The sequence below is a fragment of the Heptranchias perlo genome, chromosome 5 (genome assembly GCF_035084215.1).
Source record: "Heptranchias perlo isolate sHepPer1 chromosome 5, sHepPer1.hap1, whole genome shotgun sequence".
Classification (NCBI taxonomy): Eukaryota; Metazoa; Chordata; class Chondrichthyes; order Hexanchiformes; family Hexanchidae; genus Heptranchias; species Heptranchias perlo.
In genome coordinates, this window is record NC_090329.1 from 108,571,922 (window position 1) to 108,716,100 (window position 144,179).

Here is a 144,179-nt window from a genome sequence, read left to right on the forward strand (position 1 = left end):
CAAGAAAAGGAGAGAGAAAACAGGGAATTAGAGGCCAGTTAGCCTGACATCAATAGTTGGGAAAATGCTGGAATCCATTATTAAAGGGCGTGGTATCAGAGCACATAGAAAATCATAATATGATTAGGCATAGTCAACATGGTTTTATGAAAAGGAAATCGTGTGTGACAAATTTATTAGAGTTTTTTGAGGACGGAACTAGCAGGGTAGTTAAAAGGGAACCAGTGGATATAGCACATTTGGATTTTCAAAAGGCATTCAATAAGGTGCCACACAAAAGGTTGTTACACAAGATGAAGGCTCATGGGGATGGGGGTAATATATTAGCATGGATAGAGGATTGGTTAACAGACAGAAAACAGAAAGTAGGAATAAATGGGTCATTTTCAGATTGGCAGGCTGTAACTAGTGGGGTGCTGCAAGGATCAGTGCTTGGACCTCAGCTATTTACAATCTATATTAATGAATTAGATGAAGGGACCGAGTGTAATGTATCCAAGTTTGCTGATGATACAAAGCTAGGTGGGAAAGTAAGCTGTGAGGAGGACACAAAGACTCTGCAAAGAGATATAGACAGGTTAAGTGAGAGGCAAGAAGGTGGCAGACGAAGTATAATGTGGGGAAATGTGAGGTTATTCACTTTGGTAGGAATAGAAAAACAGAATATTTTTTAAATGGTGAGAAACTATTAAATGTTGGTGATCAGAGGGATTTGGGTGTCCTTGTACACGAAACACAGGAAGTTAACATGCAGGTACAGGAAGCAATTAAGAAGGCAAATGGTATGTTGGCTTTTATTGCAAGGGGCTTGGAGTAAAAGAGTAAGGAAGTCTTGCTGCAATTGTACATGGTTTTGATGAGTTTTGGTCTTCTTACCTAAGGAAGGATATACTTGCCTTAGAGGAAGTGCAACGAAGGTTCACTAGGTTGATTCCTGGGATGAGAAGGTTGTCCTATGAGGAGAGATTGAGTAAAATGGGCCGATACTCTCTGGAGCTTAGAAGAATGAGAGGTGATCTCATTGAAACATATAAGACTCTAAGAGGGCTTGACAGGGTAGATGCTGAGAGGCTGTTTCACCTGCTGGAGAGTCTAGAACTAGGGGGCATGGTCTCAGGATAAGGGGTCGGCCATTTAGGACTGAGATGAGAAGAAATTTCTTCACTCAGAGGGTTGTGAATCTCTAGAATTCTCTACCTCAAAGGGCTGTGGATGCCAGCAAAGGATGACCAAAAAATTGATAAAGAAAATAGAATCATTGAATATATTCAAGGCTGAGATAGATAGATATTTGGACTTTAAGGAAATCAAGGGATATGGGGATCGGGTGGGAAAGTGGAGTTGAGGTCGAAGATCAGCCATGATCTTATTGAATGACAGAACAGGCTCGAGGGGCATTAGGGCCTACTCCTGCTCCTATTTCTTATGTTCTTATGTCCATCAGATCACCACATTTGCTATTGGGTTAAAATATTGCAGGTGTAATTCTATATTATTGGTGGTGTATAACTTTTATATTAGAAGAGTGGAGGCTGTAGCAAACGTGTTTCCACTGACTGTCAGCTGCACCTGTTCTGATAGTGGTGGAGACACAGATTTTGTCTCTGTTTGAAAATGAACGTGTGAATTTGGATTCCCTCTCTTTTAGCAATGGGAGTCATGAGTCTCAGGCTCCCAACAAGGGCAGTGATAACAGGTAAAATAAGCTAGGAAAAATTACAATGGAGCTCTCAGTTCTCTGTTTAAGCCCTGCTGCTGCAAGACCTTTGACTAAATATAACAGTGCCTGATATCTGCTCTGGGTGTGTGTAATACATTTGGTGTTTCTCTGTCAATGGGGTTTAGGGATTATTCGCTGGTCCTTAACCATAAGTACAAAGTTAAGTGTTGGGGTTTGTAATCATCTTTTGTTTATAGAATCATATGATACAGCACAGAAGGAGGTCATTCGGCCCATCTTTAAAAGAGCTATCCAATTAGTCCCACTCCCTACTCTTTCCCCATAGCCCTGCAATTTTTTCCCCTTCAAGTATTTATCCAATTCCCTTTTGAAAGTTACTTTTGAATCTGCTTCCACCACCCTTTCTGGCAGCGCATTCCAGATCATAATAACTCGCTGTCTAAAAAAAATTCTCCTCATCCCCCCTCTGGTTTTTCCTTAAATCTGTGACCCCTGATTACCGACCCTCCTGCCACTGGAAATAGTTTCTCCCGATTTACTCCATCAAAGCCCCTTACAATAGATTTTTATAACTCCCTGAAGATGTACAGAGGGGGAGAAAAACACCTTTTTTTGAACTACAGAGTCCACGAAGGTCCCAGGTCTGCTTCACAAGCTGTGGGGAGTTGGATGATCTCAGCTACAATTGGCCCAAACAGCTCAGGATTCAGGAGCAGAAAAGTGTGATGCCACCTGTCCTGCCCACCGTCCCCCAGCCCGATGCCACTCACCGTCGAAGTTCAGCCATGAACAATACTGACAGGCGAGGTACTGGTGGGTGAACTATAGCCCAGCAAGGAGTCAATCCCTTCGTGGGGGGGAGAGAGTGAAATGGTTAAGATGGGTATAGAGGGATATGGGCCAAGTGCAGGCAATTGGGACTAGCTTAGTGGTATAAACTGGGCGACATGGACATGTTGGGCCGAAGGGCCTGTTTCCATGTTGTAAGCTTTTATGACTCTATGACTCTAACTGGCGAGGGGTGACCAAAAAAACGTTTTTCATCCATTATTCTATCAGAATCATGAATTGGGAATTCCAGAATCGCTTTATTACCACTGCAGACAGTCAATGGTGGTATTTTTTTAATGGGTTTAAAGAATTATGTAAGGAATCTTACAACACCAGGTTATAGTCCAAAGTTTTATTTGAAAATCGTAGAATTAGTATTTGGATGTTGACGGGGAGGGAGCGGGGCTGTGGAATGAATCAGGTGAGCGATCGACACAGAAGCCGCTCCTCATCAATTGTAAGAGAGGGAACACAAAAGACTTAATAGTTCGGCAAAACAGCTCATAAAATGTAAACAAACAAACCACATTGCCGTGTGTGACCCTCAGTCAGCGGGAGTACTTTTGTTAAAAGGGGAAAATACTCTTGTTTTTATCTCGTGAGAAATTAGTTTTTTTTCCCTACAAAGCCTGCAGACAGGTGATTAAAAGCTTTCTTCCAGAGCCCGCGATTGGATCCTATTTTTAAAGTGTATTTCCACATCATTTAGACTTTACATTTTATTTGCAAGGGATAAATTTAAACCAATAGTAACCTGACAATTGCAGGTCTTTAAAGTGTCCCCGGGGAGCCTGTTTATAATTATTGACTTGGGGTTCTACATAGGATGTAGCTTTGGGCCCAATAATAAGAATACTTGGATAAAATTATCAGCTAACCGACACTTGGGTGCAGAAACGGGCTCACATCGAAACTATACAAACGAGTTAATGCTGGAGCGATAAATAGTTAACAGTAGCTGACTCATTCATAAGATACAATGTGTCTATCTCGATGCTTATGTTGTGGGATCAGTAAAGTGTGTATGTGTGTGTGCGTGTGAACGCATTGTCTCCAGAAAGCCACAATAAACTTTCTTGCACTGAAACAGGTATTGTGAGCCATCTGTTGAGAACTATTCATCAGCGCTTATAGACACTTTTCACTCTATCTCGGAGATCAGATCCAATCTATGCCACACCCAGGCTTTGTGCTACCTTCCACCGCTATCATCCCCCGATTCTGTTTTCTCTGCCTAATCAGATGAAAGAGGCCAAGAAAAACATTCTTGCATGAGAATAGCTCGTCGATCGTAGCCCCGCGGTTGCAGAGGGGTGTTATTTCGCGGCTACTTTTATTGTTATTCTTTCGACCAGTGATCAAGTGAAAATGGTTTCAATCGGGCTATTTTCACTGGCATTTAAAATATAACAAGCTGCTAAACTGACGGACAAGTCACCTTGTCCTGATGGCGAGTCTTTTAATTCTGAGTACTGAAGGCATCTTTCCAGCCATTTAATACCCACGGGTTCTGCACATACATAGTGATTCAATAATTTAATATAGAAGTGTACAAACGAATTTACATGTAAAATGTTTCCGATTTTTCTCCATCCTTCGACTGAAGCGGCCCAATGCAGGTTTATGCAAGCACGCATGTTGTCTCCCACAGGTTACTGGAGTGAAAAGGGGTTGAGTTATAACAGTGAGTTTCTGGCTGGTTGCGAACGATCGGTAGTCGGTTCAGATATAACCCAAAAGCAAAATACTGCGGATGCTAGAAATCAGATATAAAAACAGAAAATATACATAACCCAGACTCCAAACTGTATCAACAACAAGAACAGAAAGTGGCCGATCTCACACCCTTGCACGTTTAGCTCGGACTGACAATGTTAACCAACAGACACACACACACAAGTCGAACATTTATGGCAAGAAAATAGTTTGTGATAGAAATACCGACAGTACTAGGCTGGAAAAGTGTCGAATTAATTCAATCGCCAGGTCAGGTTTTGAAGTTTTCCTAAAATGAGTGAACTTTCACTTTTAAAAAAACTTTTAATTGCTCTTGTCATTCACCGTACGGGGTTATCTGGTTAAGCACAGCGGACAGCTTTCTCTGCGAATGCAATTGCTGTAATGGGTTTTATTTAAAAACACGGCGCTCGGAGTGTGTTGAGAGCTCGGGCGCTTGAACTGGGAAAGGTGAGTATTTCAGATGGGGGGAGGGTGCTGGGGAGTCAACGGAAGAACTTTCAGTTGCTAAATTTGGGCTGTTTCTATTAGGTAGGAATTTCGATACGAGTCCAAACGCTAGCTGACAGGTGCTGACACCCCCACCCCCCTGAGCTGTCTCTTAGCACCTGATTCGGAGCTTCAGTTCACTGGGCAGAGAGTGAAACCCAAGAGCAGCCAATCTCCCAACACTTGGCGAATGTAGATGTGGAGCCAGCTCATGAAATATTCAAGACTCTCTCTCTCTCTCCCCGCCTGACCCAGCCTTCCCGAATGAAGAAGGTGCACTGGAAGCAGCATAAACAACCTGTAATTCACTTCTCGCAACACAAGAGAGACTGGCCCCTAGACTAATCAATCACACATATAGAAAGAAAGCCTTTGAGCTCAGCTCATCTCCTGTCCCACTGCCTGCAATACTCAACACTTTCGAGGTGGGTCCATTCTTCTTACTTAATATCACTTATATCGCGTCACAAACTGGTCTGGGGTACGGTTAATTGAATCCAGACACCCCATAGTAAATACAAAGAGAGACGCATTAATTTGATTTTTAAAAAGCCACTAAAGAATGAAATGGTTCTCTCTTTGTTGTTTCAATCGCCGCTGGGAGACGTGCCAAGTGACCTTTGTAATATTGGGACCGGGTGAAACATTTGTAAATGTGATACGGTTTTGTTAATTAATATATATATATATATATAATTTCCTGCTCATTACTCAAGATTTAGCAGGGCGCGTAGGTGTAGGAAACTGTCTTGCACAATGTTAGTTACGGAGGGAAAAAAACAGTCCAACGCCGTCTTTCTAAGAACATTTCGAAATGCAATCCGGCGGATGACCAGTTATCGAGTATAAAATACAGGCACTTTTACACAGCGGTGATACTCGAGTGGCCGGGTGATTTTATAATATGGAATCGTTTGGGGACTGAGAGGAGACTGGATTCCCCCAATGCTGCGCACAGATAGCAAAAGTCCAGTGGATGGGTCTCTGAGACCCCGGCTTCATTCCGTGTGAGCGGTGGGCAGCTTTTACGGGAAGTAGGATCGTTTACAGAGAATTCAGCTCTGAAGGAAACGGAGTAAACGTGGAGTCGGAGCGCCGTTCATCCCTGAGAGATCAGACGCCGCGTCCCCCACGTAAGGTGTAGTTAGCGCACTTTCTGAACGGTGCGGGGTCGCTTTCTCGCTGGTGGTGTTTTAAACGAGAAATGGGGGGGGGGGTTGCCTTATCACACGACACGGGACTAAAATATCTCAGATTCTGGGCTGGACATTTTAAAACATGTTTCGCCTCACCTGAGAATCAGAAGTGTGGAAATTCAGCAGTTCGTGATGTTAGTTAAATTGTCACTTCTCTTGTTATAATTGTGAGGGGGGGGGGTGGGGGGAGATGAAGGACAGGACAGTTTCCCAGGGTGACCTTATTGCCCTGGACCTCGCTGTTCCAATATATTTCGAACCGAGTCGGTACAGGTGTCTCAGTTTATAAATACTCCTAATATCACCCATTTTTTGGATCACCATTTTGGAGATTACCCATTGTGGATTGACTGAAATTTTAAAATCTCAACGAATCCTCCGATTTTTTTTTTGAATGTATAAATCTCCTTTTCAAAAAAAACTTAAAAAGTGTTAAAACCTTGAGACGGATTGATGGTTACAGACATCTCCTCCACCCCAAGTCCCCTCGTTTCTCAATGTCCCTAACGGACTGTCCAGGCACCGTCGGCCGAGCTGGTTGTAAGGAAATCTTTACCCCTCCCTCCAGAACCCTGATATTCGGTGTGTGCTTCTGTCCACTCTTAACAGTGCATCTGTTGCTACGATTCTTTATTCTGTGGTTTAACCCACCCGGGAGATTGTTTTAAGGGAAATCAATGGTTGACGGGGTGTAAACCGGTTAAGAGTTTATCCCAAACTTATTCCAATTGGATTTAATGTGGAGCCTCACGCACAAATTGCATTACTTTCCAATCTCTCCCGAGGAAATTAAAATCCAATAAGCATTTCAAGGCACCCACGGGTCGACACCTGCGCCGAGAGAAGGAAGCAGCGAGGATGTAAGTTCTCACTTTAGAAAGTGACAAGGATTCCATTTATAAACTGCAGTGAACATAGATTCAGGGGTGATTCTGGAGCAAAGTAAAGCCCAGGTACATTCAGCATCTTCAGTGAGGTTTAGTCTAAGATCCTGACTGTCACTGGACTGGGACAGGAGAGGGGTTAGTTAACAGGCTGTGACTCTCAGGGCGGTCAGTGTCCCGTGGAAAAGATAGGGGCGAGAAGGTGGAAGTGAAAGTTAATTCTCTTTTTTTTTTCGGGTGAGTTGTGTCGGAAGATGTTGGCGGAAGTTGGCTGAGGGTCACGTGCGGGAGGTTCAGAAGTTGCCAGGCAGAACTTGCCAGTGACCCTGCACATATATAAAAAAGAATTTACACGAACGGTGGAGAGAATAAACCAAACGTCAAAAATAAAACAGCAGGGAGCTTTGATCCCGAGTCAACTGATCTGTGCCGTTCGCCCCATCTTTCAAGAGCCTTGTGTGGGAGGGGCCGGATCATGGGAGATGATGCAGGATTTACATCAAACGTACAGCATGTAAAGGATTCGACCCCAGTGAGCTGTCCATGGCAGCAAATCGACCCACTCTAGCTCATACAACACCATTCCGAACCGAGTTTGAAATGCAGGGCTATGTGGGGGGGAAATAACAGTTAGGGTTTCTTGTTTATTATCCTAGGTAATGAGATTCCTATTTCATGCAAATCTTGTACTTCGCAGGTCTGAATTATATGGGTCCGAGTCCCTGTGACAGCAGTCTCACTCGGAGGGGTTCATAGACCTCTTTTACTCCTGCCCCCTGAGAGCTCAGGTAGGAAACAAGCTGTTCAAACCGCGTTATTTACTGCAAACTGTTTGAAAAATATGTAGCAGGTGTCCCTGAGTGGGATTTGCACTGGAATTAGTAAAGTGGCAACGAATACCTGATAAAATAAGTCCAGTCGGTGTATTTTTATTATCATCATAGAATGATACAGCACAGAAGGGAGGCCATTCAGCCCATCGTTCCTGCGTCGCCTCTCTGAAAGAGCTATCCAATTAGTCCCACTCCCCCGCTGTTTCCTCATAGCCCTGCAAATTTTCCCCTTCAAGTATTGAGTCACAATAATAATAAAAGTCGGACTAATTGGATAGCTCTTTCAAAAGAGCCGGCACAGGCACGACGGGCCGAATGGCCCCCTTCTGTGCTGTATGATTCTACAAGAGAAAGTGAATATTTCGCCCAAGAGTTTGATTGTGTTACAGAACCCAGGAACTGAGATTGATTCCGGGACCAGGCACTAAGTTGTACACCTTGCCCTCCCCTCTCCGTGTCGGTGGTTAATGTCGCTTGCCTCTGGGGAAGAGGCCAGTAAAAAAAAGATTTTAAAAGGAGCATCTGCACCTCCTGCTGTTTGTGTGTTTTACAAAAAAAACCTTAAAAAAAATTGTGGATGCAGGTATACAGATTGGTTTCAGAAGATGAAATCCTCCCCTCCCCCTTTTATAAATCCTGGCACTGTATACTAACTGCATTAACTAAAAAAAAACCCGATTGCATCGGGTAGTTTTAAGATGTGGAAATGCGTTAACGGAGGGTCTGCACCCCACTGCTTCACGTTAACCTCACCCTTTTTGTTCCAGATGCTCTCGGTGCATTTCCAACAATTTTTGTTTGTATTTCAGATTTGCATTTTATTTTAAATCTCGACAGTTTTGCAATGGGTTCTTTCAAAGATCAGAATAAAGAACAGAAATACATTTATTTATCGGAGAGTGGTTTTAAAGGGGACAGCGGTGAGGGTTTGAACCTCTTATTTGGAGATCTGTTAACCTGAGCAAACTGATATTAACTCCAGACAGTGGAAATAACCCAGTCCCTTTTGATAAAGGCCATCGCGGGGCTGATCGTTCGGATCCTTCACATTCACTCAAACCTCTTGGCAAGTATCATCGAGCCCGCCTCAGAGTCGGGCCGGAGTTTCTTCGACGTGCACTTCTTCAACAGTTATTTATTTATGTATTTTAAATCTTCAGAGCCACACGCGGATCCCGACCAAGATCGAGGTGGGAGACGCCAGCCAGCACTGGTAAGTGAAGAGGCTCTCCGGTAAAACATTTTGTTGTCGTTGCCTCTCTGAGTTGTGTCGCTTTAACCTTGGATCCCTCGGATAACCATTTGGAAGTTGGAGGCGAATCTGGGTTTCATTCATTTGCTCTTATTCGTCGTCAGTCAGTCAGTGGCGAGAGGTAGGGAGAGAGACTGACCCTTTGGTTGCCATGTCCCTCTCCACCTGTACCACGCACCCTGATCAGGACAGATAACAACATCTCGTGTTTTCCCCCATTATCTTTCGGGCCCGTTTTTTTTAAAGGCGGTGACTCCCCGCTGAGATATGGTTCTCCACGAGCACAAAACACCCTCCAGTACCTGGTCCGAGTGATTTTCTTAATTTATGAGCGTCGATTGTGTCAGCAAACTATTCAACCGCAGGGGCCATCATTGCTGAACCCACCCCTTGTCCCCGCCCAATGTCCACACGCAGGCATTTCCAGCAGGGGTTGCCGGATGGTGGTCAGGAGTAAGGGTGCCTGGTCAATTTTACTCCTCCTGAACCCGGGGTGGTGAGGCCAACTAAGAGCCCTAGTGATGGGGTTACTTAACTCAGCACAGACCAGGGATTGGACCTGGGCCTTCCCTGGTCTGTATAGCTCAGTTAAATGCATTGAGCATTTGAGTCCAGTTAAATTTCTCCACACTTTCCTAATCTACAGATAGAGTTGGAGTTGACTCTTTTCTTTGGTAGAGCTTGTGTAATAGTGTAACAGTGAAGAGAGGTGATTCATAATTGATTTTACACAGAAAGAAGAAATGTTGAAAACAATCCTGATATTTCACCATTCCCTTGTTCCCACTGCAATGTAGTATTTTGCATTTGACGAGATTAGAAACATCAATTGAAAAAGCTATGACCCTATGTCGGTGCCCCCTGCATGTGACCTAATGAGTCCTGAGGGCAGTTTATTAAACGTTGTTTTGACATACCCCTTGTGCAAAAATGGGATTGGCAGAAAGACTAAATGAATATTAATTTCTTTATTTGGAGAATAACTGACAGATTATCAAAGGTGATATACCATGACTTCCCTGCAAGAGTGTTGTTTATTGCTCTCTCTCTCTCTAGCAGAGAAACGTTACTACTGTATATACACGTCTCTATAGACAGTTGTTTTTTGTAAGCCTCCCAAAGACGGCCGAGTAGATCTCTGCTTTAGTTTCATCTTCTAGTCACTTTTCAACAGTTCTTACATTATTCTCTACCAAGTTTTGTGCCGAGTTCTGGGTCTGCATTGAAATATAGCAAATGGTTTACAGACCAATAGACCACATGACCGGTCAGATGAAGAAGGCCCTTCCAGAACACCAATCCCACTATCTTCCCATTATTGCATATTCCAATTTCTTAAATGAGTTCAGGGCCCTAGCCTCAACCATCCTTCCTCGCAACCCATTCAAGTTGCTGATCTTCGTCTATATAAATACTTCTTTACATTTCCTAAACTTGCTTTCCACAATCCAGAACCTCTGCCGCCTTGTCCCGCCTACCTTGGTGTATCTGAAAGTATCACTTCAGTTTTGTTTTCTCTGTTCTTTCAAGTATCTTAAACATTATCCCATGAATACGCAGAAGAAAGCTATCTGATCATTGTACTCCATTTGGCTTTCAGAAATGGCGGCCACTTTCTCACCAATGAAAGAATGGGGGCGAGTGTTTATGTTTTGAAGTGGTAGGAAATTAAAGGATTTTCCGCCAACACCCAATGCCAGCATCAAGCATTCCTAGGTTGGATATAGCTCTGATCTACATGCAGGAACTCTGCATAAGCTTAATGTCATAACCTTAACATTACTAAAGGTGAATTTATAAACAGTTCAATCATGCTGCAGTATCTGTGATTCATCCTGTATCCATTCATTATGGCTGTTCCCCTCTCAACACACACAAACTCTTTCTCCTGGCATCACATGCCAACACGTGCACTTCCTGCAGGTCCACTGGATTAGTCATCAGAAACAGAAACCCTGGCTGATTCCACCTCCTCCCCCGCTACCTGCCTTAACTACTAAGTCATCAGGGGAGCAACTTGATTTATACCGGATCAGCCCCCAGTGTTGCTGTGATTACATCTCTACCTCAAATGGTTAGAGTGCTCCCTGCTGCACCAGCGTAACACTTACATTCCGGAATAGATTCGAGGGGCTGAATGACATACTCCTGCTCCTGTGCCATTGGTGCTTGTGGCCCTCTCGGTGTGCGAGTGATCAGTGAGCACCAGCTAGTTATAAATTCTGAGCAGTTTCTTTATCTTTCTGCTCTCTTGTCCGTGCGGCTTGATGCAAGACTGAACATCATCCTTGTCACTTGAGAATCATGACTACTACCATCGTGGGGATATAGCTTTAATCCAGTTGAGACTGGATTTGAGCCCGGGTCCTACAAGATAAGGGACAAGCGCCCTCACCTACAATGCCACTCCGTCTTGTTTATCAGTTTATTCCACAGGCACACTTCAGGTTTGGCAACTTTACTCTAATTTGTTGATGCAGGGAAATTATTGGCGAATTTACACATTTATTTCCATTTGCCACGGCGATCATGTACGTTGAAGCACCGTGAAACTGTCAGCGACCACAAAAACAAAATTGCTGTAATTTTAGTCACGTCAAAAGTGGTTGCCATTCGCTTCCTCGAGTTGGTGACCAGGGTTATACATTTATTAAACTGATAGAACGCAGAAACCATTTGCTCCAAAACATACAATTCCATCTGCCCCCGAGCGATTCGGAGAGCACCAACAGTGAAATCCTGGCACTTTCTCACTTACTAAGCAGCAGAGGAGGTAACTCTTCATCACCGGCTCAGCATTGTAATTGCTGTAAGGTTGTATTGAGCTGTGCGGTTTGGCTCGAGTCCTGCAGTGCGCAACAAAAACCTGTTGCTGGCATCGGTCCACCCTTATCGCATTCCAGTTGTACGCAATAAATTAATTAGGCTGCAGCTCATAGTGCTAATTGCTTCGAGTTAATGAAGTCAGAATCCTATTGGGCTTTGTTGGAAGTTGTGTGCGACATGTTTTGACAGGCCCATGACAACTGTTGAACTTTTTTTCTCTCTCAGTGGAAGATACTTTCCTTCATTCTTTGGTGGTGCTGTGGTTTTCTTTTTTTTTTGGGGGGGGGGGGGGGGGTAAGTGTGAATTATATAGATCGCTTTATTTTCAGCCCTCTAGGCTTGCCAAGCCAAACACGATGTTAAATATTTACGACCTTCTGTGTTACTGATACCTTTCCCCCATTGTAAAGAAACAGATACGGTTGCTGGCAACTGTTCCAGCACTGGCATGTCCGACTCTCTCTCTCACCCCTGCCGGTCGCCCTTTCTGCCGTGTTAAGTTAGATAAACATTTGCTTCTCAGTAATTATTTACGGCTGAGGCAACCCCTCCTTGCCATGCTCTGTGCAGCCGCCCGTGGATTACCACACATGCTGTGCCTGCCTGTTTGACACGCGTACAGGGGGAAAGCCTACAGTTTCTTCTGCTGACCGAAGGGCAAAGAGGGCCGTTCGGATGCACCGAGGGGTTATTTTGGGTGAATCCGTTTACATGTCTGTATAAGGCGAACAAAAAAAAAATATAGCCTCTCCCTGGTGATCCAGGTGGTTGTAAGGGGATCAGAGGGACTTAACTTTTTACAGAGCTGCTCTGGCAGCGCTTCAAGTATGCAAGGAATTTTAGTGGTGGTGATCTGTAGAAAGCTCTGACCTGTTGGTTATGTGAGTTGTTTTAGGGCTTTCCTCACATTGTTTCAACGGCTTCTTTTCTCTTGTGTTATAATCTTGAGTGAATGTAATATTTTATAAAGCTCTGCATTTTCTTTTGATTGCAATTGTTCCTCAGTCAAAGATCGCTAGCATCGTATACAGTCCAGGTTGTTCAGTACACTTATCGCATCTTTCAGGATGTCCCAAAGTGCTTCACATCCAATGAATAGCTTCTGAAGTGTTGTTAAGTATACGTAATACAGTGTATTAGAGAGTGAGTCGCAACATGGTGGCTTATGAATGACACATGAAGCTTGTTTTAGTGACTGGTAATGATATGTCTTTCTATTTAGAGCTTTATTGTTTTAAAATCTAAGCTAAAAATTCTCCTCTGCCCACTCCCTCGATGACCTAATGGGTAAAGGCATTGTCATACAGATCAGAAGGTCTCAGATTTGACTTCCTGTCTGCACTGACTTATCTGATCTCAGCCTGGGCAGGAATTAGGGTGTTATAATTCGTCTCAGTGTATTGGGGCTGGAGAGGGGAAGAATCAGCCAGGTTTCCCATTCCTGATCACTAAGCAGGGACCCCTGTGGGAAAGTGCATGCGTGAGGGTGGGATTGGACTCAGTTGTGAAGGCTGTCATGATCAAATAGCCTGCCAGCACTTGTTGTCAAGGCTCACATATATAGAGTAATCTTTTAACTGAAGTACTCGAGGGAGGAACTGCAACCCAGCATGAGGCTGCTCCTTCAGAAGAGGAGCAGAAACCTTTGAAGGGGTGGGGGTACAATCTTGCTTGTCATGTTCAGGTTTTCTGTCTAATGATAATACTAGAAATCTGTTGTTAATACCTCTCCCAAAGTAATTGACACATGAGTAACTATGTCATTAGATTTCAAAATGTATTTATTTGATCTTAGCTGTGTTGCTACATAATTACAAGCTGTGATTATAGGTGCTCACTCTATGTAGGAACATAGAAATTGCTAAGTGAAAAAAAGACCACGGTCCATTTGGTTCGCCTTCTACCATCCTGGTAGTCGCATGATACAAATTGTAAACAATTTTACAATTTGTATCATGCGACTACCAGGATGGTAGAAGGTACAATTGTCAACCCCAGTCCATCACCGGCATCTCCACAGCATGATACAAAGGTAATGGAGTTGTTGACTAATCATAGCAAACAATCTCTATCAAGTAGTCTACAACAGACCCAGACATGACGCAAGGAAAACCCCCAGTTGTGGAGAGTTTTGGATACCATCGGTCCAAAGTCATGTGTTCCTCCCAAGAATGCTACACTGACCATATGTCATATCTCAAATTACTCAGATGCTGCATCCCAAAATTTATTTTCTCAAAGAAATCTATCTACGTGTGTGTGACCCGAGATGGTGAATGCCAGTTTGTTATTTCTCGGTGCATTTATTTAGCATGGAATAAACATAAATAAATATATAGAAAAACATCTCCAATATGGAGGAAGTGAGGATTGGACCCTGAGGCTTTGTGGGGCGGGTGAGAGACATGACTGAAGGGTTGATAGAAGAGACGGGTTTTCAATTGGCTTTTCATAAAGAAAGAGAAATGTGGAGATGCAGAATTCTTTCTGGGGAGGCAGTTCCAGACAATGGAGCCAAGGCAACTAAAAGCTTTGCCATCAACAGTGGGGAGGTGGTGGGACTGCATTGACACCCAGAGGATTGAAGGGCACAGCAGGGTATGCAAGACTGGAGAAGGTTGCAATGATAGGGTGGGGCAAGGCCTGGAGGGATTTGTAGATGAGGATTTTAAATTAGATGCACAAGGGAACAGGGAGCTTGACGATGGATAAGTGGGACAGGATGTGCTTGGCAGTGTTTTGGATTAGTTGGAATTTGTGAGGTTGGGAGGCTGGTAAGTAGGACATTGGAGAAACTGAGCCTGGAGATAATATAAGCATGGATTAGGGTTTCGGCAGCAGTGGGGTTGAGATAGCGCGAAGGCGAGCAACATTGCAAACAGGAAAGTTTTTGGTGATAGATTTGAAATTCCACTTTAAGCAGAACTGAAAGCATAGGTTTCATATGGTCTGGTTCAGCCTGAGTGAGCAGCCAGGGAGGGGGATGGAGTGAGTAGAGCTTTTTGGTTGGGGCTGTCAACCATCGTTCTGATATTCAACTGGAAGAAATCTTGGCTCATCCTTGCCCGACTCCCACATTTTCCAGCAGCAATCGGGAGCAGGAACCCTGGTTGATTTTTGTTCTTTCTACTCTCTAGTCTCTTAGTCCGACATCCACATCAAGTCACTTGTTGCAGCAATTGTTGGAAGTCATTTTTAAAAATTCAATGGGAGAGACTCCATAAGACAAGGAAGGTGGGGCTTCATTTTTTTTTCAGCTTGTTTGACTACACAGTTATGCCCTCTTACTTTTCAAGTGTGGTTAACCAAACATGAGCTGGACTCCAGCACCAGCTGTAATGAACTGTTAACGTTTTGGTTTGTTTAAGGATCATTGCAGAGACCATGCAGCTGGAGGTTGCCCCAACACCAAGTCTTTGCATCCAAAATAATGTCTCCCAGTGAGATAGGAAAAAGTGAACTGCCTCTGACCCACAGATTGTTGCAGTTTTTCCCCTCTTTTTCAAACTAGTCGGTAGCCTTTTGTGTTTTTTTTGTATAACTAACCACAAACGTGTGACTCACCTTGCTTCGTTGGGGCAAAAAAAATCCACGCAAGCCGCTTTTGTACTGGGTTCCTTGGGGTGCCAGGCCCTGCTGCATGGGTCATGTGTAGCCAGCACCTGCTAAACTTGTTGGATTCACTCAAGCTGGCAGCATGTTTTTAACTGGGTCCTCTCGGCCGTAACAAGTCCAGCAAGTTTACATGCAAGTCGGGAGTTGGTGGACCCAGCACCCAAATAAGCCCAGTGCGCAGGGAGTTGCGTTGTCCCAGTGTTGGTCCGTAATAGAAATCAAAATGTATCCTGAGTGTGTATAGAAAATTTAAGTACTTCATCGTCATTTGTTGGGTGGGGGGGAAATGTTCCCTCTAATATTTTTCGGCCATGTGCAGAATGAATTTGGGTTTGTGCACCGATATAAAGCTGTGTGCACCACCATAAAGAAACCAACTTTGAATAGAAGATCTTTTCAGAAATCATTATTCAATGCATATAACAAACACAACAAATGTACAAAATAATAGATAATTGTAACAAGGCGAGGTGTCAAGGATTTTTAATTAAACAATACTGGTGATAGAAATTTCAGAAGCAAACACTGCCACCAGAGGAATGGGAACATCCTGATTGAAACCCAGAGTCTGTAGATGATGTATAAGAAGAGGGTGACTGTCTCTGGTTCGGATGTCTTTCCTTCCTGTCCCTCCCTCTCTTCTAGTGTTTATATATTTTGTCCAGGTTACTTCCTTACCACTTGACAGATGAGCATATCGAGGTGATTTTCTTTCCAACTGTTCCGTGATTTTGTTTTTATATTATTCATTAGGCTGATTAGGGCTCTGGTGAGACCACACCTATCTCTTATGTTCTTATGAACTTATGAGTCCTAAGTAATCAAACAGTATATAACTTATTATAAATCAGTGGTCCTGATAATTCATTCCAACATCTTATCATTATTTAAAAATACTATTGATGGAATCATAGAAACATAGGAATTAGGAGCAGGAGTAGGCCATTCAGCCCTTTGAGCCTGCTCTGCCATTCCATATGATCATGGCTGATCCTCTATCTCAATACCATATTCTTGCTCTCTCCCCATACCCCTTGATGCCTTTTGTGTCTAGAAATCTATCTAGCTCCTTCTTAAATATATTCAGTGACTTGGCCTCCACAGCCTTCTGTGGTAAAGAATTCCACAGGTTCACCACCCTCTGAGTGAAGAAATTTCTCCTCTTCTCAGTCCTAAATGTCCTAGCCCGTATCCTGAGACTGTGACCCCTCGTTCTGGACCCCCCAGCCAGGGGAAACATCCTCCCTGCATCCAGTCTGTCTAGCCCTGTCAGAATTTTATGTTTCAATGAGATCCCCTCTCATTCATCTAAACTCGAGTGAATACAGGCCGAGTCGACCCAATCTCTCCTCATACGACAGTCCTGCCATCCCAGGAATCAGTTTGGTGAACCTTCGCTGCACTCCCTCTATAACAAGTATATCCTTTCTTAGGTAAGGAGACCAAAACTGCACACAATACTCCAGGTGTGGTCTCATCAAGACCCTGTGTAACTGCAGTAAGACATCCTTGTTCCTGTACTCAAATCCTCTTGCAATGAAGGTCAACATACCATTTGCCTTCCTAACTGCTTGCTGCACCTGCACGTTTGCTTTCAGTGACTGGTGTACAAGGACACCCAGGTCCCTTTGTACATCAACATTTCCCAATCTATCACTATTTAAATAATACTCTGCCTTTCTGTTTTTCCTTCTGAAGTGGATAATTTCACATTTATCCACATTATACTGCATCTGCCATGTATTTGCCCACTCAGTCAACTTGTCTAAATCGCCTTGAAGCCTTTTTGCATTCTCCTCACAACGCACAATCCCACCTAGTTTTGTGTCGTCAGCAAACTTGGAAATATTACATTTGGTTCCCTCATCCAAATCATTGATATATATTGTGAATAGCTGGGGCCCAAGCAATGATCCCTGCGGTACCCCACTAGTCACTGCTTGCCACCCTGAAAAAGACCCATTATTCCTACTCTCTGTTTCCTGTCTGTTAACCAATTTTTAATCCATGCCAGTATATTACCCCAATCCCACGTGCTTTAATTTTGCGCACTAACCTCTTATGTGGGACTTTATCAAAGGCCTTCTGAAAATCCAAATAAACCACATCCACTGGTTCTCCCTGATCTATTCTACCAGTTACATCCTCAAAAAACTCCAGTAGATTTGTCAAACATGATTTCCCTTTCATAAATCCATGTTGACTTTGTCTAATCCCGTTGATATTTTCTAAGTGTCCCGTTATCACATCCTTTATAAAAGACTCTAGCATTTTCCTTACTACTGATGTTAGGCTAACTGGTCTGTAGTTCCCTGTTTTCTCTCCCTCCTTTTTTAAAAAGTGGGGTTACATTTGCCACCCTCCCTTCTACAGGAACTGTTCTATAATCTATAGAATTTTGGAAGATGACAACTAATGCATCCACTATTTCCATGGCTACCTCGTTTAGTACTCTGGGATGCAGATTATCAGGCCCTGGGGACTTATCGGCTTTTAATCCCTTTAATTTTTCCAGCACTTTTTTTACTAATACTAATTTCCTTTAATTCCTCCTTCTCACTAGTCCCTTGGTTCCCTAGCATTTCTGGGAAGTTATTTGTGTCCTCTTCCGTGAAGACAGAACCAAAGTATTTGTTTAATTGCTCTGCCATTTCCTTGTTCCCCATTAAAAATTCTCCCATTTCTGACTGTAAGGGACCTACATTTGTCTTCACTAATCTTTTTCTTTTTACATACTTGTAAAAGCTTTTACAGTCCACTTTTATGTTTCTTGCAAGTTTACTCTTATACTCTATTTTTCCCCTCTTAATCAATCTCTTGGTCCTTTTTTGCTGAATCCTTAAAAAATACACTTGCTTCTTGAATGAAAAAAAGTGAAATCACTCAAGCTGTTTGACAGCTTTAAAAAGTAGTATTAAAAGGGGATGTTGTGCCTTTTAAAGAGAGGCGTTTTTTGTTTGAGGAGATTCACACATGCGCAGTCCTGTGAGCACTGCCCCTTTAATTAGCAGCTTTGTGGCAGCTGAAGGAGATGGGGGTGTTTCGGAGCTGGAACTGGGCCAACTAGCGCGTGCCCCGGGCTATCATTCTGGAGTGGAGCGCAAATGAGCTCATGGCTTTTTCTGCAGAAATGCAGAGCGCAGCCTCTCTCAAACAGCTGAAATTGTTTAATGTTTTATTTGATTTTTTTAAAAAATCAGAAATAAGAGTTTTCCCATTATGTACAGACTTGGACCTCCTGGCTATTACCGCTGTCTCGCTGTGTAGCAGACACTGTACCTGCAAGTATCCAGTCGATCCTGCGTCGCCAAAGACCCTTTGCTCGATTTACATTGATTCCAACTCCGTCTTTTTGTTGGGTTCTCACCGCTGCTTGAAGCCGCCATTTTAACCTGCATATAATTCAATTTGTACAGAACCGCACCCCGTCCACCTAACACCAACCCTCCCCCCTCCTCCACTTCCTTCCAGCTGGGACTCCTCCGGACTGTGCGTTGAATAAAACAATATCGCACCCCTCAGAATGGTAGAGGACGTTGTGTTTATAGAAAAAAAGTAAAAAGAAAAGCCACTCAATTAGGTTGGAGAGGCTTCAGGTAAACCATGCGTTCGGTTCCGCGGTTTAAAACATCTGCAAAAGTCAAAAAAGATATGTTGAGAGCAATAACAGAACACACAGGCGCCTGGACAGCGCGGACAGAATAAGGAAGTGCACAGCACACAACAGACTGCTGGCGCTCACACATGCGCACAGCTTAGAAGCAACAGTGGTGGTTGGGGGGGCGGAGTCAGGTGAGAAAAATCTTGAAGAGCTTTGGGTCACCATAAATCACATATATTGCAAAAGCATTCCTATCAACATCCTCCTCCTGAGTAAACTAACAACATGCTGACTGGGTTTGCCAGTATGTGTGTTTTTTATTAAATTAATCAAAGTGGTTGCTTATCTGGTAATTGCATTTTTACTGGAACTGATGTAATCATTGAAAACTGATGACGTTCCAAATTATTGCTCCTGGTTTTAGTAAATTGTTCACCACGAATGCATTGTCCTGTTCAAGTACAGGAAATGATCTTAAATTTAGTCTATGCTCTTTTCCATTTCTTTTGCATATCAAAATGAAGGGTCATGGGTGAAAATTTTCAAACTTGTGGGTCATAATAATGTAGTAATACAGTAACATTAGGAACAGGAGTAGGCCATTCAGCCCCTCGGGCCTGCTCCACCATTCAATTAGATCATGGCTGATTTGCACCTCAACTCCATTTTCCTGCCTTTATTCCATATCCCTTGATACCCATTGGCTTACTTAGAGTCGGTGAGGGTGAAATTTGGCTTGGTTGTTTTTCTCCCACTAAATTTCTTTTTTTCACCAAATTTCTCTTGTTCAGTTGGCCTCTAGGATTTTGCTAAGATACCATTAATTATATGTGAGGCTTGTCAATGAGCATCAGCACTCTATTATATCATGGGAAGCATCACACCTAAGCCCAATCGTAGCCTGACCCTGGTAGTGGTTACTGGACTGCGATCAGGAGCAGAAATCCTGGCCAAACATCCCCTCCCCAACCCAGTGCTTCTGCCACCATCGCCAATGAAACAATCCAGTTCATCTGAGATTGAACCTGGTACCTTCCTGCTCTGTATGGCTCAGCTATTCACTGGATGAACTCACTGAACTAATAAAGGAACCAGTCAATGTTCATTGAATAAAAATGTCAGTTTACTCATCTGGCTAGGGAGACAGAAATGGGAGATGTGTTCATTTATGTTTAAAAAGCACTATCCAGTATCAGCACCTCGATTACCTCATTTATAATGCTGAATGGAGGTCAGATATTGGAACAAAACAAGGCCATCGCTTCTCAATGTATAAACTCACCGACCTACTGGTTCCAAATGAGCACTAATGTAAATGAGATCTATGTCAGGGACAGCTCTTCTGCTGGTTCCTGATTTGGATACCAGTGGGTGGCTGCTAATATAGGTTGACAATAGAACGCACAATTCGATTCCAGATTTAATTCTCCTGTTGCAGAGGTGGCTTTTTTAAAATAAGCATAGGGCTCTCCTGGTGGCTCTATGAGTTTGTTCAGTGAGTAGAACATAAGAACATAAGAAATAGGAGCAGGAGTAGGCCATAAGGCCCCTCAAGCCTGCTCCGCCATTCAATCAGATCATGGCTGATCTTCGACCTCAACTCCACTTTCCTGCCCGATCCCCATATCCCTTGATTCCCTTAGAGTCCAAAAATCTATCAATCTTAGCCTTGTATATACTCAACGACTGAGCATCCACAGCCCTCTGAGGTAGAGAACTCCAAAGGTTCTCGACCCTCTGAGTGAAGAAATTCCTCCACATCTCAGCCCTAAATGTCCGACCCCTTGTTCTGAGTTTATGTCCCCTAGTTCCAGACTCTCCAGCCAGGGAAACATCCTCTCAGCATCTACCCTACCAAACCCTCTTAGGATCTTACATGTTTCAATGAGATCACCGCTCATTCTTCTAAACTCCAGAGAATGTAGGCCCATTCTACTCAATTTTTCCTCATAGGACAACCCTCTCATCCCAGGAATCAATCTAGTGAACCTTTGTTGCACCGCCTCTAAGGCAAGTATATCCTTCCTTAGATAAGGAGACCAAAACAGTACACAGTACTCCAGGTGAGGTCTCACCAAAGCCCTGTACAATTGTAGTAAGACTTCCTTACCCTTGTATTCCAATCCCCTTCCAATAAAGGCCATCATATAATTTGTTTTCCTAATTGCTTGCTGTACCTGCATGTTAACTTTCTGTGTTTCATGTACAAAGGCACTCAAATCCCTCTGAACACCAACATTTAATAGTTTCTCACCATTTAAAAAATATTCTGTTTTTCTATTCTTCTTACCAAAGTGAATAACTTCACATTTCCCCACATTATACTCCATCTGCCATCTTCTAGCCCACTCACTTAATCTGTCTGTTTAACTTTGCAGAGTCTTTGCGTCCTCCTCACCGCTTACTTTCCCACCAAGTTTTGTATAGTCAGCAAACTTGGATATATTACACTCGGTCCCTTCATCTAAGCCATTAATATAGATTGTAAATAGCTGAGGCCCAAGCACCGATCCCTGCGGCACCCCACTAGTTACAACCTGCCAACCTGAAAATGAACCATTTATTCCTACTCTCTCTGTTTTCTGTCTGTTAACCAATCCTCAATCCATGCTAATATATTACCCCCAACCTCATGAAGGGAAGCATTGACCAGAGTTACTGGTCCTGATCACTCTCCAGTGACTCCTGATCGAATAGTAGTTGAGGACAGGATCGAGCCTGGTTGTGATGTTCTCTTGTGGTTGAATAGCTTGCTGTAATTCACTGGAAAATCTCAGAAGAATAAAAGCCACTTGGACATGGTACTAGAAGATTCCTGGTACTTGTTGAACTGTACTCCAGGAAGAAGTAAATGCCTTCAGGAGTTAAGTCAATTGATATCATTATCTGTTTTCAATTATTTTTATGTAATTTCACTTTGCTTAGAAAATAGCTCACCAGCAGCAGTAGGAGCTGCTGTAAATAGCATTTAAATGCAGAATCTCCTGAGGTAAGTACAGGTAGCATCTTTTCTTATTCAAAGCAAAAGGGAACAATAGGTGCTGTTTGGTGTGAGTAGCTGACCTTCTAACCTTTGCTAATTCCAAAATGCCTGCAGGTCAGTAAATGTTATAAGTGGCATTTTGTTTCTTGGGAGAGTAAGGGAGCAGTAAGGAGCCTATGCACTGGGATAACACACATCATGAGGGAGCAGTAAGGAGCATATGCATTGGGATAACACGCATCATAAGGGAACCGAACGGAGCCTATGCACTGGGATAACACACATCATGAGGGAGCAGTAAGGAGCATATGCACTGGGATAACACACATCATAAGGGAGCAGTAAGGAGCCTGTACATTGGGATAACACACATCATAAGGGAGCAGTAAGGAGCATATGCACTGCGATAACACACATCATAAGGGAGCAGTAGGAGCCTGTACATTGGGATAACACACATCACTAAGGGAGTAGCAAGGCGCTTGTGCAGTGGAATAACACTCACCACCTACGATTAATCTTCAAGATCACCCTTCTAGGTCAGTGGCTCTAACTTAGCTTCAGCAAAATAATGAACATTTCTGTTTCTGGATGAGGCTGAAACCTTTTGTGTTGGTCAACTGTGCTGTCTCCCTCAGTTCCTCATTTTCTAATTATTTTTGTTCTACAATATTGAGGCAGTTTTGCAAAGGTACTCGAAACTAAAAAAAAGATGAAGTTCATAAGAGTGGGTGTGTGAAGGAATTTTTAAAACGACTTTGCTGAGCTAGAATGCATTGGCTAATATTTAAGAAAAAAAGTTTCAGGAATAAGATGGTGGTTAATGTCTGAAGCACTTGAAATGATTAATCGGTGTATTCAAGTGATTCCCAGACACAGCAACTGTCCTGCACATCTCTGCAACGATATATCAATGTTGTTGGGTTACTGAATTTTTATTAAAAATCCATTAAAAATATTTTTGGAGTAGATAATTATTGACTTGTAACAATGTATATCTACAGAATCTGCTTTTAAAAAAGGGGAGATGGTCTTCATGATTCCGATGCATTGATAGGTGGTTTTATACCTGCCCTCATCTGTTTCAGGAGAGTATTATCCCTGCACTGCTCTCCTTTCTCATGTACTCAGATAGAAAAATGATTTCTGTAGGTGTTAAGGCCTCCCCTTTAATACAGAGACCCACAGAGTATAGATACCTGGGGCTGGTTCACCACATTTACATCACTTAAACTGGCTGCCTTTTCCTGACAAGAGAATCATACAGCCACATTTTCATGGGCCTATAACCCCATCGGTCCCTAGAACCAAGGCTTGTTTAAATGAGGGATTGTAGTAACCTATATATGTCAGCAGTAAGTTACATTTCTATAGCGTTAAAACACCTGGTGCATCAATTTTGAGGGTCTCTTTCTTCCCTGATTGGGTTTTGAGGAAGGAACTTGCATTGAGCTGGCACTTTATCACATCCTCAGGATGTCCCAAAGCGCTTCACATTCATAGAAACATAGAAAATAGGAGCAGGAGTAGGCCATTCAGCCCTTCGAGCCTGCTCTGCCATTCAATATGATCATGGCTGATCCTCTATCTCAATACCATATTCCCGCTCTCTCCCCAGTAAATTACTTCTGAAATGTAGTCACTGTTTGTTATGTAGATAAACTCAGCAGTCAATTTGTGCACAGGAAGATCCCACAAATGGCAAGAACAACTTGCATTTGTATAGCACCTTTTATACAACACCTTTAATCTAGAAATATATACCAAGCTGCTTCACAGAGGAGAGAAGGAGCAGGCCCTGAGTCTTTGCAGGAGGGTTAGCAGAGATGACCAGAGGCTTGGTCAAAGATATGTCCTGAGAAGGCTTTTAAAGGTGGGGGGGGGGGTGGAATATAGAGAGTTAGAGGAGTTTGAGGAGGGAATTCTAAACAGTAGGCAGAGGCAGCTGAAGGCTCTGCCACTGAAGATGGACTGGAGGTAGAGGGAATGCAGCGAAGGCCAGAGTAAATTCGATGATTGACCAATGTTTTTGGTGGTGTTGGTTGAGGGAGGAATGTTGGCCAGGACACCAGTAGAATTCCCTGCTCTTTAAATAGTGCCATGGAATCTTTTATATTGACCTCAAAAAGTAGACAGGGTCTTCATTTAACATCTCATTCAAAAGGCCAATAATGCAGCAGTCCTTCAATACAACACTGAAGTGTCAGCCTAGATATGTGCCCAAGTCCTGAACCCACTGACTCCGAGGTGAGAATCCTGCCAAGCTGACTCACAATTACACTGCCAGGCCTTTGGCAACGCCATTCCAAAACTCTAAGCCAGGAAGTAGCAGTGGTGAGCCAAAGATCAGACTCACTCCTCAGTTAATTTTCCTCCCTTTTGTGGACTCAGCTTGGCACCTGCCCCTTGGTGCCATGGGTGAGATTGGAAGTTGGACATGGAGGAGGATCCTGTGCGTACTCCCGTATTCCACCACTCCAAAACAAATTGCATATTTAAACAGTTATCAGTGCAAATCGCTGCTCCTTTTCTTGCAATTGAAATCATTAGTGGTGTACACCTCTGTGTGCACTTGCCTGAATTTCAGATCAAAGGTTTACTAGGTGTTTCTAAAGTAAATTGTCAAGCAGTGAGAAAGGGAAAGGGTCCCAAGTAGTTTACCCATACTGACCTTTCCACTCTAATGTCAGCAAGTTTTCACTCGAAGCACTGTCTCAATAGTTCACTGTAGATGAGCGTTCCCAAGATACTGCTTAAGCCTGCAGAAAGCACGTGTGCACGTGTTCAGAACTTGCTAGTTTTATGTACTGGTAGATTAACTCCAAACAAGTATCAAACACAATAACTGGTAAATATTGATACTGGCTGCTAATCTTTCATAATGCCAGCTCCGATTTATTGTTTAGGGCTTACAGGCCCATTGTTCGGAGGTAAGTTTTGTTTCTAAGAGACTGGAGCTGTTAAAAGATGAGGTTCACCAATGCGAAGGTGACCCGCAGGGACTGTAACCAGAGTAACCCTCTTTTGAAGGTTGACAAATATTTATTTGGTTTTTGTGTTTTTTGAGGAGGGGGGGCAGGGGGGGCGGGGGAGAGAGAATAGGAATGTGAAAAAGCGGTTAACGTTTCTCTAATTCACAACTTTTAACTGCTTTTGAACAGCTTGTGTGAAAACAAAATAGTTTCAGTTTCTATTCGAGCAGTCAGTGTGAACAAAAAAAAAACGAGAAAGACAAAGTTGTATAGGTTACTTCATTAATCAAGCGTTCTCTCCTTTTCCTTAAACAGCTTTGTTTAGCTTTTGTTTGGTGACAGCGGAGGAAGCAGATGATGAGAGAGGGTGACACCTGTTAACCCTTTTCTCAGTGCTAGCTTTAGCAGCAAACTCGGGCATCCTTTACTTCATGTCTATTTGATGTTTTCCCATGAGACAGTTAGTGTAATATCTTGTATTTGGATGTTATGCCGCCTATGTTTTCCTTTCTTTCTCCTCCCACCTCCCCCCGGTCCATAGTCTGAGACAGTACCTGAAACATTTGGCATTTTACAGCTAACAAAAAATTTAAGTGATTGAGAATGGCTTTGAATGGTTGCAAAGTATAGCATTGGCTTTCCTTAAAAAGAACAAAAACTGCCTCCATTGATCCTATTTCTACTGAAGTGTCATTATCATCACTCATTTGTTTAATCTGGATTTATATTGAGATACGACTATTCAGGCAGGAGATGCCTCTCTTCCAGTACCTTGCCCAAGTAGCCACTCTTCATGTGTGAGCTTAAACCATGGAGGGCCAATACAGCTGAGCCCGATCCTGCCCTTAAATTTTCTGCAGACATGTGTGAATGCTAACAGGGCTCCCTGATCTACCATCAGAGCTCCCTCCTTGTGAAAGTGTTTGGCCTGCAAGAGACAAGTGGCAGATGTCATATGTAAAAAAGGGAAGAACGGCACATTGACGTCATTGCTTTCCCAGGGCCCAGATTGTACCAAACTGCAATGTAAAAGTGCTTTCAGACCACCAGTTGGAGGTGCCCCTATTTGCACCGACTCAGAGGTCAGAGCAGCATCTGGGACATTTTGAGGCTGGGATTTCTGAAACAATTGCACCACATTCATTCCAAAAGTGTGGTATAATAGGGGTGTAAGTGGCAGTCATCTGCTGAAATAGCTTTCTCTTGAGGCTAGGGTGGAGAATGGGGCCCAATTATCCTATTTTCATGTGTTAATGAATTTGAATTTAGGAGGTTCTTCTTTTCACTCTTGATGGCTGTTTGATTATGCAGTGACTTTTTGTGCCTTGTCTGTCCCTGCGTGGATCTGCCTACACTCAAGTGGTGGTCTGAATGGTAGTAGTGGCTAATCCGTCTCAGCCAGCAGGCTTCCGGCTTCAGCCGCCCAGCAGGAGCACCTCTGTCCTGTAATTAACAGAACTATCAAACCTGCTGTTTGGTGCAAGCTCAATCTCTGGTGTCCTCTTTCTCTTTTTGGATGGAAGAAAAGATAAGTTGTTGGCTTCCATCATTACCTCGTTACCTCATTTAGTATTCCCAATGGATGAAATCTCTGCTGTCCATGTTATAACACTGAATATTTTGTGAACTCTTCACCAACCTCAGAGAGACCTCGACCAGTTCAGAGTCGCCCGGAGAGTAAATGGGGTCTTGCTCCGCTCCTGAATCCTGCACACCTAAATACAACACCAGTAGTGGTGGCTGCTGCCTCTGACTGCTGCTATGCTTCTGTAGCCAACTTGATCTCCCATGCAGTAGTTTTCTACATCAAAACTCTCTCTGGGCCAGGTGAAGGTAGCTGATGATAAAGTCTGTAAGCACTATACCACCAACATCGTGTTTAATGTAAATAAACAAACTAATTCAATTTGCTCTCCCATTATTTGCGCCCGCCCCCCACCCCCCACCCCCCTTTCTCAGCCATGATGTAGTTTTTATTGAGAGGTGGATGAGGTATCACTTTAAATCATTCCAATTTTCTCCTTGTATCTCCCCATCGCTTCTGATATTGACTTCAGGAAGAGGTTAGTAGACCAGGCAGAGAAGTGGCAGATGTAAGTTAATTGGCGGTCTAGAGATCTAGAGGTTTAAACACAGAATTCCCTGAAAGTATGAGTGCAAAAGGCCAATAGAATTTGGAGTTTTATTAATGGGGCATTGAGGACAAGGGTAAAGAAGTAATGATGAATTTGTGCAAAATATTGGTTAGGCCACAGCTAACATACTGTGTACAGTTTAGGGTACTCCATTTTAGCAAGAGCATTAAAGCTATAGGGAGCATACAATGTAGATTCCCCAGGATGTTGATGACAGTTATAAGCAGAGCCTTGAGATACCGGATCTATTTCCACTGAGTAGAGAAGGCTAAGAGGAGATTTAATAGAAGTTTTTTAGATAATGAAGAGTTTTGATAGTGTATAGGGAAAGACTATTTCTTCTGGTTAGGGAGTCAGTGACAGGAAGGGTCATCAATTTAAAACTGTCACGGAGAGAGGTTAGGAGAAATTTCTTTATGTTGAGGATTGTTGGAGCAAGGAACCTTTTGCCACAATGAATGGTTGAGTCAGAGACAATTGCTTCTTTTAAGGGAAAATTGGATAAACATTTAAAGCAGAGAAAGATACAATACTTTGAGAAGAGAGCAGAGCAATAGGGTTAGCTTTGGATTACTTTAGTGAAGAGCTGGCACAGAGACAATGGGCCGAATAGCCATCTCCCATCCTATAAACATCTATGAGAATGTAGCATGACGAGTGGTTATACTTACAGCAGTTCTCTAAAGTAAAGTCATGCAATAATGTGTCCACATGTGATACAGCATGTAGAAATTCATGTGCTATTTTACACCATTGTACATCTGTAAGAAAATTGTAACCAGGGCTATTTCTGTGCAATTCTCTGTCTGAGCAGTGAATAAAGGGGATATATTGGAAGTGAGATTTATAATCATAGTGAGATCACTTACAAAACCCATTTAAATCAAAATAAGTGAGTCTCACTCTAAATGAGCTGTAATTCCAAACTCACCTGCAAACTATTTCTCCATTGGCCCTCCTATTGCTATTAATATCCTGTGGCAGTGTGATGGTTATCTCCTGTGCCAGTGCACTGATCCGTGCATATATTCTCAATAAAAATCACCCCCTTTCCAATAAAAGTCTTATCCAAAATCAAGCCCATCTCTGACCAGAGGTTCAGGAAAATGTAAAATGGGTTTTAGATCTGAATTTTGGTTGGCTTGTTTATGTATGAAACAAAAATGTGCATGTGCAGTTATTTGTTTAATTCCAGCTGGCTGCTGAGTTTAGGAACTGTTTAACACCACTCTTTTATAATATCAACACAGCTAACAATTTGGTCCATGCAAATATTTATCCCTCAACCAACATTACTAAAATAGACTGTTTAATAATCATGTATCTCATTGCTGTTTGTGCGACCTTGCTGTGAACAAATTTGCTGCCACATTTGCCTACATTGCGACAGTGATTACAATGCAAAAGTACTTCATTGGCTGTGAAGTGTTTTGGGACATTCCAAGGATGTAAAAGGTGCTATATAAATGCAAGTTTTCTCTTTCTGTTTGTTTTCAAAATATTATAGCTTTGTGCTGACTGCTGCAACAAAATCTGTTCTGGGTTATGCTGGCCACGTGAATTCAGTTCTTAATTCCTGTTAAGTGGATTTTCAAAGATGATGATTGTCCACTTCTGGAGAGAAGTGAGAGATGGTAGAATTAACCAAATGAGAGGGATGCATTCATTCCTCAATGTTTGTAATAGTCCTTGTTCAAACGAGAATGGTTTCACTTTAATTATCCTGGTCATGGGTTTGTATGAGCTGAATACTTAGTGAGGGAACAGTGGAAAATGGAATTCTGCACCGTTGATAACTTACTTGCGACATAAAGATAAGAGAACGTAGGCTAAAGGTTGAGTGGTTCAGGTTAATCTTAGTTTTGGCTGGACTGCATTGATCATGTTCCCTATGAGAAGCCGGTTGGAGAGCACTGAAGGAAGTGAATGTGGTGCATGCACCTTATCCAGTGTTAGTAATGATACAGCCCAAGACAGCTCACTAGTGAATACCTATTGAGGTTGGTGCATTCTGATCGCTAGCATCAGAGGCCTCAGTCAAGGAGAAACACTGGAGAAACTTGGACTTCCAAACCGTGAAAGGAGGTAACTCGAGCGGTGACTTAAAAAGGTGCCATAGTAGAACTAAATCTGGAACATTACTGCAAATGAAACTGTGACTGGGGCAAGGGTGGGGCCCAAGTTCAAACTGATGAAAGGTAAATTTGGAAATGAAGGCATTTCTGGGTAGAGTAACAGAGGCAAAAACCCTGAAATTAGCTGAATGGGGACAATATCATTCGACTTTCTTCACCTGTATCTATTTTGTCATTTTAGTTTCATTTTTTTTAATGACCATTGGACTTAATTGAATGCAAGTGAGCTCACCACCGTCTGGGGCGTGTTCCAATTTAATGGAAATAGTATTCCTAGTGCATAAATGGTGTATTTAAAGCTGTGCGTCTGTTTGACCTGTTGGTACCCCAGTTGAACCCAGCATTCGGCACTCGTGTGGCCTTTTCTTTTGGAACTGTTTGTAGCGAGCTTTTATTTTTAGCATTGCTGCAGGAGCCCATGGCAGTCTTGCTATCATGACCCACACAACTGTCCCCTCTTTGCCATGATGGATTATATAGCAGAGTGCTGTCCGCTTCTGAGGACTGAAGGTCAGCTGCGGAGGCTTTTTCTTTTCTCTTTTTTTGGGAAACCCTTCGGGGAAGTTGGTTCTCAGGTCATCTGCAGAGGATTGACCGCTGCGAGACTCTTAAAACAGGCTGCAGTCTGGAATGAGGGCAGGATTTAGAATAGAACCATTTAATATTTCAATGACCTCCGGTAACCAAACACGTGAAGATCCGGTTCCTAGTTGCTATGTAGAAGCCCCTCTGATTATAATAGTCAGATGGCCCCAATCACATCAGTCGTTTTACCCCCTTAAACATGTCTGCTGAATTAAGGCCTTTATTTCTTTTTAAATATTTTTATAATCAAGCAACGTAATGACAAAAATGATGCCCCAATATCGTAGCTTTCTTTTTTTCTCCCCTCTCCCCTCAAATAGCCAAATGATTTTCTTGTCAAGACACCATCCTTTCCTAAAAACAATTCTTTGCTGAAACTCTTCCCCCCCCCCCCGCCCGCCCTGAAGACTCTTTCCCCCCCCCCCCCTTGCCCGCCCTGAAGACTCTTCCCCCCCCCCTTGCCCGCCCTGAAGACTCTTCCCCCCCCCCCCCCGCCCGCCCTGAAGACTCTTCCCCCCCCCCGCCCGCCCTGAAGACTCTGTCTCCTTGCCGTGGTATGGTTTGACGAGTGTGGCTCTCCGCTGCCATCTTATCCAGTTGGCTGTTTTTCTTGTGCAAGCCCCGAGTGTGGATCAGGATATTTGACCATGGGGAGTATCGCAGCTGAGCCCAATCTTGTCACTACCTGACATCCACACAGGTGCACCTCCAGCAGCAATCACTGGGCAGGGATCAGAAGTGGCAGCTGTGCTGATTTTTATTTTCTTCTTAAGGGGCACTGAAACCAATTTTATTGCCCCGAGATCAGCTAACCTTGCACAGACCAGGGTCAAACCTCGCATCTTCTTATCCTGTGATCAGCGTTAAGAAATATCTTTGTAGATATTGTGGTGCGATTCAATCTGTGTGCATTCTGAGAGCGGTGATGGTCGTTCAGTACTACAGATGGCCACTTCAAATTGTCCAGGTTTTGCTCTATTCTGTGCACTGTGTTTCCCTTTTCTTTATGTAAAGTGAAGTAAAAAGGGGGTAAATGTGATAATGAATTTTAAAATGACTAAATTTCGTGTTACATAGAGTTACATCAAAACCACAGCACAGAAACAGGCCATTCGGCCCAACTGGTCTTTGCCGCCGTTTATGCGCCACACCAGTCTCCTCCCTTCCTACTTCAGCTAACCGTATCAAGATACTCTTCTAATCTTTACTCCCCCATGTGCTTATCTAGCTTCCCCTTAAATGCATCTATGTTATTTGCCTCAACTACTCCTTGTGCTAGCTCATTCCACATTCTTACCACTCCTTGGATAAAGAAGTTTCTCCTGAATTCCCTATTGGATTTATTAGAGACTATTTTATATATATAACCCCTAGTTTTGGACTCCCCCACAAGTAGAAACATTTTCTCTACGTCTACCCTATCAAACCTTATCATTATCTTAAAAACTTCTATCAGGTCACCCCTCAGCCTTCTCTTTTCCAGAGAAAAGAGCCCCAGCCTGATCAGCCTTTCCTGATAAGGATATCCTCTCAGTTCTGGTATCATCCTTGTGAATCTTTCTTGCACCCTCTCCAATGCCTCTACATCTACATTCTTTCTATAATATGGAGACCAGAACTGTGCATAATACTCCAATTCATTGCTTCAAAACTTACAACTCAAATCTATTCTGTCTTTTAAATGATTCAGGAACAGCATACAATTTTGAGGAGAAGCTGAGCTGTAGAATAAGGTTACCTGTTTGATCTTTGAACCCTTTCTAATGCCTTAAATTCACTTCAAGCTTTGGATTTCTAACAGCCACAGAAAAAAACATAAACTGCAAAGATACAAAGTGGTACAATGGTTCAGTTTGATAAATTGGCCGGTGCACAATAACTTGAAGCTTGTCAGTATAACCATTATTGACTGATCTTTAAGAGCTGTATGTGATTTTTTTTTTGTCAAATAACGCAGTCCAACTCTCTGAAACGTTCAGGAACGGCACTGTGTAGCATTGCTTCTACTTATAAGTGCTAAAAAGAGAAGAAAAGAGAAGATTGAAAGGTGACCTGATAGGGGTCTATAAAATTATGAAGAGGTTTGATAGGATCGACATAAAGAGGATGTTTCCATTTGTGGGGGAATCCAAAACTAGAGGCCATACATATAAGATAGGTCACTAATAAATTCAATAAGGAACTCAGGAGAAACCTCTTTACTCAGTGGTGAGAACGTGGAACTCGCTACCACATGGAGTAGTTGAGACGAATAGCATAGATGCATTTAAGATGAAGCTAGATAAGTACACGAGGGAGAAAGGAATAGAAGGATATGTTGATAGGGTGAGATGAAGTAAGGTGGGAAGAGACTCATGTGGAGCATAAACACATCCATAGACCAGTTGGGCCGAATGGCTTGCTTCTGTGCTGTAAATTCGATGTAATTCTATGTAAATAAAATTCTATATAAATCCTGGATTTATTTATAAAACAAACAAGTTAGCAAATGGGTGTCAGTTCAGCTCCACGGTTATGTGGCTGGAGCAGTCTCTTTTCAACGTACTGGTCTCAAAAGGTTGCATCTGTTTAACAGAGGCTTTTGTTTTCTCTCAGTGACTGGTCAACTATCCAGTGTCCTTACTGTAACATGTGCATGTGTGAGTGTTAGGATCAGATTTGCCTATAATATTCTAACCTCGCACTCCCACCCCCGTTCAATTGCATGTTCTCCTGATTCACATGTGAAGAATGGCTGTTTGGACCATGGGACAGGTAATCTCGCACATGCAAAATGCCCACGTTGCAGAGTCAGTGTCCACTAGTAAGTATTTGCTGGTAAAATCTAGTATGGAATTTCCTGTGCTACTTGGAGGTTGCCCTATATGTTACCCTGACAAAGTTCTTCTGTACTGCTACTGTGTTGCGTGGCTCCCGAATTTTGTGAGATAGATTAGAGCCATCCGAGAGGGAGAGAGATTGAGAAAGGAATGGCATTATAGTGCAAACATAAAAGCCAAGGGAGGGAAGAAAAATCAGCCAACTCAACCTAACCTAAACTCAACCTATAAAGCTTGGTCAAAGAGGTAGGTCTTAAAGAGCATCTTAAAGGAGGTGAAGAAGCAGAGAGATTTAGTGAGGGAATTCCAGAGCCCAGGGCCGAGACAGCTGAAGGCACTGCCGCCAATGGTGGTGCGAAGGGAGTGGAGCATGCATGATAGGCCTGAGTTGGAAGGAGAGGAGTAATTTTCAACTCTTCCACCTGGAGAGTGACTTGGATTGCCTGCTCAATGTACAACTTGCCCGATTTACATTCCATTGAAATCACTGGAACAAAAATCGGACGTGACCTATAGCGGGCGGACGATCTGCTCTGCCCAGGTTAGTGCTCAGGTGGGTAAGATGGAAATGACCTCCAAACAGTCTGTTTAAAATATTAAGACTTTTTTTTTAGTGAAAACTTTCTGGGGTTTAGAAGAACGAGAGGTGATCTCATTGAAACATATAAGATTCTAAGAGGGCTTGACAGGGTAGATGCTGAGAGGCTGTTTCCCCTGGCTGGAGAGTCTAGAACTAAGGGGACGGGAAAGTGGAGTTGAGGTCGAAGGTCAGCCATGATCTTACTGAATGGCGGAGCAGGCTTGAGGGGCCGAATGGCCTACTCCTGCTCCTATTTCTTATGTTCTTAAAAGGGATTACAGATGTCATTTTGGGAAGGTGTGGGTTTTTTTTTCCCACAAACATTCCAAACAAAAGGGGGACAATTATTTTAATCTTGCATCTTGTCCTTGATGGTCACTCATATTGTCTTGTAATTATGCTGTTGATCTTCCACATTTTTTCTTCCTGGGTAGTGTACCATAGGACAAATTCACACATTCCTACACTCCCAGGGGCAGGGGCCGGGGTGGGGGGAGGGAAGGGGGAGCCAGGCTCGAAGGGAGTGTGGTACAGGACTAGGGCTCTCAACACTTGTGCTCTCTCTGAGCATTGGATCAGCATGTTTACCTCAATATATACATGACTTGCAAGCATGTCTTTAATTTAACAATTTCTTTCTGTATCTTCTTCAGGCAGTGAGCCATAGATATCATGTTTCTTGTTTCTTCTTTAATAGCAATGCAGTATTTTCTCTTTGATCCAGTTATCCAGTTTGTTTTGTTTGGCTTCTTGCCGTCAGTAATGCTATTAGCTCAATGTTTGCAGTTTGGTCTAAAATTGGATCTCGTGCTCAAAAAAAGAGAGTGAGAGTTGTTTTCTCCTCTGACTTTTCTCTCTCGCAGCTTTTGTTTTGTGGGTTGGCATGGTCACCTTGTGTGATTGTTGTTAAAGATTTGTGTTTCATTTTCTACAGTGTGAGTGTTTAGTTCAAGTAATGGTTTTAATTACTCAAGGAAAACAGGCTTTTGAGGCCTACATCTCGTCACTCACTTTTGAGGCTAGGATGTTACTAATGTTAAGGCACCCTTGCGTTAGGTGAGTGCAGTCTACTGCACACCCGTGGTGCGGGCACAGTTGACAGCACCCTTAATATAAAGCAGGGGAACTCTAGAGATCTGACACATCAGAAGGTGCTTTTAAACTGCATTAAGTGCTGAGCTAGTGCCGACAGCTCCCAACACGGGTCTCACAGCAGCCGTGATACAGTAAACGTGATAGATTGATTAAGGCTGGCAGCCATGAATACTCTTTTATTTAAAATCAGGTCTTACCAGCTGCAATTCTGACAAGTTTCCTTTCGGGTTGATGTCGGTTGCATGAGACCTGCGTAGTGGGAGCCAGCAGTGCTAGCATGGACCCTCTGTGGTATAAAAGCTGCTGCCCAGGTCTCTGCTGACAAGTAAAATTGGAGAGATGAATTCCCTGTCTCTTATTAATGAGAACCGTGGGTGTCTGGTTTCCACGTGGAGTGGTCGCACCAGGTAATGTAAATGGGATAGACCGGCACATCATTCGAATGGCACTCTTCTGGGAACCCACCAAGGCTATGTAAAAATTGCTTTCATTTGGATCTTCTCAGCAGTGGCTATGGTCACCCGTCTTGGAGCCCCCAAAGATCCATATACACGTCCAACTGTTCAGCAACCGAGGCCAATTAATGATGCGTTCAGCGGGGGCTTAGTGCAACTCCAAAGTAGGATTATTCACAGCTTTTTCTTTGGGTTGGGTCAGGGAGGCAGATGCAGAAGAAGTGGTTGTGGGGGGGGTGGGGTGGGGGTGGCAGAGGTATCAAGGTTCAAGGAAACAAAAGCAAAGCAGTGAAGAGATGAGCTGATAAACACAGTAAACAGAAAACTGTACAGGAGTGTGGGAAAACATTCAGAAGAACCACAAACAGGAAATGCACTGCCCAGTCTAAACAACTAGTCAATGCAGCGACTGACTTCCAGTGAATGTGAAGTCTATCAATGTACCATCAACATTACCAAACGTGCGTCAGACTTAACATCAGCAAAATTCCCTCCTGCTGCTGCTCTCTCTGACTCTGTATAGGAACTGAGCCCACATTAGAATGATTTGTGTTTGTCCATGAATAGCTGTACATTTGCCGTGAAGCAGCAGTTCTGGGTTTCCCTATAACACAGCAAGTTTTTATTTGGTCTTTGTTTATAGAAAGAAGAAAAAACAGCATAGAAGTGATTGGGATTATGCAAACAAAATGGACATTAACAAAAGGAAATGGAGAATTGATTCATTTAAGCCCCAGTTTAAACTAGTTTACATCAGGTGGTTCTTAATATGTTTCGTTCCAATTATATGTCGGAAAAGTCTGTGGATAGTTTTGATAAATTTAAACCCTAATTTATTGCTGCACTCTCGGGAGTGAGAGTTAGGCTATTCTAGAAAGAGAACTATTAGCAAGTTGTAAAGCATAGATAATTCCTTCCAGAAGTATTACCACATAGTTAACTTTCCAGCAGGACTGCATGATTGATAAACATAGGTGCAAATCCATACCTCCCAGCACTTTTAAATTTCCCTTCCCATAAGGTCCCAAAGATAAGTCTGATGCATACAAAACAGTATGATGAGTTTAATTTCACAATGTTCGATGTTGTGTACAAAAACTCGTTAATTGGTGTTGCCGTTATACTACTAGCCGATTGTATTCTACTAAAGTGCCTTTTGCTTTTTTTATAATAAGCTGTTTACTTTGAGTTCTATGGACCTATGTTATCCTCCTACTATAATTTTAAGCTGCTTTTTTGAAATTTGCGTTTGTCCTCTCTGAGCTTTCATAGCCAGCATAACTGGGACAGATCAGCTAAGTTTGAAAAAAGCCACAGAAGGTAAAGCAAAAAGGCTGTTCAAGAACTCAGTGTCCTCTGCTCAGTTTCTCCACCCTCGTTTTTCCCAAAAATCTAAACTAAAATAAACTTAAGCAGCACAGTCTGTAACAATCAAAAACATGTATCAATTTACATACCTGCAATAATGGACCTCTCAGACAGGGGTCATTATTGTAGTTTTGTCATCTGTAATGACTTGCCAAAAGGAGGTGAATGTATAACGCAATCTGAGTAAATGAAGTGTTCAGACAAATTTTGGAAAGATACTCAGGAGAGATGACAAATAATAGAACCCAAGTAGAGCCTGAGCACCCCATCGAAGTGTAGGAACTGGGAAATCAGGGATAATATAAAATTAGCTAGATTCTGGAAAGGGAACAGTTGAAACAGATTCAAACTGCTTAACACCACCAGCAACAACATTTTGCATTTAAATAGCACTTTAAGGTCAAAAAATGTACCAAGGCCCTTCGTAGAGGCGTAATCAGGCAGAAATGGACACCGAGCCGGAGAAGGAGATATTAGGAGGGGTGACCAAAAGCTGGGTCAAAGAGGTGGGATTCAAGGACAGTCTTAAAGAAGGAGAGAGAGGTGGAGGGGTTTAGGGGGGGATTTCCAGAGGATGGGCTAAGCAGCTGAAGGTACGGCCGCCAATGGTGGGACGAGGGGGTAGGGGAGATGCCAAAAGGTCAAAGTTGGAGGAATGGGAACTTCTGAGGGGGTTGTAAGGCTGGAGGAAGTTACTGAACTAGAGAGGGACAAGGCCACCATGGGATTTAAATAGGAATTTTATATTGGAAGTGTTGGAGGGCCAGGAGCCAATGTAGAACAGCAAAGACAAGGGTGATGGGTGAGCAGAACTTATAACAGAATATGATACAAGCAGATTTTTGAACTGCAGTTACAGACTGTAGATGCTGGGATGCCGGCCAAGAGAGCATTGGAATAGTCAAGTCTTGAGGTGACAAAGTCCTGGATCAAAGTTTCAGCAGCAGATAGGCTGAGGCAGGGGCAGAGACGGGGCAATGTTGCGTAGGTGGAAGTAGGCAGTCTTAGAGATGGAGAGGATATGAGGCCAGAAACAAGCTTCAACCTGAGACAATGAGCGGGGAGGGGAATGTAATCAGTGGCAAGGGTGCGGAGATTGTGGTGGAGGCCGAAGACGATGACTTCGGACTTCCCGTTGTTTAACTGTGACTTAACCTCCATTACTGCTCAGTTTGCTCTCAGGTGCTGAATGGTACGGTTGCAAAATGTGTTTGAAGCACATTTCAGCAAACCAATAGTTCATACCAAGGCACTTTTGTTTCTGCTCCTTTTTGGGGGAGTGAGGGAAATTTATTTGCCTATTTTAAAACTATCAAATAAAGCAACATTTGCCTTTTTACTTATCGTGTTCGGTTCATATCTGCAACATGAATCTACACACCAAACTTTTTAAAAAAAACTTTTCTTTTTATGCACCAATCTGGCAAACATAGCATATTAATCGTCTTCTCTTGTTTTTTTTTAAACTCTCCTCCTTTCCCGAAGACACTGATTCATGCTGGAGTATGGTTTCATGGGTGCTAACAGCCCTCTAAAATCACACCCAAATGGGCATCCTTCACAGATGAACCTAGAGAGTGAGAATAGGCCGACTATTCAACCACGGGGGGGGGGGGGGGGTGTGCACCACAGTCAGTCAGTCTCAACACCGAGACCCCATGCACTTTCCACAAGGGGTCACTGAATCGCACAAGAGCAGAAACCCTGGTTAATTTCCTCCTCCCCCTCTGTCTGCCCTGGGGAGGGAGGGAGGGGGGCTTGATTTGAGCACTCCCCCCCCCCCCCCCCCCCCCTCAAATGCCAGTCCAGCTGGTATGCTGATAGGGGTTAGATGAAGTAGGGTGGGCGGAGGCTCGGCTGGAGCATAGACCAGTTGGGCCGAATGGCCTGTTTCTGTGCTGTAAATTCTATGTGATTCTATGATATTGCTAGCTTGGCTATCAGAAGTGATTTATATACACGTGTATGCCCTCCTCAGCTAGGCCCTGCCATTACAGAATATTGGAGTGGGCGCCTTGTGCTTTCATTGGCTCTGTACTAGCAGAACCTTGCTCATGCGGCTGCCTCATAACATGGTCTGAAAATGCTTGAGGGGGATTGTGCTTGATTTATGTGTACCTGTACTGTGTATAAAATACCTTCATGCTGTAACTGTGACTCATGACTTAATCCGGAGCTGTTGGCTGCTTAGCTACTTAACTGAGTCTGTGTTTAACCTATTTCTCTCTAATGGTCATTAGCAAACATTTTCATTTCCAAAGAGAGGATTGGTGATGAAATCCTCTCCCTGAATGGCCTGTATGCCAAAGGCATTACCTGAGTCTTTCAGAGATGAATAATTGATTGGGTCAAGAGTGGTAAGGAAGAAACGAATAAGAAGCTAAATGTTTAAAATCCACCTAAATACGCAGATTATTATCTGGCAAAGCTTCCTTATCTCTGGCCGTTAGGCTTAAAGGCAACCCATTGTCTTCAGCCTGAAGGTATTAATTTGAAGTGAATCAGGCTATTGGGTCCGATGGGCAGAAAGTGACCTCACACTATTCCCACCCCTCCTGAACTCTCTGGCAGCCATTCACAAAGTAGGTTTAGAATTTAAAAATGGAAGGTGCCGGAGTGAGCCCTCTATTTAAATGTCTAATGAAAAGCATTGTAGAGGCTTGAAAGTATCCTGCTTAAAGATGGCCTGGTAGATTGCGCTCTAATTTTGCTTGATAAAGAGGACAGAGGGTGCTGACAGGTAGGTCAAAGCAGAATTGCTCGACGTCTGTTAGCGCCTTAATTAGCAATTATTCACATAACAAAGTGTGCTTCTTTTGGGTGACCATAAAAGGTGAGTGTGTTCAGGAGCACTGAAGCCGACGGCACTTTTCAAAAAGTTTTCTGTTCTGTGTCGATGTTCTTTGTCTTTCAGCTGGGGGTAGTTAAAAAAAAAATCTATTTAGTACTTTAATTATTTGGATCTAGGTACCAGTGAAACCGACTTCTCCCTAGAATCATAGTGTTCAACTTCGCCAACAACAGGTGAAGGAGATTGGGGCAAACTTTGTCTTTGTGTGTTCCTCCCCGCCTCATCTTTTATAAAGAAGCCACTACACAGTTAGAGAGCCAAGTAGGTTACACACTTGCATAGATGACTTGTACATGAGGATGACTTGATGTGGAGATGCCGGTGATGGACTGGGGTGGACAAATGTAAGGAATCTTACAACACCAGGTTATAGTTCAACAGTTTTATTTGAAAAATCAGTTTTATTTGAAAACAGTTTTATTTCAAATAAAACTGTTGGACTATAACCTGGTGTTGTAAGATTCCTTACATGAGGATGACTTGACTGAGAAGTCCAGTAGGACTAATAGACTAGCTAGGGAGAAACTGTTTCCACTGGTGGGAGGGTCAGTAGCCAGAAGACACAAATTTAAGGTAATTGGTAAAAGAACCAGGGAATTGGTTATATCCTTGAAAAGGAAAAATTTGCAGGGCTATGGAGAAAGTGCGGTGGAGAGGGACTAATTGGATAGCTCTTTCAAAGAGCTGGCACAGGCATGATGGGCTGAATGGCCTCCTTTTGTGCTGTATAATTCTATGACTGTGTGTGGGTGAGTTTTCATTGACCGCACATCCCTAACTCTTGGTTCAGCTGGATTATTAATTAATGTATTTGCTACGTTGCTACTGGCAGCAGAAGAGATAGCAGTAATGATGAAATATCTCTAAGTGGCTTTAAGATTCAAGACTTGGGTGGATATTTGTGGCTCGTTTCTACATCTAAATTGTAGACGAGGGAGAAGAAAAGATAATGATCATAAATGATCTATCGCCATTTGCTGCTGCTTCGAGGTAGTGAGGACAGAACGTGGCTCAATTGTGATCTTCTGACAGTCCAAAGGCCTGCTGACACTTGATGTCTAGGCTCACGTGAAGAATGGTCACTTTACTGAGGTGTCAGAGGGTGGCGAGCTCCCAAAAGACTGTTTGAGGTCCCGTTTTCATGAGAAGAGGGGCACTTATATATTTCTTTAATCTTTTTGTCCTAACTGAGCAATAACATTGGGACCAAGGACCATTTAGGGCATTAACTTTCAAATACATTCTGCAGCTACACAGGAACTGTTTTTTATAGTTCAGGTTCTGGGACACTGGTGTGCGGGAGCCGTCTTTTACACTAAATTCTGCCTTTTTATCCTTAAAACTGGATCTACGATTCTGCCACCAGGATAAAAGGAGCTGGATTTAGTAACGTAAACATGGGGAGCCGGATCAAAGATAGCAGTCTCCCAGAATCCAATCTAGTGGCTGTTTATTTTTAAAAGCATCTAGGAATGAATACATCTTGCATGATGAATTTAGGATTTGTTTCTCTGCATTAGCAACAATCAGTGTTTTCTGGAGGTGGAATGTACACTTCTGACAAGGTAGCAGCAGTGGATGACGTGTTAATCTTCTACGCCTGTAATTGGAAGAGATGCACTTGCCATTTCTCTTTCTCCCCCTCACCCACTCGAACTAATCTGAAAGCTCAAAATTGCTGCCAAAATGACTTCCATGTCCAGAGAATTTAATCAAGGAAGTCCTTGTACAGAACACATTTGTGGAAGCGATGCGTAATTCGTCTTGTAATTCTTTGACAGGCCTTGTACTGCCCGCTCGTGCATTGGGGACTCCTCAGTGGGCGGATAATGAAGGGTCTACCGTGAGCCTGAAGGTCAGCGACTATCAAACCTTCACTTTGTCGTGCTTCTCCTGCGTGGTCAGTTTTGTTTATCAGCCAGACCTCTCGGCTGCTAATCAAACCCATTCAGAGACGGGCTTATTAAATTAATTAGAATCTGTCAGATCAAACGGATTAGCTTTGACATGCAGGCCTGAGACTGGGAGCTACTGAGGAGGGCGCATTCGCTTTTAGCTGAAAGTAGGATGGTCACCAAGGTGATCAAAGCATTTTCTTATCTGTCTTTCATTACTGATGGGACATAGTTTTTCTTTTGTTTTGGGAGAGGGGGGATCTATTTCCTAATACAGTATTGTTTTTTCTGTGATGTAAGCATCCCTGGTCCTATCCACCTTGCAACTTAGGTAGGAGCCAGTGGTGGAGTGTGATTAGTCAGGGAGGACGGAGCATACTGACCCTGGGACCCTTTGACAGGTTTGACAGGTGGGATACAGATTAAATATTTCTCATTTCCATGATGAGCCATAGTCCCCTCAGCAATGACCACAATCAGATTTTTTGTCTAGGAGGGGGGTGGGGTGGGGTGGGGGGGGGAACGCAGAGAGAGAATGAGACAAAGGGGCAGCCATGTGACCTGCTGGATGATACTGTTGACTGCAAAGATCTTTGTGTCAACATCTAGGTGGCAAAACTGTGAGTGACCACTGTGCTAGCTTTCCGTTTGAGGAGAAAAAAGGCATCCAGAAGCTTTCAAGTGCAACTACAGACTAAATTGGCCAGGTACGAAGTAGCCAAGTACGTCAGGGAAGGTTGGACACTGAAGGTCAGTAAAAGTGCAACGGCTATTATAAAGTCTGGAGCAATTTAGGCTTAAAGACACTGAATTTTCTTTTATAGGAATAAATGAGGCTGAGTTAACTATTCGATAACCAACAGGAAGCTATTGAAAACTCCACATGCCGGATCAATGTGTGTATATAAATAAATGATAGGAACGGAGGGCGGGAGGGTAATTTTAACCTAACTCACCAGGCGGGAAACCCAGTTTTACATCTCTCCCAATATTGCTCTCCTTCAGTAGAAAGTAAAATCAGGCGAAGTGTAAAAATAGCGATGCACCCAATCCCCTCAGTTTCCCGTAAGTTAAAATTATCCCCGGGCAGCAATTTAATTTGGCTGTACCTGTTTGGAAACAAAAACACAAGCTCTGTGAGTTAATATTCTATAAAATGCTAGATGCACCTAAATACAGCTGGCTCCGATGTGGAGCGAGCACTGATGCAGGTCCGATGGGCTGAATGTCCTCCTCCTGTGCTAACATTTCTGTTAAGATTCTTTGAAATGTTGAGCTCTCTGCGTGGAATCAACTTCATTTTTAGAAGCAGTGGAAAAAATGTAGACTTTTTAAAATTGAGGTAAAAGTTACAAAAAATATATCTTTTTAAATGAATCATTGCTATCAGTAGCCTGCAGCTATTGTTTTCTTTTATTTTTAGACTGTTTACCATTCTGAAGTCGTAGACTTTACTTACAATTTTAAAAGTTGCAAAACAGCCGATTAAACTTTGGCACTTTCTGAAGTTAGCTTTTTCTTTGGTTTTCATAGCTCTTGTCAATTTGTAAATCATTTAAATAGCCAATATTGGTTCAGCTGATAGCAGCAGTAATAAAGCAGGCATTATTCCAACTCACTGTCCTCCGCAGCAAGATCTTCAAAGCCTTACCTTTGGCAAATACCTTGTGAAAATCGGAGCTGTTTGTTGGGCTTGCGATAGTTCGGAACAGAGACCAGTGTAAGGCGATCTGCTGGTGATAGATTGTAGGGTTTTGTGCCTGATTTAAAGGCTGCTTGTGCAGGTGATGCAGGGATTCACTTATCCTGGGTAAATCTGAGTTTGCATCAGAACACTTTAGTGTTTCGAAAATAAGCTCGTGTTCCTGACACGGCTCGGCTCTTTAATTTTCCTCTTCTTGCTTCCCTGCCCACCGCCCCCAACTCCCCAACCCCCGAAGGAAAAATTTGCTCAAGATAAATCCATGTAAAGTTGGGAATACATCAGCGAGTGTACAAGATAAACGTAATCCGATCACCATGGTGTTAGTTAATGGTTAACGTTACTTAAGATGTACCTGTGCCCCAACACACTCGGTGTTGACACAGGTTGGGCTCTGGTCACCACTTGAGCAAGGGGTGTGAAGCCACGGCTACTCATTTAAAAGGAGAGTGGAAATAAACAGTGCAGATGTTCAGGAAAAAAAGCTTTCACTGACTGCTGGGGCAAGAAAGTAAGGACTAGTGTTTACCTAAATAGTCGTAGGTGGTGGCTCCGTAGCTTTCAGGGAGGTGACCTGACCCAATCAGCTGTTGTTTCCTTTATTTTTCTGCCCGTTGTCCTAACAGGTGCTCGAAATACCAGGGACTGCTTAAATATTTAGCATAACGTTCCTTTCTCGCCTTTGGAAAAAAAAAGTAGCAAAAATAGATTGTGTGGAGGGGGGTTGGGGGAAAGCGGGCGGGTGGGGGGGTGTTATTGGAAAAAAAAGTGAACAAAAGGTCTCTTAGCATTTCTTTCGCTTTAAGGCATGCCTGTCTTGTACCGTTTACTATCTTGCAAGCCAAGAAATGTGTGTTTCAAACCTCCCACTGTGTTGGTGTCTTGGGTGTTTATCACCATCCTTGCCAATTCACCTGCATGTTTTTAAATCTTACCTCGCCACAAAGCTGCTCTTTCAGTCTGCCCACGCTGAACACCATGTCGCAAGGGTGGCGTCACTATGGAAATGGCGTATATGGCTGTCTCAGGGTTTTTCGACCCATTGCGTTTAATGATGGCACAGACTTTTCTGCGGAATAGCTGCTGTTTGCAGTTTAATAGGGAAAAAAAAAAGAAAAGTTCCAGAAATCAGTTCAAAATATGCGAAAGTCAGAGAATAAGCATTGGGAGGTTGGCAGAATAGTTGAGTTTGTTGTTACATTTTGAAAGGAGTTTTATCAAAACGCACTATTTAATGGCACAGATAAAAGGACCAGTATTGATTTAACACTGCTTGGCAGAGGCCATTATATGACACTTTTATCATTGGCTGATAGGACTAGGCTGCTATTTAAAGCAAATCAGTCTGTCTCCGTTTCTGCAGGAGAGCAGTAAAAATAAAGCTCCAGTTCAAAGGTTATTCAATAGGCGAACCTGGCTGTAAAGTTGAGAGACCTCGAGTTGGTGAATAATCTTCCTATCTGTAAAGTGTTCACGTGAACCGAGCCTGCTGACATGCCTTGAGCTGAGAACGGAAAGACAGTATTTGGCGGTCAGAATTGGAATGGAGTTTTAAAAAAAATGTCATCTTGCTTTGTTCTCAGTACAAATAATATAATGTTTACAAAGTTCAAGTGATCAGAGAGAAGTAATGTGAGAAGTTTGAGGCCTGTATTTTGGGGGTATGAGCATGTACATAGAGGTCTCCCATATACAGTCTATTTTGACTTCTGTATGTCTTGGATACTTGTCAGCAATCAGCTTCTAGGGCAAGTCTGTGACTCATCTGCTCATAAGATGGTTCAGTTGAATTCTAATAAGGCCCATGGGCATGGGGCAGTTCTAAATATTTTATCACTTTCAATTTTGGTAAAGAATACCTGCTGACCTAAAATGACGCACTCACCCTGCATTCCTCTAAATGATGACAGCAATCTTGGGCTTCAAAATTGTTGGTTTCTATTGCCCAATGAGAGAGGTTATGAAACCCAAATTGCACAAGACCTCGATTAGTGAGCTGTAAGACTGAATAGTTCTACACTTCCTGTTCTATTTCTACTGCTGTCACGATCACTATCAAGGACTTTTAAATGTTCTGAATAGCCCCAAATTAATTTTCAATTTAGACGGCTGCCATTTTAAATTTTTGACCATGTAACTACTGGCAACTTGCACTGTTTTGGGACCAGCCTGAACAGGGAGGCCCGAGGCTGTCCTGAAATTGGACCTCAGGCTTTCTCTACATCTGCGGGGCGAGGTGTCTACATGAATTTTGGGCCATTGGTAGCAGAACTCAGGGACGTTCAGAGAGAAGGGTTGGATTGGGCAATGGGGGAGAGGGGAGGGGGATTGCCAGGATTGTGGAGTCGGAGGATGGCGGGGGGGGGGGGTGTAGGGAAGGAGCACTCCTTCTCCCTTTGACTCTGCAGAAAGGGTTTGTTTTAAAAAGTACCTGTTGTTGGGCGCTGCTGAAGAATCCTGAGTGGGGCAGGCCCAACACCTGATCCACTCATCTGGAACAAAGTTTAAAGAGGGGACCTTCAAGGGGGATTAGGCCCCTCTAACATATTTAAGAGGCCTAACGCCTGTTTTAGATGTCCACCCATGTGTGCGTCATTAATAATGTGAAGGAAGATCCTTGTGATGGTCGGTGAGCAGTGGTACTGGCTGGTGTAGCACTGAGCCTCACAAAGCTGAAGGCCATTGATTTGATCCCTGGTGTGTGTTGCTTACAACCAAGGTGGCCCTGGGCGAAGAAAGGAAGAAAAAAAACAAACATTTGCAATATTCCTGTTCCCGATCACTATCCAATGACATCTGCTGGAATTTGCTCATATGTACAAGTCCAACGAAGGCCAGATCAAGCAGTGCTGTCTTTTCCATCACCCCTCCCCCAACCCATGAACCGCCCATGAACAAACAAGCACGCACACTATTCAGGCTCATACAAAAATGGACCATTTGAACGAGGGCTGCTAGTGCCCATGGAACCACACCTCAGAGAGACATGCCACTTTCAAAGAGGCAAGGAAACCATTGTGTATGTGTGTGTGTGTGGGGTGGGGGAGGAGCGAGAAGCTGTAAAGGAAATTCAAGACTAAAAGAAGTCGTCAGGATTAGGAGTAATGAAAATGATCTTCAGTTGAGCAACGACCTTCATTTCAGCAAGAAACTGAATAAACATTGGACTATTTATTTGGAGGGGAGGAGGGTCACAATCCACAAGAAGTTTGTAGACTGCAAGATGGCAGAGAAGATTTATTGGCGTAACCTTGTCTCCAAATCTGGGCAGTGCGGGCTCTGCCATAGAAGGGCAATGGAAAAGTGGAGATCACTTTCTGTGTCAGGTCAGTAAAACCTTGGGGAAGGAAGTAGCAGCTGCTGGGAACAAATGAAGATTGATGGTCCCCTAAAGGAAGGAGGGATACAGGCAGGAGCAGCGAGGATGGGATGGGCAGCAGACTCCTGGCAACCCTCAGCTGTCGCTTTCTTAAAGGACTGCAGTGTTTCAAAGACCGGTTACACAAGAGGACTTCCTGATTGTGGCCATACTACAGCTTCGGGTCAGTGTGAGGCCATTGGTAACTAAGTCAACACTTTATTCAAAGCAACTTGCATTGAAAAGAATCCGCTGAGGGTGGAAGGTGGTGTAATTTAATGAAAAGTCTTGTGCAAGCTCACCTGATAAGCTTAGAGAATTTTTCTAGTGAGTAGTTGAGCTTCCAAAGTCCAGAAAAGTCCACCGTTTGGTTCTCAGTCTGTGCTGAGTCAGCTGGTCTCAGCCAAGGAGTCCTAGAATGGGGCAGTTCTGCATTTTATGTGATAGTGTAAAACGGGTGATAGTGAATCAGCAGCACGTTTTGCATCTCTCCCCATTTTTATTTCTATTGAAGTCAATGTAAATAAAAATCGGGAGAGATGTAAAACGGGCTGCCGAGTCCCTATCACCCGTTTTACACTATCGCACAAAGTCTAGATCTACCCCAGTGAGTCTCTGTCCCTGCTCCTGATCACTATCCTGTGATCCCTGCTGGATGCTGTCGGGCAAGATCAGGCATTGAGCTTCTCCGTGGTGACCCCTGCAGCCAAATAGCTTGCTAATACTCCTTGTCAAGACTGGCGCATGCGCAACGGGCGAAGTGCTGGAGGGCACCAGTGCAGCTGTACCCCAGCGAGGACCCAACAGCTTCGGGAGGGGGACAGAAGAAAGTTGTTGAGAGGGAGAAAAAAAAAACCCAGAGAGGCTAGTTCGAATCTTGTGGGGTTTTTTCAGTTTGTAACTGAGAAATGTAACAGTAATTTGATTTTTTTCTCTCTCAATGGTGCAATGGGAGTTGTGTCCACAAGTGCCACCAATGGCTCTGCATATCCTGGGCACCATTAGGGGTGGGAATAACACAAAGCAAGTTAACTTTTGGGCTGCTCTCACACAGCTTCTAGCACTCAGTTGTAGAGTGGATTGCCAAAATACAGTGTCTCCCTGGAAACATTGTGTGGCACCAAGGGAACTGAAAGGAAAGAGATGGCACGCCCAGTGGCTGGGTGTGGTATTGAACTCCACCTCACTGGTGATGGGAATTGGTCTCAACATCCCGAACTGAGTGAGTCTGGAGGGTGGGCGGCGAAGGGAGCAGAAGATCAGCCAAGGTCCCCATTGCTGAGTGCCCCAATCTTGTATGCTGCGCTTCGGGCGAGGAGAGAATTAGCAATGATGCCTCATACAGTCAAATAGTCTGCTGATCGTTGTCTAAGCTAATGCATGAAAGTAACCATTGGGCAAGGTACCAGAGGGTGCTGCCATCGTGGGACAGTACCCCAGCATAAGTCATCCCCTCAGGGATGGGAAGAAAATGAGCTCAAAGTGGAAAGATTAGCAGCGATGCAGTCACAAAATTGATATTCCCAGAAAGGCGTTTAGATTGCAGCCTGTCTACCCGCACAAAGGTGCAGGGTTATATTAAAAGTGGAGCAAGCAATCTGGCAAATTTAATGGTAAATTTGTTGAAGCAGTTATCTGAAAGATAACTGAGAGCCTTGCTTTGTTTTCACCAGTTAAAGTTTATATACCAATTAATTTTTTTAATATATGTGTGTTATCGACCATAAGAGATCTTTCTGAACTATGTCGAAAGGGAATTGAATATATACTTGAAATGGAAAAATTTGCAGGGCTAACGGGAAAGAACAGGGGAGTGGGACTAATAAGATAGCTCTTCAAAGAGCCAGCACAGACATGATGGGCTGAATGGCCTCCTTCTGTGCCCTATGATTCTATGTGCATCACCTGTACCAGGTGCCATTTTAAAAAACTAAACTATTTATCAAGTTTGCCCCCTTCGTATCATTTGTGCTCACACACTATACTCACTTCTATTAGCTGAAGCTCTGATTAACTAGCAGTTGCCCTCGTAATAGGAAGACAGTGTAATTAAATGTAGCTGCTTCCCCTCAAATGTCAGGTCCAGGTGGTGAAAGTTAAGTGTCATGTCGTTCAGATAATGTCCTGTAAACAGTTTTGCTTAGACTTCCATCCTGTCTTTCTACACTCTTCTTTCTGTTACAAAGCTGCGAATAGACACTGTCCAGACTTCACAGTGTACTAACCGTGGAAGATAGCAGCTAGGCCCATTCAGCGTCTCTTGTTACTTAAAGTAAACTAGCTGCTGGACCTTTTGGCTGAACTCTGCAGCAGAGCAAGTTGATTGGCAACGAGGCAGAGGACTGGAAGACACCCCGCTGTTTGGAATCAGTAAAATGCCCAGCTGCACACGCCAGCAGAAACCCGCTTTGAATTCAATCCACTGAAGGAAGTGGGTCTCTAAAATATCCTGAACGTGTACAGGAGGACTAGAGCCAGACTGTTCCCAGTTAAGCACCCTTGTAAATTTATCTTTTAACTCTTCTTGTGCCATTTAATGGGTGCTTGAAGAATCCTACTCCATAGAAAGGGTCGGCCTCTCCCAAAAGGAAACCTATTTCCCACTGGTGTAAAGTGCCTCGGAGACTGAGCTTAGGGTTAATTTGCTCCATCCCAATTTAAAGGCGTCTCAGCCCAACATTATTATTACCCCACCACGGCTCATTTTTTTTCACTTTGAAGGTGTTCAGAAGGTAAATTTTGGGGCAGTATTTTCTGCAGGTACTGGAATTCCACCAGCCCTTGCTCCTGTGCTCTCCTAAGGGCCCTGAGTCTTGCTGGGGTACAGTTGCATGGGCGTCAGCATGCACAGGTACCTCGCTGAAACGGCCATTCTTTATGTGTGAGGTTCAATAGTGGATGTCAGCAGGCTATTCAAAGTCCGAGGGTATTGTAGCTGAGGTTGGTCTTTGCTCTCATGCACTTCTCACCAAAAGCCACTGGATAGCGCCCCAGGAGTTTCTTTCCCCTCCCAGGGGCCTTTTGCTGAGGCCAGTTGTAGTGCTCTGACTACTTGTCTGGTTGAGATCAGCTAACTTAGCAGACAGTAGAAATCGAATTGAGGCGCTTCTGGTCTGCGTGGCTTTTAGTACTACACCAGCTGATGCTTGTACCTACTAGGCCATCAGGGAGCCTTACCATTCCTTTAGCAATCTTTAGAAATTAAAATAACTGGTCCGTGAATGCTGTCCCTCAGTATGTGCTGGCACGTCATTCCTTTCTCCCCACAGGTGAATGGACATCTGCCAGCTGGTCGTTTCCTACTGCACTTCTATTGTAATCTCTACTTATAATGGACCCTATCTGGAGATAAGCTGGCATGATGTTCCATCAGAAGTGACGCAGGGCACCAGACATTTGCAAATTGGAAGCCAGGTTTTGCAATTCTAAACTTACTGGATGACTTGCAGTACTGTGTGCAGCTTATAGTGTGATCTATGCTTCTAGAGCCTTGGAGGGCCAGATGTTCAGTGGTATGCTGTAGATTGTGCCTGTTGCGGGGGGAATGAATGAACCTAAATTGGTGTGTGGAATGGGGAGGGTTGCCAACTCTGATTGGACGTATTCCTGGAGGTTTTATCACATGTCCTCCTGCCTCCAACCGCCCCACCCAGTCATACAGCCTTCTTTTCCCCTGTCTCCAATATTTTTATAACTAATAAACAGCAGCATTGTCCAGGAGATTAATCTTTAATTCCTGGAGATTCCAGGACAATCCTGGGGGATGAGGATCTGTACAGGGAGGAGGAGGAGGATGAGGGACAAATCTGTACAGGGAGGAGGAGGGGGATGAGGGACAAATCTGTACAGGGAGGAGGAGGGGGATAAGGGACAGATCTGTACAGGGAGGAGGAAGAGGATGAGGGACAAATCTGTACAGGGAGGAGGAAGGACAAATCTGTACAGGGAGGAGGAGGGGGATAAGGGACAGATCTGTACAGGGAGGAGGTGGGGGATGAGGGTCAAATCTGTACAGGGAGGAGGAGGGGGATGAGGGACAAATCTGTACAGGGAGGAGGAAGGACAAATCTGTACAGGGAGGAGGAGGGGGATAAGGGACAGATCTGTACAGGGAGGAGGAGGAGTATGAGGGACAGATCTGTACAGGGAGGAGGAGGGGGATAAGGGACAGATCTGTACAGGGAGGAGGAGGGGGATGAGGGACAAATCTGTACAGGGAGGAGGAAGGACAAATCTGTACAGGGAGGAGGAGGGGGATGAGGGACAGATCTGTACAGGGAGGAGGAAGAGGATGAGGGACAGATCTGTACAGGGAGGAGGAGGGGGATGAGGGACAGATCTGTACAGGGGGGAGGAGGAGGGGGATGAGGGACAGATCTGTACAGGGAGGAGGAAGAGGATGAGGGACAGATCTGTACAGAGAGGAGGAGGAGGATGAGGGACAAATCTGTACAGGGAGGAGGAGGAGGATGAGGGACAGATCTGTACAGGGAGGAGGAGGGGGATGAGGGACAGATCTGTACAGAGAGGAGGAAGAGTATGAGGGACAGATCTGTACAGAGAGGAGGAGGAGTATGAGGGACAGATCTGTACAGAGAGGAGGAGGGGGATGAGGGGAAATTTTTACAGTGGTGTAATATAGATTTCTACCTCGAAAAAGGCAGGTGGGATGAACAATGGTGAACAGGAGTTGAAAGCAAAATTCTGAACTGTGTTGTTAAGTAGGCCTCACTGCTAAACCTAGAACATGATCCAAGCGGTAGAGGCACTGGCTCATTTGTTGCTGTTACACACCGATAACCGCATACGAAATTAAGGCCTAACAAAGCCGGGTCTGAGGTATCATCTTGCATTTCCTAGGGCAGCCTGAATAAAGCTCAGTTTTGTAACTGGTGTTTAAGGAGCCTGTCCATTCTCTAATCTTAAATAGAAGCTTTGTTTTAGCCCCGCTGCATTATGCCATCTTCAAGCAGCGCTCACCTGTCATATCTGTCATAGGTTTAATTCATCACGGCCGCTGCTCAGAAGCTGCGTTGATGGTATCGGGGAATCCCTCTTATAAGATTAGTGATCAAAGGAGCTTGTGGGTCAAATTAAGTAAAGGAAAGAAGGTAGGAAATGATTAGCAGCCTCATTTTTGCTCCCAATTGCTGACTGGTTGGACATGGGTTAAAATCAAAAAGTTTGCTACTCAGTGAGCATCTCCTTCAGGTGCTGTATGTTACCCTGTTGTTTCCATCCCGTCCAGGCAGAGTGACTTTAGTGCGTTGTTAATCCCTTTTTACTTTTAAAGCTGGGTGCTAAAGGTACTATATAAATGTAAGTTGTTGTTGTTGTTGTGGGTGCTGTTTGCGTTGGACACTACAGAATGCCAGGGACCTGGTTGCGACGTCAATGGAAATGCAGAGGACCTGCATTTACTTCATTGAAACCTTTAAAGCAACAGCACATTTATAGACCCCGCATTTTCGTGGGTCTGCAATGCTGTTTGCTCCATGAGTGTGGGGGTGTTTAGAGTGCAACTAATGGAGGGAGACCCATTCCTATAATACAAAAAACACTTTTTAGGAGTACTGGGCGGGATGCTTTTACTTGGAGCATTTGCGGCGAGAAAATGCAGAACTGTAGATGGCTCAGTTCGAGTAACTGCTGTGTCCAGAATAATACTGAGCCAGACAGGCCTGGGAGGCCCCATCGTTCAATCACTGGGCATGGCTCAGCTCACCTCGAGGCAGTGGCAAGGATTGGCCTCGACATCTCCGGGTTGGGAAAGGGAAGAAAACCGTCAGTGTTGGAATCCTGATCCATAGCCAATCATTCCAGCAGGAAAGCAATTGCATGTGGGTGTTGGGCGGGGACAGAGTCATGCTTGGTTCTGATGCCACCCCCCACCCCCACCCCCCCGAGACCGAATAGCCAACTGATACACTTGCTCTGCAGGCTCCCGCATGGAAAAATAACCATTTGGACAAGGTAGCAGCATTAGCATTACCCCCATTAGTGGGGCAAGAATTCCCCTGGCCACTAAAGTCTATGTAGCAACATTGGAAACTGCAACCATTAAGGTTTCCTTTCCTTGGTATTTGTAGAAAAATCATAAACGTGTCCTTTCAGGATGTATTTGATTTAGCTTGGAATACAGAGGAGAGGCAATCGACACAAACACAGGTAGAATATGGGGAATTCACACACAGCTTGTGTACATATGTACATATGTAGCAAGTTTCTAATATGCAAAATACTGCCCCCAGGCCCGGCAGAGGTAACTTGTGCATGTTTACATTGTTTCAATGTGTTTTTTTTTGTTTTATTTGTTACATTTTGAATCAGATTAAAACCGAGGCACTTAGAAAGCAGTCTATGTGAGTTTGATTCCATCCTCATAACAAAGGGACTATCCATTCACCAGAGATCATTGACTCGACCTTTTAAAGTTGAACCAGAGCCAGGATTTTCTTCTTAGCATGTGCAAGGGTTGGGGGTGGGGGGTGCTATAATAGTTAAACAGTGCATCTCCAGCTGTTTTGTGCTTGTTCTGTCTGGGCATAGGGAGAGAGCTCGCTGCTCAGAGCCTCCAGTGACGCGTGCCGAACACGTGTCAGGTAAATCCCCTAATTCAGTCTATTCTTCCAGCATTCACTGGCCAGCAGCCAAACTAAACATTTCTACTGGATAAAATCCTCTCGTGCTTCACTCCGCTCCACCTGACAGGCCGTTCAGAAACATCTCCACACACACAAGCCCTTTCTCAGCACCGAGCCAAAAATGCCCCTGCAGCCTAGGGGAAGCATTCATAAAGTTGTACTTTGTTGTGATTCAAACGGTTCAGTGAACCTTGGAGGGAGACGGCCGCTCGTGTCGTTTTTGGAAATCTCTTTCTTGGATTTCCTGGCTGCTCGCCAGGCTGTGTGTGTTGGCTGCTCTTGGATAAACCAATTATAAAGTTTTTAATATTTGGGTAACTGGAGCAGAAACCCAGCAGTACAGGGCTGAACATAATGGTGCTGGAGCTTGATCAGAACAATGCCATGTCCAGTTCAATCTCATGTCTTATGTGGCTGTTAACATCTGGGAGCTACAGGTGCTTGAAGAACAAAGAATATCCTCACATTGACGCGTATAAGCTAGATTTCTACAATGGGGCCAGCAAAGTAAAAAATGACCAAGAATATAAATTGATGTGTTTGAGTACGTTTACTTTATCTGTGTGATGAAATAAGAATGGATAAGAAATACTGGAATAAATGCCCTTTTTAATTGCTATTTGTGTGAACAGCACATACTTACACGTTATCGATCTACTTCCTCTCGCTGTCTGTCTCTTGCGCACTCTGTCTCTCTCATTCACTCTGTATTTATTTCTTTATCTAATAACTCTCCTATCTGCCTATCTCCTCCCCCTTTCACCCCTTTTTCTTTGTCTCTCCTCCCGCTTGTCCTCACTTCCCCCCTCCCCCCGCCACTGACTTTCTCTCTCCTCCCCTCCCCCCATCTTGCCACTAACCAGAATGTACAACACTGACAACTAAACAGATGGATTTAAAAATGACATACAACTTGAAAGAAATTGTTGGGTAATAATGTGGTGATACTCCTTTGTTCTTGTTTCTGTTACTACATTATGCAAAGTTCAAAGTGTTTTGTTTACAAAATGTACAAATTAATACTTTTGAGCTGCTTTTACGCTGGTGATTGGATTCTGGGAGACCAGAAACCAAGTGCCCACTCCCTGTGTTTACCCTACTAAATTGGCACCCTTAAACGAGCGGCAGAATTGTAAACCCATGGAAACCAGGGTCTGTGATTCTGTTGCTTGGGTAAAGGAGCCAGATTTGTAGGGTAAGCATGGGGAGTCAGTATTTGTGTACTCTGGTCTCCCAGAATCAAAATTAAACAAGCACCAGTATAAACACAGCTATGAAGTTCTAATCAGTTCACTGAGTTAATTGATGTGCTTGATATAAAGTGGTTTATTAATAAAAGAAAGAAAGGACTTGTATTTATATCGCGCCTTTCACAACCTCAGTAAATCCCAAAGTGCTTTATAGCCAATTAAGTTCTTTTTTGTTTTTGAAGTCTAGTCACTGTTGTAATGTAGGGAACGCAGCAGTCGAGAGCAAGGTCCCACAAATAGAGATGTAATAATGACCAGATCATCTGTTTTTTTAGATGTTGGTTGAAGGATAACTGTTGGAGAACTCCCGTACTCTTCTTCGAAATAGTGCCGTGGGATCTTTTGCCTCTACCTGAGAAGGCAGATGGGGCCTTGGTTTAATGTCTCATCCGAAAGATGCTCCAACAGTGCAGCCCTCCCTCAGTAATGCACTGAGGTGTCAGCCTAGATTTTGTGCTCAAGTCTCTGGAGTGGGACTTGAACCCACCACCTTCTGGCTCAGAGTGTTACCGACTGAGCCCAGGCAGACACCTTAATAATAGCTGCACCTCAGCATTTAATGACCAGTCCCTTGATCCAGTTGACAATTTGCTGACTAAAAATGTTTGATAGGGAGTCTCTGCTCCCAATCATTATCTAATCACCCTTGCTGTAAAGTGCACGTGTGTAGATGGCAGGTGAGTACAGAATTAGGAACATAGGAATAGGAACATAGGAACAGGAGTAGGCCATTCAGCCCCTCGTGCCTGCTCCACCATTTGATAAGATCATGGCTGATCTGTGATCTAACTCCATATACCTGCCTTTGGCCCATATCCCTTAATACCTTTGGTTGCCAAAAAGCTATCTATCTCAGATTTAAATTTAGCAATTGAGCTAGTATCAATTGCCGTTTGCGGAAGAGAGTTCCAAACTTCTACCACCCTTTGTGTGTAGAAATGTTTTCTAATCTCGCTCCTGAAAGGTCTGGCTCTAATTTTTAGACTGTGCCCCCTACTCCTAAAATCCCCAACCAGCGGAAATAGTTTCTCTCTATCCATCCTATCCGTTCCCCTTAATATCTTATAAAATTAGGATTGAAGGTTATTAGAAATGCACCAAGGGAATACTGTGGATAAAGACAAAAAGTGCTGGAACCACTCAACAGGTCAGGCATCATCTGTGGAAAGAGAAACATGGAGTTAACATTTCAGGTCACTGAAATGCAATAAAATAATTTAATGTTTACTATACCTTGCAATCTGTCATTCTTTTATAGTGCTGAAATGAAAGTGTCACTTGTCTAAAGTAAAGCAAAAATTAAACAGGTGAAGCGGCTAACAGTTCTTTCTTTGTAAATATGTGCGAAAGAAAGTTATGGTGGCCAATTGCATAGTTGACTAGAACTAGGCAATGAGACGCTCATGCACCCATTTCTCTGGCTGCAGTGGCTGATTAGTGCACACCATCATCCTCATTGTCTTCCATGGTTCACGATGAAGCTTCTAGCCATGTCCATATTGTGTAGAATGCAGTTTACTGTTATGATCTTGCTCACTTTCTATTGCAGTATATTGTAAGGGGTTTCTTCCACTGGCTGGTCCAAGCATCGGAAGCATTTGGGGTGATTTTAATCCCGAGCTGGTGAGGGAGCAGGGCGAATACAAAAATTCAATTGAATACAAAATTCAAAATTTGAGGCCCGGGCCTTGTCTACATGCCACCGGTAAGCTACCCTCTGGTTGACATTAAGGGAAGGCTCACCAGCAAGCAGCTAAGTCAAGGGGAGAGGACTTTGGGAGGGTCTCGCGAGGAGGGGTGGGGGGCATGTCTGGGGACAGGAGAGGTCACGATTTTCCTTGTGGGGTCCGGAGGAGTACTTCTGCTCCCCTTGGCACTACAAAGAAAAGTTTTGCATTCCCCTTCTGTCTGCTGACCTGCTTCAGCTTGGCGGGAAAGTCACAGCAGCCTTCCCGCTCAAGCCCCCATTAAAGTGCAGTCGGGGTTCCATTGACGTAACTTGAAATACATCCTGGCAAACTCGGGAAAGGGTCAAATTACGAGGGGTCTTCAATATAAAATAGTCACTAATAAATCCAATAGGGAATTCAGGAGAAACTTCTTTACGCAGTGAGTGTTTAGAATGTGGAACTGGCTACCACAAGGAGTAATTGAGGTGTATAGCCTAGATGCATTTAAGGGGAAGCTTGATAAACATCAGGGAGAAAGAAATATATGTTGATAGGGTGAGATGAAGTAGGATGGCAGGAGCGTAAACACCAGCATTGACCAGTTGGGCCGAGCGGCCTGTTTTTGTGCTGTACATTCTATGTAATTTTCTCCTTGTACCTCATTGCATCTTTTGCAGATGTGTCATCAGCAATGGTTGCACCAAGAAATTCTTATCTCCAAGAAGCCAGTCCTTCCTTCCTTCTTTTCTTCCTCCCTCGCTCCCCACTTCTTTCCTTCCTTCCTTCCTATTGCTGTGTGACATTTGCCTCAGAATAAAAGCATCTTGCATCCTCTTTTGGAATCATACATGTGACATGGACTATTTTCTGGTATGGGAACCATACAGTTTGCATGTGGACCAATGACCTTTCCTATTTGATAAGCATTATTGCCGGGTACACTAATGGCTACATGCACTGAAGTTCAATCTGTTGCAGCAGATTCACAGTTTGTTCTGTGCGTTTCCAATGATCCATGTGCTCCCAGCCTGCCCCGTGTACTCTCGCCCACCCTTCCTACTCCTGTGTTCCTCAAAAATGGGCACTGCACCTATGCTGCGGAGCTAAAAACTCCTCTGTGCTATTTGCTTCTGCCAATGCTGTGGTGAGATTTTAAAATATTTATCCAACTAAGATCAGTTCTTGAGTGTCAGGTCAGAACTTCCTCTTCATTCATGTATCTCCTTCTCCTGCGTAATTCTGCACGAGTTTATCACAAATGGCCTTTAACGCATAGAAAAGCACGGGTATCCTTTCACTAATTTCCAGTAAGCCATTTTAAGATGAGAGTGAGAGCCGTAGATAAAATGTCTGTTTCCCCTTTCTGCCAGTCTCCCTCATAGGAACATAGGAACGTTCAGTAGGCCATTCAGCCCCTCCCCCAGTTTAAGCTTCATCCTGAGGTTGAACTGTCGGCCGTCACAGCAGAACAAAATCGCTTGTGTAGATTGAGCCGCTACAGCCACCAGTGCAACAGAATCAAGATTTGTCTTCCTGCTGGGGAGTTACAACCAAAAGCAAATCTCAAGCAATCATCCAGTGCAGTGGGCTTTGTCTTTCATTGTACAGACTCAGCCCCTCTCATCCAAATGTCCCTACGTTGATTGAAAACTTCCAAATACTTTTAAGTGGTCGTCATTCTATCGATGAATGGAGGTGGGGGAGGGTGGGCAGAGAGAAGATACTGTTTTCATTTCTCACTCTATGTAGTGAATTAGTACTGTGTCCTTTCACTTCTGAAACATGGGATCAGATCCAGATCAGACTGGCATGAAAGTCTCTACTCTGTCGGCTATAAGGGTTCTACATGAAATCACTTTGGGCAGTTTCAGTCCAGTTCCTAGTGGGTAGGATTGCACGACAGTCCCTAATTTTGGTGCCAATTTGCAGCAAATTGACAAGTCTTCCCCCCCCAAACAACCTTAAGAACGATTGACCGATGTGGGAAATGAAAGATTCAAAGTGGGTGGACTAAGACTGTGCTTTACTGAGGCTGGGGTGAGTGGGATTATTGGGAGAGCAGAGGGAGCTTTGTACCTTATCTGGCCTATGCTATACCTGATCACAGAATGTCCAGCACTGACAATAGGTCCAAAACGTGGAAGCCTTTTGCTTTTCTAAAATTGTTCTCTCCCCAGTTTGCTCTCCTCCCAATCTCTCCTGAAGGCATTGACGGACATCTTGCTGGAGTACAATTCCACGGATGCCCTTCGGTACCTCACCAAAGTGACCATTCTTCATGTGTGAGCCTAGATAGTGAGTGTTGGTAGGTTATTCAACTGTTATGGGCATCATGATCCTGTCGTCGCTCAATGTCCACACCTGCATTTCCAATTGGGGTTTATGGATACCAACCAGGAGAAAATGACCTGGCTGTCTATTTTTTTCCCTTCCTAACCTGGCCAAGGTCTACTTACTGCCTTACCTGCCACCCTAGGTGAGATCAGCAGGAAGAGTTTTCCACTGACCCAATCTACCTGCATCCAAGGTCACTGGTGCTCAGCCTCAAAAAGGACTGTTGAATAAAAGATAACCCTTGTGGCACAGGATTGCAGTGCACTGTGCCTTGAAATGATAAAAGATGCCGCAGTCACGGCTGCAGTTACCAGAAAGGTGAGTTTGTGCCCCCCGCCATGCCATTGTGTTGAGATTTAAGGGGAGGGAGACTCACGTGCACCATCTAGTGGCCAGTCACTGTGCTCCATCGGTAGAGAGAGCAACGTAGATCTTGACTTTGTGCGATAGCGTAAAACGGGCGATGGCGAATCGGCAGCCCGTTTTACATCTGTCCCAATTTTTATTCCCATTGACTTCACCTCGCTATCATCCATTTCACACTATTGCACAAAGTCAAGATCTGCCCCCAGCTGCCCTCTCTCTCTTTTCCTCCTTCCACCTTCCTCCACATTGCTGAGGAATGTATGCATTTCTTTTTTTTCCAAAAAAAAGGAAGTAAAACTTTTACTGACTTCAATTGAAGTCAATTTAGTAACAGTGAAATAAAAGAAAGGGAACTTTGCAGATCTGAAATAATCCTGGGAACAGAGGATGTTGGTGATTTCGCTGCAGTTTCGACCCAGAAGGAAACAAAGGTAAGCATTGACATTCTAGAGTGATCTTTGAACATCTTTCATTGTGAATCAGCCAGCAGGAGGAGCTTAATACAGCAGAATGTTGCTGTCCAGTAAATACACTGTAGCAAATGAGTCACAAATTACAAATACAAAACAATTTTATCCCCTCAATTTTCATCCCATCTCGTGAAGCCAGTGACTCATGGGGATGCAGTTCCACAGGTGCTGGCAATGCTCCAGTAAGTGACATTCCTTATATATGAGCCTAGATGGTGTGCTGGAGGTATCAGAATAGGGTGACACCCTCATACACGGATTTTCCAGCAACGGTGACTGGATAGCAATCTGGAGCAGGAACCCCAGCTGACTCTCCTTCCCCCTTCAGACTACTGAGGCCAGTTGTTTTTTCCGCATGCTACCTGGGCTGTGAACAACTAACTCAGCACAGACCACAGATCAAACCTGGATGGCTTAGTACTACACCATGCCACATCTTATCTACCGATTGAATTAACATAACAGTGATGAGATGCTTGGCTGATAAATCTTTTGGCGGAGGCACCAAAGAATTATGTGTATATGTGTGAGTATGTATATGTGTGTTTGTGTGTGTGTGTGTATGTGTGGGTGTGTGGATGTGGGTGTGTTTGTGCGTTTGTTTATCATGAAAGATCTGAATTGAGGGTGAAAAAAAGAACTCTCATCAAGTGCAGTCTAAAGAGTGACTTTGTCACTCTTGCACCAGAACTGCGGACTCCCATTCAGATGCTGTTCCCTTCTCCCTCCAGTTCAGCCTGCAAGGCGTCCATTCCTGCTGAACCCCGTATCCTGACTCCGTTGGTCAAATTTCACCAGTTCATGGATCATCTGCGTTTGGTTTGGGGGATGGAGGCATGATTCAAGAAGAGTCCAATAATTATAATTGTTGGTTTTGGAGAATTCCATTGTACCCTGAATTCTGACTGGGGAGGGTTTATTATCCTGCAGATTGAAAATGGGGTGGAAAAATGCTATTTTCTACTGAATTACTGTTCCCTTCTCCCCGAGTGGCAGCGAAGATAATTGGTTGAATTTTCTCAGCTGAAACGCAACCCCATCCTTCAATCAGTAGAAATGTCTTCTACTGAGCTGGTCTAATTTGGATTGGGGAGAAGGAGAACCCAAGAGGCTTGAATTTCTGCTCACTTCTGAAGATGCATGGTTTCATATATGTTTTAAATTTTTCTCCTCTCCTGAATTCACTGTCTCACGCTGAGGTCTTGATCCGTAGATACCAAGCATCCTTCAGTCCTTCAACCAAGTGGACATTCTTTGTAAGAACCTAGAGTCCTAGACACTGAGTGTTGGCAGGTTATTCAACTATCAGAGGTTTCACAGCAGGACGTGATCCTGTTCTTAAAAGCCATTCCACATACATTTTTACTGATTAACAATCAAGAGCAGAGACTCTGCATGATTCTTTTTCCTGTACTCGCTGACCTACATTGGCTACCGGTCCACCAACACCTCAAATTTAAAATTCTCATTCTCGTGTTCAAATCCTTCCATGGCCTCACCCCTCCCTGTTTCTGTAACCTCCTCCGGCCCTTCAACCCTCCGAGAACTCTGCCTTGCTGCAATTCTGGCCTTATACATCCCCGATTTAATTCGCCCCACCATTGGCGGCCGTGCTTCAGCTGCCAAGGCCCCAATCTCTGGAATTCCCTCCCTAAACCTCTTCACCTCTCTACCTCTCTCTCCTCCTTTAAGACGCTTCTTAAAACCCAACTCTTTGACCGAGCTTTTGGTCACCTGTCCTAATGTCTCCGTCTGTTGCTCTGTGTCAATTTTTGTCTGATTATGCTCCTGTGAAGCGCCGTGGGATGTTTTACTACGTTAAAGGCGCTATATAAATGCAACTTGTTTTGTTCTCACTCTCCTTCAAACCAAGAATGCTGAGGCCCATTGTAGTGTAATTACTGCTGCCCTTGTGACAGCTAACTGAGCACAGACTGACGGATCAAGCTGAAGGCCGTCCAGGTGTGTATGGCTCAAATGCACACCTGGGAGTGCATTTGAAGCCTGAGCCATTATTAGTGAGCCTGTGATCCTATGTTTTTTTTGCAGTAGCTGTAATACTCACAACCCCTGATCAGACAGCCTGTGAGAAAAAATGTCTCTTGTGGCTGAACGTTCAGTCTGTTTATCAGCCTGCAAGGACTAACCCATGGAGAGGAGTTACAAATAAGTTAGCTGTTAGATTTAGAATAATAAAGGAAAGTATCCCGTATGCCTTTTTAACCACTTTATCTACCTGTCCTGCTACCTTCAGGGATCTGTGGACATGCACTCCAAGGTCCCTCACTTCCTCTACACCTCTCAGGATCCTCCCATTTATTGTGTACTCCCATGCGGTTCAAGAAGGCAGCTCACCACCACCTTCTCAAGGGCAATAAGGGATGGGCAATAAATGCCGGCCTCGCCAGTGACACTCACATCCCATGAACGAATGAAAAAAAAAGCCTTGTTTGCCCTCCCCAAATGCATTACCTCACACTTCTCTGGATTGAATTCTATTTGCCACTTTTCTGCCCATCTGACCAGTCTATTGATATCTTCCTGCAGTCTACAGCTTTCCCTCCTCACGATCAACCACACGGCCAATTTGTGTATCATCTGCAAACTTCTTAATCAAGCCCCCCACATTCAAGTCCAAATCATTAATATATACCACAAAAAGCAAGGGACCCAGTACTGAGCCTTGCGGAATGCTACTGGAAACAGCCCTCCAGTAGCAAAAACACCCGTCAACCATTACCCTTTGCTTCCTGCCACTTGAGCCAATTTTGGATCCAACTTGCCACTTTCCTTTGGATCCCATGGGCTTTTACTTTTTTGACCAGTCTAATTTAAGGGTTAAGTCATGGCAGGAGATCCCAGCGCCGTGTCATGTTCCTCTTGTGGGATGTGGGAATTCAGGGATCCTTCCTGTATCCCTGATTCCTTCACCTGCGGGAAGTGTGTCCAGCTGCAGCTATTGTTTGACCGCTTGACGGCTCTGGAGCTGCGGATGGACTCACTTTGGAGCATCCGCGATGCTGAGAAAGTCGTGGATAGCACGTTCAGTGAGTTGGTCACACCGCAGATAAAAATTACTGAGGGAGATAGTGAATGGGTGACCAACAGACAGAGGAAGAGTAGGAAGGCAGTGCAAGGGTCCCCTGCGGTCATCTCCCTCCAAAACAGGTATACCGTTTTGGATACTGTTGGCGGAGATGGCTCACCAGGGGAAGGTGGCAGTGGCCAGGTTCATGGCACCGTGGCTGGCTCTGCTGCACAGGAGGGCAGGAAAAAGAGTGGCAGAGCTATAGTGATAGGGGACTCGATTGTAAGGGGAATAGACAGGCGTTTCTGCGGACGCAACCGAGACTCCAGGATGGTATGTTGCCTCCCTGGTGCAAGGGTCAAGGATGTCTCGGAGCGGCTGCAGGACATTCTGGAGGGGGAGGGTGAACAGCCAGTTGTCGTGGTGCATATAGGCACCAACGATATAGGTAAAAAACAGGATGAGGTCCTACAAGCTGAATTTAGGGAGTTAGGAGTTAAACTAAAGAGTAGGACCTCAAAGGTAGTAATCTCAGGATTGCTACCAGTGCCACGGGCTAGTCAGAGTAGGAATGACAGGATAGCTAAGATGAATACGTGGCTTGAGAGATGGTGCAAGAGGGAGGGATTCAAATTCCTGGGCCATTGGAACCGGTTCTGGGGGAGGTGGGACCAGTACAAATTGGACGGTCTGCATCTGGGCAGGACTGGAACCAATGTCCTAGGGGGAGTGTTTGCTAGCGCTGTTGGGGAGGGTTTAAACTAATGTGGCAGGGGGATGGGAACCGATGCAGGAAGTCAGTGGGAAATAAAGTGGTGACAGAAACAAAAGGCAGTAAGGGAGAGTGTACAGAACATGACCGGACAGATGGTCTGAGAAAGCAGGGCAAAGACCAAGGGAAGACTAGATTAAACTGCATTTATTTCAATGCAAGAAGTCTGATGGGCAAGGCAGATGAACTCAGGGCATGGATGGGTACATGGGACTGGGATGTTATAGCTATTACTGAAACATGGCTAAGGGAGGGGCAGGACTGGCAGCTCAATGTTCCAGGGTACAGATGCTATAGGAAAGATAGAGCAGGAGGTAAGAGAGGAGGGGGAGTTGCGTTCTTGATTAGGGAGAACATCACGGCAGTAGTGAGAGGGGATATATCCGAGGGTTCGCCCACTGAGTCCATATGGGTAGAACTGAAAAATAAGAAGGGAGAGATCACTTTGATAGGATTGTACTACAGACCCCCAAATAGTCAACGGGAAATTGAGGAGCAAATATGTAAGGAGATTACAGACAGCTGCAAGAAAAATAGGGTGGTAATAGTAGGGGACTTTAACTTTCCCAACATTGACTGGGACAGCCATAGCATTAGGGGCTTGGATGGAGAGAAATTTGTTGAGTGTATTCAGGAGGAATTTCTCATTCAGTATGTGGATGGCCCGACTAGAGAGGGGGCAAAACTTGACCTCCTCTTGGGAAATAAGGAAGGGCAGGTGACAGAAGTGTTAGTGAGGGATCACTTTGGGACCAGTGATCATAATTCCATTAGTTTTAAGATAGCTATGGAGAAGGATAGGTCTGGCCCAAAAGTTAAAATTCTAAATTGGGGAAAGGCCAATTTTGATGATATTAGACAGGAACTTTCAGAAGTTGATTGGGAGAGTCTGTTGGCAGGCAAAGGGACGTCTGGTAAGTGGGAGGCTTTCAAAAGTGTGTTAACCAGGGTTCAGGGTAAGCACATTCCTTATAAAGTGAAGGGCAAGGCTGGTAGAAGTAGGGAACCTTGGATGACTCGGGAGATTGAGGCACTAGTCAAAAATAAGAAGGAGGCATATGACATGCATAGGCAGCTGGGATCAAGTGGATCCCTTGAAGAGTATAGAGATTGCCGGAGTAGAGTTAAGAGAGAAATCAGGAGGGCAAAAAGGGGATATGAGATTGCTTTGGCAGATCAGGCAAAGGTGAATCCAAAGAGCTTCTACAAATACATAAAGGGCAAAAGGGTAACAAGGGAGAGAGTAGGGCCTCTTAAGGATCAACAAGGTCATCTATGTGCGGAACCACAAGAGATGGGTGAGATCCTGAATGAATATTTCACATCGGTATTTACGGTTGAGAAAGGCATGGATGTTAGGGAACTTGGGGAAATAAATAGTGATGTCTTGAGGAGTGTACATATTACAGAGAGGGAGGTGCTGGAAGTCTTAACGCGCATCAAGGTAGATAAATCTCCGGGACCTGATGAAATGTATCCCAGGACGTTATGGGAGGTTAGGGAGGAAATTGCGGGTCCCCTAGCAGAGATATTTGAATCATCCACCGCTACAGGTGAGGTGCCTGAAGATTGGAGGGTAGCAAATGTTGTGCCTTTGTTTAAGAAGGGCGGCAGGGAAAAGCCTGGGAACTACAGACCAGTGAGCCTGACATCTGTAGTGGGTAAGTTGTTAGAGGGTATTCTGAGGGACAGGATCTACAGGCATTTGGAGAGGCTGGGACTGATTAGGAACAGTCAGCATGGTTTTGTGAGAGGAAAATCATGTCTCACAAATTTGATTGAGTTTTTTGAAGGGGTAACCAAGAAGATAGATGAGGGCTGTGCAGTGGATGTGGTCTACATGGACTTTAGCAAAGCGTTTGACAAGGTACCGCATGGCAGGTTGTTACATAAGGTTAGATCTCACGGGATCCAAGGTGAGGTAGCCAATTGGATACAAAATTGGATTGACGGCAGAAGACAGAGGGTGGTTGTAGAAGGTTGTGTTTCAAACTGGATGCCTGTGTCCAGCGGTGTGCCTCAGGGATCGGTGCTGGGTCCGCTGTTATTTGTTATTTATATTAATGATTTGGATGAGAATTTAGGAGGCATGGTTAGTAAGTTTGCAGATGACACCAAGATTGGTGGCATTGTGGACAGTGAAGAAGGTTATCTAGGATTGCAACGGGATCTTGATAAATTGGGCCAGTGGGCCGATGAATGGCAGATGGAGTTTAATTTAGATAAATGTGAGGTGATGCATTTTGGTAGATCGAATCGGGCCAGGACCTACTCCGTTAATGGTAGGGCGTTGGGGAGAGTTATAGAACAAAGAGATCTAGGAGTACAGATTCATAGCTCCTTGAAAGTGGAGTCACAGGTGGATAGGGTGGTGAAGAAGGCATTCAGCATGCTTGGTTTCATTGGTCAGAACATTGAATGCAGGAGTTGGGATGTCTTGTTGAAGTTGTACAGGGCATTGGTGAGGCCACACTTGGAGTACTGTGTACAGTTCTGGTCACCCTATTATAGAAAGGATATTATTAAACTAGAAAGAGTGCAGAAAAGATTTACTAGGATGCTACCGGGACTTGATGGTTTGACTTACAGGGAGAGGTTAGACAGACTGGGACTTTATTCCCTGGAGAGTAGGAGGTTAAGGGGTGATCTTATAGAAGTCTATAAAATAATGAGGGGCATAGATAAGGTCGATAGTCAAAATCTTTTCCCAAAGGTAGGGGAGTCTATAACGAGGGGGCACAGATTTAAGGTGAGAGGGGAGAGATACAAAAGGATCCAGAGGGGCAATTTTTTCACTCAAAGGGTGGTGAGTGTCTGGAACGAGCTGCCAGAGGCAGTAGTAGAGGCGGGTACAATTTTGTCTTTTAAAAAGCATTTGGACAGTTACATGGGGAAGATGGGTATCGAGGGATATGGGCCAAGTGCAGGCAATTGGGACTAGCTTAGTGGTATAAACTGGGCGACATGGACATGTTGGGCCGAAGGGCCTGTTTCCATGTTGTAACTTCTATGATTCTATGATTCTATACCACACCAAACACGTTACCCTCATTGACCCTTCTTGTCACCTCCTCAAAAAATTCAACCAAAGTTAGTCAGACACAACCTTCCCTTAACAAATCCATGCTGGCTGTCCTTGATTAACCCGTGCCTTTCTAAATGACGATTTATCCTGTCCCTCAGAATTGATTCCAATAATTTGCCCATCATCGAGGTTAGACTGAATGGCCTATAATTACTTGGTCTATCTTTTTCTCCCTTTTTAAACAAGGGTACAATGTTAGCAGTCCTCCAATCCTCCGGCACCATGGCTGTAGCCAGGCAGGATTGGAAAATGATGGTCAGAGCCTCTGCTATTTCCTCCCTTGCTTCTCTTTAACAGCCTGGGATACATTTAATCCGGGCTTGGCGATTTATCTACTTTCAAAGATGCTGAACCCTTTAATATGAATTAAGAGCAGGAGTAGGTCATTCGGCCCCTCGAGCCTGCTCTGCCATTTGCTAAGATCATGGCTGATCTGATTGTGACCTCAACCCTACTTTCCAGTCTACCTACTGTAACCTTTGACTCTCTTGTTAATCAGGAATCTATCTAACTCAGCCTTAAAAATATTCAATGACCCTGCCTCCACTGTTCTCTGGGGAAGAGAGTTCCACAGACTCATGACTCTCTGAGAGAAAAAAATTCTCCTCATCTCCTTCTTAAATGGGAGACACCTTATTTTTAAACTGGCCCCTAGTTCTGGTCTCTCCCAAAAGGGGAAACATCCTCTCAGCATCTACCCCTTCTAGTCCCTTCAGGATCTTATATGTTTCAATAAGATCACCTCTCGTTCTTCCAAACTCCAGTGTATACAGGCCCAACCTGTCCAACCTTTCCTCATAAGATAACCCCCTCATCCTGGGAATGAGTCTAGTGAACCCTCTCTGAACCGCCTCCAAAGCAATTATGTTCTTTCTTAAATAAGGAGACCAAAACTGCACACAGTATTCTAGATGTGGTCTCACCAATGCCCTGTACAACTGTAGCAAAACATCTCTACTTGTATATTCCATTCCCCTTGCAATAAATGACAACATTCCATTTGCCTTCCTAATCACTTGCTGTACCTGCATACTAACTTTTTGTGATTCATGTACTAGGACACCCAGATCCCTCTGTACCTCAGAGTTCTGCAATCTCTCTCCATTTAAATAACATATGCTTTTCTAGTCCTCCTGCCAAAGTGGACAAGTTCACATTTTCCCACATTATACTCCATCTGCCAAATTTTTGCCCACTCACTTAACCTATCTATATCCCTTTGCAGACTCCTTATGTTCTCTTCACAACTTATTTCCAACACAATACTTCCTCTCTCACTATGTTTATCCCATCCAATATTTCACATTCCTCCTCCTTAACTACAATGTCTGCATCGTCCGCCTCTTTTGTGAAGATAGATGCAAACTATTCATTAGGAATCATACCCACATCTTCCTCCTCCACACATAGGTTACCTTTTCGGTTTCTAATGGGCCCTACTCTTTCCTTAGTTATCCTCTTGCTCTTTATGTATTTATAAAACATTTTTGGGTTTTCCTGAATTTTAATTGCCAGTATTTTTTCATGCCCTCTCTTTACTTTCCTAATTTCCTTTTTAATTTCACCCCTGCACTTTCTATACTCCTCTAGGCTTTCTGCAGTATTGAGCTCTCAGTGTCTGACGTAAGTTTCCCTTTTTTGCCTTATCTTACCCTGTCATCCAGGGGTCTCTATATTTGGCAGTCCTACCCTTTTTCTATGTGGGAACATGTTTACTCTGAACCCCTTGAATCTCCCCCTTGAATGCCTCCCACTGCTATGACACTTCAAGTAGCTGTTTCCAGTCCACTTTATGTTAACTCACCTCTCAGCTTAGTAAAATTGGCTTTTCCCGAATTTAGAACTTTTATTCCTGTTCTATCTTTATCCTTTTCCATAACTATGCTAAATCTGACTGAATTATGATCACTACCACCAAAATGCTCTTCCACTGATACCCCTTCCACCTGCCCAGCTTCATTCCCTAAAACTAAAATTACCTCAGATAATGAAGCAGTCCGAGCCCGCATGCAGCAAGACCTGGACAACATCCAGGCTTGGGCTCATAAGTGACAAGTAACATTCACGCCAGACAAGTGCCAGGCAATGACCATCTCCAACAAGAGAGGGTCTAACCACCTCCCCTTGACATTCAACGGCATTACAATTGACGAATCCCCCACCATCAACATCCTGGGGGTCACTATTGACCAGGAACTTAACTGGACCAGCCATATAAATACTGTGGCGACAAGAGCAGGTCAGAGGCTGGGTATTCTGCAGCGAGTGACTCACCTCCTGACTCCCCAAAGCCTTTCCACCATCTACAAGGCACAAGTCAGGAGTGTGATGGAATATTCTCCACTTGCCTGGATGAGTGCAGCTCCAACAACACTCAAGAAGCTCGACACCATCCAGGACAAAGCAGCCCGCTTGATTGGCACCCCATCCACCACCCTAAACATTCACTCCCTTCACCACCAGCGCAGTGGCTGCAGTGTGTACCATCCACAGGATGCACTGCAGCAACTCACCAAGGCTTCTTCGATAGCACCTCCCAAACCCGCGCCCTCTACCAACTAGAAGGACAAGAGCAGCAGGCACATGGGAACAACACCATCTGCACGTTAACCTCCAAGTCACACACCATCCCGACTTGGAAATATATCGCCGTTCCTTCATCGTCGCTGGGTCAAAATCCTGGAACTCCCTTCCTAACAGCACTGTGGGAGAACCGTCACCACACGGACTGCAGCGGTTCAAGAAGGCGGCTCACCACCACCTTCTCAAGGGCAATTAGGGATGGGCAATAAATGCTGGCCTCGCCAGCGACGCCCACATCCCATGAACGAATAAAAAAAAACGAAATCCAGAACTACCCCACCTCTTGTTGGGCTTGCTACATACTGGCTAAAAAAGTTGTCCTGAATGCAAATTTAAGAATTCTGCGGCCTCTATACCTTTTGCACTGATTGTATCCCAGTTAATATTAGGGTAGTTGAAATTCCCTACTATTACTGCCCTATTGTTTTTGCACTTCTCAGAAATTTGCCTACATATTTGCTCTTCTATCTCCCTCTGACTGATAATAAAGATTGATTTTTTTTTTGGTGGGGAGGGGTTAAGCGATGATTATTATAGATCATGTAGATTTCCTTCTGTTTGGGCTGTAGATTAAAACTATCAACCAAACAGGGATGCTATTGGGCTTTAATTTTGAATAATTCACTTCAAATTCTTTTGAACATTATAGGAAGGCTGAGCATGCGTAAATATTTAACGGAAAAAAAATGGAGTTTAGCTATGTTGATTGACAAGGAATGACACTGTCTATAACACACTATTACAATGCCAAAGACTTGGCTAATGATGGTTTTCAGGAAGGGAGTTGGGGGCTTGTGACATGGATCCACTTACAAACAATAGCTTCCCAATTTACATGGAATGGTCTTTCCAATCGCTAATGCGTAAAAAGGAACATTTTTTAAAAACAAATTTTAATGGATGGAAAATCATGGGAATAGTGAATGTGAATTTCCAATATGCACTCCCAGTGGGTGAGGCTTCACACTGACACATACAAACTCAGCCCTTTGTCTTCTGTTTGGTACTGAAATGTGTGGGCGAAAAAAATGTAAGGAAAAATGAAAACCATGATGAAGATCAATGAAGTGGTGTACACATTAATTTAAATTCCATGTCTATAAGTTAATGGATTGTATGAACATATTTTCTAATTCCTAAGCGTCTTGACTCTATGATTATGAAGTCTGACAATCAGTCAGTCCCGTGCAGCGCTCTGTTCGGCTAATTGTACAGCGTCTCACTCCTGACATGAAGCAACGGTATGTCTGCTGTCCCCAGTGTGAGGAGGGAAGATTGTTAGGAAAATAGGAGCAGGAGGAGGCCATTCAGCCCCTCGAGCCTATTCTGTCATTCAGTTAGATCATTGCTGCCCAAGTTTTCTCTCTTTAATAACAAAAGTGTCATTTCCCAGCACTCTTCCTTCTTCACCAAGCTGTGAGCTGCCATCGATGGGCCATTGATTTAGTGGCCTTGGCCTATTATACTTATTCTTTAGTGAAAAGCACAATTTAATCACCGGTGTGCTAAATTAGGCACGATTAGCACTTACTGCAGATTTGGATGCTGACTGCGGAGTATATTACATAGAATGTACAGCAGAGAAACAGGCCATTCAGCCCAACTGGTCCATCTAACAGCACTGTGGGTGAACCTTCACCACACGGACTGCAGCGGTCCAAAAATCTATCGATCTCAGCCTTGAATATACTCAACGACTGAGCATCCACAGCCCTCTGGGGTAGAGAATTCCAAAGATTCACAACCCTCTGAGTGAAGAGATTTCTCTTCATCTCAGTCCTAAATGGCTGACCCCTTATCCTGAGACCATGCCCCCTAGTTCTAGACTCTCCAGCCAAGGGAAACAGCCTCTCAGCATTTACCCTGTCAAGCCCTCTCAGAATCTTATATGTTTCAATGATTTCACCTCTCATTCCTCTAATCTCCAGAGAGTTTAGGCCCATTCCACTCGATCTCTCCTCAGAGGCACTGTATAAATGAAAGTTCTTTCTTCCAACAACAGTGTCCCAAGGCGCTTCACAGGAGCGTTATCAGACAAATTTCCTTACATTATTCTCTTTCTTCACAGTAACAAAATCATGAAATCTTTAAGCTCTTCTGTTTGTTTTAAGCTTTTTGTTTAACATCTTTCCCACCTACCCCAGTGTGTCCCCGTTCCCCCCCCCCCACACCCCCACACCCCCACACCCAAAAGTTTTAAATTATTTTTGCTGTTTTTAGAATATGTGACCTCCAGCTCCCCCAATGGCACAGTGGGTAAATCCACTGCAAGGCCAGGTTGCCTCCAAATCAGTCTGTGCTGAGTTAGTGGAACACAACTACAATTTGGCCTTACCACCTCCGCCTAAGGATGGATTAAAATCAGCCCTGGTTCCTGCTTCGGGTTGCTATCTTACTGGACCTCTACTGGAAAGTGCATAAGCGCAGACCTCGGTTGAGGACAGGATTGGGCTGGGCTGGGTTTCAATGCCATTTCCCCCCCACCACCACACTCCACTCCACCCCCACACCAGCCTCAGTGGTGAAACACATTGCTTGTTCCCACCATTCCGGCTCACAGTTCAAGGAAAGCTATTTGGGCGAGGTATCCAAATAACTGGTGGCACCTGAGAAACTGTTCCCTTATATGAATCTTCAGTTTAGCCTCTCCCATTGTTGCTGAATAAAAGCACGAGTCTGTCGGAGGTTGCCTAACCACTAAGGGGACAACTTGGGTACTTTTAATTTTAAGAACTGTGGAGCTGAGCTACTTTTTGTTGTTGTTCTTTTAACGCAAATCCTAGACGCAAATTAAAGATTTTCTAATGAAATCTCATCAAAAGTGTTGACCTTTCCAAGTGTGTTTTGAAAGGGGTGGCTTTTTGAGAATTCAAGCGCAGGAAGGACTAACCCTTAACCCCGCCCTGTCTTTTTAAGAAACAAATACCCAAACCTATTGTGGTCACAGTTTGTGCGTGTTTTATTTTCTTAAAAGTTTTTTTTTTCCCCCCCTCTTTAAAACCTAGGTTTCTGAGAGCGGTTGTATTTGTGAGAAAATCTCTCCCACTGTTTGATGGGTTTAAAAAAAAACACATCTGAGCCGCGTTGAAACCGCGTGTGGTTTTTAAACAGAATCTTGTTCTTTTACGGCTGAGTTGCCAGCAAAGAAATATATACATCAGCAAATGTTGGCAATGTTAAGTCATCATTTACTGTAGAGCCAGCCCGATTCCAAGGAAGTGACCAGCGGCGATGTTGTGAATGATGTCGCAGGGCTGTGTGTGTGTACATGTGTGAGAAATGCAAGTTATAGAGAGGGAGTCCCTTCCCCCTGTTTTTTTTAAATACTCTTTGGTGCACACACACTACTGATCTGAGAGAGAGAGAGAGAGCTGAAAGCCAGCGTGCGCTCGGCAGCTGAAGCCTGTGTGACATCTGTCAGTTGGTGAACGGCACTGATAGCAATCCAAGGACCTACTGGGGGATTTCTCCAGATGACTGGCCATGCAGCGATTCATAAAAGTACTGCAGACTTGGTATAACTGAAATAACAATGTACTTGAGAACTGCCGATTGATGGAAGCTAATTGAGGTTTTCTACGAAAATGTGGAGGGAATAGGGGAGAGAGCCTGTTTAAACACTGGCTGACGTCCGGGGATCTTTATGGCCACATATGGGAGTGTGTTATCAGTGCTGCTGTCGGGAGGACAGGGATGGTGAAGGAAGTGAAGTGTCTGGTTTGTTTTGTAAGGAGAAGCAGGAATGCGGGTCCACATTCCCATTAGTAAACAAATGGGGCATTGTGTCCCTTCATCACAGGATGTCCTTCCTACAGCCCAATGGCAGAGGCAGATAGAAGGAAGAGATTGACATGGGGCTCAAGCACCGTGAGTAAAACCTTTCCAAATCTCCACGTCCCACAGGGGCATCTCTGCAGTGAACTGTTTATCTGAGCAGGTTAGCACTCTTACCATTTCTTCTCTCCACCCCCTCCCGTTTTTGTTTTCCCTTCTTATGGAACAAGAACTTTATAATTACATTTCCTTAAATAGTACTTATTCTGTTTTGTGTGTTTTAATTGCTTCTTGTATTTACACAGTTAACCTTTTAGTCAGGAGCTCAGCCTAAGCTAGGGCTACGTGTGTGCTTTTATGTATAGGTAACCCAGAACTATTTACATGGAACGATTTCAAAAGCTCGTAGTTTTCTTCCTATTTCCAAATCATTCTGGTAATTCTAACAAGACACGTATGTTCAGTATGTGCTGGCATTGACAGAGTTAAGACCAGGAAATTGATTAGAAGGAAAAGGAGTTGCATGAGTTTACTTAGGCTGTTTTGTATGTTTCTCAGGTCAGGAAAGAAATTGTCCAATTGAAGGAACTTATCACGTGCCTGGTTGGTGTGACGATTTATTTATTTTAAAAGGGCATTGCATCTGGAAAAGCAGCCTGTTCAGTTTGAATTGCCTGACTTGTCTTTTTCAAACACTCCTCAAGAGTTGAGGAAAGGTGCCTTTTAGACGCTCTGTTCTTGCTATTGGCTGCTGTGCTGTTGATGTGTGTACAGGTACAGATCCCGCCCCACAGCCGGCAGGTCTGGATAGTGAGCTTTTGGCGAGTGAATCATCAGATTAAGTTATTAATAGGAAACTTGAAAGAGGGAGGAGAAAGGAAGAGTCTCTTTGGTTTGTACTTACTGAAAGTTTCACTGTAACAATCAGCCCTTCAGTATTCGCAAGAGGCATGAGCTCAGCACCTGTCAGAGGGGCAGTGCAGTCTGATATTTGCAAGTATATTTGTCTTCCAGCACAAAGCTGACAGTACCAGTGAGTACTAATGGTAAACAACTGCTGCCAACATTGCCTGTGTGTTTAACTTCAGAATGTTCTTTGTGTTCTTTCTCTTTTTTTAATCCTTTCTTTTTTTTCCATTTTCTCTCTGTCACTTACCTGTATATCTCTATTTCTGGATCTGTCTTATCTGTCTGTCTCTCTGTATGTGTGTATATATGTATATGTATGCGTGTATATTTAAATATGTATATCTGTATCTGAGTGTTTCCAGCCTTTTCTGTTTTTATTCTATAATATGTATCTATCTCTTTCTGTCCTTTTTTCCCTCTCTGCTTCTTTCTCATTTATTTGAAATACTTATTTCACCACTTTGCTCAAATGTCCATAATTTGAATTCCCCTCGGTGATACGGTAGTAACTTTGTGGAATTTTGCTCCAGGATATTGTCGTAAACACTGTCGAAAATATTTGAAATTTAACTTGGTGAAAAGAAAAGCATTTTAAATCTGATCATTTGAGTGCATCGTTTATTCCTTGGCATTTCGAAGCAATATCCTTATTTCCCTTTTCTTTTAAAATCACAAGTTGGTGCTTTTGTTTAATATCCGAGACATCAGTGCTGTCCGACGCTTGGCTGTTGTGGTCCTTGGGACAAGTCCTGCTGTGTGCTGATGCTGCCAAGACCTGGCACTCCTGTCTACCCCAGAGGATGAGGAAACGTCACTGCGGGTTGTTTTGGGATGTTGTTTGCTCCTCTGGATTGTGCTGGGAAAGTTCGAGCTTCCCCATTTGGAAAGAGCAGCAGGTTCCGCTCCTGCCGCACACAGTTCCATATTTAACTCTCCAACGCAGACAACAGCTTCTTCCTCTTCCTCTGCTTGTTTGTGACACTTTCTGAAGCAGCTTTTCCACAGCCCCCCCCCTCGCCGCTTGGCCATGACCTAAAGTGCACTTGGAATCGCGGAGAAAGATTTCCTGTGATACAGACTGCAAATTTGTTTTTTAAAAGTTGGTGGGGGGGGGGGGTGGGGAGGGGTGGTGGAAGGAAGGTGGAAAGGGCTGGGGGGGGGGGACCAGCAGATGAGGTTGTGAAGGCAGGGAGCTACTCATGTACTTATTTTATATTTGAAGTATTCCTACCATCCCAACTTTACCATCAATACTGCTTCAGTGGCTTTGTTCCAGACTAGATTGCAGTATCCGAGACTACCAAACATGTTAGTTATAGACTGCTTTGATGATTACTCAAGTACTTTCAACAACTAGACCTATAGCAAAAGTGCCACAGTCTGCTCTATTAGTCACCCACTGTCTCGGAGGAAACCACAGAATGTGGACAATTGAGATTTAAAAAAGTTTCTTTTTGCCCCCCTCCTAGGCTTCCACAGAAAGTAGTTTGGATCATCACGTCTGAAGCCTGAGAAAAGAGAAAGAGAGAGAGAGAGAGAGAGTGTGCGTGTGTGTGGGGGAGATGAAAATGGACGTGGAGGACGTGGACATGACCCAGTGGACGGAGGCCGAGTTTAAAGAGAACTGTACGTACATTGTAAACGACCAGTCCTGGGACCCCACCACTGACAGCAGCCTAACTCATGCTCAAGCATCTCTGCCCCGAAATTTGAAGTTCAAGTATGCACATGATTCAAATGAGGTGAGAGTGATGTTTTTCTTCAAATGTTTCAAACCTCCTAACAGTGGGTGCAGGTATGGGTTAAAGATTGCCGTGTTTCTAATCCCCTCTTTGACGTAAAGCGCTTGTTAATTTTCATACTCAAATTGCCTCCATAATCTTCCAACTCTAACTATTAGCCCGAAATTAAAGATGAAGAAAATAGTCTTATGTATTTTAGCGGAAAGCGCTGTCAGAAATTGCTGGGATTCACATATGTTCATGAGTATGTCTAGCAAAATGGGTAAATGCTTGTACTTCACTGTAAGCTGAGGAAACCAATGCACACTTGAGGGGCTTTCAACTTATTTTTAAAAGGTACCAGCTCCCTTCTGCTAGAATATCTCATTAATTTAAAGTGTCACTGTGTTAATTCATTGATATGTTAACACAATTCATTTTTTAAACAGCACACTCCAATAGTTTGTGGGTGGTCAGTAAGTGCTTTGTCTCGTTAATCTATGACAGGCAGCTAATGTGTATTTTTAATATGTATTATATTATAATTGAGCAAAATTAGAAATGTTTCTGTAGTCCACTGCATAGAACAAAAAAACTATAGAGTGGAAGTGACAAATGCAATAATAGCATGTGTTTGTGCTTGAAAGCAGGTCCCCGGCCATAGGTGGGTTATAGTAGATTTTGTTTTAAAGCTCAGCTTTATGCAGTGTAGCATTTTACAGCGGTAGATAAAGTCTGTGTCTGTATAACTGCACATAATGCTGTGTAACAGTAGGTAGTTGTGTGTGTGTTTGTATGTGTTACAGTAGATAATGCTCAGCAGTTGTAACATTGGATAATGCTGTGTATGTATGTTTAACAGTTGTCTGTGTAAAACGATAAATGAAACTGTGTGTATATTTATATGTGGAACAGTAGGTGATTGTGTGCATGTGAAATAGTAGATAATGCTGTATGTGTGTTTAACAGTATGCAAAGTTGTATGAGTAACAGATAATGTATCTATTTGTATCCATTACAGAACATAAAATTCTATTTGTAAAAGCAGGGGTGAGACACTATAGTTATGAAGACAAATTGGAGATACTGGACAATATCCACTGAAGCAGGGAACGCTGAGGAGATTTAATAGAGGTTTCTTTCAAATTATAATGGGCTTTGATAGGGTGAATAGGAAAAGACTGTTTCCCTTGGTTGGGGAGTGGGGGTGACAAGGGATCATCAGTTTAAAATATTCTCTAAGAGTGAGGAGAGAGGTTAGGAGAAAGACAGAGAGTTGCTGGAGCATGGAATCCTTTGCCACGGTGAGTAATTGAGGCAAAGACTATGGCATCTTTTAAGGAAAGAGTAGATAACATTTGAAGCAAAGAAAAATGCATGGCTACGGGAAGAGAGCAGGGCAGTGAGATTCATTTTAGATTGCTCTAGCAAAGAGCTGGCACAGACAAAATGGGCTGAATGGCCTCCTTCTGTTCTATAAGCTTCTATGGTTCGAGCAGTAAGTAAAGCTGTGAGTGTGTGTGTGTGTAACAGTAGGTAAAGTTCTATGTGTATCCAGAGTAAGGGAGAAATTTATCGCTACTATTAATGGCACGTTTCCCAGTTGGTCATAGAAGGCTGAACAACATCCTCGATTCCCACAGTTTACATGAAGTGCTGTTCAGCTCTTTCAGCACTTGCAGGAAGTATAAAGACAGCCGAGACATTTAACTGTAGTGATTTATCAGAGAAAGCAATGGGTCAGAGCTGCAGTGTCCTTTCTGATCAGATTTCTTATCAGGTTCACAAGTTTACACTCAAAACAGCCAGGGATCACTGCTGAAGTGGGTGTGTACATTTTGTGGGTTTGACTCACACTCATTTCGTTATTTTTGATTTCATTTTTGATACTGCATGCAAAACGGTTCATTTGAAACGGGATTCGGTGATTTAATTTATCCTCTATTTTATATTTGATTCTTGCCCCCACTTACAATTTCAGATTAATTTTCTGGTGGTGTTTCTGGTTCTATTAAGGAGCCAGTAAGACTGTGACAAAGACCTCAGTGTTAGTCTGTTTTTACTAGAATGACTTATCCAGTTACCGTGCCTTAAAGGACATTGCTGCTTGTAACGGGACTGACTGACTTTTAGTGCATTGCCACATGTGTTTCAGAAACGATGCAGTGCGCTCTGTCAACTTCAGATAGGCCTTGTTGATTTAGAGCAAGCTCCAAGTTTGTTCTGTGCCCATGTTTTTATTCTGCAAACATTTTGGCGTCTTGCCAGTAGGAAGTGTACCCCGGAGAGGAAAATCCATCCCCTTCACTATAAGGGTTTTACGTTCCTGTGTCTCTCCGTCCCTCAATCCACACTGTGACTGTGAGAGAAAGAGAAAGAAAACGCCTGGGTGAAAGTTGGAATGAATCGAGTCATTGTGTAAACTTTCTTTCAGATGCAGTTTTTGTAAAGAAAGTACATTTTCTTTACTCTGACCCTCAGACGAGGGCATAAAGATGGTTTTAAGGAAGTCATCCTGTGTAGTGAATAGTGAGTTCCACATGGAATATCTGCTGCCTCTAATCAGCACACCTGAAGTAAAATAAGTGCCTTGAGGTTAAGGGTGCGCGACTTTCTCTGTAGTAACTTCAGATTATGTAGCAATCCAGTAAAATACACTCTACCCTTTTAACTGTCAACAGTATGGGCTTTTTAGAAGAGATGTGCGGTGTGCAGTTGCAGGGCCAGGGGAGGGTGGGGTGAGGGACAAGGTGGTTACCCTGTTTGTTTAAAGGGGAAGGAAAACCACTGAAGGGTTGTTTATCCTGGGCCTGTCCTTTCACACCGTTACAGTTACAAAAATGGACATTATAACTGACATTTTCTAGCAAGTCATACGGGGAATTTCTACTCCCTTCCTTTCTCTTTCCTCCCACCCCTCCTCAGCTCTCAAAAAGCATGGGCGGAGTTGTTGCTCTTTAAAAAGAGAATAAAAAAGCATTGAGGTTTCTGATCTCCGAATAACACCAGTGTAATTTAAAAGAGCCCTTTAAACTGTCTGCAATTTTTAAGAAAATGTACCTACATATCACTAACTTGTACACTGTAATCACCATTTACTTTGCAGACATTTAATTAATAACTTGGAAGTTGTTCCCTATGTAAATAATTAAAGTAAATTGAGTTAATGAAGACTTGGCGGAGCTGTTTTTTGTCTGGGAGACAGACATAGGCAGGATGTCTTTGCTGACCTACCCCGCTGACAGAGATAGATGCTCCACGCTGGTAGAGGGGTCAGGGTTACCATAAACCATCGAGAGAAATGGCTTCTGCAGGGGGATATGAAGCATGAAAGTGTTGAAGCTTTCTACCTGTTATCCGCCGCGTGTTTATACTTGGCAGACACCAGCCCTGCCCTGCCATGATTCATTGGGACCATGGTCAGCGGCAGTGGGTTTTACTGGGACCGCTGTTAGGACAGGTCTAATGTGCAGCTGAAAGCTCTGTGCAATTGATTTTAAACAGTCACCTTTTAGTGTTGTCCGTCAACTGCTCTGTTGCACTGATGTTTAGAAAAGGGGGGAGAGCAAATCTGCAGTCCGAAGTGGGGTGGGGAGGGGGTGGGAGCATAAAGGGGGTGGGGAAATGTTCTGGGTTCAACTTGTGTATCTACTGACTGGCCAGCTTCAGTGCTGAATCAGGGTAATGGAGGTGAATTTGGCCAATTCTATACTAGAAAAGGAATCTGAAATTGTCCTGGTGGCTCATTGTGTAAACGAACAGCCGGTTTTATTACTGAATCATGAGTTTGGAAGATACCAGGAATGATCCTGGTTTATGGTAAGCTAGTTTTTTTCAGCTAGGGGACAATGATTTGCTATAATTGGCCTCAGTGCACCCCACCCCACCCTCCCTCCATCCCCAGATAGCGAAGGTGGAAAAAAATAGATGAGATTCCCCACTTCTTGTGATTGCTGTCCAGTGGCCCCCGCTGGGGAGGGGGTGGGGGGAGGAGATGAACATGTTGATCTGTGATGCCCCTCGCGTTCAAATAACTGACTGACACTATCTAGATTCATTCATGAAAAACAGACATCCGGGTGATGTGAGTGGCTCACGGAGTCACTCAACATGAGGAAGCACATTCCTCCGAGGGGAGGGGAAAAGTTGGGGAACGAGCAGAAGCAGGAGCTTTCTAAGCTCTTTTTCCAAGCCCAGGCACTGTTGCACTGAGAGAGGCCTACGCCTGTTCTTCTGAGACAAGTTGTCAATGCGGTAGAGCTGGGCAATATTTGGCACTGACCTGACAAGAATGCTTTTTTTTAATAACCAAAATTACATAAGCGTATTGCGCAAAAAATGACCACGGTCAGTCGGAATTGAGTTTGTCCCAATGTGACAGCTCCAAGCAGTTGGTTTCAGGCTTTGTTTCTGAAGTGATTTTTAGAATCTGTCTTTCTCACAACTATCTCTTACATGTACAGGTGTCAAAAAGCCAAAAGAGAACAAATATGTGTCTAGAAGTAAAGCAGGACGATTCCTAAAATAACTTCACTATTATTTTTCATTTTGCCTTTTTAAAGAGGGGGGAATATAAAAGTCAATGTTCCGTCTGTTTTCATGATATTATCACTCTGTGCTTTTTGCAAAGGAGGGAGGTTGACTAAGCTTTTTGGCAGAATGTAGGCAAGAATATGCGTCAGAATGTGTTATGATGGTGATGATGATGATGCACAGATGTACAGCCGAGAACCCACAATGTGGAAGTAAAACTTCAGCTGGCTGGCTAATTTCAGTAATGCTTAACACTAAGAAATGGGCTGGGATATGCCACAAACTTTTTATTTTTGAAATGAAAGTGCACAATAATAATATAAAAGCTTTCGAGGTGATTAGAGGCAAGTAGCAGAACTGCAGGTGTGTGTCCTCTGCATACAGGAGGCATGGTATTATGACCCTGAGCAAGTGTCCTTGTTTACAATGGCAATTGGAGGTCAGAGTGGCCCAGTGTCGGCTTAAATCTAATCAGCAAGCGTATATGCAACAAAATTCTGTGCCTAAAGCAGAGGAGATCCCCAGCCCTTCAAGTAGGTGTCACACTTTGTGCAGGTAGCACAATTTTGTGTTTTTTTTTTAACTAAGGAGCCTCCAGGAGGGGGCAAAGGTCAGGACCAGTTACTTGTGGTAAAACGCACACAGGTGAAAACAGGTGCATGTGTAAGAGTGTACACGTGCATTTCCCCTCCCCAGTTTTCTTTCCTTCCTCGCCTCAGGGGGCTGACTCATGCTGGAGTACAGTCCCATAGTTGCTTGACAACCTCCTGGTGCTCACCCAAATGGCCATTTCTCTCGCGGGAACTTAAGGTGGGAGTACCAGCAGGGTATTTGGACCTTCTGTAAATGGGGGCACTAACACCCAATTCCACATTGGACTCTGAGCTCCACAGAATGATACATGTCCAGTATGCTGATCTGACCTAGGTGTTTTTCACACTGGTCTAGAAATACTGTAGCAGGGTTGGTACTGCAACAACTCATACTGCAGCCCAGCACTTTTTTAACAGTAGTTCTTGGGATGTGGGCGTCACTGGCTAGGTCGGCATTTATTGCCCATTCCTAGTTGCCCAGAGAAGGTGGTGGTGAGTCTTTTTGAACCGCTATGAACAATGGTGGCTACTTCTGTGTGTGTCATTTTTTTCCGACTCTGGGCGTATCAGATCACCTAGGCCCAGCTCATGTTTGGAAAACTGGACAAGGGAGAGCTCATGCCCGTAAGGAAGCTAGTCCGATGTTTCCACACATTCAAATTAATGGATGGAAAATTGGGCGGGCTTGCTCATGAGTGTGCACTGCCCTGCACCAGGCTTTCCTCCATGCACTGGCTCCAGGTGAACCAATACGCCAAGATGCAGGAACAGAACAATCTACCCTAGTATCTCACTCTTTTACTACCACTGCACAGTGTAAGCCAGCACTGCTCAGGGATATATTACCAAGCCTTTCATTTTTTTTAGATTAACAGAATAACTGGCTTCCTGATGCATGAATCATGATAAAATATGCAGTGAGTAAAAGAAGAAAACAATTTTTTCCCCCATCATGTTCTATTTGTTCAATGTTTTCTGCTTTCCTGGGTTTGCTTCACCCCATCCTCTCCCCTTATTTCCCCTCACTCAATTCACTTATTTGAAATCTCTGCATTCAATATTGTTTAATTTGCCACACAAATCTGAGGAGGGTCTTGTAACGACAGCCGTTCATCGTACACTCCTGACCAGATCGTCGGCTTTCAAATCTCTGGTCTGAACTGACGCATTCGCTCTGGAGTGGCTCCTCTCACCAATCTTGCTGGGTTTGTTCAAGGAAGAAGTTAAAGACAGGCTGTGGGAAGTGTTTCTTTCCCTCAGGAGTTAGGAAGGAGATGGGGTGGGGAATAAATTGGAATGGTATTGTAGTAAGTTTATTTTAACATAAATTAATGGGTTGAAAGTTATATCGTGACTACGATTGCGCTGGTACGAAGTGTTAGTTGATGAAACGCTGGTGCTGTGCATCAACTGATGCAGTGCCATGGGTTGGGTTGTCCAGGCTCGGGACATTGCGTTCAGTGCTGTGATTCCGGGCGGTGCTGAGACTGTGTGTTGGGTTGTCCAGGCTCGGGACATTGCGTTCAGTGCTGTGATTCCGGGCGGTGCTGAGACTGTGTGTTGGGTTGTCCAGGCTCGGGACATTGCGTTCAGAGCTGTGATTCCGGGCGGTGCTGAGACTGTGTGTTTTGTTGTCGGGGATCGGGACTGTGCGTTCAGTGCTGTGATTCCGGGCGGTGCTGAGACTGTGTGTTTTGTTGTCGGGGATCAGGACTGTGCATTCAGTGCTGTGATTCCGGGCGGTGCTGAGACTGTGTGTTGGGTTATCGGGGATCAGGACTGTGTGTTCAGTGCTGTGATTCCGGGCGGTGCTGAGACTGTGTGTTGGGTTATCTGGGATCAGGACTGTGCGTTCAGAGCTGTGATTCCAGGCGGTGCTGAGACTGTGTGTTGGGTTATCGGGGATCAGGACTGTGTGTTCAGTGCTGTGATTCCAGGCGGTGCTGAGACTGTGTGTTGGGTTATCTGGGATCAGGACTGTGCGTTCAGAGCTGTGATTCCAGGCGGTGCTGAGACTGTGTGTTGGGTTATCGGGGATCAGGACTGTGCGTTCAGTGCTGTGATTCCGGGCGGTGCTGAGACTGTGTGTTGGGTTATCCGAGATCAGGACTGTGCGTTCAGAGCTGTGATTCCAGGCGGTGCTGAGACTGTGTGTTGGGTTATCCGAGATCAGGACTGTGCGTTCAGAGCTGTGATTCCAGGCGGTGCTGAGACTGTGTGTTGGGTTATCTGGGATCAGGACTGTGTGTTCAGTGCTGTGATTCCGGGCGGTGCTGAGACTGTGTGTTGGGTTATCGGGGATCAGGACTGTGTGTTCAGTGCTGTGATTCCGGGCGGTGCTGAGACTGTGTGTTGGGTTATCGGGGATCAGGACTGTGCGTTCAGTGCTGTGATTCCGGGCGGTGCTGAGACTGTGTGTTGGGTTATCCGAGATCAGGACTGTGCGTTCAGAGCTGTGATTCCAGGCGGTGCTGAGACTGTGTGTTGGGTTATCCGGGATCGGGACTGTGCGTTCAGAGCTGTGATTCCGGGCGGTGCTGAGACTGTGTGTTGGGTTGTGTGGTGTTTGCGCTGTCTGTTTGATGCTCCAATATAAATAGTTGCCTTATATCTGATATGAGTCCACGTTTTGATCTTTCTTTGGAGTGCTCTTACAGCAATTTGCAATCTACACATCGCAACAATTAGAAACACTTGCGGGGAATAATAATGCTGCGAACCCCAGAGCAGTAAGGAGTAGACCATGCCAATTTGCTTTCAGTAACTGTGGCCTCATATCATTTTTGCTGATAACTCTGTTTAGAAACTATAATATATTTGAATGGCGGAGCAGGCTGGAGGAGCTGAGTGGCCGACTCCTGTTGCTATGTTCCTATATTTTTCCCTCACCCCCCCCCCACCCCTATTTTCTCACTTGTAATACGTCACAAGTGTTGGCGAGAAGCTCTTTCACACACAAAGAAAAAAATATGTAATGGCAAGATCTAGGTAAATAAAAATGTATGTGACTGTAATACAATATGGAACGCATGTTGGGATAATATGTGTGTGGGGGACCTGAGTTCAAAATGATACCCGTGGTAATACTGGGAAGACGTCAGATATAATCTTTAAGAAAAAAAATAAAATCAAACAAGGGTTTCAGCATCAAATAAACTAAAGCTTTGTTTATTTTATTGAAAAGGTGAAATGATTGAGCCTGTGCTCTCACTCATTGATTTATGACACTTTGTCCACAGGTGCTTGGAGTTATGAGCGCAGAGTACATCCCCAAAGGGACCCGATTTGGGCCACTTGTGGGTGAAATCTACACTAACGACACGGTCCCAAAGAATGCAAACCGAAAATACTTTTGGAGGGTAAGTTGGAAAATAAAAATTCTGCTGATGCAATTGTACGTTCACTAAATGAATACTGCTGAAAAAGTTTGTCACTTCCTGTTTTATATCTGTGTCTATGTGTGTGTGTGTGCAGCAAAGAAGTTCCTGTGAAACACCATATATGTACTAAGTAGGAGTTAACACAGTAAATTAGCTGAGTAAGTGTCTGGGTCTCAGAGGTTAGGAATGCTGAGGGTGAAATCTTGTTAGTAATGAACTGATCTTGACTATTCTTGGCCCCGAATGTTGGGACATAGCATTTCTTATGGAAAAGGAAACAATTCAGCTCTTGCTTGGAGGCAAATCAAATTAGCATTTTGATCGAGAACTAATTAGAACCAGTTGATGCAAAAATCCTGCTTTTTTTTCCCTCTTATTTTTCCCTCCCTTCTTAACTATAAGTAAAGACAGGGTGACTTAAAAAGGTCAACGAGGAAGTGAAGTGCGTTCAGCTCCTCCTCATCCTTTGTGCGCATGATCCTTTGTATATTGTAGCATCTTTTTCACTGAGAGAGTGAAGTGAGTGAGTATTTCTAGCCTGCTGATTTTACCATCCTGCCGACAGCAGTCTACGCAGCTCCTCTGGGTTCAGAGGCCGTGGACACCTCTAGATTCAGTTACACAGGCCACAGGTGTATTCATTCACCTGTATGGCCCTCCCCCAAAACCCCCACCCTATCAATGGGGAAAGTACGATGGCCAGTTAAATAGCAACTAGTCCGGACATTAAAAAAAGATACATTTGCTGCTGTTGTTGTACTCCAGATGCCATGGAACCCGGCCCGCAGAATGCATGGGGTAATCTCTACAGCGCCCAAGGCCCAAGCCTGTATTTCAAAATTGTTTGCTAAAGTCCTTCTGTAACATAAACGTGCCATCAGAAATGATGGGGATTTCAGTTACTGTCCTCTTCCACTCTCCTTATCTTGCCTTTAATGCCCCTGTTATGTTCATTAATGCCCTGATCATTGCTTTGTTTGGCATCTGTTATTGCCTGGTATGAGGAAATACAAATATGAACACTTGAAAATGTTGGACTATTTTCGTTAGAGCAGAAGAGATAATGGAACGATTTGATAGCGGTGTTCAAAATTATGAAGGGACGGGACAGACTAGATAGAAACAGATTGTTTCCAGTGGTTGAGGGGTCTAGGACGAGGGGACATAGATATGAAATTAAATGTAAGAGATTTAGGATGAGACAGCAGGAGATACTTTTTTGCACAGATGGTTGTGGGGTTGTGGAACGCATTACCGGAGTCATTGACTGGGCCAAACAGCCTGTTTCCCTGTTGTAATTTCTATGTAATTCTGTATGAGAGATGGGGGGTGAGGGGGAGGTGGTGGTGGTTAGCACACAAATTGCCAGATTTTACTAATGAGCTTTCATCTGCAATTTGATACCATCTTGACCTTTAAAGGCAGCTTTGGAAGCAGGGCAGAGAGCTCCAGGTTATGCCAAACCTTGCAGACTCACATTGTACAACAGTCGCTGATGAAAATGATTATCACAGAGCTTAGTTGTTATTCTGTTTGAAGGAAAGAAATTCAGTCATTTATGAAGTATTGTAGTACTCTCTAAATGAAACCAATTAAATATAATTGAACTTCATTCAAGCCGTTTATAGCCCATGTTCAGATATAAATTTTATATTTACTCATTTGGGTCTTGGGGTTTGGCCTTAATTCTAAAATTGTGTTGTGCAAAACTGCAGGTTTGGCCAGAATTGCAAAATACATTACTAATTACCAGAAATAGGTTCAGCAAAACGATGTAAATGTTACTTGATTTTTTTTCTTTTTCCTGTGTCACCACACCATGGAAATAAGATTTGAAATGGGGCAACATTGATGACATCGGAGCTATGTCTCAGTTACATTTCTGAAAACTGTACAGTGAGTGATACAGTGGAAAATCAATCGGAAGTTAATCAAGATTTCAAACACACACACACACACACACACACACACACACAAAGTGCCTTGTAATGGAAGCAGCAGAGTCATTAATTCCTGGAAGTTTTAAAAAGATCTTCACACTAAACAAAAACCTGAAAACCTACTCGTTCACCAAGCACTCTGCACTCCTTCTACTGTTCCAATTTCTCATAACAAACACACCACAAGATGTAGAGCGGACCATTTTGAAGAACTCACATTTGGTTCTGCTCCCCATCATCCCCCTCCCCCCAACCTTCGATTTTACAGCAAGTACCGTATGTTTATATGAAAAAAGAAACGTCCAGTATTTCAATCATGGGCTTTAAAGGCGGCAAGCAAAAGTTGCAGCAGCAAAGCTCAGGGTAATTGTAGTGAGAAAGAGTGTGCCACTGAGGTCAGGGCTTTGATCTACTTCCAAACATCTGCTGATCCTGTTGTGGCAGGTGATCCCTGTGCAAGTCCCCATCCCAGATCATCTGCATGAGCTCAGCTTTAGAAATAAATGTCTCACAGCGAAACCAAAAGAGTTTTGCATAGCCGTAGCACTCGAGGAGGGGGCGGCAGGAAAATGGAGGCTACAGATTCAGTTTGAGTAGCCTTTGACGTCAGGGCTTCAGGTGACTCAACACACGGTGTGTACGTATAAGCACAGTCAGAATGGGAGCAGTGATAGCATCCACCTGTCCCTCCAGTCTCTTCGCACATGAGACTCTGTGCTGGATCACACAGCAGTACGGGGCTTGTGGCCAGGTTGACGGCAGGACACATCATTAAAAAAAAATTTTTTTTTATTTATATAAGGATATTAAAAAAAATTTAATGCAAACAAATGGAGAAGGTAACAGTTAAAGTATCCTTGTCTACTGTGAAGGCCAGATTGAGGTCCATTTGTAATTTTTTAATATAATAAACCTCGAAAGATTTGTTCCACTTTAAGCAGTTAAAAAGCTGTCCACATTTTCAAGGGGGAGTTTTTAAGTTGTATATTAAATTTTAATTTCTCTCTTTTTCTATATCCACTTTAGGTGTACTCAAATGGTGATTTTCATCGCTTTATTGATGGGTTCGATGAGAACAAAAGTAACTGGATGCGATATGTGAACCCGACCCGCTCGCAGCAAGAGCAGTGCCTGGCCGCTTGTCAGAATGAGATGGACATCTACTTCTACACCGTGAAGCCCATCCCTGCTAACAAGGAACTGCTGGTCTGGTACAGCAGCGAATTTGCAGAACGCCTCCACTGCCCAGCCTCAGGTGATCTTATGATGATTAAGCTAAGTAAGTGTCAAATTAAATGCTGCGTTGAACCATCATTTCATCCTAAGCATGCCCACTTATCAGAACATCGTGGATGTATTTGTATGAAAATGCCTGCTAAGTATTTTTTTGAGAGGATTTTCCTTTTGCCAGCACGGGTCACAGTTCAGAAGTTTGTTGTAACATCAGCAGCACATCCCATTACAAGCAAGCCTTACGACAGAGGCTGTGGTAGCCCGAGCATTGTGCGTGGTAGAACAAGATTGTCTGCTTTATTGCTTCATCCCCTAAAGTAGCAGAAAGCGTACCATGAAACCACACAAGAGGCCAGAATTGAAGGAGGGCAGAGATCTCGGAGGGTTGTAGGGCTGGAGGAGGTTACAGAGATAGGGAGGGGAGAGGCCATGGAGGGATTTGAACACGAGGTTGAGAATTTTAAAATTGAGGTTTTGGTGGACCGGGTGCCATTGTAAGTCAGCGAGCACAGGGGTGATGGGTGAATGGGACTTGGTGCAAGTTAGATTATGGGCAGCAGAGTTTTGATTGAGCTCAAGTTTATGGAGGGTACAAGATAGAAGGCCAACCAGGAGAGCATTGGAATAGTCGAGTCTATAGGTAACGAAGGTATCGATAAGTTCGGAATAGGAGTCTAATGGTTTTATTACCATCATGCTACACTTGGGAGCATAAGGGTTGCAGAAAAAACGTGAGCAGCAAACTTTTGATTAATTCCTTTTTTAAAAGGATATCATGGGGTAGATTTTCCAGGTCCACACTGAAAACAAGCAACCTTGCACTTATCGAGAAATATCAGCTGTGCTGTGCTGTAATTATACAGGTACAGTAGCCTAGAGTAGCATCCCAGAGGTTGTGAGTTCAGTTGTGAAATAATTTTTTTTAAAAATCTGGTGGACTGGCACCCCGAAAAAAAGATGACCACAAAAACTGCCAGGTTGTTACTAACGTCCCCCACCGAAGGGGAAACTCGGTAGGATTCCGGTCCCACCCTAGGTGGCTGACCCTTAATGCCCTCGGGGCAACTCGGGATGAGCAATAAATGCTGCCTTGCTGATGCCACCAACTTCCAGAGAACAAATTGTTTAAAATGTTCCAGCAGTTGGGCTGCCAGCACATGCTTGGAAAGTGTGGGATTATGTTCTGTTGTAAAATGTTAATAGTTGTGCATGCACGTGGATTCTAGAGAGAGAGCCTTGAAGGTGCTGGCGTGGCTTGTGCTGATGGAATAAGCAGTTACGGTTGGAGTCTTACGTTTAAAACGTCCTGGATTTCTCATTTCTCTTTAAAGTTGCTGTGTTATGGCCTCACAGATTCTGGCAACCTTCCGATGCCTTGCCCAGGTAGCCATTCTTCGTGTGTAAATCTCGAAACACTACGTGTTGGGAGGCTATGCCTCTGCGGAAGGCATCACATCCAAGCTGGGAGCTGTTCTATCCAAGTTTCCAGTCATTCAGTAACGATCAGAAACGGATGTTTCCGACCGATTTTCCCACCCCAGCTCAATTTTAAAAATCCCTCCACTGCCCTCTCTTGAGTTTCATTAAACTCAGCACAGACCAGGAGTCAAGCCGATTAGATTCCAGGTGTAAACAGCTCAATACCATATGATGCATTTACCCACTGAATCAACAGGGGAACCAATGTGGATGTTGACCCTTTTCCAGCTTCACCGGCGTAAAGCATTTAATCAGATAACAGAACCCACCCCCCGGAAAGGTTAGAGAGTTAATGGCATGGTGCTTTTAAATGCAGAGTTACTGTTGTAGGAGCAATAGCTGCCTGGGTCAACTACACACAATACACACAAGGACACTTCTTATCTGTTTGCCCGAGAGTCATCCAGTCAAATAAATCACTGTCTATAGAGTTTTTAACTTAATTCCATTCACTCTTTCTTTTATTTTGAGGTAAGAAATGATGATTCAACAAATGTGTGAATAGAACATAAATATGACGTAGGAAGGTGAAAGAGGTTTTTTTTTGTCTTTGCATGAACGTACTCAATCCAGGTGGAGGCAGTTTTAAAGTGAAAGGCAGTAATTCCAAAAATACATGGTTTAAAAAATATTCTACAATGGCATTCTTAGAGCACACTTCATTTTTTTATTTTACTTTTGCTTCTGTTTTAAGGTTTTTTTTATTTGCCGAGGGGGTGGGCAGGTGATCTGTTTCCTGGGTCCCGTCTGATGCTGTTCTGCAACCGGCCTCTGGGAGGTGAGCGAGAGCTTCATGAGTTGGCTTTCGTGTCTCTCCCCCCGCGCCCCCCCCCTCCCCCCTCCCCAGGGTTGCCAACTCTGGTTGGACGTATTCCTGGAAGTTTCATCACGTGACCTGCAACCACCCTGCCCTTTTCCCACCAATTACTATATTTTTATAACTTATAAACAAAAGTGTTCAAAGAAAATGAAAAAAAATTTTTTTTTATAATTCCCCCATTATTTTTCTCCCGCATTACTCGCAGAAGTGTCCAGGAAATCAATCTTTAATTCCTGGAGACTTCAGGACAATCCTGGAAGGTTGGCAACTCCCCCCACCTTTCTTACTACATTGGAGTCACTGCATGTACTGGCACAGCTGGCCAGGAATTCTCTGTGCCACAGAGTGTTGGGGGTTTTTGTTAATTCCTTTGGGGTTACTTTACACAGTTTGTTTTAGCTCGTAGGGCCTAGCAGAATCTTGTCTGCTGCTCAACGTGCTGGATCTGGTTGCCATAGCAACATCTCAACCAGAGAGATCCATCAGGCTAAATTTATCATTTACTAATGTACAAATGGGAAACTTGGGTTTTACCTTTTGTAAGGACTGGATTACAATATGTTGCAGTAAATATTTGTTTTTCATTAGATTTAATTCAAATCTTTTTATTCCAAACATCCAGAGTGCCTCAGCCTGCCTAGAAGTGGGGAACTGCAGGAAAAATGGCAGCACAGATCAGGAGGTCAGCCTGATGGTAAGGAGAAGTTATAAATGGTTTAGAGGAAGGTAAAAATTACAGTACAGTTAAAGCACATTAAAGTGCTTCAGGATAAGCTCATTGAAGAACCTTCTCTTACAGTATTCCATTAATGGGTACACCATTTTGGACGAGGGGTGAGAGTAACTTTAATGAGTGCCTAGTTTTATTAGTTTGTATGGAGACCTGTTCTGTTAAATGTTTAATCATTTTTAACTGTTCAATACCTCCATTCTCACTATTGTAATCTGTATCGGCGAGTTCCTCTTTAATCAGCATATATGTATATCATGCTTTGGGCTCTTTAAGCTGGTGTAAATTGTCCTATTATTGCCGTGCTATATGAAATGGGATTGTTTGCTAGTTTTTTTTATTCTAGCAGCACCCTTCCTATCTCTCTAGATCTCTAAGTAATTATGATTTGTGGACATTTAGTTATAACACTTAACGGGAGTGTGTTGTGTTTGTATTTTAAGAACATTGTTGGATATCATTTTATTTGGTTCAATACACATTTCAATTGAAGCTGGCTGTGTTGCAGATTGATCAGTGAGAGTTGTAAAGTCATCTTTTGAGCAAAAGAAAGTCACAGTCTTTTTGAACGAACTGAGTTAAGATGACGGTTTCAAAAGCTTGAAACATTTTTTAAATACCATTCGACCTCTAGTTATAACCAGGTATTACCGCAAAAGCACAGACTTCATGATAATCTCCCGATGGCAGAACAGACACATGCAAATAAATTGGAAATATCTCCAGCTACTCAGAATTTATCTTTCATGGAGTTTGTGTATTTGTGTTAACCCTATGTATGCAACTATTGCAAAGCAACTAACTTAATCTGATTCTGGTTTTACTGACTAATTCTTTGAATGACACAATGCACTGGCAGTGTGTGGCTGAATCACAGTTTGTCCATTGGGAGCGCAGAATTTATCAATAAAATTCTGAAAAAACAATTGTTTGGAGATTTTGCAACAAAATGTCTGTTTGTTGATGCGCTGTTTATATGATTTGGGAGATGATGTTTGAGAGACATTAAACATGTTTGATTTTTTTTCCCACCCCCTTGTGGCTTTGTATTTACATCATCAAGTGATGGATCTTAATATTTCAAGATTTGTCATACTTAATCTAGATGACAAAGTGAAATGGCATTGTTTTTTCTGTAAATGGGACATTAGAAACTTTTTTGCTGTTGCCTTTTTTGGTGGGGGGGGTAAAAGTACCAAAGTTTCAGTAATTGCACTCCGACTGCAACTTTAGGAGTAGCTGGGTGGGGAACATCTATCTTGGGTGTAAAACCCTTGAGAAAACCAGTGTTTAACTGCAGATAACAGGATTGCAGCAGTCCCATTTACTGTTTGCTTGTACTTTTATTACTGTTCCATTCGGTGCTTGTTTGTCAAACAAGCTCGAGTAATCTGCTAGGCTGGAGTCTAATCTCCTGTGGCTACTCCAGTTCTGAATATTTGCCCTTTTATTTTGTTCTTCAGAGCTGAGTGTGGGGCCCGCCCCGGCATTCCTTAATTTAGTATCAAAAGTGATTCAGCAGAATTAAGACATGGTGCGATATGTGCAGCAGTCATACTTCCGTGACAGAGGCATTCCCCGCCCACAGACGCTGTGCCTTTTTAGACCAAATGATACTTTCTATAATTGTAGTTTTAACCCTTTGCGTACTGCATTTCTCTTGCAGTGCAGGCTTCTATTTCCCCTAAAGCTTGTCAAAAGGAGAATGACCTAATATCCTGGAGAGAGAGAAACTATAAAGGGGGGGGGGGGTGGAGGTCGGGGGGGATGAGCCAGCCTTGGTAACGGAGAACAGCAATCCTCTAGAACAGATGCTGTGTTTGAAATGAGGAGCACTTTCAGAGGTTATACTGACCATTAGAAATGTCTGTTTCACGGGGAATGTGGAGGGGGAGATCGGTTAAGAATATTCCCACCCTCTTCTGTGTGATTTTTTTTTAAGATGCAGTAGGTTGTTCTGAAAACTGATGGCCCAGAGACTCCAGCATTTTGTTGTTATTTTCTAGTTTAGTCCGGTTTTCTTCTTTTTCATAGAATCATAGAATGGTTACAGCACAGAAGGAGGCTATTCGGCCCATCGAGCTCATGCTGGCTCTTTGTAAGAGTAATCCAGTTGGTCCCATTACCCCGCTCTTTCCCAGTAGCCCTGAAAATCTTTTCCCTTCAAGTATTTATCCAATTCCTTTTCGAAAGCTACAATTGAATCTGCTTCCACCACCGTTTCAGGCAGCACATTCCAGGTCATAACTGTTCGCTGCGTAAAAATGTTATTCCTCATGTCAATTTTGGTTGTTTTACCAATCACCTTAAATCTGTGTCCTCTGGTTCTCAACCCTTCCGTCAATGGGAACAGTTTCTCTTTATTTACTTTATCTAAACCTGTCATGATTTTGAACATTTCTACCAAATCTCCTCTCAACCTTCTCTGTTCTAAGGAGAACAACCCCAGCTTCTCCAGTCTATCCACGTAACTGAAGTCCCTCATCCCTGGAATCATTCTAATAAATCTTTTCTGCACCCTCTCTAAGGCCTTCATATCCTTCCTAAGGTGCAGTGCCCAGAATTGGACACTGGCCGAACCAGTGTTTTATAAAGGTTCAACATAACTTCCTTGCTTTTGTACTCTATGCCTCTATTTATAAAGCCCAGGATCCATATGCTTTTTTAATTGCTTTCTCAACCTGTCCCGCCACCTTCAAAGATTTGTGCACATATACCCCCATTGTGCACATATACACCATTAAAGAATGGAAACTGCTGCTTTAAAAGGGAAGCTGGAGATTTTAACTTCTCATGTCATTTATCGCAAATTTTTTTTACACCTGATTTCTCAATAAAAGCTGTGCCTTTAAGGACAGTTGAACAAAGTCTCCATCCTGCTGGCGTGGTATTTTAGGTTAAGAAGCTGACAAAAAAGCATGTCATGATCCTCTCACTCTCTTATTCAATCTTTGTAAACAATTTTACAACACCAAGTTATAGTCCAGCAATTTTATTTTAAATTCACAAGCTTTCGGAGGCTTCCTCCTTCGTCAGGTGAACGATGTGAAGGAGGAAGGAGGAAGCCTCCGAAAGCTTGTGAATTTAAAATAAAATTGCTGGACTATAACTTGGTGTTGTAAAATTGTTTACAATTGTCAACCCCAGTCCATCACCGGCATCTCCACATTATTCAATCTTGCCACAGAGAGCTAATTTGTTTCACTGCTCTCTTTCCCCCATCCTTCAGCTGGGCCACTGTGGGGTTCACTGACAGTTTATTTTCCGGTGCAGTGACTGAGAAAAGTTCACTGACTACTTGAACTTCCTGCCTTGCAAGCCCTATTTGAGAGATAGGTATCTCCCTGATAACCTTCTATTTATTTTTGTCTAGTGGCCCAAGGAAGCCAGATCGTGCTATCTGCGCTTACTATCAGCACCTTGCCTATAGTGTCCACTCACTCCTGTTTGTTTAGCACTGCCAGTGCAGAGAGGCATTGATTGCTATAGCCCAGCAGTCGTCCATCATTATGCCTGAAATTTAAGCACACTCATCCCTGGCTTCCAAAAGCACTTTGTCTGACAGCTCCAGGATGTCAAGTTAAATGGCAGCTGGGACATGCGTCCTTTCTTAAACAGGTGATTGTGACAGGTTTGGTATTGATGGAATTGGACTGCGAGGACTGTAAACACTCTACAGAAAGAAAACACCGAGGAAATGAGCTGCTTGTTTTCCATCCTGATGTAGGAATTTATCCAACAAAAAAAAATTGATTGTGTAAGGCTCATCTGGTCAAACCTGTTAGTGAAGATGCATCAACTGTGTGGTCATGGGGGAAACAGACCTGTCCAGCAATATCAAGACCTCTTGTATAATGTGCACATCTTGGCTGCTTCAGTTATCTACACTTCAAAAAATTAATCCATTGATTGTAGAGCACTTTGAGATGTCGTGAGGGTGTAGCGAGGCGGTAAATAAATCTTTCCCATCTTTCCTTCCTTTTTCTGAATGGCTCAGCTACTCATTGCATAAATTAGCTGAGTTATCAGGAGAGCTTTTTTTTTCCAGGAATGCTGGTGTTATCAGACACCAGAACTGTCCTGATTTGTTTTTGATCTATGAAAAAGCAGCAGGCTTGTTGGACCTAATGGCCTGTTCCTGTCAGCCTGATCCAGTGGTAGCACTCCATCTCTAAACCACAAGGTTGTGGTTTCAAAAATCGCACTCGAGGATTTAAGCATGTAATCTAAGCTGATCTCTTCGGTGAAGTACTGAGGGAGTGCTGCGTTGTTAGTGGTGCCGTCTTTTGGATGAGGCCCCATCTGTCTCTTCGGGTCTGTCAGCTGGACATTAAAACCTCCATGACCATATTTAAGGAAAGGCAGGGAGTTCTCTCCCAACCAACACCACCAAAAACAGATTAAGTCATCATTCGCCCCAGTGGTATTTGTGTGATCTGGCTGTGTGTAAAATGGCTGCCGCTTCTGCCTATATTAGTGAGTGCACTTCAAAGGAATTCATTGCTTAGAGTCACAGAAACTACAGCACAGAAGAAGGCCATTCAACTCAATACACCTGTGCCAGCCGTACTTCTGTTACTGGAGTTATCTGCTCGACCCTATTTCCACACTCTTTCCTTGTATCATTTTATATTCATCCTTTTCATACACTTATGTAAGTCCTTTTTAAATGATGCTGTAGTCTCTGCCTCAATAACTACTTGTGGTACGTTCTAATAACCCTCTGTATTTAATTTCTCCCATCATTCTTCTGGTGATAATCATCACTCCGTATCCCCTAATTACCAATTTGCCAATGAGTGGAAATAATCTTTCATTATTTACCCTGTCAGACCCTTTCATGATTTTGAAAGTCTCTGTTAGGTCTCCCTTAGCCTTTTCTGTTTGAATGAAAGGACTCAGTTTTTCAAGCCTTTCTTAACACTTATAATCTCTCATTCGTATCACTTTAGTCAATCTTTGTTGTGCTCTTTCCATGGTTCTGATAACTTTCCTATAATAAGGTACACAGAATTGCATGCAACACTCCCAGTTGTGGCCTAACCAATGTTTTATACAAATTTAATATCACGTCCTTGCTTTTATATTCAATGCCTCTATGTACAAAACCTAGAATTCCATTGGTTTTTCCACCCGCATTCCCATCTATCTGTGTCCCTGGACATCTTTGTTCCTCTGCTGTCTTAATGAACTTACCATTTAGAGTATTAGAAATGCTTTAGGGTGTTTTTGAAAAATATAATATGGTATATAAATGCAAGTCTGTGTTTTGCTTTTTTCTTGTATACACCAGCAACACGTAAGAAATAGGAGCAGGAGTAGGCTATACGGCCCCTCGAGCCTGCTCCACCATTCAATAAGATCATGGCTGATCTCCAACTTCAACTCCACTTTCCTGCCCGATCCCCATATCCCTTGATTCCACTAAAGTCCAAAAATCCATCTCAGCCTTGAATATACTCAACGACTCAACATCCACAGTTCCCTGGGGTAGAGAATTCCAAAGATTCACAACCCTTTGAGTGAAGACATTTCTCCTCATCTCAGTCTTAAATGGCTGACCCCTTATCCTGAGACAATGATCCCTAGTTCTAGACTCTCCAGCCAGGGGAAACAACCTCTCAGCCTCTACGCTGTCAAGCCCCCTCAGAATCTTATATGTTTCAATGAGTCACGTATCATTTTTCGAAACTCCAGAGAAAATAGGCCCATTTTACTCAATCTCTCCTCATAGGACAACCCTCTCAACCCAGGAATTAATCTAGTGAACCTTCGTTGCACTGCCTCTAAGGCAAGTATATCCTTCCTTAGATAAGGAGACCAAAACTGTACACAGTACTCCAGGTGAGATCTCACCAAAGCCCTGTACAATTGTAGTAAGACTTCCTTACTCTCGTACTCCAACCCCCTTGCAATAAAGGACAACATGCCTTTTGCTTTCCTAATTGCTTGCTGTACCTGCATACTAAATTTTTGTGTTTCTTGTAGCAGGACACCCAACTCTCTCTGAACACCAACATTTAATAGTTTCTCACCATTTAAAAAATATTCTGTTTTTCTATTCTTCCTACCAAAGTGAATAACCTCACATTTCCCCACATTATACTCCATCTGCCACGTACTTGCCCACTCACTTAACCTGTCTATATCCATTTGCAGACCCTTTGTGTCCTCCTCACTGCTTACTTTCCCACCTAGCTTTGTATCATCAGCAAACTTGGATACATTACACTCGGTCCCTTCATCCAAGTCATTAATATAGATTGTAAATCACTGATCCTTGCGGCACCCCATTAGTTGCAGCCTGCAACCTGAAAATGACCCATTTATCCGTACTCTCTGTTTTCTGTTGGTTAACCAATCATCTATCCATGCTAATATGTTACCTCCAACCCCATGAGCCCTTATCTTGCGTGACAACCTTTTATGTAGCACCTTATCACATGCCTTTTGAAAATCCAAATATACTACGTCCACTGGTTCCCCTTTATCTACCCTGCTAGTTACATCCTCAAAAAACTCTAATAAATTTGTCAAACATGATTTCCCTTTCATAATTTAGCATAGTTATGGAAATAGGGCAGAGATAGAACAGGAGTAAAAGGTCTAAATTAGGGAAAGGCCAATTTTACTAAGCTGAGAAGTGATTTATCAAAAATGGACTGAAAACAGCTACTTGAAGGTAAATCAGTGTCAGTGCAGTGGGAGGCATTCAAGGGGAAGATTCAAGGGGTTCAGAGTAAACATGTTCCCACAAAGAAAAAGGGTGGGACTGCCAAATCTAGAACCCCCTGGATGACCAGGAGCATACAGGATAAGATAAGGTAAAAAAGGGAAGCTTATGTCAGACACCAAGAGTTCAATACTGCAGAAAGCCTAGAGGAGTATAGAAAGTGCAGGCGTGAAATTAAAAAGGAAATTAGGAAAGTAAAGAGAGGGCATGAAAAAATACTGGCAAGGAAAATCAATGAAAACCCAAAAATGTTTTATAAATACATTAAGAGCAAAAGGATAACTAAGGAAAGAGTAGGGCCTATTAGAGACCAAAAAGGTAAACTGTGTGTGGAGGCGGAAGATGTTGGTATGGTCCTTAATGAATACTTTGCGTTTGTCTTCACAAAAGAGAGGGACGATGCAGGCATTGTAGTTAAGTAGAAGAACTGAAGTATTAGATGGGATAGTGAGAGAGGAAGTATTAAGGGGATTAGCATCTTTGAAAATAGATAAACCGCCAGGCTGTTAAGAGAAACAAGGGAGGAAACAGTTGAGGCTCTGACCATCATTTTCCAATCCTCCCTGGCTACAGGCGTGGTGCCGGAGGATTGGAGGACTGCTAACACTGTACCGTTGTTTAAAAAGGGAGAAAGAGTTAGACCGACTAATTATAGGCCAGTCAGTCTAACCTCGGAGATTGGCAAATTATTTGAATCGATTCTGAGGGACAGCATGAATCGTCATTTGGAAAGGCACGGGTTAATCAAGGACAGTCAGCATGGATTTGTTAAGGGAAGGTCATGTCTGGCTAACTTGATTGAATTTTTTGAGCATGTAACAAGGAGGGTCGATGAGAGTAGTGCAATTGATGTAGTGCACATGGATTTTAGCAAGGCTTTTGACAAGGTCCCACATGGCAGACTGGTCAAAAAAGTAAAAACCCATGAGATCCAAGGAAAAGTGGCTAGTTGGATCCAAAATTGGCTCAATGGCAGGAAGCAAAGGGTAATGGTTGATGGGAGTGTTTTGCAACTGAAAGGCTGTTTCCAGTGGGGTCCCTTGCTTTTTTGATATATATTAATGATTTGGACTTGAATGTGGGGGGCTTCATCAAGAAGTTTGCAGATGATACAAAAATGGGCCGTATGGTTGATAGTGAGGAGGAAAGCTGTAGACTGCAGGAAGATATCAATGGACTGGTCAGGCGGGCAGAAAAGTGGCAAATGGAATTCAATCCAGAGAAGTGTGAGGTAATGCATTTGTGGAAAGCAAACAAGGCAAGGGAGTACACAATAAATGGGAGGATACTGAGAGGTGTAGAGGAACAAAGGGCCCTTGGAGAGCATGTCCACAGATCCCTGAAGGTAGCAGGACAGGCAGATAAGGTGGTTAAAAAGGCATTCGGGATACTTTCCTTTATTAACCGAGGCACAGAATATATGAGCAGGGAGGTTATGCTAGAACTGTATAAAACATTGGTTAGGCCACAGCTTGAGTACTGTGTACGGTTCTGATCACCACATTATAGGAAAGATGTGATTGCACTAGAGAGGGTACCGAGGAGATTTACGAGGATGTTGCCAGGGCTGGAGAATTTTAGCTCTGAGAAAAGATTGGATAGGCTGGGGTTGTTTTATTTGGAACAAAGGAGACTGAGGGGAGATTTAATTGAGGTGTATAAAATTATGATGGGACAAGATAGAATGGATGGGGAGGACCTATTTCCATTAGCAGAGGGGTCAGTGACCAGAAGGCATAGATTTAAAGTATTTGGTAAAAGGATTAGAGGGGAGCTGAGGAGAAATGTTTTCACCTAAAGGGTGGTGGGGATCTGTAACTCACTGCCTGAAAGGGTGGTAGAGGCAGAAACCCTTAACTCATTTAAAAAGTACCTGGATGTGCACTTGAAGTGCCGTAACCTATAGGGCTACAGACCAAATGCTGGAAAGTGGGATTGAGCTGGATAGCTGTTTTTCAGCCAGCGCGGACACGATGGGCAGAATGGCCTCCTTCTGTGCCATAACTTTTTATGGTTCTATGATTCTATAAACCATGTTGACTTTGCCTAGTCATATTATGATGTTCTAAGTGCCCTGTTACTCATCTACATAGTGTCAATTCATCAGCGTAGGTTTATACGAGTGGCTTTACATTCTGGCAGACAATTTGACAAAACATCTAGTTACTTAAGGGAGGAGGAGTGGGAGAGAATAAAATGTTAAAGTCTGTGAATGGCAGATTGAAGCCTCTGTAATAAACCTTAAACTCCTCCCATTGGTAAGCTCTAAAATGAGCAGATTGGAATCTATTACAGCCAAATTATATTGCAATACTTTTGCAGTAAAGGAGTTGCAATCATCAGTTCTTTAGTATGCAAGTCATCGTATATCAACAGGGTAAAGTATACTGACTATTGTCAAGTCAGTATACTTTACCTTGGTACTAGACAACACAAAAAAACCCACACAATAAAAACTAACTGGGCAGTATTTTATACCCTAAGGTAATGTGAAGACTGCAGTGTAATCTCCGAGCTCAGTTGGTGGTTGTAGACTAGCTGAGCTCTGCTCTTGCGACTTGGTGTTATCTGAACCCATCGATTTAGATTACTCCTCGGGATCGGTCCTCATCATTTCACGGCAATGAGGATTGAACCACTCGAACAGTCGTCTTTTAGTTTTTGGAAAGTGGCTCAGCCAAAAAAACGTGAGCTGACTCATGTGGTTTGGCAAGGGTTGGCCCATCATGTTCCTGCCTTTAATACTTGGTTGAGGGCCGGGCTTTGCAATTATCTGAGGCATCTAGGACAGTGAAAGTGTGGTGATGTTGATGTTGCACAACATCAGTAAGAAGCAGCACCACTTCCTGATAATGCAGTTTGCCAAGTCAGAGTGCTGCTCAACTCCCGATTCCTGTAATAGATTCTTTATGATCTCTTTTATGTAAATGCAGTGAAACGATTGTGATCAGGAAATGTGAGCAATGTTGCTTTTAAACAATTCATTTCCTGATATGCTTTTTTTTCCCTCCCCCTCCTCATTCGACAGAACAAAGACTTAAGGAGAATGGATATGTGACTGAACTACACGGCAAAGTGAAGAATGACAACGGGACGCAGGTAAATCACAACGGTGAGGAAAATACGATGAAGGAAAAGAACCAAATACAGACAATCCAATCATCGATGGCTCTAGGAAAGGAAATGGAGGACATCAGCAAAAAGCACAGTCCAGAACGAACCTTCTTCCCTCGTGTTGTGTACCCGGTCAGACCTCACATTCCAGATGATTACCCGAAGCCCAGTCCTGTTTACGGGATTGATAGGCACAGTTACATCAAACACTCTCCAATCCAGTCTTCGGTCACCTCCAGTCCGTCGGCTAGAAGTAGCCCAGACCAAAGCTTAAAAAGCTCAACACCACACAGCAGCCCGGATGTCCATATTTCCCCTCTCACACCTTCAGCTCAGGAACACAAAGAAACTTTTCCTTACTTGAGTGGACCCTACAACCGAGAAGGATTGGGCTCCCTCCCAGCTTACCCCCCTCCTAGTCACCTGTCTCCAGCTTTCTTGCACTCCTACGGCCCAGTTAACACCCAGTATTCCAGGTTCTTTTTACCTCATTACTCAGTTGGCTGCAATGGCTTGAATAGCTTCACTGCCCTCAGTGGCATGAACGGTATGAGCAACTTCAGCCTTCTTCCCAAAATGTACCCCTTTTACAGCAGCCTGCTGGGAAATGGTGGCATCTCCCAGCACATGTTCAACCAGTCGGCTCTGTCCACCGCATTGCCTCCCGAAGGAGGCCGAAGGCTTCTGCTCCCCGAGCAGCCCAAAGACTTTCTCATTCCAGCGCGGAACAGTGCCTTTTCCATCGCGGGATCTGCCGCCAGTCTTAAAGACAGGTCTTCAAGCCCCGGCAATGGGTCCCCGACAGCCGGCACAGCTGCCTCCTATTCTGAACACTTAATGCAACCCAAACCTACCTCAGCTGGGCTGGTCAGCAGCAGCAGCAGCGAAGAAGCCATGAATCTCATCAAACCAAAGCGAAACCTCACCGGTTACAAAACGCTCCCATATCCTTTAAAGAAGCAGAATGGGAAGATTAAGTACGAGTGCAACGTCTGCTTCAAGACCTTCGGACAGTTATCAAATCTTAAGGTATGTTTTTTTAAGAAGGATTTCACCAGCAAAAAAAAAAGTTTGAGGAAAGAGCACTGAGCCAGTTTCTATCTCAAAAGTATAAAGGCATACTACGGTGTCCTGGCCAATGTTTATCCCTCAACTAACATCACTAAAAACAGATTATCTGGCCATTATCTCATTGCTGTTTGTGGAACCTTGTTGCGTGCAAATTGGCTGCCACATTTCCTGCACTAAAACAGGAAAATACTTCATTGGCTGTAAAGCGCTTTGGGACGTCCTGAGGTCATAGAAGTTTATAACATGGAAACAGGCCCTTTGGCCCAACATGTCCATGTCGCCCAGTTTATACCACTAAGCTAGTCCCAATTGCCTGCACTTGGCCCATATCCCTCTATACCCATCTTACCCATGTAACTGTCCAAATGCTTTTTAAAAGACAAAATTGTACCCGCCTCTACTACTGCCTCTGGCAGCTCGTTCCAGACACTCACCACCCTTTGAGTGAAAAAATTGAAAGGTGCTACATAAATGCAAGTTTTACTTTCTTTTACTTGGTAATAGTTTTGTTATGGCTCAGTACAATGGTACTACAAGTATAGTTTTAATGTTTCCTTGAATAGTTTTTAACAAACTAGACTGGTACAGTGATGTATGACTTTTGCTAAAGATCTTTGTTTAATCTAGCTAAAGTGCTAAATTGCATCGTGATATCAAATGGTGAAAGGAACTGTAAACAGTCGACTTGTTCTTTCTTTCCAGGTTCACTTGAGAGTACACAGTGGGGAAAGACCCTTTAAGTGTCAGACCTGCAATAAAGGCTTCACACAGCTGGCACATCTACAGAAGCACTATCTAGTTCATACTGGAGAAAAGCCACATGAATGTCAGGTAAGGAAAGGGTTTTCACTAATGTACTTTTTCCTTTTTAAAGTCTAAAATACTCATTTTTGCTGAAACATTTGGGATTATTGTTTAGTAAATCGATGCCCGTCTTTCTAGAACTCTACTAATTTTGATTTAGTGTGCACAGCGCAAAAATGCAACGTTGCAATGTTGCTGAAGTTTATTTTTACTTCACACCACTGATAGGTTAGTGATGTGTCAGAAGTGATGGTGTCTTAGATGCACTTCACACTTAGATATCCTGTAATGTTTAATCTGTTGCCTTGCACTTTCAGTCGCTTTCATAATGCATTGAGGTTGTTGCGATTTGCACTGTTCCTGACAATAAGGTCTGTGACTCTTTAAGGGCACTAAGGGGTCACTCCACTCTCTGGTTGCGTTCCTGTTCTTAGTAATAATTAGAGTGCACGTCACCCACAGAAGGTCATTTCATGGGAACAGATGCAGGCTTCAGCAGCTAACAGGTGAACAGTGAACAAAACTGAAGGCTTGTAACAGTACAGGGTTGAATCATTGTAGCCAGTGGTTTTTGTTTCTGATTTACTTTGTTTCTCATTTTTCCCCTGACCAAGATGTGATTAAGCAATAATGGACACATAGTGAGTAGCAGTGTGTTGTGCCTGTGGAGAAGCAGCATGATTGAATACAGTCTTTCAATCAAGCCAATATTTTGAGCTATAGTGGGGCTGCTGATCTTTCAGAATTCAGCAGCCTTATAGAGAAATTAGTCTTTTATATGAATATGAAATTTGTTTTGTTTTAAACAAATATTGTTTCACAGGCACGAGCAGCCCTTTGCTATCTCACCCCAATGCCTATTTGTAATGTGTGAGCCTAGTCAGTGAGAGTCAGCAGACTATTTGATCATGGGAGGCATCCCCCTCCCCTCCCCCTCCCCATCCCCCTCCCCCCTCCCCAACCTCCACCACACACACACACATTCCAGAGAGTGTCACTGGATAAGGAACCTTGGCTGACCTTTCCCTTTGCCTACACTAGAGAACCTGAGACCAATTGTACTACTTCTACTGCCACTCCCAACTAAGAACAGCTACCTCAGCACAGGCTGGGGATTGAACCCGGGACCTTCCTGGCTCAGCTACTCACCAGATAAACTTGCTCAGCAAATCGGAGAGTGACTTAAGTTATAATTATTTTCATCCACATATGATAAAATAATCAGCCAGTTTAATCTCTAAAGTGGCTGTCCATAGACTGAAAGTAGGCAGACAATAATGTTTAATAATAAATTAGGGAGGGTTTTTTTTGTTTCTAGGAAACATGTCTGACTTGCCTCCTAAGAATTCTCCTTTGTTTTTCCTCCTCCCTGTACAGGTTTGCCACAAACGGTTCAGCAGCACAAGCAATCTGAAGACTCACCTGCGGCTACACTCGGGCGAAAAACCTTACCAGTGCAAGCTGTGTCCGGCGAAGTTCACCCAGTTTGTCCATCTCAAGCTGCACAAGCGTCTGCACACCAGGGAACGCCCTCACAAGTGCCTCCAGTGCCACAAGACCTACATTCACCATTGCAGCCTGAAGGCGCACCTCAAAGGAAACTGCCCCGTTGCGCCCGGCGCCGGCCGTTCCCTGGACGACCTGCACCGCTTCAACGAGGAAATCAATAAGTTTGACATCAGTGACAATGCAGACAAGCTCGACGACATGGAACATAGTGGCGAGGTGGAGACCATCGTGGAAAAGCAGATATTCAGCATGCTGAGGAGGGAGGTGGAAGAGGCCAGTTTAAAGAACACTTTTCAAAGGAACTTGGGAAACAGCCTCCTCTCTTCCGGGTGCAATCTGTATGAGAACTTGGAGACTCCAGTCCTTAAAATGTCACATGGTAGCCCACTATCTCTTGTACCCATAAAAGTCAAGCAAGAAACAGTTGAACCCATTGACCCTTGAGACTAGACAGATGTGATATGTTTATGACTTAGGGGGCCGAGGTGCCTGTAGCATTCGAATGTACATAGATTTCTGCAGTACTGCAGGACGGACTGGCCTCTATCAGAGCTGCCCCCCCATGGCAGGGCATCTCTACATTCAACTCAGGGCACCTAATAAAAGTATTTGGCAGAACTATGACGAGCCTATTAAAAAAAAGCTTAAAGACAATCATTTTAAGCAGAATTATTTTTCCAAGAATAGACAGTAATTTATTATGCAATTTATATTGTTAAGCAATAGTTGAAAATGTTTACAATGACCAAGTTAATCATTGTAATCAAAAATTAAAATGTTTTATTTTTATCTTCTCTGTTGCCATTCTTTGTAGATACTTTAAACTGCATTGGTTTTTTTAATTAAAAAAAGTTGCCGAGAACCTAATACAGAAAAAAACAGACCTGTCACTTAAATTGGAAGATTCTGAAATGGTTTTGCAAGATATTGTTGCAATATGGTGTATTGCCAAAGCAGGAAGTTTTTAAAATTGTTAAATCATTTGTCCTATTGTAATCTTTTCTCTCACTTGCCCTCACCTTCCATCTTTCTCTACTCTCCTTTCTCTCTCTCTCTTCTCTTTCTCTCTCTCTCTTGCTCTCTATGAATCTGTCCTGTTCCTCAGTATTTCTGTTTTTACTGAATTGTAGATGAGATTGTAAAGCTGAACAACAGCTACCTCATTGTGTGTCCAGTGGTGCAGGAAGCAAAAAAGTAAACTAGATAAGATTTGTTATTTCTTGCTTACTGGTAATGTAGCAGCAATATTGTGTATAAAAAAAACTCTAAATTATGGACTAGGAGTTTTAAAAAAAAGGTGGACTTGTCTTTTTTTTAACAGAACATTTTGACCAGAGAATACCTGCAGCTGTAACCAGCGCAGTTTAGGCAAAGTTTAAGGACCTGGACTTAACTTTGTTTTTTTGACTGGTTTAATACAAACCGAAGCATCACTACTCTATCACTGGATACACTTTATTCCCTTTTAACTGTAATGCTTCTGTGTTGTGTTTGGTTTTGTTTTTTTTTAACTGATAACTCTGTGTAACAGCTGCATTGGCACCTTGTGTCAACTGGACTGTGCTGTGGACTCAGTTCCAGTGAATGTAGCAGAAACCTGTCTGGAAACTTTGACAGTGGGATTGATTTTTTGTTTTTTTTGTTTGTTTTTTATATTAATTTAAATTTCCTCTTTGACCAAAGCAACCAGTTATTTTGGAGCCTTTGAGCTTTTGCTTATTTCTTTTAGAAAAACTGCATTTTATGTTTACATACTGGTTTACAATGTTATTTATGTGCAACATGTCAAAGTGTAAATTAAAATATAAATGCTCACATAACTCAAGTGATGTTTCTATCTTTGCTTTTTAAAATATTATTTGTATGTGTGACTATGGGGAGATGGTGGTGGGGGAGATTCTGAGATCACTTTGTGTTGGAGGTTTCTGGTTAACTCCTCAAATTTATGGTGCTCCTTCCCCCACGATATTTTGCCCATCGTAAGTCACTGAAGTTCATTGTAATTCATTGTCTGTAAAAGACTTTCTGAGAGACATAATTAGTTGCTATATAGATTTGAGTCTCTTTTTCTGAAGGTGCTGACTTGTGCATGGGTATAGCCATGCCCTCTGCCTCCAAGAACATTTCCTTTTTGGTCCCAAATCCGCCCCACCCTTCCTTTGGCTATCCTTTTACTCTTTATATGTTTATAAAATACTTTTTTGTTACCCCCTAATCTTTTCTCATGCACTCTCTTTGCCCCTCATTTCCTTTTTCAGTTCTTGTCTGCACTTTCTGTATTCTCCTTGATTCTCTACTGTATTTTGAACCTGACATTTATCATAAGCCTCCATCTCCTTCTCACTATGGCCTCCTTCTGTATTCTACAGCTATATTCTACAGCTCCTTGTGCATCAGTAACCCTTTGGTAGTTTGTCCCGATGGATTCTTCATGTCTTGAGCTTGGGTAGTGCACATAAGCAGACTGTTCTACCATGGTGGGGTTGGCCATCATGACCAGGCCCAAAGTCCACATGCATGCAGGAACTCTGACTGGTTCTCCTGCTCCCCCTCCCCCTCCTACCCCCAAAAGCCCATCTGCAGACATTCTAATGATTGAGATCAGCTAATTTAGCCCAGAGTAGAAATCAAACATAGAATCATACAGCCCAGAAGGAGACCATTCGTCCCATCATGCCTGTGCCGGCTCTTTGAGAGAGCTATCCAATTAATCCTAGGATCTTCCTGGTTCTTATGGCTCAGTAACACACTGGGCGATGCCTTCATCCACTAAGCCATTGGAGGAGTTTATGTCCTCTTTAGCAATAATATGTTAATTAAATCATAATGAATGGGCGGAAGCCATCCCTGAGTAATTACTCCCAGCTGTGTATTGCATGAGGCAAATTCTAGGGTGACCTGGGATTCTGCTGGCATCTTTCCTCGTGGACTGTGTAGAAATTCATCCTGCATATTCTGACTCACTGCTTCGAGGTGTCTCCAACTTTCCACTAGGGTTCAGATCACTAACTTCAGATCTCCTACTTTGTGGGCATTCCTGCTCATTTCAAACACACAGCCTTGATATTTGGTTCTGCTGTCTACTTCCCGAGGCCCTGTCTACCCTCGCAGGCGGACATAAAAGTTCCCATGGCACTATTCGAAAAAGAGCAGAGGAGTTCTCCCCGGTGTCCTGGCCAGCATTTATCCCTCAACCAACATCTAAAACAGATTATCTGTTCATTATCTCATTGCTATTTGTGGGAGTTTGCTGTGTGCAAATTGGGTGCACTTCAAAAAAGTACTTCAATGGCTGTAAAAAAATATGGGATGGCCTGAGGTCGTGAAAGACACTACATAAATGCGAGTTCTTTCTTTAAGTCTTAATACCCGGGCTCATTTTTTGCAGTACCAGTGCATTGGCTGAGGGAGTGGTGGAGGCAGATTCAATCATGGTCTTCAAAAGGGAGCTGGATAGGTACTTGAAACAAAAAAATGTGCAGGGCTACGGGGATAGGGCGGGGCAGCGGGACTAACTGGATTGCTCGTGTATAGAGCCGGTGCGGACTCGATGGGCCGAATGGCCTCCTTCCGTGCTGTAACCTTTCTATGATTCTATCAACAGACTAACCAGCTTAAAAACTACTACGGTTGCTGAAAAATTGTTTACAGGGTCATCTGAGGAGAATGTACCCCTTACTGCCCCCAACTCCCTGCCAGAGGAGAGGTGTGTGTGTGTGTGAGAGAGAGGTGGCAAAATGATCCATTGTTGAGAAATATGGGATGGGTTTTCCAGTTAGCTGAGACATTATTTGTACTTCTAAGTAGTTTTAAACCACAATGGAGATTTCTGAGTTCACTAGTGTGGCAATTTTCCAGCTCCCCCCACCCCCCGACCGCACTTCCCAACAACTGCAGATTTGCTCGTGTCAGCCTGTGGAGTAAGGTGTGGTAAACGTACAGCGAACCAAGAGTTTTAAATTAAGAATCTCTCAGCTTGCTGCAGCCTTTTTTTGTTCCTCCACAGCAGAAATGACGGTAGCATAGTGGTTATGTTACTGGCCGAGTAATCCAGAGGCCTGGACTAAAATCCAGAGTCATGAGTTCAAATCCTGCCATGGCAGCTGGCGAATTTAAATTCAATTAATTAATTAAATTCAATTAATTAAATAAAAATCTGGAATTAAAATACTAGTATCAGTAATGATGGCCATGAAACTACCGGATTGTCGTAAAAACCCATCTGGTTCACTAATGTCCTTTAGGGAAGGAAGCCTGCCGCCCTTACCCGGTCTGGCCTATATGTGACTCCAGACCCACAGCAATGTGGTTGATTCTTAATTGCCCTCTGAAATGGCCTAGCAAGCCACTCAGTTGTAAAATCTCGCTACGAAAAGTCATAATAAGAATAAAACCGGACGGACCACCCGGCATCGGACCACTAGGCACCGGACACGACAACGGCAAAACACCAAGCCCAGTCGACCCTGCAAGGTCCTCCTTACAAACATCTGGGGACTTGTGCCAAAATTGGGAGAGCTGTCCCACAGACCAGTCGAGCAACAGCCTGACATAGCCATACTCACAGAATCATATCTTTCAGCCAACGTCCCAGACTCTTCCATCACCATCCCTGGGTATGCCCTGTCCCACCGGCAGGACAGACCCACCAGAGGTGGTGGTACAGTGATATACAGTCAGGAGGGAGTGGCCCTGGGAGTCCTCAACATTGACTCTGGACCCCATGAAATCTCATGGCATCAGGTCAAAAATGGGCAAGGAAACCTCCTGCTGATTACCACCTACCGTCCTCCCTCAGCTGATGAATCAGTCCTCCTCCATGTTGAACACCACTTGGAGGAAGCACTGAGGGTAGCAAGGGCACAAAATATACTCTGGGTGGGGGACTTCAATGTCCATCACCAAGAGTGGCTCGGTAGCACCACTACTGACCGAGCTGGCCGAGTCCTGAAGGACATAGCTGCCACACTGGGCCTGCGGCAGGTGGTGAGCGAACCAACACGAGGGAAAAACTTACTTGACCTCGTCCTCACCAATCTACCTGTCGCAAATGCATCTGTCCATGACAGCATTGGTAGGAGTGACCACCGCACAGTCCTCGTGGAGATGAAATCCCGTCTTCGCACTGAGGACACCATCCAACGTGTTGTGTGGCACTACCACCATGCTAAATGGGATAGATTCAGAACAGATCGAGCTGCTCAAAACTGGGCATCCATGAGGCGCTGTGGGCCATCAGCAGCAGCAGAATTGTATTCCAGCACAATCTGTAACCTCATGGCCCGGCATATTCCTCACTCTACCATTACCAACAAGCCAGGGGATCAACCCTGGTTCAATGAGGAGTGTAGAAGAGCATGCCAGGAGCAGCACCAGGCACACCTAAAAATGAGGTGCCAACCTGGTGAAGCTACAACTCAGGACTACATGCATGCTAAACAGCGGAAGCAACATGCTATAGACAGAGCTAAGCGATTCCACAACCAACGGATCAGATCAAAGCTCTGCAGTCCTGCCACATCCAGTCGTGAATGGTGGTGGACAATTAAACAACTAACGGGAGGAGGAGGCTATGTAAACATCCCCATCCTCAATGATGGCGGAGTCCAGCACGTGAGTGCAAAAGACAAGGCTGAAGCGTTTGCAACCATCTTCAGCCAGAAGTGCCGAGTGGATAATCCATCTCAGCCTCCTCCCGATATCCCCACCATCACGGAAGCCAGTCTTCGGCCAATTCGATTCACTCCACGTGATATCAAGAAACGGCTGAGTGCACTGGATACAGCAAAGGCTATGGGCCCCGACAACATCCCAGCTGTAGTGCTGAAGACTTGTGCTCCAGAACTAGCTGCGCCTCTAGCCAAGCTGTTCCAGTACAGCTACAACACTGGCATCCACCCGACAATGTGGAAAATTGCCCAGGTATGTCCTGTCCACAAAAAGCAGGACAAATCCGATCCGGCCAATTACCGCCCCATCAGTCTACTCTCAATCATCAGCAAAGTGATGGAAGGTGTCGTCGACAGTGCTATCAAGCGGCACTTACTCACCAATAACCTGCTCACCGATGCTCAGTTTGGGTTCCGCCAGGACCACTCGGCTCCAGACCTCATAACAGCCTTGGTCCAAACATGGACAAAAGAGCTGAATTCCAGAGGTGAGGTGAGAGTGACTGCCCTTGACATCAAGGCAGCATTTGACCGAATGTGGCACCAAGGAGCCCTAGTAAAATTGATGTGGAGATGCCGGTGATGGACTGGGGTTGACAATTGTAAACAATTTTACAACACCAAGTTATAGTCCAGCAATTTTATTTTAAATTCACAAGCTTTCGGAGGCTCCGAAAGCTTGTGAATTTAAAATAAAATTGCTGGACTATAACTTGGTGTTGTAAAATTGTTTACAATAGTAAAATTGAAGTCAATGGGAATCAGGGGGAAAACTCTCCAGTGGCTGGAGTCATACCTCGCACAAAGGAAGATGGTAGTGGTTGTTGGAGGCCAAACATCTCAGCCCCAGGGCATTGCTGCAGGAGTTCCTCAGGGCAGTGTCCTAGGCCCAACCATCTTCAGCTGCTTCATCAATGACCTTCCCTCCATCATAAGGTCAGAAATGGGGATGTTCGCTGATGACTGCACAGTGTTCAGTTCCATTCGCAACCCCTCAGATAATGAAGCAGTCCGAGCCTGCATGCAGCAAGACCTGGACAACATCCAGGCTTGGGCTCATAAGTGGCAAGTAACATTCGCGCCAGATAAGTGCCAGGCAATGACCATCTCCAACAAGAGAGAGTCTAACCACCTCCCCTTGACATTCAACGGCATTACCATTGCCGAATCCCTCACCATCAACATCCTGGGGGTCACCATTGACCAGAAACTTAACTGGACCAGCCATATAAATACTGTGGCTACGAGAGCAGGTCAGAGGCTGGGTATTCTGCGGCGAGTGACTCACCTCCTGACTCCCCAAAGCCTTTCCACCATTTACAAGGCACAAGTCAGGAGTGTGATGGAATACTCTCCACTTGCCTGGATGAGTGCAGCTCCAACAACACTCAAGAAGCTCGATACCATCCAAGATAAAGCAGCCCGCTTGATTGGCACCCCATCCACCACCCTAAACATTCACTCCCTTCACCACCGGCGCACTGTGGCTGCAGTGTGTACCATCCACAGGATGCACTGCAGCAACTCGCAAAGGCTTCTTCGACAGCACCTCCCAAACCCGCGACCTCTACCACCTAGAAGGACAAGGGCAGCAGGCGCATGGGAACAACACCACCTGCACGTTCCCCTCCAAGTCACACACCATCCCGACTTGGAAATATATCGCCGTTCCTTCATTGTCGCTGGGTCAAAATCCTGGAACTCCCTTCCTAACAGCACTGTGGGAGAACCGTCACCACACGGACTGCAGCGGTTCAAGAAGGCGGCTCACCACCACCTTCTCGAGGGCAATTAGGGATGGGCAATAAATGCTGGCCTTGCCAGCGACGCCCACATCCCGTGAACGAATAAAAAAAAAAGATTTGCATCTTTTTAATGCCAGCTGGGCATAAATTCCTAGGTTTCCACCCCATCGCTGGCACCAGATGCCACTGCCCTTTGCCTCACACACTGTGAGTCAGGGAGCACCGCCATAGTATGTAAAGGGAGCTGAGCGTACGTCATGGTGCAAGGTCAGCTCATAGTGGGCACAGGCAGCATTCCAAAAAAGTAATGCTGGCATTGCCACAGTGCCAGGACCCTAGATTTATTGGGGAATATCGATTTGCAGAAGGTGGGTGAGATTTAGTATGAGGGAGGTGAGGTTTTCAGTGTGAATGCCAGCGTCATGTGATGTGACTCTTCTCAGGTATTGTTGTGAGAGTGACAGCAGGACAACCAATGTAAACAACGCATAACATGATACTCTGCTACTGGGGGGGGGGGTTGAGCTGTGTGTGCCCAGTGTTCTGCAGGTGCACATTAAATACCTTGAGTAACAGGAATAGACAACATCAAGATTCTTGGGCCCAATCCAGGCCTGCTCAACCGTTTCTGGCTTCTGATTTACTTTTCGTTTCCATACGTGCTCCTTGAAGCTATTAATGAGCTTCTCACTCTATACCAAGTGTTTAAATTTTCTTTCGGTATTGCGCCAATAAAATATTTTTTACATCCGATGTAGAAGTTGTTACAAAACTCATGATCATTATTTGTGGTTTATAAGTAGATGAGTGTCATTTATATTAGTATCAATGTTGGGGGAGGGGGGGGGAGATTTCCTGCAGAAATGGAGCACAGTCACCTGCAGCCCTCATTTGACAGCACAATTCATTAAAAAATAAACACCCACAACTGTATTAAATGAGCATATGCAGAATTTTCAAAATTAACTTACTATTTCACCTTCCCCTGAAAATCTCACCCTACAGCCTCTCCAAGCAAATGCACCGTAATAAATATCTGCTGCTTTTTCCCTCCTCCCCTAACCCCTCACCCTCCTGAAGGTGATGACTTGTGCTGGGATACAGGTCCACAGGTGGTCACAGCTTTCTCTTTACCTTAGCCTAGAAGCAACGTGTGTGTTATCCTGCATAGCAGGTGTCAATGTTTGAGCTGATGGGGTAGACAAATTGGGTAGATCTTGATTTTTTGTGCTGATGTAAAATGAGTGCTAGTGAGTCAGCAGCCCGTCAAATGGAAGTCAATGGACATTAAAATCAGGAGAGATGTAAAACCAGTGAAAGCGAATTGGCAGCCTGATTCAACAAGAGAATAGAGTCACGAAAGTGACAGCAAGCGAAGATGTATGGATAGAAGTGGGTATAAGTTGCCAGCCATATAAAGCAGCGTCATAATTTCTATGCAGAATTGTAACCAGTATTCTCCATTTTAAAAAAAATTTCAGGGAAGCATGTCCCAATAAACAGCATTATCTCATGAGAAAAGCCATTCCTTTGCCTCCAAAACGCTGACGCTCCAAGAGTGGCTGGGGGCTTCGTCCCCTGGACACTGCAGGGTCCGCGGACGGGCCCCCGAGCCCCGGCAAGTGGTGGGGGGGCTGTCTCACTGATTTCAATATTTGAAGGTTGACATCTCTGACACTGGCTGAGAAATACTAACAAACCCGAGGCAGAACCTGGAACCTTTTCAACATGACTCAGCTACACACCGTGTTATGCTGTAACTTGCAGCTGGGACGTGCAGGCAAGCAGCTTTGGATGACTCTCCTCCTGTTTTCTTTTCCTGTCTGGAAGCACCTGGCCTCCACTTGGTGACATTCAAGATCAGGAAATAGCAAGCACAAGCTGACATCCTATCACTCAATGTTATCATGTATTGGAGTTCCACTGCGCTGATGTGCTCAATAAGTGGAGGTAAAATCAGAACCAGTATTGTTGGATCATAGTATGAACCGAATGTATCATCTGCTTCACGTTTCGTGGTATCTGGCTGAATAAATATTGCCTAGTATAAAGAAAAAAGAAAGACTTGCATTTATATAGCACCTTTCATGACCTCATGAAAGCACCTTACAGTCCCAAAGCACCTTACAGTCAATGAAGTACTTTTGAAGTGTAGTCACTGTTGTATCATTGCGGCATTGTATCATAATAGGTAGAGCACAGGAGGAGGCCCATCGTGCCAGTGCCGACTCTGTGAAAGAGCTATCCTATTAGACCCATTCCTCTGCTCTTTCCCCATAGCCCTGTAAACTTTTTCCATCAAGCATTTGTTCAATTCCCTTTTGAAAGTTACTATTGAATCTGCTTCCACCACCCTTTGAGTGTATTCCAGTTCATTACAACTCGCTGTGTAAAATAATGTTTCCTCATGTCGCCTCTGGCTCTTTTGCCGATCACCTTAAATCTGTGTCCTCTGGTTACTGACCCTTCTGCCACTGGAAACAGTTTCTCCTTATTTGCTCTATCAAAATGTTCATGATTTTGAACGTCTCTATCAAATCTCCCCTTAATCTTCTCTGTCCTAAGGAGAACAACCCCAGCTTCTCCAGTCTCTCCAAATGACTGAAGTCCCTCATCTCTGGTACCATTCTAGTAAATCTTTTCTGCACCCTCTCTAAGGCCTTGACATCCTTCCTAAAGTGTGGTGCCTAGAATTGAACACATTACTCCAGCTGAGGCCTAACCAGTGTTTTATAAAGGTTTAGCATAACTTCTTTGCTTTTATATTCTATGGGCCTGATATTAGGAGGGAGGTGGGTTGGCAGTGGGGGGTCGACTGGGCGCGTGAAATCAGGGTGCTCCACATGCGATCGCAGCCTAATTGAAGGTACTTGCGCGTGCTTCCGGGTTTCCCATTGCAGACCTGTGCAGCAGGCGCACTGCGCACCCACATCACAGGCTGTCAGCAGGTGGAGCCCTATTTAAAGGGGCAGCCCTCCAATGCTCCTCCTGCGGCTAAGAACCAAAATAATAGAATGGAGCAGGCCAGAGGCAAGGCTGCTCCAAGGTTTTCTGCCTCCTCACTCCAGGTGCTACTCGATGGGGTGAGGAGGAGGAGGAGGGAAACGTTTTCCCATCAGATGGGAGGAGGTGGCCTCCCTCTGCCACCGAGAAGGCCTGGCTCGAGGTGACAGAGGAGGTCAGCAGCAGCAGCAATGTGTGCCGAACCTGGGTCCAGTGTAGGAAGTGCTTTAATGACCTAACCAGGTCAGCCAAAGTGAGTATACTTACACATTCTCCCACACTCCGTCTTCCACATCACCTCCACCACCACACAACTCCTTCTGCACTGCCACCACAATGCTCTCGCATCACTCCTCACATCCACTCAACCATCATCCGCACCTTGTCTGCACTTACTCACCGCCCAAGTTCCCATTCGAACACTACCACGCAACCCAATCCTCATCACAATCTCATGGCTATGTCTCAAAATCACCCTCCCATGCATCTCCCTCACGGTCACCCCCACCCACACCAATGCATGCAGTGGGTCAATATGCAACCATCACTCAATCACGCCTCTGTGATTTGCCTTGATAGGAGAAGAGATGCCAGAATGCCTGGGAGAGGGCAAGGACCGGAGGGGGCCCGCCATACCAGGTGGTCCTAACGGACGCGGAGCAGCAGGCAATGGAAATAAGCCACACGCTCGAGTGCCTGTCCGTGGAGGACGCCGAGACTGGAAGTGCACAAGCGGCTGGTGACGGAAATCTAACACTCATGATGAATGATCTTAACATCACTTGGCATCTGCAGCACCTCAACATCTGTCCACATGCTTAATATTGCTTTCTGTTTTCTTGCAGGGCCATCTGCGAGCACCGTGACCGTGGAGGGCGATTCCTCAGTGGACCTGCCCGCCCCTGAGGGGGCATCGTTACATCTGAGCCAGCCAATCCATCAGAGCAGATACACACACCTCGGTGGGTCCCCGTCCTCAGTTAGTTGGGCTTGCACACGCACGTGAGCACGAGCAGACCCTGGTGGCAGGGGCAGCTGTGGAGAGTCCGCGTCGGTGGGAGCACTCTTCTCCAGGCTCTGCTCAGCTGGACCCAGGTGCTGAACCCTGGGGACCAGCCATGAAAAGGAGAGTCATCGAGGGGCAGCAGCACATTGCCGAGGTACTGGAACAGGTGCCACGCGCATTCTCCACAATCACGTAGAGGATGGAGGAGTCCAACTCCTGCATGAGTGGAATACTGTCACAGGGACGTGAAGGCATCTCTGAGATAGTGTCGCGGGTAGGTGCGGGAATGTCTGCGATGGAGGAAAGGCTAGCCTCCATCGAGCTTCAAGCATGGCTCAACAATGAGTCCATTCAGGCCCTGACAACGGCCGTTCGGATTCAGGGTGAGCAAAGTTCTGCCGCCTTAAACAGGCTGACAGATACATTACAATTGGCCTTCCAAGGCTTCACACAAGTCCTCCAAACTGTCGTCCAGCAAGGTGGAAGGAGTGATGTGGGCCTGACCCAGGAGAGGGATGATGGCGAAAGGGGACATGGAAGTGGGGACGCCACTCAAAGCGTTCCACGTCTCACCCATTTCCCCCCTCTCAACCAGTACCCGCAATGCTGCCTCCTCTCCATGTGGCCGAGTCTGCCCCTGCACAGGTGTAGGTGGAGCAGTCTTTAGAGGGGCCCTCACCGGCACCGAAACCGAGAGGGCATCCGCACAAAGCATTTCATTGGTCAGGGCATGGACAAGAGCAACCTGCCACTACCACTGCTGAAGCCACAGGGGTAGCACCACATAGGGGTTCCCGTAAACGTAAGGCTAAGGTTTTATGAGCACAAAGGGGATGCACAAGGGTGTATGACAGAATATCATGTTTTTCATTTAGTTTTGTTTGTTTTGCCAAGCACCTTAAAATTTGTTATCACCACTACTGGCATGTCTTTGCAAATCTTGTCTGGTTTGTGCAATGATTCCCTTTCCTGAGGATCGTCATGAAGACCCACACCTGATGCCACCCATTTTATCACTGCACAGTGGGTGTAGGTGTATTTGCAGGGCTTTTTTGTGCAGACAACTGAGAGACGTCGGCGATGTCCCCGGTGGCACCCTGGAAGGATCCGGAGGAGAAGTTGTTGAGGGCAGTGGTGACTTTGACAGTGACAGGTAAGAAGATGGTGCTCGGGCCTGCTGGGAGCAGCTCGGCATCAAGAAGGCTGCAGATGTCCACGACTACATGTCGAGTGACTCTGAGCCTCCGTCTGCATTGCTCCTCAGAGAGGTCCAGGAAGCTGAGCCTCAGTCTGTGGACCCTGTGGCGAGGGTAGTGCCTTCTGCGACGCATCTCTCTCTGTGGTTGCCCTCCCTCCTGCTGTGCAGGTGGATGTGTCACAGCACTGTGTTGTGGGGCTCCACGTGTCAGAGGTGGACGGCGTGGCCGGCGAGGCTGGTGATGCTGCTCGTCCTCCGATGAGGTCATGACTGCAGCTACGGCGGCCCCCATCCGGAAGATGTACGTTTTAGGGGGTCCGCAAGGTAGGTAAATATGTGTGGACACCGGGGTTGAGGTTCCAAGTTGGTGAATTTTATTGTTAGGAGGAGGGTGGTGCAGGCCAAACTTTGTCCAAAGTGACAGAGTGGCCTCCTGCAATGAGTGAGGGTCTCCCTCGCACCTGTCAAATGGACCTTTGCAGCTCCCACAGGCTGGTGGCTGCAACATGTCTGTTCCAACTGGGAGTGTTTCCCCCAGTACGGGAAACATGCTCAGTTGACCTGAAAAGCCCACCCCGTCTAAAATATCCTCCCAATCAGGTCTGCAAATAACCTGAACTATATAATTAATTGGTTTAAGTGGATCCTGCCGGCTTTAATTTCCAGTGGGAGTCCCGCATGCGGGGGCTGCGCGCGCATCTAAGCGCGTCACTGGGGAACCCAGAAGTGGGCGGGTTGGAGCCAGGCTCCGGACCCGCTCCGGGAATCCCAAATTTTAGCAGCCCCCCACCACGAGCGCACCCGCTCGGCCATCCTAAAATCGACCCCAATGCCTCTATTAATAAAGCCCAGGATCCCATATGCTTTTTTAACAGCCTTCTCATCTTGTCCTGCCACCTTCAAAGATTTGTGTACGTACACCCCCAGGTCTCTCTATTCCTGCACCCCCTTTAAAATTGTACCATCTAGTTTATATTGCCTCTCCTCATTCCTACTACCAAAATGCATCACTTCACACCTCTCTGCATTAAATTTCATATGTCATGTCTTTAACTGTTTCACCAGTCTGTCTATGTCCCCCTGAAGTGTGTTACTATCCTCCCCATTGTTTACTACATTTCTGAGTTTCGTGTCATCTGCAAACTTTGAAATTATACCTTCTATACCCAAGTCCAGGTCATTAATATATATCAAAAAGAGCAGTGGTCCTAATACTGACCCCTGGGGAACACCACTGTATACTTTCCTCCAGTCTGTAAAACAACTGTTCACTACTACTCTCTGTTTTCTGTCCCCAAGCAAATTTTGTATCCACGTTGCCACTGTCCCTTTAATCCCATGGGCTTTAATTTTGTTAACAAGTCTATTATGTGGTACTTTATCAAATGCCTTTTGAAAATCCATATACACAACATCAATCGCATTTTCCTCGTCAACCCTCTCCATTGCTTCATCAAAGAACTCAATCAAGTCTAGTCAAACATGCTTTTCCTTGAACAAATCCGTGCTGACTTTAATTTATTAGCCCATACTTTTCCAAGTGCCAATTTATTTTGTCCCGGATTATTGTCTCTAAAAGTTTCCCCACCACCGACGTTAGGCTGATAGGTCTGAAATTGCCGGATTTATTCCCCTCCCCTTTTTTGAATTTTCAATCCTCCAGTCCTCCGGCACCAGCCCCATATCTAACGAGGATTGAAAGTTTGTGGCCAGAGCCTCTGCAATTTCCACCCTTACTTCCCTCATTACCTAGAATGCATCCCATCTGGACTAGGTGACTTTTCTACTTTGAGTGCTGCCAATCTTTTAAGTGCCTCTTCTTTATCTATTTTTATCCTACCCAATATTGCTACTCACCTCCACCTTTACTGCTACATTGGCAGAATCCTATTCTCTAGTGAAGACGGATGTGAGGTATTCATTTAGTGCCGAGTTGATGATCCATCTCAGCCTCCTCCCGATATCCCCACCATCACGGAAGCCAGTCTTCAGCCAATTCGATTCACTCCACGTGATATCAAGAAACAGCTGAGTGCACTGGATACAGCAAAGGCTATGGGCCCCGACAACATCCCAGCTGTGGTGCTGAAGACTTGCGCTCCAGAACTAGCCGCACCTCTAGCCAAACTGTTCCAGTACAGCTACAACACTGGCATCTACCCGACAATGTGGAAAATTGCCCAGGTATGTCCTGTCCACAAAAAGCAGGACAAATCCAATCCGGCCAATTACCGCCCCATCAGTCTACTCTCAATCATCAGCAAAGTGATGGAAGGTGTCGTCGACAGTGCTATCAAGCGGCACTTACTCACCAATAACCTGCTCACCGATGCTTTGTTTGTGTTCCGCCAGGACCACTCGGCTCCATTAGTCCAAACATGGACAAAAGAGCTGAATTCCAGAGGTGAGGTGAGAGTGACTATCTTTGACATCAAGGCAGCATTTGACCGAGTGTGGCACGAAGGAGCCCTAGTAAAATTGAAGTCAATGGGAATCAGGGGGAAAACTCTCCAGTGGCTGGAGTCATACCTAGCACAAAGGAAGATGGCAGTGGTTGTTGGAGGCCAATCATCTCAGCCCCAGGACTTTGCTGCAGGAGTTCCTCAGGGCAGTGTCCTAGGCCCAGCCATCTTCAGCTGCTTCATCAATGACCTTCCCTCCATCATAAGGTCAGAAATGGGGATGTTCGCTGATGATTGCACAGTGATCAGTTCCATTTGCAACCCCTCAGATAATGAAGCAGTCCGAGCCCGCATGCAGCACGACCTGGACAATATCCAGGCTTGGGCTCATAAGCGGCGAGTAACATTCGCACCAGACAAGTGCCAGGCAATGACCATCTCCAACAAGAGAGAGTCTAACCTCCTCCCCTTGACATTCAATGGCATTACCATCGCCGAATCCCCTACCATCAAGATCCTGGGGGTCACCACTGACCAGAAACTTAACTGGACCAGCTGCGTAAATACTGTGGCTACAAGAGCAGGTCAGAGGCTGGGTATTCTGTGGCGAGTGACTCGCCTCCTCACTCCCCAAAGCCTTTCCACCATCCACAAGGCACAAGTCAGGAGTGTGATGGAATACTCTCCACTTGCCTGGATGAGTGCAGCTCCAACAACACTCAAGAAGCTCGACACCATCCAGGACAAAGCAGCCCGCTTGATTGGCACCCCATCCACCACACTAAACATTCACTCCCTTCACCACCGGCGCACTGTGGCTGCAGTGTGTACCATCCACAGGATGAACTGCAGCAACTCGCCAAGGCTTCTTCGACAGCACCTCCCAAACCCATGACCTCTACCACTTAGAAGGGCAAGGATATCAGGCACATGGGAACACCACCACCTGCACGGTCCCCTCCAAGTCACACACCATCCCGACTTGCAAATATATCGCCATTCCTTCATTGTCGCTCGGTCAAAATCTTGGAACTCCCTTCCTAACAGCACTGTGGGAGAAACTTCACCACACAGACTGCAGCGGTTCAAGAAGGCGGCTCACCACCGCCTTCTCAAGGGCAATTAGGGATGGGCAATAAATGCCGGCCTTGCCAGCGACGCCCACATCCCATGAACGAATTACAAAAAACCTCAGCTATGCCCTCTGCCTACACAAGATCTCCTTTTTTGTCCCTAATTGGTCCCACGTTTCCTTTGTAATGTAGGAAACGCGGCAGCCAATTTGCACACAGGAAAATCTCTGATTTTTTAATGATGTTGATTGAGGGATAAATATTGGCCAGGACTCCGGGGAGGACTCCTCTTCTCTTCTTCGAAATAGTGCCATGGCCCTATTTCGAAGAAGAGAAAGGGAGTCCTCGGAGGGCAGATGGGGCCTCAGTTTAACGTTTCATCTGAAAGACGGCACCTCCGACTGTGACTGTACTCCCTCAGTACTGCACTGGAGTGTCAGCCTAGATTTTGTGCTCAAGTCCCTGGAGTGGGCCTTGAACCTACAACCTTTTGACTCAGTGCCCTTTTAATCTCCAGTCTCACTTAACTGATATCAGCCAGGGTGGCGGTCGGGGTTACTATACTTAGCCTCCGTGACCCAGGATAGGGAAGTGAAGGAAATCATTCAGGGTTAGCACACCCAATCGCTATCCAATGATCCCAGCAGGAGACTGCATGTGTATGGACAGGATCTAACCCAGATGTGATGCTCCAATAACAAAATAGCCTGCCTCATTGTTTAGAATCACACGTGAAGAATGGCCATTTGGACACTCACAGAGCGGTACTTCAGCAGATGAACCTGACTGATGGCATAAAACCATCAGTCCAGGAAGAGGATTCTGCAGCACAGTGGAATAGAATACTGTCCTTTCACCTATGGCCTTGGGTTTCAATCCAGCCAGACCAATGGGACAAAGGTCAGCTCTCTCCACTGGCTATTAGCGGCCTCTGTGTAATTAATTGGTAGTTTTGGTTAGAGAGTCCATAGGTATAGCTGATATAGATATTGAAAAAAATGGCCACAGATAAAAGAAGCTCTTCTGAGGCTGGGACTGAGACACTTCCTTGAGATAGTCTGGGCACCTTATATCTCACTTGGGAATGGTTCAGTTTGGCAAAATTTGCTCAAAATTAAAAACTGTTTCACTCCTTAATATTGATATTGTTCACCAGGAAAAGGACAATAATTTCACCCAAAAATATAAAAAGGGGTGGGGGAGTGTTCTCTACTGGCTCAGTGGGTAAATGCACCGCTCTGTGAGGTGTTGGGTGCTGGACAGAAATCCACTTTCCCCTTGCCCGAAGTTCATTACTCCGCTGGTCTCTGGACTTTATAGTGACTTCCATTGTCGCTGCCACTTTCTACAGCGCCTCTACTCTCTGCTGGGCTGTATCTTCTCTAGTACCTGGCCTGCTCCTATGTCCTCGGCTCTCTGTTCCTCTGCTGGGAACTTTTCACTCTAAGCTGAGCTAGCTCTGATCTGTTCCTGCTAGTTCTCATTCTGCTCTGGATTCTGCTCCATTGCTGCTGACTGACCTTTGCTCTGCTGCTTTTCATTTACATCCCGTGGCCACTGACTCCAGTCGTCCTTCAGAATTCCTCCGTCACCCTTCGCTGGAGTAGGTTGGACCGGCTCCTCAAGTACCTGCTGCTGCTCCCGGTCTTGAGTGCTCCTCAGCTCCCTCCAGCTGTTCCTCGGACCACTTCCCTCATCTGCACTGATCCTATGGATTTATCTTTCACCGTCCCAAGGCTCCTGGGCTTCACTGCTCTCACACCGTGGGTCTCACTCCCACTCAACCGCGCAGGGGTGGCGTAAGGGACATGCAATCCATGCAATTGCACAGGCCCCGAGGCAGTCAGGGGTCCCGAGTGGATCCAGTCCCTGTAACAGGCTGGCTCAGGCAGCATTGGTTAATGGAGGCAGGCTGAGCTCTCAGCCTAACATAGGAACAGGAGTAGTCCAATCAGCCCTTTGAGCCTGTTCTGCCATTCAATTAGATCATGGCTGCTCTGTGCCTTAACTCCATCTACCCACCTTGGTCATGTAACATTAACATACCCAGTTTCTGCATGACTGGTTTGTATAAACCTTCCCCATTATCAGCAAAGTCAGGGCTGTGTAACCCATGCAATTGCAGTCTCCCGCCCTGCTCTTGCCGCAAAACGGGGAGGACAGCGGACAAAATCATCCCCCAAGCTTGATGTCACCCCTCCTAATATCTCCTCCTTTGGTTTGGTGTCGATTTTTATCTGATTACATCCCTGTGAAGCGCCTTGAGACATTTTTCTACATTAAAGGCATCATAGGCAAGTTGCCGTGGTTGTCATTTTGGTATGGTCTTTATGTTCATCCACACCCTTCAGTGTCTCCATAAGTAAGTGTATACTCCCAATGCTTGTCTTTTTCTCCCAAAATGAATGACCTCATAAAGAGTAAAACAAAAGAATAAAAGAGAGTTGGGAGAGAGAGAGGATTTGACGCAAAACATTACCTGATGTAGAGAGAGAAATTGGGCCCTGGATAAAGAATTAGAGGTGAACCATTGTTGGAGAGTTCAAGGCGTTCGGTACACAGGTGGGTCTTTGGCAGAACTAAGTTGATTTTTTTATTCGTTCATGGGATGTGGGCGTCGCAGGCAAGGCCAGCATTTATTGCCCATCCCTAATTGCCCTTGAGAAGGTGGTGGTGAGCCGCCTTCTTGAACCGCTGCAGTCTGTGTGGTGAAGGTTCTCCCACAGAGCTGTTAGAGAAGGGAGTTCCAGGATTTTGACCCAGTGACGATGAAGCAACGGCGATATATTTCCAAGTCGGGATGGTGTGACTTGGAGGGGAACGTGCAGGTGGTGTTGTTCCCATGTGCTTGCTGCCCTTGTCCTTCTAGGTGGTAGAGGTTGCAGGTTTGGGAGGTGCTGTCGAAGAAGCCTTTGCGAGTTGCTGCAGTGCGTCCTGTGGAAGGTACACACTGCAGCCACGGTGCGCCGGTGGTGAAGGGAGTGAATGTTTAGGGTGGTGGATGGGATGCCAATCAAGCGGGCTGCTTTGTCCTGGATGGTGTCGAGCTTCTTGAGTGTTGTTGGAGCTGCACTCATTCAGGCAAGTGGAGAGTATTCCATCACACTCCTGACTTGTGCCTTGTGGATGGTGGAAAGGCTTTGGGGAGTGAGGAGGCGAGTCACTCGCCACAGAATACCCAGCCTCTGACCTGCTCTTGTAAACAATCTTACAACACCAGGTTATAGTCCAACAATTTTATTTAAAAATCACAAGCTTTCAGAGGCTTCCTCCTTCGTCAGGTGAATGCTCTTGTAGCCACAGTATTTATATGGCTGGTCCAGTTAAGTTTCTGGTCAATGGTGACCGGATTGTTGTTGATGTCAGTGAGTGAATACACAGGAATGAAGCAATAATACTGACTTCAGCCAGATCACAGGCATTCAAAGCAAAGTTGTCCTGGTTAGGATGAACACTTTGCATCTTAATGTTTGAATTATTTCAGTTTGCATAGAAACATTTGTTCTGGTTGCTGAAGGTATAGTGTCAAAAACGGTGCAGGCACTTCTAGCAGTTAAAAGATGCAAACCGAAAGAGTTCAGGTTCCAACTTTCCATACCTTTTTTTAATTGATGTGCAGCTTGCTGTCTGAACACTTCTCACTTGACATAAATCATCTCTGAGTCTTTCAGATGTTAGCAGTCTTTTGTTCGGATTAGCATCATTCAGCTTGAACGGGAAGATTACATTGCACTCAAAGACGTTTGGCTCAGTTATACTGGTTACCACTTTCTCTCATAGCATTTTACAAAATAATGGATATGTAGAAATTAGCTTGTTACTGCACACAGTCAACTTTCATATTAACCAGTTAGCAGGTATTTTCTGTGGTTAAAATAAATTTAATATTTTAACACACCCAAGTGATCATTCTGCTGATAATGGCAGGAGATTGATTATTAATCCTTTTACAAATAGATTTTTTAAAAAAGATGTCTACGCTGAGTACATAAGATCCCAGGTTTCATTCCCAATCTGTCTAGGTAGCTGATCTCAGTTGATGTGGCAGTGGGGATGCAGCCAATCACTACCCAGTGACTCTGTTGGCGGTCTGGTGCCCTCCATTACCTTCAAATCAGCATTCCACGTTCACTGCACATTCCCCCATCTCACCCAATTCTTTTTGTAAAACTTCCCTTTTCATACTCTGTTCACTTAAGTCCCTTTCTCGCCGATTCTGTTGTTCTGGGTATATTTTGGGCTTTTTGTACATCCGTAAAGTGGCATAATCTTTATGCCGATCATAAATGGCACAGTAAGTAGTACAAGAAGGCCCACTTCGAGACTGCCTTGAAGGCCAACCGTTTTGACAGTGCTTCCCGTGCTGAAGGAATTATCCTGAAAAAAGTTGGCATTGAGGCTATGCAGCCCAATTCTGCTAACAGAAGAAGTCCAAGAACGGCAGGAAAATCACAGCTTGTACTCCCAACAATGGCTGTGAGAATTTCACTGAGTTCTCTATTTGCTGGCTTTGGTCCTAAAGGTCATGTCGTCAATGGTATCTGCTTTAAAGTGGATAAAGTAGCCAACATGTCTCTGGTGTCCCTATAGAAAAGTGAGGAAAGACCAAGATCTTAATGTTTTCAGCGTAGTGACAAAGTTAAAAAGAAAATACAACATTTTTAAGAAGGCCCCGCTACCCTTCCAGGTGCTTCGAATAAGAACATAAGAACATAAGAAATAGGAGCAGGAGCAGGCCAATCGGCCCCTCGAGCCTGCTCCGCCATTCAATAAGATCATGGCTGATCTGATCCTAACCTCAAATCTAAATTCATGTCCAATTTCCTGCCCGCTCCCCGTAACCCCTAATTCCCTTTACTTCTAGGAAACTGTCTATTTTTGTTTCAAATTTATTTAATGATGTAACTTCCACAGCTTCCTGGGGCAGCAAATTCCACAGACCTACCACCCTCTGAGTGAAGAAGTTTCTCCTCATCTCAGTTTTGAAAGAGCAGCCCCTTATTCTAAGATTATGCCCCCTAGTTCTAGTTTCACCCATCCTTGGGAACATCCTTACCGCATCCACCCGATCAGGCCCTTTCACAATCTTATATGTTTCAATAAGATCGCCTCTCATTCTTCTGAACTCCAATGAGTAGAGTCCCAATCTACTCAACCTCTCCTCATATGTCCACCCCCTCATCCCTGGGATTAGCCGAGTGAACCTTCTTTGTACTGCCTCGAGAGCAAGTATGTCTTTTCTTAAGTATGGACACCAAAACTGTATGCAGTATTCCAGGTGTGGTCTCACCAATACCTTATATAACTGCACCAATACCTCCCTGTTTTTATATTCTATCCCCCTAGCAATAAAAGCCAACATTCCGTTGGCCTTCTTGATCACCTGCTGCACCTGCATACTAACCTTTTGATTTTCTTGCACTAGGACCCCCAGATCCCTTTGTACTGCAGTACTTTCCAGTTTCTCGCCATTAAGATAATAACTTGCTCTCTGATTTTTCCTGCCAAAGTGCATAACCTCACATTTTCCAATATTGTATTGCATCTGCCAAATCTCCGCCCACTTACCCAGCCTGTCTATATCCCCTTGTAGGTTTTTTATGTCCTCTTCACTCTCTACTTTCCCTCCCATCTTTGTATCATCTGCAAACTTTGATATGTTACACTCGGTCCCCTCCTCCAAATCGTTATTTTGTTTGTAGTATTATTACTGCACGTTAATTAAAGAATTCAGTTACTATCAGCGCTAATCTAATATTTAGAGCAATTACAAGCATTCTCCCTTTGCAAGCAGATACATCACTGATGTAGTGAAATAGTCCACACTGAATAAAACAGTTTAAGACAATTAATACAAGAACAAATCTTAGTCAAATAAGCTGGACTGGCTTTATCGGGACCCTGCTAGGTCATGTCTGAAGTAGGCTTACTACCTCCCGTTGATAATTGTTCGCAAATGTCCCAACATTTTATGGCTAAATAGGAATCTACTGTGAGTCAGTCAACTAAAAGGCTTCATTATCCTTGACTGTGATCTAATACCTGGTGTAATGTAGCTAGTCTAACCCTTGTGAGATTGCTGAAAATGACCAAACATAATTACACTATAGGATATACTTGATTTAAAAAGTACTAATAGTAATGTAATTTAAGATTTCACTCTATGCTATATTTTTAAACCAAGTAACTGGTGCAAGCTAACCTTAACGTAAAAATAAAAAGGAAACCAAGACCAATGGGTTTATTTCTGAGTATGTTTTACTTAAGTTATATATAAAATGGTAATGGACTAGCAGCATCCAGAATAAAGGACTAAATACTAAAGTAACTAAAGATGCTTTATTTAGCAAGGCTTCAATAAAAAGGTAAATAATGTAGTTCTTTCTTTACATAGTTTAAAACCCATTAAATTAGTAGTTTGCTTCACTACTAATTTAAGTCTGTAAATAACAGTCTAAACAGTAATACATGTTTAATTATGTGAATCAGAATTAAGGGAAGGGACCTCCATAGGGTCAGATTCAGACATCAGTCACAATAACACTTGAGAAGGTTCCCTTAATCTCATCAGATAACACACAGAGGACCCAAAGCAGCTCCAACTGGCGACATCACAGGGGATAGTGGCGGTGGGGGGGGTTTGTCTACGGACCAGTGGAAATCGAGCAGTCACTAAAACTAACTGTTTAGGGAGGAGCAACCTTTCAAGAACCAATAGTTTTATTTCTAATTTTTAAAAATTAAATTCCTATTTTTTTTCTCCGTCTGTCTCTGCTGCGACAGACACACTTCCCAAGGGGCAAGTAGGTGTGCTGCTCCAGGGCCTCTGACTCTACAACTCTGCATGTGTTTTCAGTAGGAGGTCTGAGAGTGGTTGAGGCCATTCAGTCTGCGATTTTCCATCTCGTCCTGGCCTCTGCTTTGCACTTCGCCAATTGCCGTTCTGGCAACTTGACACGTGGGCAATCAGGCAAGAGTCAAACACACGGGATGGGGGGGAACTTTTAACCCTCAAGAACAGGTGGGCTGGGGGGGGGGGGTGGGACGTCAAAATTGCAGGTTTTTAAATCGCGACTGCAACACGGCTGCAACGCGCCCATTCCTGGGTTTAATGTGGGCCCATTTGGATGCATGTGAGGAACGTACTGAGCAAGGTCGCATTGCCAATAAGTGCCGGCGGGCGGGTATTTAGCGGGTCAATTATTGTCACCAAGACATGTTAAGTAGCGTTTTTTATTAACTGCCTGAGACTTAACTTTAAATTTAATGCCTCCAGGGCGGCTCTCCCGGGGGTTGAGAATCTCGCCGGGTAAAAGGAGGCAAGACTGGTCGGTTCATCAGGTGAGTGCCTTTAATGCACTGCTTATGGACCCAGAGGAGCAGGAGTGTTTCCTCCAGGCCCAACAAGCTCACCTGCCGCAAACAGTCCCCCGCGATCGGCCAACCCCCTCCCCCAATGTCCAAGCTCCACCCTGCCCATCGCCTACTTCACCCACCCCCCACAGCGACCGCCCGCTTCTCACTTCCCCCCCACCGTGATCGCCCACCCCATCCAACCCCCAATGACACTGATCTCTCCCCGACCTCCCCATCCAACCCCCATGACACTGATCTCTCCCCGACCTCCCCCATCCAACCCCTTATGACAGTGATCTCTCCCCGACCTTCTCCATCCAACCCCCGAGGACACTGATCTCTCCCTGACCTTCTCCATCCAACCCCCGAGGACTCTGATCTCTCCCTGAGCTCCCTCATCCAACCCCCGATTACACTGATCTCTCCCCGACATCCCATATCCAACCCCCGAGGACTCTGATCTCTCCCCGACCTCTCCCATCCAACCCCCGAGGACACTGATCTCTCCCCGACCTCTCCCATCCAACCCCCGAGGACTCTGATCTCTCCCCGACCTCTCCCATCCAACCCCCGATGACACTGAGCTCCCTCATCCAACCCCCGAGGACACTGATCTCTCCCTGACCTCCCCCATCCAACCCCCGATGACACTGAGCTCCCTCATCCAACCCCCGAGGACACTGATCTCTCCCTGACCTCCCTCATCCAACCCCCGAGGACACTGATCTCTCCCCCACCTCCCCCATCCAACCCCCGATTACACTGATTTCTCTCCGACCTCCCCCATCCAACCCCCGATGACACTGATCTCTCCCCGACATCCCCCATCCAACCCCCGATTACATGGATTTCTCTCCGACCTCCCCATCCAACCCCCGATGACACTGATCTCTCCCCCACCTCCCCCATCCAACCCCCGATGACACTGATCTCTCCCTGACCTCCCCCATCCAACCCCCGATGACACTGATCTCTCCCTGACCTCCCCCATCCAACCCCCGATGACACTGATCTCTCCCTGACCTCCCCCATCCAACCCCCGATTACACTGATCTCTCCCTGACCTCCCCCATCCAACCCCCGATTACACTGATCTCTCCCCCACCTCCTCCATCCAACCCCCGATGACACTGATCCCTCCCCCACCTCCTCCATCCAACCCCCGATGACACTGATCCCTCCCTGACCTCCCCCATCCAACCCCCGAGGACACTGATCTCTCCCTGACCTCCCCCATCCAACCCCCGAGGACACTGATCTCTCCCCCACCTCCCCCATCCAACCCCCGATGACACTGATCCCTCCCCCACCTCCTCCATCCAACCCCCGAGGACACTGATCCCTCCCTGACCTCCCCCATCCAACCCCCGAGGACACTGATCTCTCCCTGACCTCCCCCATCCAACCCCCGATTACACTGATCTCTCCCCCACCTCCCCCATCCAACCCCCGATTACACGGATTTCTCCCCCACCTCCCCCATCCAACCCCCGATGACACTGATCTCTCCCCCACCTCCCCCATCCAACCCCCGATGACACTGATCTCTCCGACCTCTCCCATCCAACACCCGATTACACGGATTTCTCTCCGACCTCTCCCATCCAACACCCGATTACACGGATTTCTCTCCGACCTCTCCCATCCAACACCCGATTACACGGATTTCTCTCCGACCTCTCCCATCCAACCCCCGATTACACGGATTTCTCTCCGACCTCTCCCATCCAACCCCCGATTACACGGATTTCTCTCCGACCTCTCCCATCCAACCCCCGATTACACGGATTTCTCTCCGACCTCTCCCATCCAACACCCGATTACACGGATTTCTCTCCGACCTCTCCCATCCAACCCCCGATTACACGGATTTCTCTCCGACCTCTCCCATCCAACCCCCGATTACACGGATTTCTCTCCGACCTCTCCCATCCAACCCCCGATTACACGGATTTCTCTCCGACCTCTCCCATCCAACCCCCGATGACACTGATCTCTCCCCCACCTCCTCCATCCAACACCCGATTACACGGATTTCTCTCCGACCTCTCCCATCCAACCCCCGATTACACGGATTTCTCTCCGACCTCTCCCATCCAACCCCCCGTCAATCTGCCCTGTCAATCAGACTGGCTGCCGGGCGTGAAACCCGGAAGTAAATATTTTGCCTTCAATTGAGTTGCGATCGCACATTCCAACACACTCACTTCACTTCTGGGTTTCCCGCGTGAAAATCCCACCCCCCCCCCCCCCCCAAACCCCGCCCCAACACCCCCACAGTCTTTCTGACTCCAGGTAAAAATCATGCCCATGGTCTACCAACAGTTTAAACATTTCAGGTGCTCCAATAAATATTCAACCAATTCAGTCATGAAATGTTCCCTCTGCTTTGAGGTGGCTGCTGATTTATAATATAATTTCACAAAATTAATTGGAGTTTATACACAATACAATCTGCTTCCCTCTCACACTTCAATACAGCAGCTGAAAGCTCCTTTGTGTTCATTTTAATGCTTATCAAAAGCTTTGGGCCCCCAGTTTGAACATTAAGTAACCTAAGGCCAGGTGCAGAGTAAAGGTCCCTCTACTCTACCATAACATATCAATCCTGCCAGTGTGACTTTTCTGCTTTCCATAATGGATGTTGAGTGAAATTGCAACTCATTGCATCACCTGGCACCTCATTAAGAACCTATGACACTGTAAAATTATAAGACAATAGGATATTTCTATACCGACAATTTTAATTAGGTTTTAGTCAGTGCTGAATACACCAATAGCTATTTGATAATAAAATAAATGGAAAACTAAATATAGCTTATCACATGTTCTGTAACAAGTATGAAAGACTCACTTCATGAGTTGTCATTCATACATGAAAGAGTGTCAATCATCCATCATCAGCTGTGTGATAATCTGCTTATTCCAATATGATTCATATTCAAATTTTAATCACATCAGGCCTCTTTGTGATAATTCACTCCACTCAGTTACTGTTGTATTAGCTATACTCATTGTGTTGTTTCATGACTATCAACTGAATTGGATTAACGGTCATAGGGAAAGGTATAGATCGAGATGATCAAATACTCAATAAAACATGATGGATTCTATCTTGAAGGGCAGTGAAAGAATGCTGCCCAGAGGACTGTTGAATAGTGATGATGTTGGAGTATTGCATGCAGTTCTGGGCACCCCATAATAGGAAGGATATTAGATCCATAGAAAGGGCACAGCAAAGATTTATTAGAATGATACCAGGGATGGAGAGGCTATAGTTATAAAGGAAGGTTAAGCATGTGTTCTTATCACAGGAACACAGAAGGTTAAGGGGGGATCTAATAGAGGGTTCAAAATTCTGAAAGGCGTCAATGAGAGATTGACCATTGATTGAGATATCAGTAATAACAGGGTATAAGCTGAAAACTATCACAAAGGAGGAAGTTAGAATATTTTTTTCACACAGGGGGTTATTACAACTTAGAACTTACAAGTGGCTATTGATTCAGAGACTATGGGTAAATTTTCATCTTTCACGCTCCTGATTTGTAAACCCACAACTTTCTGTCCAAAATTAGAGCTAGGCCACTTAGGAGTGAAATCAGGAAGTATTTTTTCACACAAAGGGTAGTAGAAATCTGGAACCATCCATCAAAGCGACTGGATGCTGAGTCAATTGAAATTTTCAAGACTGAGATCGGTGGATTTTCGTTGGGTAAGGGTATCAAGGGATATGGAGCAAAGGCGTCTAAATGTAGTTTGAGGTACAGATCAACTATGATCTAATTGGATGGTGGAACAATTTCGAGAGGCTGAATGGCCTGGCCCTGTTCCTATGTTCCTATGTCTATTAAAATGAATGGGCAGAAAAGTTTGACCTAAGAATTCGGCATGTACCTAAATTCCTAAGATGCACTCCTGGATCACGAAACGCTGCACTTATGTTATTCTTCCTTTTCAAATACTTGTCCAATTCCCTTTCAAGTTATATTTTCCCTATGGGGAAAGGGCAGGGAAAAGGAATTGGAGTTGATAGCTCCAGTTGAAGAGCTAGCACTGAAACAGGTACAATGGGACAAATGGCCTCCTTCTATATTGTAATTTATATGATTCTATATAAAGATGGTTGGAGTTTTGCTTGATTATTTTTAGGAATCAGTGAATGTTTATGAAGAACATTTCCTTAAGAGATAAATTGGGGGGGCAGGGGGGTGGAATCCATGAAAGGTTATGTAAGGTCAGATCAAGGCGTAGAGTTGAAGGGACTGAATGATCTTTCCTCATTCTGTGCATTTTTCCTACTGTTATGTAATATTGATTATCATTCATAAACTTGTGGCCACTATTACACAATTGCTCATCATCTAGACCTCAACCGACGCACCCATTTTCCTGCTAGTTTCTCCCCCTCACATTCCACTTTGCTCGCTCCTATTATGGAACTGCTTTATTCACTTTCTTACAGCCTGACTGAGATTATCACTGTATATTTTCCATTACTTTTCTTATCTTTCCATTTTTGTAAAAACAATCTGTTCACAGGCTTTTAACGATTTAGTATTGGAATTTAGTACATCTGACCAGCAACCTCTATTTGTTGTTGTCTCTCCCCTCTTTATTTTGGTTAGTCCTATGAAGGGGTTTTGTCTGTGATCCCTTTTCAATTCTGCTGAAGGGTCTCAGCCCAAAACATTAACCTGTCTTTCTTCTTTTCAGAAGCTGATGGACCTGCTGTGCATTTCTAGGAATTTCTGTTTTTATTTCTATTAATCCTTCAAGATAGACGTCTTCATACATTAAGCTCATGAAGCACACCTGCCACTGACTCTCATGAGTATGGGCTAAGGTACATTGTTGGCACAGAGTAGAGAAATATTTACTTTGTATCTTGAATTCTGGGCTCAATTGGTAGCACTCTTGCTTATGAGTCAGAGGTTCTAGGTTCAAGCTCCATTCTAGGACTTAAGCACACAATCTAGGTTGACTCTAATGCGGTAATGAGGGAGTACTGTCCTTTTCATAAGACATTAAACCAAGGTCCCATCTGTCCATTGTAGCACTTCAGGTGGATATTAAATGACCACATGACACAATGCAAAGAAGGAAATGGAATTCGCCTGGTGCCCTGGCCAACTTTTCTCATTCAACCAATACCACCAAAACAAAAGATTAACTAGTCATTCGTGACATTGCTGTTTCTGGGATCTTGCTGTGCACAAACTGGCTGCAGATCTTGCCTGCACAATAAGTCATTGCACATTAAAGTAATTCAACTACAACGACTTTCATACATGAAGAGGGAGGGAATAGAGGAATATGGGGCAGGGTGGGAAGATATAATTAGAGTGGAGGGCGCTCGTGGGGACTATAAATACCAGCATAGAGCAGTTGGACTGAATGGCCTGTTTCTGAGCTGTAGATTCTATGTCATTCTATGTAACCTCTATTTATAGAGTGCCTTTAATGAAGTAAAATGTTCCAAGGTTCTACACAGAGGCGTAATCAGACAAAAATGGACACTGAGCTAAAGAAGGAGATGTTAGATGGGGTGAACAAAAGCCTGGTAATAGAGGTGGGTTTTAAGGAGGATCTTAAAAGAAGAGAGGGAGTTGGAGAGGCAGAGAGGTTTAGGGAGGGATTTCCAGAGCATGGGGCACTGTCACCAATAGCGGGTTGAAAGAAGGGATATCAATCCCCAAGAGGCCAGTCAGAGGAATGGAGAGTTTGGTGGGGGGCGGTGTTGTTGTAAGGTCTGGAGGAGGTTACAAAGATAGGGAGGGGCGAGGCCATGGAGGGATTTGAACATGAGGATGAGAATTTTAAAACTGAGGCACTGGGGGATAGGGAGCCAAGATAGGCCAGCAAGACTGGAGTGACAGCTGAGTGGGACTTGGTGTGGGATGTGTTTGAAATATTTTAAGATGGTTTTAAGTGTGATAAGGTGCTATTTACAAATGGAAGGTTTTCTTTTTTTCACTGACAACAAAACAACTGAACATCACACTGAAGTGTCAAAAGCATTTTTAGCGATGTTGGTTGAGGGATAAACATTGGCCAGGACTCCCCTGCTCTTCTTTGAAATAGTGCCATGGGATCTTTTACATCCACCTAAGAGGGCAGACGGGGCCTCAGTTTGACATTTCATCCGAAAGACAGCAGCTCTGACAGTGCAGCGCTCCTTCACTACCGCACTGGAGCGTCAGCTTAGATTTTGTGTTCAAGTCCCTGGAGTGGGATTATGAGCTCATGACCTTCTGCCTCAGAGGTGAGAGTGCAACCAAGTGAGCCGCAGCTGAAACTTTATTTATACTTTGAATCCCTAAAGAGAAAAGCCATCTTAAACAGAACTCCAACTTATTAGCAACATATCATTGTGCCTCACATGGCACAACACTCGTCATTATAAAGCTTATTCAGCTTACCATGGGTAATACAATATGAGGCCCACAGTGCGATAAAAATAATGGATATACTGGAGTGAGTTCACAAATTCAGATGACAATTATAAATCACTCAAATTTCATGTTTATGATGTGATCTATACTCTTACAGATATTTGTTGTCTTGTATAATACACGTAGGACAAATAGTTTCCAGATGATGAAGTGCGTATTTGTCAATATAATTGTATAACAACATTACCATCATTAACCCTCAGACTGTGAGTTCCAGGAAATGACTATCTCCCTGGGCTCGACCGTATGTAAGTTTTCAGCTCACACACTGCGACACTGGTACAAACACTGACAGCGTAGTAATAAAACTATTGAAAAAAACGTTTTATTATTTCATAATAACCCTAAAAATAAACATCTAAAAATATACAAATTTAAACACTTAAATCTGCTTGTCCATTTTCCTCTTTCTCTCTTCTTTCATTTTCACATTGTCCTATTTTAATTTTTTAAAATTAAGGTTGCTTTTCTGTACCCCGTCTATCAATTGTTCACCTTATTTCAATCATAAGTTGTTACTAAAATATTTTATTTCTTTCGTCTTCCTCCTGATACCACTGTGCATTGTGGGGCCTTTAAAAGAAATTGGGGCTCAGGATTGTGGCCTCTATCAGCAGGTTAGTGAGTACCCTTGTAATAGGCCATGATGTTGTTGGCCTGTGCAATAAATAATTACTGTCACACGCCCTTCTTACGCTGGAATGAGTGAGATGCACCAAATAATGTTGCCACATTGGGTTTTGATAGAATAAACAAGGAGAAACTGTTTCCAGTGGCAGAAGGGTCGGTAACCAGAGGACACAGATTTAAGGTAATTAGCAAAAAAGAACCAGAGGTGAAATGAAGAAAAAATTTTTTACGCAGCAAGTTGTTATGATCTGGAATGCACTGCCTGAAAGGGTGGTGGAAGCAGGTTCAATAACAACTTTCAAAAGGGAATTGGATAAATACTTGAAGGGGGAAAATTTGCAGGGCTATGGGGAAAGAGCGGGAGGAGTGGAACTAGTTGGATAGCTCTTTCAAAGAGCCGGCACAAGCAAGATAAGAACATAAGAACATAAGAAATTGGAGCAGGAGTAGGCCAATCGGCCCCTCGAGCCTGCTCCGCCATTCAATAAGATCATGGCTGATCTGATCCCAACCACAAATCTAAAGAACACAAGAAGTAGGAGCAGGACCCGGCCACACAGCCCCTGGGCCCTCTCCGCCACCCACAGGGCATTGACCGATCCGAACTCAGCTTCATGTCCAATTTCCTGCCCGCTCCCCATAACCCCTAATTCCCTTTACTTCTAGAAAACTGTCTATTTCTGTTTTAAATTTATCTAATGATGTAGCTTCCACAGCTTCCTGGGGCAGCAAATTCCACAGACCTACCACCCTCTGAGTGAAGAAGTTTCTCCTCATCTCAGTTTTGAAAGAGCAGCCCCTTATTCTAAGATTATGCCCCCTAGTTCTAGTTTCACCCATCTTTGGGAACATCCTTACTGCATCCACCCGATCAAGCCCCTTCACAATCTTATATGTTTCAATAAGATCGCCTCTCATTCTTCTGAACTCCAATGAGTAGAGTCCCAATCTACTCAACCTCTCCTCATATGTCCGCCCCCTCATCCCCGGGATTAACCGAGTGAACCTTCTTTGTACTGCCTCGAGAGCAAGTATGTCTTTTCTTAAGTATGGAGACCAAAACTGTATGCAGTATTCCAGGTGCAGTCTCACCAATACCCTATATAACTGCAGCAATACCTCTCTGTTTTTATATTCTATCCCCCTAGCAATAAAAGCCAACATTCCGTTGGCTTTCTTGATCACCTGCTGCACCTGCATACCAACTTTTTGATTTTCTTGCACTAGGACCCCCAGATCCCTTTGTACTGCAGTACTTTCCAGTCTCTCGCCATTAAGAAAATAACTTGCTCTCTGATTTTTCCTGCCAAAGTGCATAACCTCACATTTTCCAATATTATATTGCATCTGCCAAATCTCCGCCCACTCACCCAGCCTGTCTATATCCCCCTGCAGGTTTTTTATGTCCTCCTCACTCTCTACTTTCCCTCCCATCTTTGTATCATCTGCAAATTTTGATATGTTGCACTCGGTCCCCTCCTCCAAATCGTTAATATAGATTGTAAAGAGTTGGGGACCCAGCACCGACCCCTGTGGAACACCACTGGTTACTGGTTGCCAGTCCGAAAATGAACCATTTATCCCAACTCTCTGCTTCCTGTTCGATAACCAATCCTCCACCCATGCCAGAATGTTACCCCCAATCCCGTGATTTTTTATCTTAAGTAATAATCTTTTATGTGGCACCTTGTCGAATGCCTTCTGGAAGTCTAAATACACTATGTCCACTGGTTCCCCTTTATCCACCCTGTACGTTATATCCTCAAAGAATGGCCTCCTTCTGTGCTGTATCATTCTATGATTCCATGATTCATGCCAGCCAAGATACACTGCCTGCATTTACGTTGGAGGCTCTTGAGTCATCCAAAACTTGTACAATCACTGCATGCAGTCACATCAGGTTGGTGTTAAAATTGCTACGAACACTTTACTCTGCTGCCAACCCACCACCTTGGGTAGTCCTCGGTGGAGTTGAAGCCAGTTTGGATCAGGCAAGAATTTACGTTGCAGTTACACCTATAGCGTGGAAAATCCCAGTTTAACAGCGGCAAAAGTTAATGTGCTGAAACGCCCTGCAATTAACAGTCCAACCTAATTGTTGTTTCAACGAAAGTACCAGTCAAATGAATGGCATTGAGGGAATTTACCACAAAAAAGGATTAAAATAGAACTAAGTCAAAACAAAAATTAAAACAAAGCAAGGGAAGAGAGTACCTTGAAAAAAGGCACGGGAAGGAGGGACACTAAGGCAACACTTCGTAGAAATGTTGCAAAATGGATGTGAAAGAATTAATTTAAAGGTCAAGGCCACTCTTGTTGATGTGTTATTTGATGTGTGCTTTATAATTACAGGAACAATCACATTTAGGAACATTATATAAAATAAATCAAGGTGTGTCTTTCTGTGAAATTAGAGTTGGTCATGACAAGCAGAGATGCTTTAGCCTGGAGCAGAGGAGCGAAGCTCGTAGAACCTCAAAGGCTGGAATGCATTCTACGTATACTGTGGGCTGAACTTAAGTGATCAGTGAGAGCTGCACATGCTGATCTACCCTCCCTTGCCATGGGGGAGGCCTAAACACATACTATCTCAGTGTGCTAGCATGACCAAGATCCCAGGAATTTACCCCATTTGTTAACTTATCGTATGGAGCCTGTGTCCTAACCCATTCTCTAGCACAAGAGCACTACGCCTCTCTCAGTAGAGTATCTTTAAAAGATTCTTGTTTTTCTGCATCTACTTTCTCCCATTCTATTCTACATTCTTCTTTTTTCTCTCTCTCCTTTCTTCATTTCAATATTTCAGTGTTTCTCTCTTTTCCCTAGGCTTGTGTGTTTCCTTTCGCGCTTTCTGCATGAGGGTTAAATTTGATAATCCCCGAAACCGGGCGCGGGCATCGCGATTGGCAGTTAACCCGCACCCGGTGCTTCCGGTGCAGGCAGCATGTGAGCTTCGTGCTGCCTGGTCATTAACATGATTTCTACTTGTAGCCAGCACTACCCGCGCTGTTGAGAGGCTGCATGCACAAGCAGGAGGCCTGAAATGGGGCGTGGCCAGCACTTGTCAAACGCAGCCTGCACCTCTTAAAGGGGAGGTGCACAATTAATTGAGAGCAGCGCAGGATGGCAGGAAAGGTTGCTGGATCGACAAAAGAGCATGTCCCAAGGTTCTCTGACAATGCACTGCAGGCCCTGGCGGAGGGAGTGGATGAAAGGAGAGCCATCCAGATACCAGCTGCACAGGCAGTGGGGGGCTGTGGCCAGGAGAATTGCACTGCGCACTTGGGTGCAGTGCCGAAAAAAGTTCAATGATTTGACACGAGTGGTCAAGGTGAGTGAATGCAAGTGCCAAGTGGCACATCCTACCGACTGCACCACTGATCCATGCACAACACCCCCCGTCACCCACCCACCAACAAACACTGCCCATCCGTATGCAACGCTGCACTTTGCATGTTGCATCTCACTCTCACATAGTACCACACCTGCAGGCCACACAACCACCACCCACAGGTCACACACACTGGCAGCTATTTGACCATGACAGGCACATCACCCAGATACCTTGCAGGATACTCACTGACACACTGTCCTCTGTCTTGCAGGAGAAGGTGGTGCATAACAGCTGGCAGCAGGAGAGACCCGAGGATGGACGGGCACGTTTACACGTCCTCACCCCCTTAGAGGAGAAGGTATTGCGGATCATAGGGCGGGCCGTCGCTGCGGACATGGCCATTGGCGGCGCTGAAGGTCCCGACGAAGGGGGTCTCTGCGAATCTAATCCTCCTTCTCGTTTCCCACATCTCCCTCATCCCAAAGTCTTTTCTGACTCACGTGCTGCAGATGGTGTCAGCACGCATATCTTATTTGCTCCTCTCCCCGCTGCACAATATAACTTGTTTCCCTTTGTCATTGCAGATACCCAAGAAATGGAGCCGGCACCATCCGAGGAGGAGGGGGAGGAGGGGGACACTGAAGCCACACCGCCACTCGATCTGACACTCACATCCACCAGCTCAGAGACTGACACTGCGCGTCCTTTAGAGGCTAGGTTAGAGAAGGGATCTGTACGTGGTGAGACACCGAGCACAAGTGTGCAGGAGCCGGGGTGGGGGAACGGATATCACAGGTGCCAGCTCGCCAGAGGGTGAGGTCGCACAATGGTTCTACTGCCGAGGGGTCAGATGATGACTTTAATGGGCCAGGCTACAGAAGACGGCTGATGGGAGTACACAACCAAATACTTGGTGCACCGGAAAGTCTGCCAGAAAGCCTGTGCACAATGAAAAGGGGCATGGAGGAGTCCAGCTCCAACTTGGCACAGGGCTTTGCGCAGAGCTTGGAGCCCATTCTTTCCAACATGGAACGGGTGGTCACCTCCATCGGCGCACCTGTGGAACCCACCATGATGCAACGTCTGATGCTGATGTCACGGCTTCCATTGCAGCACAAACCGATGTGATCAAAGGGCTGCAAGCTACGGTTGCAGCTTAGACTGTTGCCTTGGAAGCTCAGACTGCTACTATCGTGGCTCTGGGGACCACTGTGGAACGGGGCTTCCAAGGCGTTTTAGCACTTCAGCAATCTGTTCTCTAGCTGATCACCAGGATTGCTGAGGCGCCACCCCGTGTGGGTGGCAGCGGCGCCATGGCAGTTTGACCTGCTGTCCTCTGTCCAGACAACAGCATTCCTGTTCCCACCCCTGCCACTCCGCCACTGCCTTTGCTGTTGTCTGTCAGCCAGCTATGCCAGACTGCTGCAGCCCAGGCCAAGATGGTGCAGTCTGAAGCTGGGCCCTCCCGGCCCAGTGCTGCTCGAGGTCGTCCTCCAAGGCCACCTGCACACTCCTCAATTGAAGGTTAGCAGCCTCCCACCACCCATGCTCCAGCTACTGGGAATGCACCTCGTAGGAGCAGTAGGAATGGAAAAGGCACACAATCAACAGGCACTAAGGGAATGCACAAGGGTTAATAGTCTCCTTTTGTTTGCATCATTTCATTTGTTAATTTATAAATGTGACTTTGAATTTGTATTTGATGGTGGTTTTTATTTCTGCAATGAGCTGAGGGAGGAAGCAATGTGTAATCATAAGGAGGGTGATTTGATGGTCATGTGGGAGAGGACGGGAGGGGAGTGTAGGAATGTTGGTGACTTGGGAGATGTCATTCATGTTATTGATATCGCTCACGGATCAGGTGAGCAAGCAGTGCGCTGGCAGACAGGGCCAGTGTTCCTTGTTGCCCCCTTGCTTCTTCCTCCACTTCCCCTTCCGTCTCCTCCTCCTCTGGCTCAGGGTCTTGCCGGTGGCAAGGGCTGTTCCCTCATAAGGACGAGGTTGTGCAGCTCACGATGAATCTTGACACCCACTCAGCTCAGGCTCCAACAGAACGGTCCAGGTAGCGGAAGCATTGCTTTAGGACACCTGTGGTGTGCTCAATGACGTTGTGGCCACATGGATCTCATTGTAGGCCTGCTCTGCACGTGTGCGTGGGTTCCTGACCAGTGTCATGAGCCATCTCATGAGGGGATAGCCCTTGTCACCCAGTAACCAGCCTTTCACTCGCCGAGCCGATTCAAAGATAGCTGGCAAGATGGACTGCCGCATAGTGAAGGCGTCGTGACTACTCCCAGGGTAGCAGGCATTGGCCTCCATGATGCACTGCATGTGGTCGCACATCAGCTGCACATTGAGGGAGTGGAACCCCTTTCTGTTCAAGATGGCCGAGTTGAGATGTGGAGCATGCATGGCTATATGTGTGCAGTCAATGGCACCATGGGGAAGCCTGCAATGTGAGCAAACCCTCGTGCTCGCTTGTTCTGCTTCTCTTAGTTAAGAGGGAACACAATGAATCTGTTGCGCATCTTGTATAGTGCCTCCGTCACCTCCCTTACATCCCTTATGCAGCAGTGCACTGCACACTGTGAGATGCTGCACAGCTCGCCAGCAGAGGCCTGAAAGGATTCCAGAGCTGTAGAAGTTCAGCGCCACAGTTACCTTGACAGCCACAGGCAATGTTGTCCTTGACCTGCTCTGAGGCTTCAGTTGTGGCTGCAGCAGGTGACAGATCTCTGTCACGACCTCTTTGGTGAGCCTCAGCCATCAGATGCACTGATCCTCGCTCATCTAGAGTTAAGAGTGGTGTTCCCTGTTATAAACTGGATAGCCAGGTGGTGCAGGATAGACTATTAGAGCCTAGTCTCCAAGCCTTTATTCACAGAGCTCCACCTTACACACACCATGCTCTAGATCAGCTCTTTTATAAATGGATACAAGAGAGTTCTCAATTGCTATGCAACACCTGAATACAATTAACACTAATTGATATAAATCACATGGATACAATTAACAGTCCCTGAAGGCCCTCACGGAATATGGCCTCCTGCTCAGTTCACTGCGCCTCCTCCTTCTCCTCGTCCCTCTCCTCGCAGCTTGACCTGCTCTGAGTGGCCTCTCTGCATTCTCCCAGTCATGTTCCATGCCCAGTGGGAGCCCAAGCAGACCACCCATGGTTGCCAGGAATCTTGTTCAAACACTATTGTAAATTACACCAAGCATAAGGCAGTACCTGCCAAACCACTCTCAAATATATATAGCAACTCTCTGTAAGTATAGGAAGCTTCAACAAACATGACCTATTCTACCAGCAGCCAGAAGCAATAATCCAGCAACTAACCTGCAAAACCTGCATGATCCCTTTAAATAGCAGTGGTGGGGGATCCTCCAGGTTGTCTAAGACACGTTCAGGTGTTTGGGGTTAAGACATTGCGCTGAGTGGAGCGTTAAGTGCCAAAATGGTGTCTAACACTTTAAATCAGCATTGCACACTGATCTAACGCATATTCTCCCTACTTTACATGCTGCTGGCGTTCCTTATCTGCACATGCGCGAAACCCTTTAACAAGATGGCGTCAGGCGCATGTCATGCTAGAAGCGTGCGGCGCATTCCAGATGCCATTTTGGAACTTCGGGAGGCAGCATAGCGTCGAAACAACGGGCGCTACACGGCCCGATTTCTAGCCCCCTGTGTCTTTTCCCATAGACGGAGGAGGAAAAAGGAGCCACACAAGTTTTTCTGTTTTTCATGTTCTCTTTGTTTCTGTGTCTCCTGTGTTTTTTTTTCTCATTTCCTTTGTGTCCTTCTCACTTTTTGTTTCTCCATGTCTCCTTTTTCTCTCTGGCTCCCTTTTCACTCTCTGTCGGTGACTTTTTGTTTCACTGCTCTAATGTACCATGAGCCTTCCTCTGCCCTCCTCAGGTGAAGTTTGTGGTCCTGCTCCATCTATCAGTTGGACTGAAGACCGACAGAACTTGTGGTTAGCCGTGTTAGGCCAGCCCTTGAGTAACAGCCACCCAGTGAGATCTAATCCACAGGCATCTAGTGGGAAGCTATCACTCTAGCGTGCTGCTTTCACAATTGACTTTGGCAACAGTGCGGGAGGCAAAACAAAACAAACTGCACTTTAACTATATACTTCCTATGGTGCAGAGAGCTCCAAAAGGACATTTCTACAATCACTGCATTTTTGGTTTGTTATGACACTACATTGTACCATGACCTTTGCTAGATTTACTCATTGCTCTAAACAGATTTCCTTTTGTCTAACAATGTTTAATTGGAGTGTTTTTCTCAAGGTGGTGGGGGGGGGGGGGGAATCTCACTGTTTAATGGCTACACTCACAACAAAAGAATTTCTTGCCACGACATTATGGTTGGATTAACTCATCTTTGTATGTGGCTGTCTACTGTCCCGGGAAGCACTGTGAACAAGGAAACATACTTAAAGGGAATGTCAATCTGGAGGAGTGAGAGAAGGAGCACTTTCAGTGTAATATACCCCCTGTAAAGCCTGTCACAAGGATTGTGGAGTGTGTCACCCCCCCTCTGCTGCCCCCTGACATTGTTAGAGCTCTGAAAGCAGTCTCCTAACTGGTGCCAAACCCTTTGAACGCACATTTCAGCACCAGGATCAGCACTCAGGAACAGAAAGAATATCAAAAGGAAAATACCGCCGATGCTGGAAATCGGAAATAAAAACAGAAAATGCTGGAAACGCTCAGCAGGTCTGGCAACTTCTGTGGAGAGAGAAACATAGAGTTAATGCTTCAGGTCGATGACCATTCATCAGAACAATATCAATGCTGGCTCTTGGCTCTCCTCCACAAATGCATCACCCTAGCAGCTCATTCACAGTCAGGAGAGCCAGCAGGACAGGCTGCCTTCAGACCTGTAGCAAGGTAATCTTCTGTTAAGGAGAAGGCACACTCGGTGACGAGGAAAAACATTTTTACCCAGAGGGTGGTGGGTGTATGGAATTCACTGCCCGAATTGGTGGTAGAGGCAGGGACCCTCAACTCTTTCAAAAAGTACCTGGACCTGCACCTAACGTGCTGTAAGCTGTAGGGCTACGGATCAGGTGCTGGAAGGTGGGATTAGAATGGGCACCTGGTTGTTCTTCGAGCCGGCATGGACACAATGGGCTGAATGGCCCCCTCTGTGCTATATCTTCTCTATGGTTCTATGGTGATCTTTCCAAACGGCTTCATGGGAGTCGTAGTTTTCACCCCTCCCCCACTACAGGGTGACATTCCATTTGGCCGTTTTCTGAGCGGATCTCCAGCGGTTCCTTTAAGGGCCGCTAGTTAGGAGGCTCAACTCCTGGTACAAATGGGCAGAGCATTCAGGAGGCACGTTCTATCCATTTGTAATCCTATGTACTTCGTAGGACCTCAGTATACATATTACAAGCAGTGTCCCACCTGAAACAGTCGGGCGCTCCAGGCGGACTCTACCGAAGATAGTGCCGGTCAGAAGCCAGTGTAAGTGACCCGCGCCATTTTCAGGCTGCGACCACCCAGTTACACCAGATGGAGGCATTTAAAATTGACCCCTTTGTACCTAAACCTGTGATCCCAGTGGCTCACATGTGGAGAATATCATACAGTATACACTATTACATAATTCCCATTGATTTTTCTCTGTTGTTTTTACGTATAAAGCAATTACACTTTGTAAATGGAGGAGATTTATTTTGTGAAGAATGCAATCACTTTCATGTCAGCTTGGAGAGCTAAACTGAGTAATTCACATGTTTTCCGATAGTTATTTTGCACCTCAGTACTGGACATCTGTTCTCATATCAATTTTGTCATGTATTGGATAATTGTCATTTAGTTGCAAAGCGTAAAAGGGTCTAGAAAGGTGAATGAAAAGAGGAATGGATTGAAAATGAAAGTAGCAAACACTTTTGAACAGATTTCCACTTATGGTGGCCCATCAGTTATCTAACACCCAGAATTTATGTTCACAATGTCAAAAGCACACACTGTAATGGAAATTTCTGGTCTAGTCAATCAAGAAAGAAAGCAAGCAAGTAGGAAAGAAAGAACTTGCATTTAAATAGCGCCCATCACAACCTCAGGATGCCCCAAATACTTTACAGCCAATGAAGTACTTTTTAAAGTGTTGTCACTGTTGTAATAAAGAAAACGCAGCAGCCAATTAGTGCACAGCAAGGTCCCACAAACAGTAATCAGATAATGACTAGGTAATCTGTTTTAGTGATGTTGCTTGAGGGATAAATATTGGCCAGGACACCAGGAGAACTCCCTTGCTCTTCTTTGAATAGTACCATGGGATCTTTTACGTCCACCTGAGAGGGTAGACGGGTCCTCGGTTTAATGTCTAATCCAAAAGACGGTGCCTCCGACAGTGCTGCACTCCCCCAGTACTGCACCGGAGTGTCAGCCTAGATTATGTGCTCTAATCTCTGAAGCGGGACTTGAACCCACAACTTCTGACTCAGAGGCAGGCACAAGAATCAATAATTCCATTTGTTCCATAAATAATAGAAAATGCATCGTATCAGAATGCAGTTTAATGCCCATGGCTGCCCATTTATCAAGCACCAGTCTTAGCCATGTCATAATGGTGTGATGCCCAGACGTACATATTTCATACCTGCCAACACTTGACATCACCCCATAAGGGACCTAAGGCCACCTCTTCTGCACATGTGCTGAAATATTGCACATGTGCAAAAGAGGTGAGCTGTGATGACAAGAGGCAATCTGAACGGTCAGAAATAAGCTAATTTTGGGGCTGTGATGAATGTAGGCCAAAAATGCAACCGTACACGTGAAAAACAGACGCTTGGCAATTATGGTGCCAGTGCTCGTGGAATTGTACCTTCCCAAAAGTCTTCAGAATTCAGTTGCAATGAGTTATGATCAACATTAACATGGCTTTCTCATGTCCCTATCAGTCAATTTTTCAAACATAAGGTTTCCTGTCTTTGAAGGTGTGATGGAGCTGAACTGACCTGCACAACTGATGCTTAAACTCTCTTGTGTTAATAACCATATCTCTGATAATGACATTTCAGTCCCTTAAGCTGACAGGTTCAGTTAGCACTTTCAAACCATTTAACAATGATGCCATCAACACTCAATAATTAAAACAAAAATCATAATTCTTTGCAACTAGATATGACTTTAAAAAAACTGATCTTATGATGAGACTCTCTCTGTAACCATTGAGTCTCTGAGATATGAGTTTCCTTATAAGTGTCTCTAGTGCTAACAATGAAAGCAAAGCACATAGTGGTGTTGCTGGCATCTCCCTGGAGTGCCTGTAAAATTAACAAGGGAAAGCTCGGTGGGACAGTTCATACCAGTTCCCATAGGAACAAAACACAGGGCTCGAATTTCTCCTGATCTGCAAAAATTGTATCTGACTCTCTGCAACTGTCTGGTTCGTTATTTATTATTTATTTATGTTCCCAATTAAAAGAAAGAACTTGCATTTATATAGCGCCTTTCACGACCTCAGGACGTCTCAAAGCGCTTTACAGCCAATTAAGTACTTTTTTGAAGTGTAGTTGCTGTTGTAATCTAGGAAACGTGGCAGCCAATTTGCGCACAGCAAGCTCCCACAATCAACGATATGATAATGACCAGATAATCTGTTTTGGTGATGTTGGTTGAGGGATAAATATTGGCCACGGCACCGTGGAGAACCTCCCTTCTCTTCTACGAAATTGTGCCATAGAATCTTTTTAGTCCACCTGAGAGGGCAGACAGGGCCTCAGTTTAACATCTCATCCGAAAGACAGCACCTCTGACAGTGCAGCACTCCCTCAGTACTGTACTGAAGTGTCAGCCTAGATTTTTATTTCCCTCTTCTAAACTCATCCTGGGCTATTTAATTTTAATGTATTAG

At 44.5% G+C, this 144,179-nt stretch overlaps 1 protein-coding gene across 6 annotated transcripts; it reads left to right on the plus strand.

The window, feature by feature from the left end:
• The first annotated feature begins 7,207 nt into the window (after window positions 1–7,207).
• Window positions 7,208–104,248, plus strand: prdm1a (PR domain containing 1a, with ZNF domain). Of its 6 annotated transcripts, XM_067984957.1 has the most exons (9): window positions 7,208–7,606; window positions 8,812–8,864; window positions 74,233–74,505; window positions 82,850–82,969; window positions 85,957–86,209; window positions 89,085–89,156; window positions 98,954–100,068; window positions 100,813–100,941; window positions 102,292–104,248. In XM_067984957.1, exons 3-9 carry the CDS (start codon window positions 74,326–74,328, stop codon window positions 102,865–102,867), a joined length of 2,445 nt encoding a protein of 814 aa, XP_067841058.1. In that variant the 5' UTR covers window positions 7,208–7,606; window positions 8,812–8,864; window positions 74,233–74,325; the 3' UTR covers window positions 102,868–104,248. The 6 variants fall into 6 exon arrangements, with proteins under 6 accessions (XP_067841058.1, XP_067841059.1, XP_067841061.1 ...); XM_067984958.1 differs by lacking the exons at window positions 7,208–7,606; window positions 8,812–8,864 and adding an exon at window positions 71,473–71,947; XM_067984960.1 differs by lacking the exons at window positions 7,208–7,606; window positions 8,812–8,864 and adding an exon at window positions 72,588–72,628.
• Window positions 104,249–144,179: the final 39,931 nt, after the last annotated feature.

Coding starts and splice junctions, on each gene's coding strand:
- prdm1a (XM_067984957.1), top strand. CDS start 74,326: ATGAAAATGGACGTGGAGGACGTGGACATGACCCAGTGGACGGAGGCC. Junction 74,506..82,849: donor ATGCACATGATTCAAATGAG/GTGAGAGTGATG, acceptor CTTTGTCCACAG/GTGCTTGGAGTTATGAGCGC. Junction 86,210..89,084: donor TCTTATGATGATTAAGCTAA/GTAAGTGTCAAA, acceptor CCAAACATCCAG/AGTGCCTCAGCCTGCCTAGA.